At 37.1% G+C, this 130,621-nt stretch overlaps 1 protein-coding gene and 1 pseudogene across 2 annotated transcripts; one reads left to right on the top strand and one right to left on the bottom strand.

Moving 5' to 3' along the window:
• Window positions 1-25,445: 25,445 nt before the first annotated feature.
• Window positions 25,446-104,131, bottom strand: MTX2 (metaxin 2). 2 transcript variants are annotated; one of them, XM_084998345.1, is made up of 11 exons: window positions 103,893-104,124; window positions 95,559-95,729; window positions 71,630-71,677; window positions 70,617-70,663; window positions 46,472-46,544; window positions 41,476-41,552; window positions 40,137-40,229; window positions 39,596-39,634; window positions 39,108-39,233; window positions 37,688-37,764; window positions 25,446-25,916 (listed from the first exon to the last, which is right to left on the bottom strand). In XM_084998345.1, the coding sequence occupies exons 5-11, from the start codon at window positions 46,530-46,532 to the stop codon at window positions 25,733-25,735; spliced, it is 657 nt and encodes a 218-aa protein (XP_084854471.1). In that variant the 5' UTR covers window positions 46,533-46,544; window positions 70,617-70,663; window positions 71,630-71,677; window positions 95,559-95,729; window positions 103,893-104,124; the 3' UTR covers window positions 25,446-25,732.
• Window positions 104,132-114,886: 10,755 nt separating this feature from the next.
• On the top strand, window positions 114,887-115,046 carry LOC146396000 (small nucleolar RNA SNORA31; annotated as a pseudogene).
• The last annotated feature ends 15,575 nt before the right edge of the window (window positions 115,047-130,621 follow it).

Genomic DNA, 130,621 nt, shown 5'->3' with positions numbered 1-130,621 from the left:
CTAAAGAGATATAAATATTAAAAAGTGGCAAAAGAAACTTTATAGCTTCAGATTATTATATTAGCAAAGAAAAAGTATAAAATAAACTATGCTTCCACATTAAGAAGGTAGAAAAAGAAAAAGAAATCAAACCCAAAGTGAGTAGAGAGAAGGAAATCATAAAGATGAGTATAGAGATAACTGAAATAGAAAATGGACAAAGTATAGAGAAAACTAATGAATCCAAAAACTGGTTCTTTTAAAATATCAATAAAATTAATAAATTGTTGTCCAGACTGATCAAGAAAAAGCAGAGAAAGCACAAATTAATAATACCACCAGTGGTTAACAAATCTGACTAGGAACCATGAGGTTGGGGGTTTGATCTCTGGCCTCACTCAGTGGGTTAAGGATCCGGCATTGCTGTGAGCTATGGTGTAGGTTGCAGATGCGGCTTGGATCCCGAATTGCTGTGGCTGCGGCATAGGCTGGCAGCTATAGTTCTGATTAGACCCCTAGCCTGGGAACCTCCATATGCCATGGGTGCAGCCCTGGAAAAGACAGAAAGACAAAATAATAATTATAATAATTATAACACCATGTATAAAATAGGGGACATCACTATATATCATACAAATATTAAGAGGATAAGAATTTTATGAACAAGCTTAGGTCAACAAATTTGATAATTCAGATGAAATAGGCAATTTATTTTAAAGACACAATTACTAAAGCAACACAAGTAGAAATTCTGAATATTCCTTTATCTACTAAATATACTGAAATCATTATCAAAACTCCCAGAAAGAAGAGTCTAGGACCTGATGGTTTCACTGGTGAGTTCTATCAAACATTTAAGGAGGAAATCTTTGATAATGCCAATCATACACAGAAAATATAGGAGGGGGAAAATTGTTCTAAATCATTTTATCAGGCCAACATTAATCACCATGATACCAAAGTAATTAAAAGGCATTACAAATTTTAAAAACTATAAATACTCATCCCTAAGAACTCAGGTGCAAAATTAAAGATATATGCAGTTTGAATTCAGCAACATCTAAATAAAAGGTACTATATCATGACTAAAGGAGTTTATCTCAGCAATTCAAGGGTGGGCTAATACTTTAAACTAACCAATGCAATTCATTATAGTAACAGAATAAAAGAGAAATTTCACTTTAATAGAAATTATACAGAAAGAATAAAACCAACAACAAAATACAACTAGAAGGGAACTTTCTCAACCTGATAAAGGGAATCTATGAAAAAAATTACAAAAGATTTCATGTAATGGTGAACATCTGAGATTCTAATATTGAGAATAAGGCAATGATGTTTGATCTCATGATCTCACCACTTCTTTCTTTTTTTTTTTTTTTTTTTTAGGGCTTCACCCATGGCTATGGAGGTTCCTAGGCTAGGGGTCAGATTGGAGCTGTAGCCTCTGGCCTATGCCACAGCAACACCAGATCTAAGTGACCTACACCACAGATCACAGCGATGCCAGATCCTTAACCCACTAAGCGAAGCCAGGGATTGAATCTGTGTCCTCCTGGATACTGGTCATATTCGTTCCTGCTGAGCCACAACAGGAACTCTGATCTTACCATTTCTGTTCAACAGAATACTGGAAGTTTAAGCCAGTACAATAAGGCATGAAAAAGTAATAAGGGTCATACAGATGGGAAAGGAAGAAGTAAACTTTTATTTGCAGATGTCATCATGTATGTAAAAAAAAAAAAAAAAAATCCTAAATAATCCACAAAAAGCTACTAGAACTTATAAATGAATTTAGCAAAGCTGTAGGGAACAAGAGAATCACACAAAACTCAATTAAATTTCTGTACACTAACGATGGATACTTAGAAAATAAAATTTTAAAGCAGTAAAATTACAATAGTATCAAAACATGGAATACTTAGTGATAAAATTAACAAAACATGTGTAAGAACTGTGCACTGAAACCTGTAAAACATTGCTAAGAAAAATTAAAGAAGACCTCAGTAAATACTATGATAATTAGATGGAGGAAATAATATTATTTAGATATCAATTCTCCCTAAATTTAAAGAAATCCAGTAAAAACCCAATACAAGGTTTTTTTTTGGGGGGGGGGTTAAAATTGACATATGGATTCTAAAGCTTATATTGAAATGCCAAGGACCACTTAAACTATTTTGTTAAGGAGGAATAACATAGAAGGACTTACTTTGCCTGATTTCAAGACTTACTGTAAAATGACAGTAATCAAAACTGTGGTGTTGGCATTAGGACAGATATATAGATAAAAGGAACAGAGTAAAGATGATAAATGGATTGAACAAGCAAATTTTTAAAAATCTATTTGATCATAATAATTCTAAAACAACAACAAATATACTCATTGGTCTCTGAAGGATACTGGAGAACAAATTGACTAATTTGGAAACTGGTAAATAAAGGGAAAGAAGATGTCATCAAGGAATCCAGATTGCAGAAAAGGCTATTGGACAAATTCATAGTTCTTTTCCACAACTAAATGCCAAGAAAAAATAAAGAAGTTGAAGAGCTCTCTACAGCTTATACAAGAGTATGAGAAGCATCAACCTGACAGTAACATGTGGACTTTAGATCTTTATTCAAACAAACATGATTTTCAAAATACCTCTATGAGACAACCAAGGAATATGAACATTGACTGCATATTAGGTAATAGTAAAGTATGATTGTCAATTTTTATAATTGTTATAATAGTGTTAAGGTTTCAAGAGAGTCCTTATCATTCAGAAATATACACTATGTTTAAAGATGATGTACATCATCTAGGATCTGGTTTAACACAATGGCTCACAGAAACAATAGGAACAGATGTAGCGATGAAACAAGATTGTCTACAAGTTCATTACTGTTGAAGGTGGGGCAGTGGGTGCAGGGAGTTTCTTTTATTAGTCTTTTAGATTTTTGTGCATTTAAAATTTGTCACAATAAAAGCTTTTTTAAAGTACCATATGTTAACGGTTGAAAGAAAAAGCAAAATCAACATCTGGACGTGTGAGCTAAAAATAGATGTTATGTACAAGAGAGATCAGACTTGGTGAAAGATATAATACAATGTAAAGAATTAATTCAAAAATTCAATCTAGGAGAGTTCCCCTGGCAGTCTGGTAGTTAGGACTCATCACTTTCACCACTGCACAAGATTCAATCCCCGGTCTGGAAACTGAGATACCAACCACATTAAGCCGCTGCACATCAAGATCAAAATAAAAAAACAAACGATCTATGCAGAAAGTTAACAAGATACTGTTTGATAAGTCCTGTCTGGCGAATTGATTAGTTGATTAATTAATTAAGGCCATGAGGTCCCTGGAGCAGGAAGAGCAAAGCGCACGGACCACAAGGAAACATGTACCCAACATCATGCAGAGGCACAAAGGGGGTACCTTAGTCTGGAAGGGACAGTTAGCAAAAAATAAGAGAGGGACAATCAGGCTCTGAAACCAGGAACAAAGCAGTAGTATAAAAATGATAGGATGAGTTCTAGAGATGATTCATTAGAACAAATGACAGTACTTAATACTGAAATAAGGAAATGAGAGGAACCAAAGATGATTCAATTCCATTCAGCAATATTTACCGAGCACTGTGTGCCTTTCATGGTCTCAAAGGCCTGGCACTCTAATTGAAGAGAGAAGTAATTAAAACTATAACATATATAAATGTTTTATAATGGAACCTAGCAAGAAAGTGGTAGGAGAACACAGATAAAGGAGCAACTGAATAAATGATGATATGAATTGAAGATGGGGGAAATACTGGAGGAACACTTTTTTGGAAAAAAAGCCTGTATTTTTTGAGGTGCATATGGGACATTCCACTGAATAGGAGCAATAGGAGCTTAGACGTAGAGGTCATATAACAGCATGTAGGCAATCATTTCCAAAAGAGATTAGTTAAGTTTGGTAAAAAACACTGCCATCTTTACACTTCCGTCCAGTGAATACAATATTTGATATTATCAGCATCTTCACCAAGTTTAAGTATTTATTTATTTAAAACCTTTCCTGAATGCTAAGTAAATAACATTCAAATTTAATGGTACCATAAAACTTCCTGAAATCATCTGAACCTAATGTCAAATTCCCTGATGTGCCATTTATGTGCATCATTTAAGATAAATTAAAACATTTTATTTATAAATGCTTGCCTCACTGCACTAAGCAGTACAGATATAAAATAGCATAGTGATAATGGCTACCTTCAATGAAAAAAAAATGTTATTTTAAAGATGGAAATGTAATAAATCTTTGTTTTAAGGGTTATGTAATGAGCAAAGGCAGATGTAGCACTGCTGATGTAACTGAATGGAAGTAACTTTTCCAAATGAAAACAAATCATATTTCTCTTTAGAAATTTTTGTACTCAATTTCTGAATATTCTATTTTAGAACTTACAGTTTTCTATAAACTTGGGATTTATAGTTTTCTTGGCAACTCTGGGTAACTGAGAAACTGTCTCTAAAGTTCATTTATCAGTCGTCCAAACATATGCAACAGAGCAAGGACCCAGGAGTGTATAAAACATTTGCCAGTATGGTTACACTGAAAAACACGGTTTTCCACATTGTTTGATATCATGAACTCAACAAGCAAAAAGGCTCACACAGCATTTAAATTCATCGGTAGACACAGGGACAACATCATCTCATCTTAATCACCATTTATAGACATTTTATTTTTGGATTGTGAAAGAAATTCAGTAATACCATATATAAAATTAAAGCTGGCTATGGGAAGTCATTGAACATTTGTGTATTACCTTCTCAAATTTATTGGAAAACCTAAAAAATCCTTAAGGCGGGCCATTTTTGTCTTATACACATTCTATATATCTTTATAGTGAGAAGCAGATGTCAATATTCTAAAAAACAACTTCACCAACCTGACAAATGAAGTAAAGTTGAGTAATAGTGCGGACGGAAAGGTTTATTTAACTACCACCTCACGGAGATAAGGAACAGGAGACTGCCTCAAGATCCCCTTCCCATAGCATACGCGTTTTTATTTTTATCTAAGCAATGTGCATGATACAGTCCATGACTAAACATAATCCAATTTGATTTGTGTTGCAGTGGTTCTCCGAAGAACAAATCTGTAAAATTACAACATGTGAAAGCGTAACACTGATATAAAATGGCAGTGGCACGCTTCATATCTTAAACTGACAGACTGATGGTGATTATTGCAAGGACAATGCCCTGCATATGTCAAACGATTTGCAAATAATTTATGTCACCTTCCCCTCCATTATTGTTTTTGCAGAGGACATAAACTGTGTCACCAGTATTAAACTGTCTGCAAAAAGAGCCGAGCTCAGCTCTCTCCTCTCTGAGAACGCAGAGCCATCTGCACCCAGACAAACATGCATATGGCCATCATTTGTCCAACATCTTACACAGTGTGAAGGTTTTTTACTTGAAATGCCAACCTGTGTGGCAGATGATGTATGTGTTTCCTCAGTCCTGTGATTACGGGGCCCGCGCCGCTGTGCCGCGCTCTCACCTCATCAGTTCCACAAGCTGCGCTCCAAGGTGGGTGAGGCATTTGCCGCAATATGGCTTCTGACACACGCGGGGCGGAGGCGCTCTGCTGTGAATATCCCACTCCGGGTTTTGTTCCAATCAGGGTCAAGGTCTGACCCGCAGAAATTAGTGTGAGTAGAGGTGTAGGCCTCAAAAACGGCAATTTGCAAACTGGAATGAATATATTTTGATAAAGGGCAAAGCAAAGGGCGCGCTTGCTATCCCCTGGTTAACTGCTGTGCCAAATGCCTGCCAAAGCGTCTGTGTTTTGTTCTTTTGGAAGAGAACGCAGTGTAAGGCACCCTTGAAATCACTGGTGGTGAACCCAAAGGGCTACACGTACAACTAGAGGTGTAATTCGTTTTAGGCATTTGCCATTATATGGGCTTGAAGTAGAGGGAATTGTCATCCCTGCAGAATCTCTCTCTCTCGCTCTCTCTCGCTCTCTCTCTCTCTCTCTCTCTCACACACACACACACACACACACACACACACACACACACACTCACGATAGGGATGAAATCATAAAATATAACTTTAAAAAAAATTTTGGCAAGGCCTTGGCATGTGGAAGTTCTGGGCCCAGGAATGGAACCTGTGCCCCAGCAGCGGACAACACTCATCCTTAACCTGCTGGGCAAGGTAGTTCTATGATTTCTCAACTATTAAAATAACTCTTAAGAACTCTCCAGAATCCAGACATTTGATTCAAGGCCGAATACAGCATTTTCCTCAGTTTTTATCAGGGAGGGAGAGAGAGGGAGCCATAGAGAATGAGAACTAAGAAGTTTAAAGATTGTCCCAAAGGAATCTGTTTGGACATCAAATAGCTTTTACAAAACCACACATTTTGATGAGTTAAATGTAAGTTCATCAGAAACATATGGACTTACTTTCCTATAAAGTTCACATGGTCATAAAATATCTCCCCAACCTCCCTTTCTCAGGACGGGTGGGCAGTGGGGAATGGGGAGGGGCCCTAAAAGAAGACATAGTATTTAGTTCTTGTCCTCCACTGTTTATCAAATTTGGACATGAACAAAAAAGTTTTTGAATATGGACTTTGAAAATTCATTGAAAATACCTAATTTTAATTTTTTGTTTTTAAATTCCCTCAAAGTTAATTTATAAAACAAAAATCTATGTACTTACCAAAATGAAACATCCCACTTGGGAGCAGTTATGCTTAAGGGAGTAAGTGAAATAGAAGGCATCAAGGTCATCTTCAAAGATTTCTGATATCCAGAAATTGAATTCTCTCAATTGAAAATAACAGGCAGTTAACAGAATTTTCATCCAAATTTGCCACTTTTGATTACCTGTAATTCTTTCAACTAATGACAAGTAGGAAGAAAATGGAAACATACATATGTTAATAATAAAATTACAGAAAAAACAAGCATGATGGATTTTGTGAATTTGCGTTGGGGAGTTTTTTAAATGTGGCCAGCAGCCCCTCAGGAGTTTATCCTGACAAGTTTAATTTGCATGTTTTTAAATGAGCATTGTCAAGGTTGGCAGAGCTAAATTACATTGTTTACCCCTCCCCCATCCTCAGGCTTTTTGTTCTCCTATACCCTAAAAATACCAAGGAACTGGTCACTAAAAATCTTTCTATGAACAGAAGATTCTTTGGGAGATTCATCAAATTCAAACTGTGGAAAGTGTCTTCTTAAACTGCCTACTAGACATTTCCATTTGGATGTCCACTTCAGTGTGTTTGACTGGCCCCCAAACTGTCAATGTCTCATAAGATTGCTTTTCTGGTAACTGTACCTTTTCTATTATTGAGGCTCAAAATCTTTGATGCTCCTTCTCACCACATTTGATAAGCTATCAGCCCTGTAAGCTTTTCTTTCCATGTTTTTCTCCAATTTGCCCTCTATTTCCTTTTTCTTGGCGACCTTCCTAATCCAGTTCTCATTACTTCAATTTAAATTAATGAAACAGCCTTTCATTTTTGTCTCCTAGCTGCAGGAGGCATATGACACCTCACTTCCTGATCAAGCTTGCTCAACAGCCAGTTTAATCATATCTTATTCTTCTCTCCAATGAAAAGAACACCTTGGATTTGTGGAGTGCTTCATAATCCACAAAGCACTTTCACGTTAATTAATTTGTTTGATCTTCATGCCAAGCCTGTGAGATTGGCAGAACAGGTATTAACATTTACATTTTATAGACCAGGAAGCTAAAATTTGGAGAAGGTGTGACTTGCCTGATACCATGTACATAGCTACCAAGTGGGACCAAGGGTCCAACTCAAGTCTTTTGACTCCAAGCCTGGAGCAATTTCCATTCTAGGATGACTGCACATTGCCTAAATGTTGAAAGTGCTGAAGTGCACTTGAAGCCTTTAAAATCTAGTCCAAATTTACATTTATAACTTCATCTTTCATGGGTATCCTACAGAAACCTTCTGATCCAACCACATTGATTTACCTACTGTCCATAAACTTAGTGGGCACTTTTTACTCATACTGTGACCTTCTAATAAAATTTTCCCCTATTCGGAATCTACCTGGTTCTTACTATATAGCATAGGGAGTTACAGGGATAGACCATAATGGAAAATAATATAAAAAACAAAAAGTATGTGTGTGTGTGTATATGTGTGTGTGTGTGTGTGTATATATATATGTATATATATATACATATATATAGAAATGACTGAGTCACTTTGTTATACAGCTGAAATTGGCACAACACTGTAAATCAACTATACTTTAATAAAATAAATAAAATTGCCATACAGTATTGCATCACAAAAGTTTACCTACTACCTACCTTTTATTTTTTTTTCTACCTATCTTTTGAAATGTAATTTAGTTGACCTTTTCCATGAATCTTTCTACAACCATTACATTAAATGTCTATAATTTTTTGCAGGTTTAATCTCAGTGCCATTTTTTGAATATTTAACTATATATGACCATGTCCCTTCTTAAATTGTTGCTTTTTTGAACTCTCATTTAACTTTTCACACATCTTTGTCTGATCTACTCATATAGGTTATAATCTTCTTGACAACAGGAGCTATGTCTATTTTTGTATCTCCTTCAGAATCTAACAAATGCAATATAAACATGTTCAACAAATATTTGTTTAATTAAATTCATTTTGATTGAGTTATGTTGGCAGATGTTTTTTAAACCTGGAATCTCCATTCTGGGATATAATAGATTTCATTTACAGATATCCTCATGATCATCTTTTAGACGCTTTCAATTTAATTTGATATATTTTTTAAAAGTTTATTTTAAAGACTATATAACATCCAAATGAAAATGTCTAGTAGGCAGTTTAAGAAGACAGTTTTCACAGTTTGAATTTAATGAATATCCCAAAGAATCATCATTAAATGAGGAGTTTAAAATAAAGTAACTTTTATCTTGGACTCTTTTAGAAGTCAAGTTCTCATGTGACACATTTTTTGATTAGGTTTATACAGAGATGGTGTTCACTGACTCCTATTATAAAACAACTTGAAAGAGCTTCTATGGGAAAAATAGGTCAATGATCAGTACTAATTATTAACCATACTGTAAAGCTTCGACAGCATACCAATGAAGATGACATAAACCTACACTTTGTTTATTCCTTTGTACATTTATAATCATTTTAAGATAATTTTAACATACGCAGAAATATAATAAAATTTGCCATTTCAATTTGCCACTCAGGATAATTTCCTTTTCCTATTTGAAAATAGAAAAACATTTTTCAAGGCTTTCTCCACTTAGCAAAATGCATCTTCTGGAAAGTCAGTCATATTAATCCTGGCTTATTTGCACGTATTCATTCCTTAACAAACTTCTAAGTTCTAACATCAATTATCTACCTAGGTTAACACTTATTTCACATAGCATTCTACCTGCTTGAACACAGAGAGCATAACAGCTGTTGTAACATCTTTGTGTACTATTCTCTCATGTGTATCATTCCTGGGTCTATTTCTACTGATGGATGTATCTTCTCTTGTTTCTTCACATGCCTGGTAATTCCTTCTTGGATGCCAGATATTGTGAATTTTACATTATTGGGTGCTAGAGATTTTTATAGTCTTTAAATATTTCAAGGTTTTATTCTGGGATGCAGTTAATTCAATAATGTTGAGGCTTGCTTTGAAGCTATTTAGGCAGGTCCAGATAACCTTCATTCTAGGTCTAATTTGGTCCTGATCCCCTTCTGAGGACTCCATCTGATGATGCCCGTGTTTATCAAGTGATGTTTCCACTCTGAACTGGTGAGAAGACAAGCTCTTTTCAGCCCTCCGTGAGTTTAAAGATTGTTCTGCTTGCTCTTTTTCAATAGTTTTTTTTCCCCCCCAAAGTCTTGGTAGTTTCTTCATATTCATGTGATGATCAACACTCAGCTGAACACTGGAAGTGGAGCGCTCTATAGCTCTCTAGAGTTCTCTCGCCATGCAGGGAGCTCCTCTCCCATACTGCGAATTTTAGCCAAATTGGCCCTCATGAACTCTCTTGTCTTCTCAACTCAGGGAATCTACTGGACTCGGGTGGGGTTCCTATCTCCTTTTCTGTAGCGGGAAAATGCTCTCTAGGCAGAAGCTGGGGCAATTGAAGGGCTCACCCTGTACTTCCCTTCACGTGAGGATCACTGTCTGAACTGTTGTTTCATGTCTGAAAATCACTGTTTCATCTCTTTTATCAAGTTTCTTTAGTTGTTTAAGGCAGAAAAATAAATCTGGTCTCTATTACTCCTATTATGGGAAGTGGAAGCTCTTAGATGGCATGAACGAAAGGTAAAGACTGCTCTAGGGGTCAAGGTAAAAAATGAGTTTTTCTTACTTCGAATTGTCAAAAAACAAAACAAAACAAATCCCTAACCAACAGAAATGAAAATGTGCCCTAAAATAAGCCCTTCAGAAATAGTATTCAAAATGGAAAAAGCAAAATACACTGACTCTTTAGAGTAAAATCTAATTTATTCATGTATCGGGGGTAATTCGACATTTAAAAGGTAAATTTACCTAACCTCTTTCAAGCTCACTTTAATTTCCTAAAGGTCACAAAAAACATTGCTTCAATAGCCAGAAATATTTTTCTGATATACTATTAAAATAGAAAGTATTTGTCTATTTGGCGTTATTTGGTAGCAAAAACCAAAAAAATAGTGACTGGCTTACACAAGTCTGTTCATAGTAGAAAAGCGAAAAAGAGAGTGAATGGAGAAAGAGCAAGGTGGAAGGAATGAAATAAACAGAAAGACTGGTCTGAGCAAGCATGTGCTTTTTTTTTTTCTTACACGCCCCACTTTGTATTGGTAAGACCAGATAATGAGTAGCACTTTTTCTTTGTAACAATTCATTAATCAGAGAAATGATCCTTGCTAGTGTTTAGATGTTTTACTTAATTTGGTACCTCTGGCCTGCTGCCCCACTAGTGCCAAAATTATTATTTCTCACCCAGCAGGTGATAAATAACAACTTCAGTCGTGATTAATACTATGAATCCTTCAACCTGACTAATGCAAAAAACTTGAGACCTACAGAACAAGTGGGTGATAATTGTTGTGAGAACTGTTGAAGCTCTGCTCAGCTTGTGAGGAAAGAAATCCACAGGAAATGAAGCGTTTGCTAGCAGTCCAGCTGATCCTAAGAGGCCTCATTAAGCCCATCTCAGCGACATTGGAATACCAGGGCTAGATTTTCTCCCTCCCAACACTAAGTCTTAAGTATCTTCAGAGAAAAGAAAGCACTAGCTCATTTTTTGCATACATTTAAATATTTATTGAATGGATGAATGAATGGATGAATGAATAATAAATGAGAAGATGGAATTCTTGCTCGAGTACTCGACATTGTTATATGGGTCATTTGAGAGCTACATATGGTTATCTGTTGTCATTTCTCTAATAATGCAGTTGTGCACAAATGTAGTTTTGCTAAAATCCCTAGGAAAATTAACATTTTCTGCTGGCCAAAAGAAAACTGTTAGTAATGGCCAGTAACTAAAGCCACATGGTGCCATCAACTTGATTATTACCATTGAGCACTGGGTACCTAGGTAGTGTACCAGTCGTCCTCATTTAGGCAGATGGTAAGGGGAATAAGTATTATGAGAAAAGCTTCCCAGGATATTCCTTGCCTCCTGATTGAGAAACTTCTTCAAATACTATATACTTTAAATCACAAGTCAATGGATTCACGACAACATGTTGAACACGGCCTAAAGACATATTTGTTTGGCAGGCAAGTTGTTTTAATTTTTTGGTGTTATTTATATGCCTTAGATAAAGGAATGCATTCTCCAGTTTGTCCCAATCCCCACTATTCCCTATTGTCTTAGTTTCCTGTCTATTTCACTCTATTTATTACATGCCTGGCTTCTGAACTGAGTTTGTGATCCCTAGCTAAACGGAGAGATATAAACAGTAACGACCATGGGGGAAAACAAAACAAAACCAAGAAAAGAATTTGGATCAAGATATGCGGCTAAATATATCCAGAGATTTTTCAAGAATCACAGATTATCTAATCATCAATTTCTTTAGTTAAGAAATCTTCTACCTCTGCCCTATTTTTTTGGTTGTTGTTGTTGTCTTTTTAGGGCTGCACCTGTAGCATATGGAGGGGTCCAGTCAGAGCTGCAGCCACAGGCCTATGCCAGAGCCACAGCAACATGGGATCCAGGCTGCATCTGTGACCTACACCACAGCTCATGGTAACTCAGAATCCTCAACCCCCTGAGCAAGGCCAGGGATCAAACCCGTGTCCTTCTGGATGCCAGTCGGGTTCGCTAACCACTGAGCCACGACAGAAACTCTGGGGTTTTTTTTAATTTTTATTTATTTATTTTTTGGTCTTTTTGTCTTTTGGGGGCTACACCTGCAGCATATCCTCTGTCCTATCTAAACAAGCAATGCCTGGCATGGTATCAAGATCTCTTGAAAACTGTACAATGTTCTAAGTGATATGGAAACACAAAAGAGGGGAATGTAACACAGCCTGGATCTCAGTATAACTGTTAAGAATAATTTTAGCCAGGATTCGAAATAAATGGAAAAAGAAACAAAATGAAACAAGAACCCTCTTCCCTTAGCAACCAAGCATCTCATAATGCTTACTAAAAAGTGAAGAAAAGTACCTTAAAATGAAATTCTAGACTATTGATTTATCATTGATTTGCTCTTTAAATTAAGAGAAAATATAAAATATAAATAAATTAATGAAAAAATATACATTGTATTGGTAGTCAAAATTTAACTCCTTCCCTGAATCCAATAATCCTTATGAATGACAATCTTATATGTTTTGGAGAACAGTGTTACCGAATTCATTATTTTCTATCACCTTTGAGGTATAATTTGCATAGATTAAAATGCAGTTTTACACTTTTTGACAAATATATACAACTTATAAACAGCATCAAAATCAAAGGATAGAATTTTCATTGGCCATTTATATATTTTCTTCTGTGTGTGTCTTTTGCTCCTTTTTAACCTGGGTTGTCTTTTTTATTAAGCTCTAAGTGTTCTTTGTTCTGGATACCAGAGTTTTATCAGGTATACATATATCTTATATAAATATATATGATACATATATCTTATATAAATATATATAAGAAGATACATATGTCTTATATAAATATATGTATATTTAGCTTTTTTTAGGGCCACACTCATGGCATACGGAGGTTCCCAGGCTAGGGGGTCTAATTGGAGCTAGAGCTGCCGACCTACACCAAAGTCACAGTAATGCCAGACCCAAGCCACATCTGTGACCTATACCACAGCTCACAGCAATGCTGGATCCTTAACCCACTGAGCGAGGCCAGGGATGGAACCCACAACCTCATGGTTCCTAGTTGGATTTGTTTCCACTGCACCACGACGGGAACTCCTTATCAGATATGTTATTACAAAACATTTTCTCCCAGCCTGTGGCAAGCCTTTTCATTTTATAAAGTGTCTTTGGAAGAGCAGAGTTTTAAACAAAGTCCAATTTTTCAATATTTTCTTTTTTCATAAGTGTTTTCTGGGTCCTATCTACAAAATATTTGCCTACACAGGGACACAAAGATTTTTCCTGCAGTGTTTTCTTCTAGAAGTTTTAGAGTTTTAACTTTTACATTTAGATCTATAATATACTTTGAATTAACTTTTGCGTATGATTGAGGTAAGATTGGGTTGGTTTTTTTTCACACAATATCGAGTTATTCCAGAACCATTTGTCTAAAAGACAACCCATTCTCCCCTTTGAATTAACTAGTGTTTCATTGATTTTTTTCTATTTTGTCTCTGTTTTCTATGTCATTTTGAGTTTATTTTCTCTATTTTTTGCCCATTTCCTATTTTATTGATTTTAATTTTTTTGCCATTTCCTTCATAATCTCATTTGGGGCTTACTTGCTCTCGTTTTTTTCTGGATTCTAAATAAAGGTGGAATCTAAGATAATTGATTGTAAATTTTATCCTTTTCTAATATGTAAATTTTTTCCTTTTCTATAATTTACACTCTAGGTACTGCTTAAGTTAAATCCTATGAGCTTGAATATATATCTTCTTTTCTTCTTTCTTTTTCTTTTTTTTTTAATTTTTAGGGCCACACCCCCACAGCATACTGAAGTTCTCAGGCTAGGGGTCAAATCAGAGCTGCAGCTGCCAGCCTATACCACAGCCACAACAATGCCGGATCCTTAACCAACTGAATGGGGCCAGGGATGGAACCCACATCCTCCTGGATACTAGTTGGGTATCTTACAAAGGAGCCACAACAGAAACTTCCTTGAATATATTTTAATTATTCCTAAACTCAAAAATATTCTAATATCTTTTGTGATTTCTTTTTTGACCTTGGGTTATTTTGAGGTGTTCTGTGGAATTTCCAAATATTAGGAGATTATCCATGACATAAATTTACTCAGTTACAAATTTGTTGAGCACCTGGCATAGGCTCAACAAGTAAGCTTCTGGAGATAAGGAACAGAGAAATAGCAGATCTTTATCCAGACTACTTAATCTTACAAAGTCACTGGCAAACTAAAGGTGTTTATTGATGAACAAAATTAAGCACTTTGATAAATATAAACATTAAATTTGATTAGAACTTAACTCTCAAAAGTATTAGTCTGGTGATGAATATGATTAATACTAAGGAATAAAGACTACATGTGTATTCAAGAATTTGCTGAACTAAAGCTTCTTGTGCTTAGAAATCGAGCACTTCTAAATTCTCCAAAGGAAGAGATAATGGATGCCTAATCTGTTACTGCTTTTAGTTGGAAAAAACTTTCAACATCACATAGTCAAATGACTGACCATAAATGATACAGTGGACCAAGCCTATATGAATTATGTGTTAAATTATTGTTTACACAATATGGCCTTATATGCAGGAACATATCATAGATTGTTAACTAATTTTCCAGTCTAAAGTACCAACTATCATGATAAACAACTAGCTAGAGAATGATCCTTCTTATTTAAAAGTCTGGACATGTTAAAACTTCATTAATTGCCTTAATTTCATTAATTAGCTTTTCACTTTGAAACTCCATGTATGGTCAAAAATGAGACTAACATATTTTTCCTCCTATCATTTTCTTCTTGTCTTTCAGCTTCCCTGTTTGTGCTACAAAAACTCAATAGTATCCTTAAGTGTATACCTTGCTTATTCCAACAGAAAAAAATAAATAGGATTGGGAATTCAAACTAAATATGTAAAATTCAAACAAAAAGCTAAAAACAGCAATACCCTTAATGTTTTATTTTTAAATCTCTCTGGTTTCATAGGAGTGAAACATTACACTGATGAAAACATATTATATTAAATTTGGTAAGCCAACATTTCTGATTTAAAGGGAAAAAATACCATAAAATTAGTCATATTACTGGCCTCAATTATAGTCTTTTATACATTTTTAAAACAACTTTAGTTTAGTTTCAAAACCTAGGAAATGAAAAACAATAAGGAGCTAATTCCCCAGAAGCAACTTTGTACCTATGAATGGTATTTCTTTTGAATATGTGATTAAACTAAAATGAAATAATTACATGCTCAGCATAACAAAATACACATGTGGAGGCAGAGAGACTTAAAAATACTCTCCCCTCAGGAATACAATTTCAACTCAATAATCACGGAAAGTGCATATATTAAATATTTGGGTATGAAACCCACAAATATACTGAATAATATCTAATACATCAAACTTAGGACATTGATCTAATAGTATAAATGCATTTAATCTATCACCTAAGATATTAACTTAGGTAATATTTGTAATCTGATATATTTGAAAAAGTTTTCAAAATACTTAGGAAATATAAAATGTTTGATTGTTTTTTAAGGTATAGCTTTTTACTATCACCAATGGAGGAAGTTAGAAATCAGGAAGGCGAAATAGTGTTTTTCAAATTAGAATCAGCATTTTTTTCCCTCCAATACAATTTATCAGTAGGTAGGCAAGGATAAATGAATACCATATACCTTTAGTGTTTATTTAAATAGAATGTGAGCAAATCAAATAAACTGTTTTAGAATTTTATAAAGACAAATAATTATGATATAAACCAGATATATCTAGCATTCTAGCAATAGATGTATCAACTGGTACTAAAATTCTTCATTTTAGTTATAATTGATTCTGGTAAAAATAACCCTGAAGCATTATAATATCCTAGAATACCTTCTGATTTATTCTGAGAAATTAAAGTTATGCCTGATGCAATTGCACTATTAATTACATTGTACTGCATATTAATTGTTTGAAAACTAAAAATCCATATAACAAGAAGTACTTGAAGTTCCCACCATAAACAATGGGATTGGTGGTGTTTCTGCAGTGTCAGGACCCAGGTTCAATCCCTGGCCTGGCACAGTGGGTTAAAGGATCTGGTGTTGCCTAGCTGTGGCATAGGTAACAATGCAGCTCTGATCTGATACCCGGCCTGGGAACTCCATAAGCTGCAGTGCAGTCAAAAAAAAAAAAAAAGAAAGAAAGAAAGAAATACTATAATTCACCATAATAACTAAAATTTCATGTTGGAATTTAGTATGATATAATGACATTTCTTTTTTTTGGCCACCCCACAGCATATGGAGTTCCTGGGCAAGGGATCAGCTCTGAACCACAGTTTCCACCTAAGTTGAAGCTGGGGCAACACCAGATCCTTAACCCACCGTGCCAGGCCAGGGATCAAACCTGTGTCCCAGCTCTCCCAAGACAGTGAGGATCCCATTGTACCACCTCAAGAACTCCAAATGTGGCCTTTTTTTTTTTTTTTTTCTTTGCTTTTTAGGGCCATACCCATGGGATATGGAGGCTCCCAGGCTAGGGGTCCAAGTGGAGCTGTAGCCACCGCCTACACCACAGCCACAGCAACGTGGGATCCGAGCCGCATCTGCAACCTACACCATAGCTCATGGCAACACCAGATCCTTAACCCACTGAGCAAGGCCAGGGATCGAACCCACAACCTCATGGTTCCTAGTCGGATTCGTTAGCCACTGAGCCACGACAAGAACTTCCCAAATGTGGCATTTCTAATCAGTGAATTCAAAAAATGGTGTTGAAACAACTGGCTAGCCATTTGTATAAATAAATAAATAATCATACAAACAATAAGGCCAAGTCCTTAATTCTTTCATTTCTTGCCTTAAGATAATTTCCAGTTAGACCAAAGGAAGCACACAAATCAGAAAGCCATAATGAAAAAGAATGATATATCTCAATATATTTAAAAAAATTTTAACTTACTTTTGAAAAAAAAATACAGTCAAAAGCAAGTGGCAAGTTGAGGACAAAGATCCACAACACCTACGAAAACAATGGATTAATTTATGCATGATAAAAAGATCACATGTAAACCAATCAGGAAAAGAAACAATCTAATTGGCAACAAAAAAAATCAGAGATTACAAGTAACTAATAAAGATATGAAAATGTTTACTCTCACAAAATCAAATAGTAATGAAATACTATATTTCACTTAGAATGGCAAATATTTGAATGTTTCATGGTGAAACACAGTTTTATGGGATGTAAACTGATACAATTTAGCTATGTGACCTTGTACAAATTTCTTAATCTCTCTGTGCTTCCTTAGTTTTCTCATCTCTAAAATACAGCTATCAGAGTTCCCGTGGTGGCTCAACGGAAATGAATCTGACTAGCATCCATGAGGATGCAGGTTCATTCCCTGGCCTCTCTCAGTGGGTTAAAGATCCGGCATTGCCATGAGCTGTGGCACAGGTCACAGATACGGCTCAGATCTGGTGTTGCTGTGGCTGTGGTGTAGGTGAGTGGCTACAGCTCCGATTAGACCCCTAGCCTGGAAACCTCCACATGCGGCGGGTGTGGCCCTAAAAAGACAAAATATAAATAAAAATAAAATAGAGCCATCACATCAAACAGTTATTGTGAAGAATATCACGTCATTAGGTTATTGGCCACACTTGCAGCACGTGGAAGTGCCTGGGCCCGGGATCAAACTGCACCACAGCAGTGACAATGCCAGACCCTTTAACCTCTAGGCCACCAGAGAATTCCCTCCATCTACAGTTTTTGCTAAGAAGCAGGTGCTTAACAGCAGTATCTGTTCTCAGAATGATGCAGTGAGCATAAATCTGGGATCAGAGAGACAGTGAAGCACACAAATAACAACTAATTCCAAGGAGGAGGAACAACACACCCACAAACTGCCACCAAACTCTATCCAGAAGCACATCATGGAACCAGCTAAGGTAATATAACTAGTATCCATGAAGAAATGTATAGCAATTCTTAAAAATAAAGATAAGCAGATAACCAAGAATTGTCAAACATACAAAGAAAATCAATTCCCTGAGAAAGAAAGGCCCCCAAATTCAAAACTAACATCCAAAAAAAAAAAAAGGAGTGAATTATGCACCTGAAGAGGAATTTAAAATTATGAATATCTTCAGCGATCCAAGAACTACTATACCTGGAAAACAAAAATAAATAGAAATCTTAGAAATTAAAAATATTCTTATTTGGTTATCAGCTTCAGCGAAGTTAAGTGTAATAGGACCAGATTTACCCTTCAACCTGAAACACTTAAAAATCTAGACATAAAAACATGAAACAATCATTTCAAGGCACTAGATATCAGGCAAAAAGGACAGTGATCCCTAAGATAAGAAACAAAGTTGGAGTTCCTGTTGTGGCTCAGTGGTTAACGAATCCGACTAGGAACCATGAGGTTGTGGGTTCAGTCCCTGGCCTTGCTCAGTGGGTTAAGGATCTGGTGTTGCCATGAGCTGTGGTGTAGGTTGCAGATGCGACTTGGACCCCGCATTGCTGTGGCTGTGGCTGTGGCGTAGGCCGGCAGCTACAGCTGATTCCACCCCTAGCCTGGGAACCTCCATATGCTGTGGGGGCGGCCCCAGAAAAGGAATGCATAAATACATACATACATACATACAGAATGCGGCATTGCCATGAGCTGTGGTGTAGGTTGCAGATGCGACTTGGATCCCGAGTTGCTGTGGCTGTAGTGTAGGCCAGTGGCTACAGCTTCGATTAGACCCCTAGCCTGGGAACCTCCATATGCCGCGGGAGTGGTCCTAGAAAAAGCAAAAAGACAAAAAAAAAAAAAGTGAATCCAATGATTGACACCAGATTACTGCCTTGAAAGTGTCCAGGACAGAACAGAGGGAAGAGGAACCAAGCAGAGCCTGGTGGACTCTAAATTGAGGAGGTAGAGGGGAGGGTGTAGGAAGACAAAACCAACTAGTACTTGTAGGGCAGAGCAGTGGAAAGAGAACTCCAGGTATATGCAGAGGGTCTTCCCTGGATATTCAGCAGAACACCTGATCAGTGCAGATGAATGGGAAAACTACCTGAGGTTGAGGCTAGAACACCAGAATGGATTAGAAGGAGTAATACTCAGAGATAGTACAAAGGTGAGAATAGTCCCTATGCCCACCAGTGAGATTGTGAATTTCATGAATCATGTATTGGAAGAGTCTTGTCTCAGAAGAGAAAATAAATTAGCCCTAGACTAAATGTTGCTCTTTTCCTATTCAACAAATCTTAAAAACAAGACCTCAAAAGGTCAAAATGTTTCCAAGTAATTTAATTATATCGCAGAAAAAGCTCAAAAATACTCATAGGAATACAAAAATATCCAGCCCCACAAAAGATAAAACTAACAATACCTACCATCAAAAGTTACCAGGAAAATACAACTAGTAATAAAAGGAAAAGAATCAGTTTATATGGAGCAAAATATAAAACTTTTAAGAAGTACACACAAAAAAATTTAAATGTTACCATATTTGAAGAGGAGAAACTCACTATTTTTAAATTGTCAATTCCCATCTAATTAATCTATAAGAAAAGGATCTTCCACTTTTATTTAACATTAATGTAGAGGTGATAGTTGCCACTCTAACAAGAAAAAGAAATAAAACTTAAAAAAAACCAAAACTGCCATTATCTAGTGATTGTATGATTTTATCCATAGAAAACTAAAAAGAACCCTTAGAAAGATCATTAGAATAAAAATGTTTAACAAGAGTACTGGATAGATTTCATACCAAAAAATTTCTTTATATCAACAATTTAAAATTTTAATTAAGTAATTTATAATAGCTAAAAATAGATTGAGAAAATAGGAACAAAATCAACAAAACATGTTCAAGACCTCTATGAAGAAAAACCTTACTGAAGGACACTAAAGAAGTATGTGGAAACAAGACACATTCATGAATATAAAGGCTCAATTTTTGTAAAGGTAGTGATTCTTCACAAACTAATCCAGATCCAATGTAAATTCAATCAAAATTCTCCAGATGTGGCTCGGATCCCGCGTTGCTGTGGCTGTGGTACAGGCCGGCAGCTGCAGCTTCGATTCAACCCCTAGCCTGGGAACTTCCATATGCCACGGGTGCAGCCCTTAAAAACAAAACAAAACCTGATATAAAGTATAGTAATTAAAGAGAATTTGATTTTTAGCCATACATGGACCAGACCAAAGTAACAGGATAGCACACAATTCTTTGTGCAAACTGATAGATCATACAACTGGGATTGTGTATCAGCAGGAAAAAAAGTCAAGACTAGACAATAAAGTCAATAAACTGTGCTGAGAAAATTAGTTATCCATTTGATAAAAGAAATTAAATAGCTACCTCACACCATTAAAAAAGGATATTCCAGATCCATTAAGAAATTTAATGTGAGAGGCAAAACTTGTACAAGAAAATGTTGGGGAATAGCTTTATAACCTCAAGGGTGATGAATTCAGTGGTACAGTGGTTGATGTTGGACATCCAACGCTGATCATCCTTTAATGTGCCTTCTTCTCCAGCAGCAGCTAGAAAGTTAAAACTTACATTTTCCAGACTTTACAAACAGGGCTCTGGATGTTATTTAGATTCAGCCAATCAGACGCATTTGTGAAAAATTTGAAAAGCAAAAGTGAGGTGGAAGTTACTTACAATTCTACTTTTTCTCTGGCAAAGGTCCTGGTATCTAGTCACTAGCTTTGTGAAGTTAAGAGACGGGGTGCAGGCCATTTGTTTCGCTAGTGCATATTACAGCAGGCATTATCTGACTTCCGCTCAGAATGCTGCAGCAGTGGTAGAACATCCCAATTGTGGTAGCTTCTTGATCACAGTTGTGATAAGATGGTTGTGGAGCCCATGGCTTTCTGATTATAGAAGCAGGAGCTTCGCGGGTGACGTTTATGGAGTCATTCTTGAAATTACAACCTAGTGGTTCTTCAGTACTCTCAGATATTCTGTAAGGCATTTACCACCTTATAATTCTTCCCTGTTTAAGCTACTGAGGGAATTCTAGTGAGATTTTTATTTTCTAATGTTTTAGAAGATTGTTTATTAATAAAGTCATATAAGTTGTCATCAAAAAATTCTGCAAAGAACACAGGAGCCAGGTAGGCAGTTTAGTCCTTTGTAGAACAATTCTTCATGCTAACCAATCCCTGAAGAACTTGACCTTTGCTTTACTTTTGACATCGTTTTTTAAGTTCTCCCCCATTGGTAAAGTAGGAAAAAACAAGGGGAATACTAAAATAAACACACGGAAATATTTTGCTCGACATCATATAAGGGTTACCTGCCCTATGCACTGAGATCTACCATAACCTTACTGGTTCCCAAGACTGTGTCCACTGGATTTGTTAAAATACCTAAGAGTATTTGTTCTCAGAATGATGTAGTAAGCATAAATCTGGGATCAGTAACTTCCCATGGAGAAAAAATATAAGGCCTTATTTTAGAGTCCTATGAATGACACGATTTTAAAACTGAACCCTGACTTATACATAAGGATTGGGAAGGATGTCCTGTATAAACAAGGCACAAATAGCTCACATCATGAAGGAAGAGAGTCATCATCAGTTTGATTATATAAAAATTAAGAACATATGTACATCAGACTATACCAAAAGGGAGAGAAAAGACAAACCACAAAATAGGATATATTTGTAACACTTATAACCAAGTAGGCATTAATATCTATAGTACAACTAGGACTCCCATAAATCATAAGACTAGATGAAGAACCCAGCAGAAAAATAGGCAAAGCCACTATGGGAAATCCTTTTGAAAGAAAAAAGACAGACAGACAGACAGACAGAAAATGGTTAATAAACAAAAATATACATGCATCCCACTAGTAATATGGATAATATTAAAGCCCAACTGGAAAAAATTGTCTAATAGTTCCAAATGTTGGCAAAGTAGATAAGTGTGTAAACTGGTACAAACATTTAGGAAAACAATGTGTTATTACCTAGTGAAGTTAAATTGACACATACCAACCAACCTAGCAATTAAACTCCTAAGTATATAGCCTAGAAAAATTCTTGCACATTTATAGCAGGACAAATGTACTACAGGACTCTTCATAAGCAGCTTTTTTTATAATAGCAAAACTCCAGACACAAATAAAACATCTACTGACAAGAGAACAGAGAAACAAAGTGTTGTATTTGCATATAAAAGAACATTATATAATTATTGCTACATGCAATCAAATGGATAAAATTTTAAAATGTGTCATGTGAAAGAAGCAAAAGAGAAGAATGCATATAGTACGATTCCATTTATATAAATATCAAAGCAAAAAAATTAAATCATGGGAATGATTAACACAAAATTCCAGATAGTGGCAACTTCCAGTGGTTAGAGTAAGGAGCTGGGATTAGAATGAAAATAGTGTCCAGTAGAGGTCTTATGATAATGTTGTATTTTAATCTAGCTGTGGATATGATCTACATAACAAAACCTTTTTAAGAAGGAACATGTTTGTGTATTACCTCTTAAAAAGCAGACTTATCTGAACTTACGTGCAACATATATTATAAAGTAAGTAAAACATATAATAATGAATGTATAGACCACTCTGAGTTGGTAACTGCTGAAATGAATAGGTACATGGGAGTTATTTTCTCTTTTATATTTAGAATTTTTCATAATAAAACCTTTTTTTAAAATCCAGCACTTTTTTTTTTTTTTTTAAGTGGCTGTACACATGACATATCTAAGTTCCTGGGCCAGGGTTAAATATGAGACACAGCTGGGACCTACACTGCAGCTGCAGCAACACAGGATCCTTTAACACACCGCACCAGGCCAGGAACTGAACCTTCATCTCCACAGTAACCCGAGCTGCTGCAGTGATTCCTAACCCACTGTGCCACAGGAGGAATTCCAGCACTTTTAATTCTTGGAGTATTTCTTACCTCAAGAATAAAAAGCAACCCAGATTTCCCATTTCAGAGTTTTGCAGAATGCTAAAAAGAGCACTCCTTCCACCCTTACACCAATGATGAACACCACAAAACCTGCAAATTCTTCCTGGTTCTTGAACCTAGCAGAGAACTGAGGCTGCAGGGCCAACTAACCCAAAATCTAACAAGAGAAGGGACACAAGCACTTAATTACCTGAAACAGACACTAATGGACAATCATAGACCTTAGCTAATATTTTACACTAATGGCTAAACCTGAATGTGAGCTAACAAAAGACTTAAAACCTTGGAGGGCACAGAAGAAAGAGGAATTCACATTTACTCACAGAATTTTCTCAAAGGACCTCATAGGAAGTTCACAAAAAAAAAAAAAAAAAAAAAAAAAAAGCCCACAAAAACAAAAAACCCAAAACACTGGAGACATTGTGGGAAATCTGAGAAAATGCCCTTGTGGTCCCTTGGAGAAGAGAACAGCAGCAGTTATAGGAAAGGCATAAAACCCCCATGTGAATCCTTCTCCTCTATTTCTCACATGAAACAAATGTATTAACAAATCAATTATATATCCACATGCAAACTCCCCAAAAATACTTAAGACACTTACCCCGTTAAAATAAACTCAATATGAATCACAGACCCAAATGATATGAGCCAAAACAATAAAACTTCCAGAGTTCCCATTGTGACTCAACAGATTAAGAATCTGACATTGGGTGCTCCCATTGTGGCTAAGCAGCAATGAACCCGACTAGTATCCATGAGGACGTGGGTTCAAGCCCTGGCCTCACTCAGTGGCTTAAGGATGCGGTGTTGCCATGCGTTGTGGTATAGGTTGCAGACACGGCTCGGATCCCGCGTTGCTGTGGCTGTAATGTAGGCTGGCAACTACAGCTCCGATTTGACCCCTAGCCTGGGAACTTCCATATGCTGAGGGTTCAGCCCTAAAAAGACAAGTAAAATAAAATAAAATTTTAAAGTCTAGATTTTATATACTGAGTACAAAAGGTATTTGTTCAATGAAATGAAATAGTATTATTAAAAGAAAAAAGCATCATTCAGTATAAATCAAGCATTCAAAAATATATACCCAAAAAAAGTCGTAAAAATTGTACAAAAACATGGGTAACGGGAATTTTTATTTTAATAATAATACACATTACAAAATTAATTCAGGAAAGCTATAATAAACAGCACTATGGTCAAAAGGGATTACCTAAAGTTTACGTGGGATTTAGGCTATGGGAGAACCTAATACATCCCTTATAAGGCATAAATCTATAATATTAAAAAAAAAAAAATGTAGTGTTCTTTAAAAGCCAAACAGATGCCAGATGGCCTGGGTTTGAATTCCAACCCTACCACTTGCTAATGCTATGACCTTGGGAAAGGCATTACCATTTTGATGTCTCCATTTCCTCTTCTATGAACTGGGAATAATAACCTTCATAGCTTTTTTTAAGGATTAAATGAGTTTAAATGCTCAGTACATAAAAATATAAAATACTATTATACCAGACATTTTCAAGAAATTATTTTTACATTTGACTCTTTTATAACATCCCTGGCTTTTATAGAATATTAGAAAAATTAAAACAAATACAGCATATAATCCTTAATGCTTATATATAAATTCCTATTGATATTTCTGTGAAAACTATCCTCCCTTCTCCACAAAAGGAATAAAACAGCATCATTAAAGTATTCTTGTCTCGGAGTTCCCATCATGGCGAAGCGGTTAACAAATCTGACTAGGAACCATGAGGTTGCAGGTTTGATCCCTGGCCTTGCTCCGTGGGTTAACGATCTGGCATTGCCATGAGCTGTGGTGTCGGTCGCAGACACAGCTCAGATCCTGCGTTGCTGTGGCTGTGGCATGGGCCGGCAGCTGTAGCTCCAATTCAAACCTTAGCCTGGGAACCTCTATATGCCACGGGTGCAGCCTTAAAAAATAAAAAAAAATTTAAAAAAAGACAAAAAATAAAATGAAATAAAATAAAATAAAAAATGCTTAAATGGTAATGCATTCCAGGAGTTAATCACTTGGTAATCATCTGCATCATCTAAGTGTATATTGTTAAGAACATTTTTCTTATGACCAGGTTCACCAAATTATTGCCTTACAAAAGACACTGTTTATTCCATATATAAAGGATCAAAAAGTGGCTTTCAAAAAAATGTGAAATAAATACACCAGCCATACAGTTATTTAACTTTATTTTTATATGCATATACGTGTCAAGAAAACAAAAATTTCAAGATATAGGGTACAACATATCAAATGAAATCATTCAAAATTATTTTAATGTGTACACAAATAACAATATAAAGTACATGTATATGATACATTATATAATTTGTTTTGAGGTTTTGAACAGCAGTATTTTTGGTTTTAAAATTCTGATACCATTATCTATTATATCATTCAAGTAACATATATTTCAAAAGTTAAACTTTTTAAAATAATAACTAAACTAACATATAACTCTACGACAATCTAACGGATGAGCTGCCTTTACTATGATCTTCAAAATAGTGTTGTTCAATTCTTCTACAGAAAGCAAGGAGGTTGCTATAGTTTTTCACCTTCTCAGAAAGTTCATCGTTGGTCAATTGTGTGGTAAGAATGGTGTACAGATGGCCAAATACCAATGCATCTAGTTCAGTAGGCCTACAACAAAAGCAGAAACGAGAGTAACACGAACAGTGGAAGAATATATACTATTTTTAAACACACTGTATTCAACTATTTAAAAGTCACATAAGAAATAAATCCTACTCCAACTTCATAGAATTTATTCTATTTTATTGGAGCTTCTGGTATAAGATATGAAAAAAAATCTTTTAAACTATCATTTGCTAGTGTGTATGACTTGCTTCTCTAAAAAGTATCATTTAAATGTGTTAAAATAATATTGGTATAAATAATATTCTTTTATTCATTAGTCACTAATTTATTCACTAAATATATACATAAGGTCTCCAGTATGCCAGGAACTGAGCCAGATGCTAAATATATAAAAACAAGAAAGATAGGGAGTTCCTTGATGGCCCAGCAGGTTAGGGATCCGGCATCATCACTACTGTGGCCCAGGTCACTGCTAGGGCACAGGTTCAATCCCTGGTCCCAGAACTTCCACATGTTGTAGACATGGCCCAAAAAAAAAAAAAAAAAAAAAAAAAAAAAAAAAAAAAAAAACCAAGTAAGATAGATATTCTAAAATGTGGGCACAAAACACAAATTACCACAATGCAATTTAGTAAATACTTTAATAGAGGCATAACCAAAAGGCTGTCAAAGCGGAGGAATTTCACTGTGGTGCTAGGACAACAAATTGATACCTGATTACCTAATCATATTAACAACATGATTTACTTTTAACTTTACTGCTTTTAAAGTAAACAGCTTTCTGGAGAAGATGTAATCATAAAGAAAGCTTTAACAAAAATATTTCTAGGGTTTTTTTCCCTTTAATTATATATTACTAACAAAAAGATGAAATTTATCTACCTTGCTACTAATGGTCTGTAAGTGGAACATCACAAATTTATATTAAAATAACTACAGTTCACCCTTGAACAGTACTGGTTTAAACTGTGAAGGTCCATTTACATGCAGATTTTTTTTTCAATAAATACATACTATGACATTACACAACCCATGGCTGATTGAATCTGCACATGCAGAACCACAGGTGTTGTAAAGTTATATACATGGATTTTCAATTATAGCAGAAGGTGTGCATCTCTAACCCCCGCGCGTTGTACTGAACTAGCACGGTACTACTAAAAGAAAATGCCATCATTATTAAATAGAACTAATTATAGCTGTCAGTCTGACAGCAATGAAGTTTTGTTTTTTTGGTTTTTTGGGGTTTTTTTTTAGTTTTTTTTTTTCCTTTTCTAGGGCCACTCCCACAGAATATGGAGGTTCCCAGGCTAGGGGTCTAATCGGAGCTGTAGCCGCTGGCCTATGCCAGAGCCATAGCAATGCAGGATCCCAGCCGCGTCTGCAACCTACACCACAGCTCATGGCAACGCCGGATCCTTAAACCACTGAGCAAGGCCAGGGACAGAACTCGCCACCTCATGGTTCCTAGTCGGAATCATTAACCACTGCGCCACGACAGGAACTCCAACAATGAAGTTATCGAAAAAACACATTAGTCCAACTGAAATGTGAAAATATGTTGCAGTAATCTGGTCTGGCAGAATAGATTTTGGGGTCTATCAAATCCTAATTCTGCCACTTACTTAGTAGCTATATGGCCTTGATCACTACTGATAAATGATCTCTTGCAGTTTTATGTCTTTATATATATATTCATGCCGCCAATTCCTAAATATTTATCTCGAGTTGGAGTCTCTCCTCTAAAGTTCGCAATCGTACATTTAAAAGCCTACATAACATCTCTACTTAAATAGCATTTCAAACCTGCTTGTCCCCTCATCTTCCCCAAATAAAAGTCACCACCATCTATCAGCTGTTCAAGCCAAAAATCTTTGAGTTACTCTCAAGTCCTCTCTTTCCCCTACCCTCCCATATCAATTAGCAAGCCTGGTGAGACGGAACCACCAAAATATATCCTGAATAGCATCACTTATCTATTAATCTCAACTAAGCCACCATCATCTTTCACTAAGATCAATGCACTAGCCTCCTACTGTACCTCCCTGCTTCTGATTGCTTCTGCTATTTTTTTAAAAATATCACCAGATCATACCACCCCAAACAAAAATATATTCCCATGAATTTCCATTTCACTTACACTAACATGCCAAACTCCTTATCCAAAGCATACAAATCCTAGATGATCTGGCCCCTGCTTACCTCTTCAGCCTCATCTCTTACCATTTTCAACACAAAACTATTAACTGACTTCGATTCTTCCATTTGAACATAACAAACACTAGCCAGTCTGAGGGCCTTGAACCAACTAGTCCTGCAGCCTAGACAGGACTTCATATTGCTGACTCCTCCTTGTTTTTCAGAATACAGCTTAAATGTCACATCTTAAAGCCTCCCTGACCACTCAAACTAAAGTGGACATTCAGTTGCTTATTGTGCCTATTTTATTTCTCCAGTGGCGCTCAGAACCTAATATTTGTTTATACTTGCCTGTCTCCTTCCACCAGGACATTATCTACTTTTTTCCTCTGTGTCCCCAATACCCAGAACAATGTCTAGCCAAAAATAGTTTCTCAATAAATATGTGATTAGTGAATTAATAAAAGGCACATACTTCTCATACCACACAATAACTATTTAATGTTTCCTCCATTATACTCTAAGTGCTTTAAAGGTAACACTTAATATATGTTTATACCCCCAGTTCTTAGAAAAGTAACTGAGGAACTGAATGGTTATTTGCTGAATGAATAAATGAAATAGAAAAGAAAGCATCATTCCTATTACACTATTAACAGCTAACATCCATTGGTTATCTACTATTCTCTCCTTTGAATATCAAAACAAAAATAGTACCATAAAACGGGAATGTTTTTCTAAACTTTACTATTGAAAAATATTTTGCATTCATCTTTTTTGTTTTCTTCAATGAGTATGGTTCCACATTTCTTTCTCTTTTCAATGCCTTTCAGAGTCTAGTTTCAAAAACATTAATTTTGTCTGAGTGTTCCACAATTTTTCATTCCTAGTACACTATTAACTTGTCATGCATTCATACTAATAGAAACAATCTACATATCCTTTTTTTATACATCAATCACTGATTTTTAAGACTACTATTCAAGTTTGTAAATCAAGCCCCTCACCATCAACCTGGCATATTTTCCCTTTGGATAGTTTTGAGCAATTTTCCCTTCTTCTTTTGCTTTTTTTTTGGGCTACACCTGCAGCACATGCTAGGGGTCAAATCAGAGCTGCGGCTGCCAGCCTGCACCACAGCCACAGCAACACTAGATCCAAACCATATCTGTGAACTACACCACAGCTCACAGCAACACCATATCCTTAACTTACTTAGTGAGACCAGGGATCAAACTTGCATCCTCATAGTTACTAGTTGGGTTCATTACTGTTGAGCCACATCAGGAACTCCAATTTTCTTAACTGCTGATTTCTTAATTGAATAAACCTCAATGAAATCCTATTCCTCCCTTGAAATCTTTCTCCTTAGGGTTCCCAAGTATAATTTTTGCATCATTTCTTCAAAATACTTTCCTATCAATATATGAAGGTATATTTTCAAACTTTACCATTTACTTAATGGTTAATAGTATTTTTTCTTTTTCAAATCTAACTCCTTTTTGCAATTTCTAATTAAATTCAATCTAGTTTTAATCAAAATTTATTGAGCTTTTTCTTTAATCGATAGGTTTTGTTCGGAAAAGACAGACCTGCAAAGAGGTTATAATGCTTTAGAGTAGTATAACTTTCTATCCTGATCACATTTAGAAAAAAACATATATATTTCTACTTCTTCCCTATATATATAACTTTCTATCCTGATCACATTTAGAAAAAAACATATATTTTTCTACTTCTTCTAAAAAGGTAACATAAAAGCATCACTTTTAAGTTTTAGTTTTTTATTCCAAATTCACACTCACCAGGTGAAAGGGAACAAATGACCCAATCTTTGTGTAGGTGTCTTAACAGATATCACATCAGCAAGATGGCTTGCATACAACAGAATACAGACTTTGCTTTGAGTAGGATTTTACAAATGTGACTTAACTATTTAAAAGCTACCAATACCATACATTATGAAGTATAAAAGGCCAACAACTGTTAATATCTACCTTGTATCGTTTCTAATTTTTTTCCAGCTCACTTTCCTTTTCCCTTTCCACCATTTAGTGTCTTTGTCCTCTTTCCCCAATCACTATTCTTTTTTTTTTTTTTTTTTTTTTTTGTCTTTTGTCTTTTTTGTTGTTGTTGTTGTTGTTGTTGCTATTTCTTGGGCCACTCCCGCGGCATATGGAGGTTCCCAGGCTAGGGGTCGAATCGGAGCTGTAGTCACCGGCCTACGCGAGAGCCACAGCAATGCGGGATCCGAGCCGCGTCTGCAATCTACACCACAGCTCACGGCAACGCCGGATCGTTAACCCATGGAGCAAGGGCAGGGACCGAACCCGCAACCTCATGGTTCCTAGTCGGATTCGTTAACCACTGCGCCACAACGGGAACTCCCCCAATCACTATTCTTTTTTTTTTTTTTTTTTGCCTTATAGGGCCACATCTGTGACACATGAAAGTTCCCAAGCTAGAGGCCAAATCGAAGCTACAGCTGCCGGCTTACACAGCAATGAAGGATCCAAGCCAAGTCTGTGACCACAGATCATGGCAACATCGGATCCTTAACCCACTGAGCAAGGCCAGGAACTGAACCCACAACCTCATGGATCCTAGTCAGGTTCGTTAACCCCTGAGCCAAGAAAGGAGCTCCCCCAATTACTATTCTTACTTCAAGATCTCCATCACCTACCTCTTCCTTTCTCTCATCAAGTAAAGCTATTAAGTTTCTTTCGTGAGGCCTCTCAACATGCCCAGTAAGTGAGTTCAGAGAGAAGTTGTTCTAATTTTAGAGGGTAAAAAGAGGATACACAGGGAAATAAAATCTAATATAAGTTAAACAACTGGGTAAAATCAAAAATCAAATCTATTCTATTCTTCAAGCATAAAACTGTTAAGTCTCATATAAAGTACAATTATTTCAAAAAACCTACATCTTAATACCAATTCATTTCTCAAAGGCAAACTTGTTTTTGTACTTATCCTAAATTTTGAATTTTCCATTACAAGTTTAAATATAACTGTACCCTTACAAACAAAAAAACCACATTTTGATATTTTCACTGAATCACATGCCTGGTTACTAAACTCTGACACCAAGTTTAAATGAGGAGAAAAATAAGTTAGATCTATTATCATGGAGACAGCCTGCATAACAAAACTAACTCTTAAGACAGAATGATGCACTTCAAACAATAAAATATACCCCTTCTGAGTTTTCCAGCTAAGAATTCCTATATCAGAAAGAAAAGCAACTATAACATACTAATATTTGGATATATTTCTTTTGTATTAAAGATTAAACAACTGGGATCAGCATGGCAATCATCACTAGAAATAAGAACACAGCTGTAGAAGCTTTACCTACCAGGATTTCATGATTTGAACTCTATGACCTTTCTGCTTCGGAGATCAAGAGACTTTTATTTTTAAAATCAGATATATAGCATATACATTAATACAACTTAAAATATTTCCAAGCTAACAGCTGTAGTCATTTTTGCTACAAATATCAATATTTCTACCAAAAGATGTATGACATAGCTACATATGAATGTCTATGAAGACATAATAAAAAATAGCAAATAAACCTTTTAAAAAATTATCAATCTGGGAGGCAGGATCAAAGGATGTAGAGTTCACCCTCTCCCACAAACATAGTAAAAAAAAACACTACATGAAGAATGATTCTTATAGAACATCTACTGAACACTGGAAGAAGACCTCAGACTTCCAAAAAGGGCAAGAAACCCTTCACATAACTGGGTAGAACCAAAGGATTAAAAAAAAAAAAAGAGAGAGAGAGAGAGAGAGAAAGAAGAAAAAAGGAGAAGGAATCAGGAGAGGACCAGCACTCCTGGGAGGGAGCTGTGAAAGAGGAAAGGAATCTGCATCCTGGGAGACCATGTAAATGATGGGGAGATCAGCTGGGGCAGAGGAGGAGCCTCAAAGCCTCAGAGAAAAGTGTAGCAGCTGGTCAGAGGAGGGTAGAGCAGAAAGAGAACAACACAAGACAATCGCTACCATTGCCTGGTACACCACACTCTGAGACACTCAGGCGGAGGCTGTGTGCTGAGGCTTAGGCTTCAGTGGTTAGTTCCTGGGAGAGAACTAGGGTTGGCTGTGTGGAAACAGCCTGAGGGGGCTAGGGAGCTGTGTGCCACAGCCAAGGGACCATGGCAAGAGGCCTGGACCACAAGCAAGGCACCACTGTTGAGGAGTAAGAGAAGTGGCAGGTAGGACCACCATAGGAACTTCTTTCTCTGCATACATACGGGCTCTTGGGCAGCAGGGTGCCTCTTGTGCAGGCTCCAGGGACAGGTGCAAACCACCACAGCTATATCAGACACCAGAGGTGGGCACCACTAAGAGTCCTGTGACCTGGCACTGCCTATGGCCCCAGTCACCTCAGGGTCGCCACCACAGAGGGCCCAACAACCAAGCACCACCTGTTGCCCTCACCTCCTTGGGAACACACACGCCCGACTGTTGCCACTGCCAAGGGCTCTGGGTGCCTCCCCCACCTCCCTGTAGTTGCCACCATTGCCAAGGGCCCAGCAACCAGGTGCCACCTATAGGCACTGCCCATTGCCCCTACTCCTGAAAGCATGTGCAGGCTGCACATCTGCACACCCCCATCAAGGGGATAATGAACTGCACACACTGAGGAAAGAGACAGCAAGCATCCAAACCAAAAGCAGCCCTCATACTAGTTAACCCACACAAGCTACCCAGGAACACTCCAACAAATAAATAATCCTCCAAGACTACAGCAGATAATTGTTTTCCCTAAACTCAGAATAAGAAAAAATAAGCAAAATGAAGAAGCACAGGAACGACTCCCACTTAAAAGAACAGGAGAAAAAGCAAGCAATGAAAGAGACCTCTACAGTCTAACAGACACTGAGTTCAAAAGGGAGGTAATGAAAATATTAAAGGAAATAAGAACAGCTATCAAGAATAATGCAGATTACTTTAAAAAGAAACGAGAAACTATGAGGAGCCAAGAAAAATTAGAAAACTCATTTGCAGAGATGCAAGCTGAGTTAAAGGCTTTGAACAGCAGAGTGAATAATGCAGAAGAACAAATAAGTGACTTGGAAGATAGAATAATGGAAATCACCCAATCAGAACAACAGGCACAAGGCCAAATGAAGAAAAAAAAAAAAAAAAAAGCAATATAAGAGATCTATAGGATAATATAAAGCATGCCAATCTACACATAACAGGGATTCCATAAAGAGAAGAAAAAGAAAAGAAGATTGAAAATGTATTTGAAGAAATTTATGGCTGAAAACTTTCTAAATAATCTAAAGAAGGAAACATATCCTGAAACAGGAAGCACAGAGGGCCCCAAAAAAGTTGAAACCAAACAGACCTACATCAAAACTTATTATAGTAAAAATGGGAAACGTTAAAGATAAGAAGAAGATTCTAAAGGCAGCAAGAGAAAAACAAAGAGTTAATTATAAGGGAACTCTCATAAGGCTATCAACTGATTTCTCTACAGAAACACTAGAGCCCAGAGGAGATTGGGCTATATTCAAAGATCTAAAAGGGAAAAAATCTGCAACCTAGCTTACTCTATCCAGCAAGATTATCACTTGAAATAAAGAGAAATAAAGAATTTCTCAGACAAACAAAAACTAAAAGAATACAGCAATAGTAAACCTATCCTAAAAGAATTACTGAAAGTTCTCATCTAAATAGGACAGAAGGTACAGGATGGAGAAAATCACAATTGAAAAATAATCATTTAAATAAGCCAGTATACAGATTAAAAAAAAAACCCTATTTGGAGTTCCCATCATGGCTCAGTGGTAATGAATCTGACCAGCATCCATAAGGATGTGGGTTCAATCCCTGGCCTTGCTCAATGTGTTAAGGATCTTTTACTGCCGTGAATGGTGGTGTGGGTCTCAGACAACACTTGGATCCCACATTGCTGTGGCTATGGTATAGGCCAGCAGTTACATCTCTGATTTGACCCTTACCCTGGGAACTTCCATATGCTGCAGGTGCAGCCCTAAAAAAACAAAACAACAACAACAAAAATCCATTTGTGAAAGTGATGATAAACACAAGGAACCACAAAAGGATAATCATGAAGATGTAAAAAAGGACATCAAAATCATAAAATGTGAGGAAGCAGAGTAAGAAAACCAGACCCTTTTTTTTTTTAGTGTTTGAGCCTATATGACTATTCGTCTAAAGCAAGCAGACATAGAAAAATTAACATACTTGAAAAATGGGGCAACCAAAAAACAAAAACAAACTATAGATTCACGAAAAACAAAAAGAGGGCACAAGCATAAGGTAAAAGGAAATCATCTAACCAAAAAAAAAAGAAAGGAACAAAAGAGAAACACAGAATCAAGTGGAATACATGGTTTAAAATGGAAATAAATAGGAGTTCTAGCTGTGGAGCAATGGGATTGGCAATGTCTTGGGAACGCTGGGACACAGATTCAATCCCCAGCCCATCACAGTGGGCTAAGGATCTGGCGTTGCTGCAGCCACGGTGTAGGTTGCAACTGCAGCTCCAATTTGATCCCTGGACCAAGAACTCCATATGCTGTGGGGCAGCCAAAAACAGAAGGTAATAAATATATATTTAATAATAATTACCTAAAATGTCAATAGGCTAAATGTGCCAATCAAAAGACAGAGTATTGGATTGGACTTTTAAAAAAAGAGCCTATACTTCCTCCAGAAAACAACAGGTTCTAGTCTTAATTCTGCTAATTCCAAAAATAAAACATAGGATATTGACATTTTTAAAAAAAGAAAAAAAAGAGACTACAATATGTTGCCTACAAGAGACCCACCTTGGGGCAAAGGACACATATAAACTGAAAGCCAGGGGATGGAAAAAGACACTTCATGCAAATGCAAATGACAAGAAAGCAGGAATCAAAATACTCATATCAGACAAAAGAGACTTTAAAACAAAGGCCATAAAGAAAGATAAAAGAGACTATTTAATGATAAAAGGATCAAGTCAAGAGGATAGACACTAATCAACAAATATGCTCCTAGTGTAGTAGCATCCAAATACACAACAAATACTAACAGACATAAAAGGATAAACTGATGACAATACAATAATTTTAGGAGACTTTAACACTCCACTCACATCAATGGACAGATCTTCTAGACGGAAAATCAATAAAGCAACAGATATCCTAAATGGCACAACAGAACAGTTAGACTTAATTGATATTTTCAGGACTTTACATCAAAAAAAAAAAAAAAAAACCCAGAATATACATTCTTTTCAAGTGCACATGGAACATTCTCTATGATTCACCACATGGTACATTCTCTATGATTCACCACACACTGAAGCACAAAACTAACTTCAACAAATTTAAGAGTATACAAATTACTTCAAGCATTTTCTCTGACCACAACAGTGGCATGAAACTAGAAATCACAGGAAAAGAAATGAGAAAAAATTCACTACATAGAGGATAAACAACATGCTACTAAAAAACCAATGGGTCAACAAAGAAATAAAAAAGGAAATTTAAAAATACCTTGAGACAAATGACAATGAAAATACAATACAAAATCTATGGGATGCCACAAAATCAGTTCTTAGAGGAAAGTTCATAGTGATACAGACCATCCTCAAACAAACAAGAAAAATCTCAAATCAACAACCTGACCTACCAACTAAAAGAATTAGAAAAAGAAGAACAAATAAAACCTAAAGTCAGCAGAAGGAAGAAAATCATAAAGATCAGAGAGGAAATCAATAAAATAGAGATTTTAAAAAAATAGAAGAAAAATCAATAAAACCAAGAGCTGTTTCTTTGAAAGGGTAAACAAAATTGACAAACCCCTGGCCAAATTCATCAAGAAGAAAAAAGAGAACCCAAATAAACGAAATAAGAAATGAAAAACGAGAAATTGCAACTGATACTGCAGAAATACAAAGAACCTTAAGAGAGTACTATGAACAATTAAAGGTCAAGAAATCTGACAACCTAGAAGACATGGACAACTTCTAGAAATATACAGCCCACCAAGACTGAATCAGGAAGAAATAGATAATTTGAACAGACCAATCACTAGAAATGAAACTGAATACTTAATTAAAAAAAAAAAAATCCCTACAAACAAAAGTCCAGGACCAGATGGCTTCACAGGCAAATTCTACCAAACATACAGATCCTTCTCAAACTCTTCCAAAAGACTGAAGGAGGAGGAACACTCCCAAAGACAATTTATGAAACCACCATCACCCTAATACCAAAACCAGACAAAGACACTACCAAGAAAGAAAATGACAGGCCAATTTCTTTGATGAATAGAGATACGAAAATTCTCAATGAAATTTTTGCAAACCAAACCCAGTAACACATAAAAAAAGGTTATATACCATGACCAAGCCATATTCATCCCAAGTTCAAAAGGATGGTTCAACAAAAACAAATCAATGTAATACCCCACATTAATAAAAGAGAAGTAAAAAAACTACATGATAATCTCAACAGATGCAGAAAAAGCATTTGACAAAATTTAACATCTATTCACAATAAAAACTCAAAGTGGGTATAGAAGGAACATATCTCAACAAAATAAAAGCCATATATGACAAACGCATAGCCAATACAATACTCAATGAAGGAAAGCTTCCCACTAAAATGTGGAAAAAGACGAGGATGCCCACTCTCACCACTTTTATTCAATGTAGTATTGGAAGTCCTAGCCACAGCAATCAGACAAACAAAAGAAATAAAAGGTATCCAAATGGGAAGAGAAGAGATTAAACTGTCACTGTGTGCAAATCACATGATACTATATATATATATATATAGTAAAACCCTAAGGGAGTTCCTAAGTGGTTCAATGGGTTAATGATCTGGCATTGCCACAGCTGTGCAGTTTGGATTTGATCCCTGGCCTGGGACCTTCCACATGCAGCAGGTGTGGCCAAAAGAAGAGATAAAGGATAACCCTAAAGACTCCACACAAAAACTACTCAATCTGATAAGTTAATTCAGCAAAGTAGCAGGATACAATTTTTTTTTTTTTTTTTTTTTTTTGTCTTTTTGCCTTTTCTAGGGCCGCTCCCTCAGCATATGGAGGTTCCCAGGCTAGGGGTGGAATCAGAGCTGTAGCTGCCAGCCTACACCAGAGCCACAGCAACGCGGATCTGAGCCGTGTCTGCAACCTACACCACAGCTCACGGCAACACCAGATCCTTAACCCACTGAGCAAGGCCAGGGATCGAACCTGCAACCTCATGGTTCCTAGTCGGATTCGTTAACCACTGCACCACGACGGGAACTCCTACACTTCATGTTTTAATAGTATTTTGCAAGTTTAGAATTTGTCGAGATGGCATAGTTTCATACAAAATACCTTGAACTACCTCTAGTATAACCTCCATCATATCATATAATAATGACTGGTTTACACATCTGCCCTCAGGAGAATATTCTTAATGGCTAGGACTGCATTTTAGAAATCTTGGTCTCCCAGAAGCTAGTGCTGTGCCTGATAGTCAAGAAATTAAATGGTTAATAAGCACAAAAATGAACTTTAGTAAAATTAAATCTTTTCATAAATATTTCTTGATAAAACAATTCCTCTATGTTAAAATAACTGTGATATGATATGTACAATAAAATAACAATATAGAAAAGAATAACTAAGAAGAATAAAATTCTTACTGCTTATTGAAGAAATATGGTTGTGTTCCCAGTCTTTGAGAAAGAGCTTGACAGCACTGGTCTACATCTTCTAAGACCTAACACATGCAATAGGCCCCAAGAAAAAAATTTAAATTAGCAAAGCAATAAAATGTGCCTAAAACTTAATTTGTATCATAATAAAAATAAAAATTTAGGTAAATTTTTATAGTATATTTAAATCAGACTATAGACCATATACAGAACATAAGTAATACTTTCTATATAAGAAATAGGAGGAAAATTGAGAGAAAATTTCCTTTAAATGTAAGTACATTTAACTTACCTAAAAGGATTACTATCAAGAAAGTTTTAATCTCAAACTCTACTCCCTACAAAGATGTTTTTCCTGAATCCACATAATCCAATGACTTTACAGATACTTAAGAATCTGCTTCATAAAGATTTAACACTGCTGACCCACCATGAGTAAAAGCATTTGAATTATTTTTCTGCTAGTGGAAATAAGATTTTATTTACTCCATCCCTACTCATTTACCCAATCCCACTTGTGGTCAACAGCACACATCAATGAGTTGGATGGCTAAGACTAGGGGTATCCTTGAAAAAGAAACATTAAATTAGCTTAATGATGTTCAAACTCATGACCCTGAAAAGACATATACTTTAAATTTTGCTACTTTAATAAGTTTAAGACCAAAGAAAAGCAGATATATTAAGCACTGCATTTAATAGGGTTGGTTTTTCTAAAGCTCTGATGTTGTAGATCTATACCGGCATTAAAAATGCCCACAATGTATTGTTGAATGGGAAAAAAATCAGGTTATAGAGTGGGAGGTATAATATGATCCCATTTAAGGAAAACGTTATCAAGAGACACCTAGAAGAATGTTTTCCATATAATTAACAGTGGCAATTTATAGCTGGTATGATTTCAGGCAATTTTTATTTCCTTTTCAAAATTTTCTATATTACATAATTTGCTTTACAATAAGGATGTGTGATTTTTATAAAAAAAAAAACTACTTCATGTCAGAGAAAATAAGTAAATGTTTTGTTAATTTTTTTTATTATGTTGGGATTTTTTAAAAAGGATTATAAAATTTAAAAAAAAAGTGGAGTTCCCGTCATGGCGCAGTGGTTAACGAATCCGACTAGGAACCATGAGGTTGTGGGTTCGGTCCCTGGCCTTGCTCAGTGGGTTAAACGATCCGGCGTTGCCGTGAGCTGTGGTGTAGGTTGCAGACGCGGCTCGGATCCCGCGTTGCTGTGGCTCTGGCGTAGGCCAGTGGCTACAGCTCCGATTCAACCCCTAGCCTGGGAACCTCCATATGCCGCGGGAGCGGCCCAAGAAATAGCAACAGCAACAAAAAAAAAAAAAAAAAAAAAAAGTGTAGTGCATTAAAATTCGAGGGTTTTATCAACTTCAGCCTGAACTGACCTGGTCCAGAGTCTTGTTACCCCATCCAATAGCTTTCATCTTACGTTTGACTTCCCACTGTTTCTGATAGGCCAAAATATGATTCAGAGGCCAAGGGTAAGGAGATCCATACCGAGCATGAGTGATCTAAAGCAAAAAGATGTTAAAAACATTAATTCTTTCTAAAAACAAAACCTGGTTTCACAGATAGAATTCTAAGGAAGATACATTTTTAGAAAACACAAAATAGCTTGCAATCTAAAAATTAAAATTTTAAACCATTCCCTTTAAAAATATATAAACTTTTATGTACTTTACAACCAGTTATATCAAACAATGACACATAGCTTCCCTAAAATGTATGTGCAAGCAAAACTAAAGTAAGTGAAAAACTATATCACTAATGGTATAAACCACAATGTTTCATTTATGAGCAGGGACTTATGATTCTGAGCAAAAGTGTTTTCTCATTAAATTTTAATTAAGATAAATGCTGCAGAACCACTCACCTCCCCTACTGTAGCTTCATCACACCACTGAAGATACAACTAGAGGGGGAAAAAAAAAACAGTCACCAAAACTTTAAAATATCAAAGAGAAAATAGATAAAGAAGGTTATTTCTTATCAGGGTAATTTTTTATAAGCCAACTTTATAAAAGTCACATATGTGAGGGGTTTCTTCCCCCTTGGGTAATGTTGCTATATAGAAATATTCAACTTAATGGTGGTACCTATAAAAATATCTCTTATTCAAAAAACACATCTCTAAATACCATTAAAGTATTTTACATATATTGTTTAAGTAAACTTCACAAGGCCAAAATAAAATAATGAGTGGGCAATAACCACTCCTGTTTATAAACAGAAAAACTAGAACTGAAAATGTCAGGCAACTTGTTCAAAGATACTGATCAAATAACTGGGAAACCACACTAACCCTAGAATTTCTTGATTAATTTCCTACTTTTCAATAACTTTAAAATAATTCATAAGAAAAATTATCTTTATGAGAGAAAAAGTTTATTTTCAAGGCCTATTATCTATTATACCTCTGCAGTCAGTAGCATATTGTTGACTAATTCCATGTAGGCTTTCATTTCTGCTTTTTGGACTTCATCCAGCCCATCACTAAGAGAATGGCCCTAAAGGGAATTTAAAAAAATTTAAAAGAACATCATATTAAATATACAAAAACTTTCGATATCTTACCGCCAATTAACATATAGCATCAATGTTTTACTGCAAATGTCCAATGAATTAATTTCTAAAAAGATCCCAAAACATAATTATTTTATATAAAAAAATACTTAATACTCTGCTATTGCTACAAAATATTAATAAATAGTATTTACTTGGCATTGTAAGAATGTATCTTTCAATGAACAAAATTACATTATTGATTATTTCACAAAAGAAGAAAACAAGGATGGTCACTAAACTCTGTTGTTGTTTTTTTAAGAAACTACCCTTAGTAATGAAATAAATTCCCAAAGACTGACATATGTTACTTATAAAGCAGTCAAAGTTTTTTAAAAATGTTATTAGTAAAGGATAGGGAAATACACACTGATTTTTAAATTCTAATACATTATAGTAACGAGTGGATGCATAAAATGGCATAAGCTTTAAGTTCAACCTGATAATCTGTTGTAAGATTTTTAAAATGCATACCTTATAACATTGTAACATCACTCTCAGGAATTTATCTGAGATAGTCTGAGAAGTGTACAAAGATGTATATACAGGAAAATTTATCTTAGCACTCAATAATAGCAAAAAATTGGCAATAACTTAAATGCCCAATGATAAAAACTTAAGTAAATATATTATAATACATTTATATAACAGAATACTACATAACAATTTAAGAGGACAATATCTATGTTCATTAACATGGAAGAATTTCCAAACTTACTGATAACTTTTAAAGGCAGGTTTCAAAATAACACATGACCTATATTTTTCTACATATGCAAAAGAAAAGTCAGGATGTTCCCCCCAAATATTGATGGGGGTTGCTGTTTGATAACTATTAAAATCTAAAATGAATAATTCAAATGGATAAATTAGAACATTCAATTTCTAAACATATTCTCTAACTCTCTTCTTAAAGGTTAACCTATTTTACAACAATCTGATAATTATCATTATAACCAAAATGCTCATGAGTTAGAAAATTATCATTTTGTAAAGATCAAATGGCCTCTTTTGCCATTGACTTACAGTATGAAAAAAAGTACTCTTTAGAAATATTTCTCCAGTAGTTTATATCGGCAATTTATAAAACTAGGTTAAAAATCAATGTAAATGTTAAGACACACTAAAGAATGATGAATGACTTATTTAAGAGTAACTGTAATCTAATGCATTTAATATCTATTTTATTACCTTGGCTTTAACGAATTGGACTATTGGACCAAGTTCTGATACTACTTGATTTCCTACGTGAATAAAAGGTACTTTACCTGTTGAGAGGGAAAAAAATATGAAAACACTCTCAGTAAATCCAAGTTTGTGCTAAAAAGGATATCAACACAAAACCAAGATATGTTTTATTAATACAGACTTTCACAACACTATGACTTTTGAAAATTAAAGTTAAATGTGTATGTTAAACTCTATAAATTTTTAAGCACTAATTACTAATTTTAAAACAAAAGAAAAAAAGGTGATTCATTTCGAGAGTTCTCACTTGTATATAATAATAGATCACAAATTCCCTTTTCAGAACCAATACTAACAAATCACTATAGCAGTAGATACTAATTCAAATTATATGAATCAGGCCTGGACGCTGGATCATGACCACTGATAGATTTGAAAATATTTTAAAATTAGCTGGGCTTTCTCTTCTGAGTACAATGAATCAATCCATTTTTAAACTACATTTATAAATACTTTTTTTTTTTTTTTACATTCTCTACTTTCAAATCTCATACCCATCCAGGTCAGTTGTTTAAACATATAATAGTGTATTAATAAATGCCTCTGATTCAAAAATATCAAGAATTAAGAGAATTAATAATCTTTGAAGGCATGCTAGATTATGAATTATTAACACAAAATATGCTCCCAACACAGGAGGAAAAAAGAACAAGTAGTATGCTTATAAAAACTGGCTTCTCTAAATAAAAGCCACATTTAAATGGTAGTGTTTCATTTTCACAAATACTAATAATTGATGAAATTATCAGAGATGATGAGAACAAATAGTCTCTAAAGTCTACTTCAGATGCTAAAGGATAAAACTTTGTCAGACCTAGTTCAAATAGAGTTCACACTAACAGCAGGCTTCTTCAAGGCCCTTTTCAATAGATTCACTCCTCTCTCACTCAGACAGCCTGAGGGTAATGGATGAGGTGCATAGCACCAACAAAAGCTTCATCTGCATCCTTAGGATAAAATTACAAAGGAAAGGCAGGCCTTTTGGAACACAACTACTCAACAGATGTATTTAGAAGACATTTCCATTTGCTAACATAAAAACACTGAATTCCACATTCCTTTCTTCTACTGCTTTATAAGTCTTGCAAAAGAGAAAAAAATTTTTTTATTTGCATAAGCATTAGGATAAAGTCTTTGTAACTACTCTGTTGCTAGAGATAGTACAGGTCCTCTGAAATTATATGATATGAGAATGAAAACTATTTGAGAATGAATGCCTAGACTGAAGAGTATTTGGGGGTGGAACATTTTGAAAGCACAGTGTATTTCTCATTTTCAATAACCAATTTGGAGTTCTTGGAAGAAAAAAAAGTTTATACAGGCATACCTCTTTTATTGTACTTTGCTTTATTGTGCTTCACAGATACTGCGTTTTTTTTTTTTTTACAAATTGAAGATTTGCAACCTTGTGTTGAGTAAGTATACTGGTGCCATTTTTCGAACAGCATTTGTTCACATCTCTGTATCACATTTTGGTAATTTTCACAATATTTTGAACATTTTCATTATTTTAGCATAAATATAAAACTTTTTAAAGGATGAGGAATTGCTTCTTATAGATGAGCAAAGAAAGCCTTCTCTTGAAATGGAATCTACTCCTAGCGAAGATGTTGTGAAGACTGTTGAAATGACAATAAAGGATTTAGATTATCAATAAATTTAGTTGGTAAAGCGACAGCAGTTTGAGGGGATAGACTCCAACTCTGAAAGACGTTCTACTGTGGGTAAAATGCAACAGCACTGCATGCTACAGAGAAATTGTTTTATCAAAGGAAGAGTCCATCAATGAGGCAAACTTCATTGTTGTCTGATTTTAAGAACTTGCCACAGCCTCCCCAACCTTCAGCAATTACCAGGGGATCTGTCAGCAGCCATCAACAAAGAGGCAAGACCCTGCACCAGCAAAAAAAGTTTTGACTCTAAAAGGATTTTGACTCTCACTAAAGGCCCAGATGATGGTTAGCATACTTTAACAATAAAGTATTTCTAACTGAGATATGCATATTGTTTTTTTAAGCCACAATGGCTACTGCACATTTAACAGACTACAAGATAGTGTAAACATAACTTTTATATGCACTAGGAAACCAAAACCAAATCCATGTGACTCACTTTACCACAATATTTGCTTTATTGTGGTGGTCTGGAACCAAATACCACAATATCTCCAAGGTGTGCCTGTATTTTCTTTCTTTTCTTAAAAATACTTTGAGCACTATAGATTCTGAAGCAAGGAAGCAGTGCGGGTAGTCAACGGAATACTCAGACATCTCTAAATATAAAGAAATATATAAAAGTCAAGGCAACAAATTAGAAGTGAATAATGTTTTCTGTCACTAGCCTGATGTAAAGTGGAGCCAATGTTATATCCTTATCATTGGAGGTGATCTAGCAAAAGCACAATATGACAGTTTTTCTCTGCACCAATCAAAGGTCTTAAAAGAAAATTGAGGGCCCCACCTTTCATTTTACGTGGAATAATCATTTTTAGAACTTTTATTTTTAAAGAAAGCAAGATGTTACGAAGCAAGTTTACAGATTCTGAGAATATTAGAAACAGAAAGGACCTTGGATGTCATCTAATCCATCACCTCTTATTACAGATGAAGTCACTGAGCTTCAAAAAAGAGAAATGAAATTTCCCAATTGTTAAAGAAGGGTCAGAACAAAAATTTCCTCTTAGCCAAGCAGTCTTCTGACTATTCCATGATGCTCTCTGCTTTAAAAATCTACCAACAAGATCAGACAAGCAAATTAAATAGGAGTTCCCATCATGGTGCAGTGGAAACGAAACCGACTAGGAACCATGCTTCCTTGAGTGGGTTAAGATCCTGCATTGCCATGAGCTGTGATGTAGGTCGCAAACTTGGCTCAGATCTGATGTTGCTGTGGGTGTGGTGAAGGCCAGCAGCTGTAGCTCCAATTGGATCCTTAGCCTGGGAACCTCCATATGGCACGTTTGCGGCCCTAAAAACAAAACAACAAACAAACAAAAAAGAACATTCCCATGGTCACCCAAATCATATGACGAAAGAAAATAATACTAGAGACATGATGAAATTTAAATACCTTAATAAAAAGTGCTGTCTTTACCTACAGGAGATTTCTCCCATGAATGTGTGGGTGTGTGTGTGTGTGTGTATACATATAACACATACATATATATGTACGTATTGTAGTCTCTACAATATTTATTTGTCTTTCATAGAATCTATAAAGACAGATAACTACCTAGGTAATACTACATCCAGCATAATCATATTGGGAAATAGATGGAAGAACCATATGGCTTCTCCTGATTTGCCAAATATATTAATTTTAGTATTAGATTACTAACTTTTTTATATGTATACCTATATTCTTTTTGTATGACTATATAGAAGGATGGATAGAATCCAATATAATTCATTTCAGCAGAATTCAGTGAAGTTCATAAAATCTATGTATAAAATTAAAACAAAATGAGTCAATTAATAGCCTCCAAGAATCTAAAGTATGTCTATATTTGTAAGTCTAAAAATTCATTTATGGAAATATTTTTTAAATGTATAATCATAAACCTATAAATGTAGAGGTATTCATATAGAGTTTTCAGTGTGAATAGAGGGTGTCCTCACAACTTTTGACAATTAGGTACCACCCTTAAGATTTTATGATTTTAAAAAACCTCATTCTTTAATGACACAAGTTATTCCTAAGTTAATACCATAATGAAGAGATTGATAAATGTCTCCCTAAAAAGCAATGTTACACACTTATACCAATCAGTTATATTCAATGTATTTAGTCATAAAGCAGTGATTCTATGTACTACTGCTCTAGCAAAACCATAATTATAATAACCCATACCAATTCTACTTAATATTCCTTCATCATATTTGGTGGCACTATATTTTTATATGAAAAATTATCTTCATTATACAACTACAGGTGCAATAAATTCATTGAGTAATAAAAAAAAAACAAAAAAGAAAAATTATCTGAATCAATTTGTTTAAAACTGTATCCTAATGATACACAGAAAAAGCAATACTGATTATAAAAAATAGCAAAAAGGCTAAAACCTTAATTTAAAAGTATCTTAAAACCTATCAAGGAGTTCCCATTGTGGCACAGTGGAAATGAATCAGACTAATATCTATGAGGATGTGGGTTCAATCCCTAGCCTCGCTCAGTGGGTCAGGGATCTGGTGTTGCCGTGAGCTGTGGGGTAGGTCTCAGGTGCGGCTCAGATCCCATGTTGCTGTGCTGTGGTGTAGACCAGCAGCTACATTTCCGATTTGACCCCTAGCCTGGGAACCTCCATATGCCTTGGGTGTGAACCTAAAAAGCAAAAAAAAACTAAACAAAACATCTGTTAAACCAAAATAAAACAAAAAGAATTAGAAACTATAAACATTCAGAGATTAAGATCTTTGACAATTTAATCACTCCACAATCTCTCTTCTTCCATCAGCATCATGAGAGAATATAATTAAGCAGTATATTTAATAATGAATGGATTCATTAACATTGAAATTTCTTTTTTTTTTTGAGATACAGAAAGCTGTGTGCATTTATTTTTTTATTTTTTTAATGATTTTTATTTTTTTCTGTGAAATCTGTTTCTTAAAGAGGAAAGAGTCCTATGTAAATATGACTGAAGGACATCTGAGAGTATGTACCTTCTTAATATCTACTATTTAAAACAATTTCCATAGCTTTCCAGTAATTATCTCTGTCCACAGAATTGAAATGAATAGATATGCGGCCCAAGATTGTCAAGTTTACAGGTGTTACTTTATAAAACCATGGGAAAAATTCTTCAGAGGGTAAACATACAAAACAAAGAAACAAACAAAAAAAGTATTTTAAAAATCTAGGTACAGGCTAGACTATCACAGCAAATTTTATCAATGCAGAATATGAACAGAAGGGGGAAAAAACTAAAAATACTTACCAGATGGAGACATGTATTCTGCATTTGCCCTGCAAACCACCTTGATAGGCAGATTACACATCTGTAAAAAGGCCTGTAAATCAAGAGAAGTATTTAGTAAGCCTAGTGAAAGCATATGTATATTCACACATAACTTTTTATTTATTTCTTTTCTAAACTTAAATAACAGCTCAGGAAAAGGAAAAGAATGAGTCAATTTAAAGTGAAAGTTAGAGGAGTTCCTGTCGTGGCTCAGTGGTTAGCGAATTCTACTAGGAACCACGAGGTTGCAGGTTTGATCCCTGGCCTCGCTCAGTGGGTTAAGGATCTGGCGTTGCCATGAGCTGTGGTGTAGGTCGCAGACACAGCTCAGATCCCACGTCGCTCTGGCTCTGGCGTAGGCCAGTGGCTACAGCTCCAGTTAGACCCCTAGCCTGGGAACCTCCATATGCTGCGTGTGCGGCCCTAGAAAAGAACAACAACAACAAAATTAAAGTGAAAGATACCATTTCCATAATAAAAAATTAGTATGACTTAGACGCCAGTAAATGTAAGAAACTTATAGTATGTATACACACAAATGTAAATTATGCACACTTATTTTACCACATTAGTTTATGTAAGTCAGAAGTACTGCTTATTTCTTTATTTTCTTTAATAGATGACTAAAGTCCAAACTTTATAAGCTATTGCTTAGTTCCACCACTCTTTACAGGGAAAACTCTCAAAATGTTATTTTTACTACTTCAAAGTTCTCTCCAAAAATACTCAATATCCTAATGTTTTAGCTTTTATGTTCACTAATTCACTGTTTTAAATACATCAAGTATTTATTTTCACTTTGTTTATAGAACAAAAATTTTATAAGCAACATAACCACCTAAAAATAAGGAACCAGTAAATCATTTATTGTAAATCCAAACCATGTAATGTTATATAATTTTTAAAATTATTACCTGTATCTTCACACACAGCTACCTGAAATAAGAACTTTATTTCCCAAGCTTTCTTACAACTGGGTGTGACCAATGTCTAAATTCTGGCCAATGGGACTTAACATTCTATGAAACTGCTTAGGAAGTTTCTGTAAAAGGAATAGATATGCCCTTTCCTTTTTTTCCCTCATGCTGAATAGAATGTGAAAAGAAAAAAAAAAAGAATATGAAAAGGATAATTACAGCCACAGTAGCCAAACTGAACAACCGTAGAAGACAAGTGGCAGAGATGGTAGAGAATAAGAAGAGTAAAGACACCTAAGCCTTTGATAATCATACAGTCACCAAACTTAGATTATATCTACTTGTTTAAAAAAAAGAAAGAATGAAAAGAAAAAAGAAGAGGAAGAAACAAACAAACAAACTTCTATCTTTTTAAGCCATTGCTATTTTGGGTTTTCTATAACTCCATAACAGCCAAAACCTAATCCTAAGTAATCCACCAACAATTATTGTTTGAATGTTTAAACAGCATCTCACCCAACCAAAAGTTGATTCCTCTATGTCTATGTAAGTATACACTAACAGTCCTCGAAATGTTATAACCTGTGCTCCCAACTTGTAACAATAATAATGAACTCTTGACTGAACCACAATCATGGACTCAAAATAGTTCTCAAACTTCAGCATGCATCAAAGTCATGGAGGCATGGTAAAACACAGATTGCTAGGAAGGAAGGAACTTTTCAAGAAGACTGAGAAGAAAAGGAAGAAGGGAATTATGAGCCAACTCCCTTCTACTACATAGGTATCTAAACCCAATGATGGGAAAAAAAAAAAAAATGAGCTCATTAAAACACAAAGAGAAAAAAAATACGATGCAACCAGAGATTCTCTTATTAGTGAAGTCAGAAAGAGAAAGACAAATACCATATGATATCACTTATATGTAGAATCTAAATTATAGTACAAATGACCTATCTATAGAACAGAAATAGACTCACAGACATAGAGAACAGACTTGTGGTAGCCAAGGGGGAGTGGAGAAGGAGTGGGATGAAGAGGGAGTTTGGGGTTAGTAGATGCAAGCTATTACATTTAGAATGGATGGGCAATGAGGTCCTACTGTACAGCACAGGGAACTGTGTCCAGTCTCTTGGGACAGGGCATGATATTAAAAAAAGAATGTGTGTGTGGGTGTGTGTGCGGGTGTGTGTATGTATATGTATATATATATGACTGGGTCACTTTGCTGTAGAGCGGATTGGTTCAACACTGTAAATCAACTATAATTTTAAAAGAAACACAGTGGAAACAGGCTGAAACGACAAGAACCAGGTAGAATAACTGACATACAAGATCTATGAGAAGATAAAGAAGAATGCAATAAGAGCACAGGTGGAAGCATCTGTTTTTATCAGGAAACAGAACACTTTTTCCATTGTAATTGCAAAGGGTGGTCAGAATCAGTGATGACTGCAAGTTGCTAAGGGAAAAGGACAAGAAAATGAGGGAGTGCTCATATTCTATGAAATGGGAGGACAAAGTGTCTGCTGAGAATGAAAGACTAAGAGGCAATCAAGGCCTTCAGAAGGACAAAAAGAATTTGAAAGAAATGTTTAATGTGTCTTATCTAGAGTCAGTTGCTAATTAATAATTGTTAACAGTTGTTAACAATCATAATACTATATAATATTCACTTGTTAATTAACAATCATAGTACTATATAAAATAGTAAATATGGTGTATTTTGCTAAACTACACATACATTGGTAACTGTACTAATCATCATTCCAAAAGGCTGTTTCACTAAAAAAGATTAAGCAAGCTTGTAATGTTCTATAATCAAAGCCATGTTTCCAGCTCTATGAATTTACTTCTTTACTAAAAAATAACTGACTTAATTCTGATCATTTTAATAACAATCAACTTACCACAGACCTCAACTGATGGCATAATTCTACTCAGCCAAAGATTAATTTTATAACATTTACATAATTATTCTTCATCCCTTATTCAAAAGAAACTTTCTGAATTAACCTGAATTAATCACAAGTCAGTCTGATGTCACAAACACAGTATTTTCATCCAAACATTAAAAATGCAAAACAAAACATTACCATGACTGTCTTCAGCAATACAAAAACTCTAAATCTGAACCAGACTTTGATTCCAATAATATTTCTCCTTTCTTCTGTAAGATGGGAGAAAAATCTCTGAAGTTCCAAAATGGTACCTTCACCTTTAACTTGCATTTTCAATCTCTCATCAGCACCCTAAATACTCCAATAAAACAGGCATGAAATACCAACCTATAACATTTTATCTTCAATTCTGAAACAGCAATCTACATACTTTTATTCTTATGTAAATCCAAAGGAAAATGTAGTTCTAGTTATACTAAGGAGACTTAAGATAACTCAGCAAACTCCTACTCCTCAGTTGGATACACTATTTCAAACTCAAATGACTGACAACATAAACTCAAATGACTGACAACATAAAATAATTTAAACTAAAAACTGAGCACATTCTATCAGAACAATGATCTACGTGAAACTATGCTATCTAACATGGTAGCTAATAGTCACCTATGGCTATTTAACTTAAATTGATTGAAGTTAAATAAAAAAATTTCTTTCTTTTCTTTCTTTCTTTTTTGGCCACACCATGGCATATAGAATTACCGGGCCAGGGATTAGATCCAAGAAGCAGTTGTGATCTATGTCACAGCTGTAGCAATGCCAGATCCTTAACCCACTGTGTTGGGCCAGGGTTCGAGCCTATGTCCCAGCACTCCAGAGACACCACAGATACCACTGGGCCACAGTGGGAGCACCTAAAGTTCAATAAAATTTTTAATTCAATTCCCACTGTGACACTAGCCATTTCAGTGCTCCATAGCCACATGAGGCTAGTGGCTACCATGTTTATTGGACAATAAAAATAACAGAACATTTCCATCATCACAGAAAGTTCTACTGGACAGTGTGGGTCTATGGGAATAGTAATCAATTCATAAAAGACATCTAAGCAGAATAGGCTGACATTGTCTGAAAGTGATTAGGTTAATTATTATTTTAAAAAAAAACCTGAAAAATATTACAGTGTCCACAAACCCTGAAAATGATAAATCAACTTTTGATGACAGTGACACATTAAATACCATAATATTTTCAGTGTCAGGGTTTAGTCATTTGCTGAGCAACTCCAAATGACAAAATGGTCAGGTAAATTCATTAACATGTGAAAACTAGGAATTTATGAAAGAGTAAGTTAAAAACACAGCCAATAAAGATATTAATTCTTTGACTATAATTTACTGAATACTTAAAACATATGATAATGGTGGGATTTCTTTTAAACACACACACATGCACACAGAACATAATGCCCAGTACCTGACTTCTAAGGTCCTGAAATTTAATAAGCTTGATGTAGTTTCAACATATTGAATAAATTAAATTCATAGCATCAAAAATATTTATTGAAGGAGTAGAGTGTCAGCATTTTTTTTTTTTCAAAAAAATTCAAAGGAAAGAAGTAATACCAGATCACTGACAAACACTTAAACATGAAGGACTGAACTTACATATTTATCTCTGCAACCTTCCAAAAAAATCCACTGAAATAACAGTCAAGAAATAGAAAATATGTAAACTCAGAAAAACACAAAGAATGGAAGAGGAGACCAGAGCAGACCAGAGATGCCAACCCACTTCTGTAAGATGAAAAGCAGACTTAGTAGGGCAGAGGACACTGAAACCTAAGAGCATGTGGAGGAGAAAATCAATACATTTGCATCACAGAAACTAGGAAGATTCCAAAACTGGAAGCACCAAGTACGACAGGAGGCAGAGGTGAGATAAAGGACTAAAAATAGGAGAACTGAATGAAAGTCTGTTTAGCATCAGACAACAAGCCTGCCCCCAATCTGGCAGGATACAGGGGTTCATCCTCCAGAGAAACCCAATCAGAAAGACTTCTGACTCAGGACCCAAGCACAGAATAGGGAAGAGGGCCCTGGGTGGAAGTCATGCTTAAATGAAAGCTAAGAGAAAGTGTGCACATTGACTATAGAGACCCACAGCACGTACCCCCCCCTCAATTCCCAAACACTGGCAACTAAATTAAGTCCCTCCAGGATATCTTCTCACTAGACAAGACCTACAAACACTGATGATTTTAGTGGAGGGTAGGGATAGGTGGGACAATGCCCCCCCCAAAAAAGACAGCTTATATATAATCAGTCTACAGTGAAGATCACATCAAAAAGTCCCTCATTGCTCCAACAGCTTTTTGTGCCTCACTCTTAAATATAAATTGTTAACAGAGATCAACAGGTATTTGAGGAAAGCCTCAAATATATAAAGCCAAAACAAGCCACAAAAAAGGAACTGAGAAGAAATAGAAAATGCAGACAGCAGAGAGCAACTTCAAAGAAAAATTATAATGGCTAACATTTACTTACTACTTACTATGTGCTAGGGACTTGCATAAAAGCTTTATCCTAAAAGGCAAGTGCAAAAAATCCCTACTTTAAGATGAGAAAACAAGTACAGAGACGTTAAAGAATCTATTCAAGGCATATAGGAAGAAAGGAAAGGAGGGAGGGAGGAGAGAAAGGAAAGAAAAGAAAAAAGAAAAAAAGGCGGGGGGGGGGGGGGGGTGGAGAGCCAACCATACAAAGGATTGAGATGACACTGAATGTCTCAACAGCAACTCCAAAGCTAAAGGACGACACAAGGCCTTCAAAATTCTAAGGAAAAATCTTGCCAACCTAAAATTCTACATATGGCCAAGGTATCAACCAAATGTGAAGGCAGAATAAAAACATCGTACAAGCAAGAACTTTTTTAAAAAGCTAAAATAAAAATAATAAGCCAAGAATAAAAGAACAAGGGATGCAGAAAAATAGGGGAGCCAACATAAAAGGAAAGTAAAAAGAATTTCCTAAATGATGAGGAATAAGAGTCATAAGCAAGCAGTTCTGAAGCCAGCCAAGGAAGGAAGTGTTCCAATTAGAGTAGAAGGAACAGGGCTTTCAAAAGTAATATTTCCAAGAAAAAAGAAAAAAATAGGAGTTCCCATCATGGCTCAGTGGCTAATGAATCCGACTAGGAACCATGATGTTGAGGGTTCGACCCCTGGCCTTGTTCAGTGGGTTAAGGATCCGGTGTTGCCGTGAACTGTGGTATAGGATGCAGACGTGGCTCAGATCCCGCATTGCTGTGGCTCTGGCGTAGGCCGGTGGCTGCAGCTCCAATTTGACCCCTAGCCTGGGAACCTCCATATGCCTCGGAAACGGCCCAAGAAATGGCAAAAAGAAAAAAAGAAATAAATAAAGGACCTGACGTGTTTGACCACTGTGACAGAGAGTTTTATAGTTCAGTCTAAGAGTTTCTGAGAGAAAACTAACCAAATAAATAAAGCAACAGTTCACTTAGTGGAAAGAAAATTATATAGAAAGATTATGTTCATTGGTTCATTGTACACTTAGCCACTCAGCTGGGATAATATTTACCCTCTTCTTATAATATAAACACTGAATATTAATTTAACCAAAGAAGCTAGAGAACTACTGGGAAAATGGGGAAGGAGAACAGGAGCAGTTACCAGAGGTGAATTTCATAGTGGAATTCAATAGATACATTTAAATTCTAAAAACGAAATAGCAACACAAGCATCTTACTTCAAAACACAGAGGCAGGGAGCATTGTGGCTCAGCAGTAACAAACCCAACTAGTATCTATCCATGAAGACACAGGTTCGATCCCTGGCCTTGCTCAGTGGGTTAAGAATCCAGCACAACATTGCTGTGAGCTGTGGTGTAGGTCCCAGACACAGTTCAGATCTGGCATTGCTGTGGCTGTGGCCAGCAACTGGAGCTCCTATTTGACCCATAGCCTGGAACTTCCATACGTTGTGGGTGTGGCACTAAAAAGACAAAAAAAAAAAAAAAAAAAAGAGGTAAGTACCTAGAGAACAAATACAGCTAATAGAACTGAAAGTGGCCGTCTCTAAGTATCTGGATTTGGAGTGCAGTAACAGTGGGACAGTAGACTGGATTTTTGTATGATAAGCCTCTTATACACTGATGGTGGGGGTGTAAATGATCCAACAACTTTGTACTGTTTGGTAATATCTATACTAAGCAGATGCCTACTTTATCAGCCAACAATTCCCCTCCCAGAAATATACCAAAAAGAAACAAGACATATAGCCACCAACAGAGAATGCTCCTAGCAGTTTCATCCATATAATCAAATAATAGGAACTCAAATGTCCATTAACATAAACAACAACTCTGAAATTCCTAATTCTAAGCTAAAAAGGAATACAGTATGTCACTAATAGCTATTTTAAAAAAGGGAAAAGTGAATATAAAATGATTATACATTTTCCTTAACTTTAAATTCTTTAGAAATAGCATTCATTGAGAACTTTTAAATCAGAGAAAATCCTAGAAACAGTCCCAAACGAAGACTATGATACTCCATGAAGATTCCAAGTTCTATTTCTTCAGTAACTACTTTTGGTTTTTTTGTTTGTGTGTTTGTTTTTTGTCTTTTTAGGGCCGTTCCCAGGGCATATGGAAGTTCTCAGGCTAGGGGTCTAATCAGAGCTGTAGCCTCTGGCCTACTCCATAGTCACAGCAACACCAGAGCCAAGCCACATCTACCATCTACACCACAGCTCAGAGCAATGCCAGATCCTTAACCCACTGAGCGAGGCTAGGGATCAAACCCACAACCTCAGAGTCACTAGTCAGGTTCGTTAACACTGAGCCACAACGGGAACTCCTCTTCAGCAACTACTTCTGAATCTTAACTCCCAGGAACTTTAGCTCACAGTTTTTGTAAAAATTAGTTTTGAGAAATAAAATATATTTCATTTACATATAACTGAAAGTCATGCCTATAGTCTAAAGAAATAAAAGCTATCTGTTACCAATCAATTCAACCCTCACAAATATCTAAAATCCTAGATTCAAAAGTTGTTATTACAGACAAAAATGCCACTGCTCTGATTACATTATAAACTAGCAGCTTAAATGTTAGAGGGAAAAATCTATCGAATGTTGTAGATTGTGGCTCTGATTACTGCTGTGAGCAGGTTTGAAAAAAAAGGCTGCTTTTGTCAAAATTCAAAACACAAAATTTATACTTATCCACTGGTTGGGGTATAAATCAATGTAATCTTTTTAAAGGGCACTTTGGCAATATCTACCAAAATTCTAAATATGCATATCCTTTTATCCAGCAATTGTATAGCTAGAAATATATCATATGGACAGATTTACATAAAATTATTTTATACGTAAGGACAGTCACACCCAAAGTAATAATTATAACAATAGGCTGATATCCATTAATAAGAGACTGGTTCAATAGACTGGTGAAATCCATTAATGGAATATTTGTAGCCTTCAAAAAAAGAATGGGGTTGCCCCTCAACTGAACTTCTTATACTAAATTCCAAAGACATTTCTCATCTGGCATCTTCTGTAAGGACATAAGACAATATATACCAAATGCAAGATTCCTTTTTGTGTTATTTTACTCCTGAAGACCTGGAATAAATCATTCAAACATAGCTTAATAAGGCCTGGGAGTTCCATGGTAGCCTAGCAGTTAAGGACCCAGCGTCGTCACTGCTATGGTGCAGGTTTGATCCCTGACCTGGGAACTTCCATATGCCACAGGTGTGGCCACGAAAATAAAATTGAGGATGTTGGCTCTCTTACAAGGTATAACTGTACATCATATAAAGTAACAGTCTGACTCCATATTAGCTACCATAACATATTAGCTGCAGATTAAAATGTTTAGAATACTTAGTGTACTGAAGGCTCTAAAAACAACCAAAAAAAGACCTGCAAAAAGCTAATTTATTTGGTCCAATGCATAGCTTCCTGTGAACTAACTTGGTAGGAGGATAAAAATGTTAATATCTAAGCATTCCCGTTGTGGCTCAGCGGGTTAAGAACCCGATTGGTATCCATGAGGATACAGGTTCGATCTCCAGCCTTGCTCAGTGGGTTAAGGATCTGGCATTGTCATGAGCTGTGGTGCAGGTTGTAGACTTGGCTTGGATCTAGCGTTGCTATGGCTATGGCATAAGCTGGCAGCTGTAGCTTCAACTCAATCCATAGCCTGGGAATTCCATATGCCACAGGTGAGGCCCCAAACAAAAAAAAGACAAAAAAAAAAATTAATATCTAGAAAAATGAATGGAAAGCACTTATTCATCCATTTACTCATTCAATTCATATTTATTGAGCACGTACTACATATAGGGCACTGTTGCGGGCACTGGGAATAGAGTGGTCCCAAACCTCAAGGAGTTTACATTCTAATGGAGACAGACAAAAGTAAACAAACCAGAAAAGATCCATGGTGATTCCTGCTACTTAGAAATACAAAGCAGTGTGATGGTACTGATATTATACATAGGATAGTCATATAAGGATTTACTAATAACATAACATTTGAGCATAAACCTGAGGAAAGCTAGGAAGCAAGCCATGTAGATTTCTGAGAGCAGTCCCAAGTTCAAAGCAGTTCTGTGCTTCAACTAGTGTTTGAGGAACAGCAACGAAAGCTAGATGATGTAAACTAAAGAAGTACATGGTAAGAGATGGGCTGGGGAGATAATCAGGAGATCATGTAGGACTTTATAGATAATTGCAATGATTTTGGTTTTTACTTTGAGTAAGATGAACAATCATAAGAAGGTGTTGAGCTGAGGATGCTGGAATCTGATTGACATTTTAAAGGATGAAAAATCACTACAGAGAGTTTAGATTATGGAGAGTAGAAGGGTGGAAATAGAAGAACTAGTTAGAAATTTTCAATAATCAAGGCAAGACATGATGGTGGCCCAAGCCAGGGAAGTGCTGGAGATGGTAAGTCAAATTATGGCTATGTTTTAAGGTAGGATCAAAAAGATTTGCTGAAATCTGGATGTGAGCATAGCAAATAAAGAGGACTCCAAAGATGATGCAAAGTTTCTGACATAAACAATCAGAAAGATGAAAGTGCCGTTTACCAAAATAGGAAAAACTGTGAGATAGCAGGTTTTGGTAGGCAGAGGAGGAGGAATCAGGGATCTTTTAGATGGTCGTCTCTAATTATCACCTCTATCAGACTTCTAACGGGCAATGAATAGCAGATAATTCAGCTCTCTTTTCAAAGGCCTAGAGTTGCTATGGCACAGTTATATGCTTTGAAACCAGATAAGCAGATTCTAATGAAACACTGAGCAGCCCAATCTCGAAGGTCACCCCATCTCTTTTACAGACAGAGGTGAAAGAAATACCTACAAATCAATAACTTTGTCAACACTTTCCTGCAAGTATGGCAATATCAAGGTGTTAAGAAATGGGTAGAACTACAGATATTATGCAGAATGAAAACTCAATCAAGGAGAGTTTTTACCTTTGGTCTTTTCTGTCCCCTATATCTATAGCCCATCAAGTTTAAAAACTGAAAAGTCAATTTAACATTTAGTTAAATAAGAAGCTTTAAGAAGCTAAGATGCTGTCTGATACGAACAGTATGATCTTCCGAAATTTTACTAAGAAGAACATATAAAGGAGCCACTGTCAGCCAGAGTCCTTTAAAATCTCAGCAACTGAAATTTTACAGAATTAACATGGCAGAATAGGACTGGAGCTCAACTTCTCTCCTAAAAACAACAAAACTCACAACAAAAGACTGAGCAATCTCCACCCAAATGGACCGGAAACCTTAAAAAAGATATCCTACGCCAGAAGAAAAAGAGGAGGCCACATCAAGAGGTAGGAGGGGTGATTTCGTGATATAAACAACCCCATACCTCCGGGGTGGGACGCTCCACAGACTGAAAACTAACTGGTTCACAGAGACTCACCTACAGGAGTGAGAGTTCTGAGACCCACATCAAACCCTCACGTGCGGGGATCCGGCACTGGGAGAAAGAGCCCCTGGAGCATCTGGCATGGAAGGCCAGTGGGGCTTGTGCACAGGAGCTCCACAGGACTGGGGGAAACGGAGACCCCATTCTTAAAAGGCGCACACGGACTTTCACGTGCACTGGGTCCCAGGGCAGAGCGAGGTCTCCATAGGAATCTGGGTCAAACCTGACTGCAGTTCTGGGAGGACATCCTGGGGAAACAGGGGTGAATGTGGCCTGTTGTGAGGGAAGGACATTGAAGGCAAAGCTCTCGGGAATATTCAGCAGATGCCTTTCTCTGGAGGGGCCATTTTGGGAAAATCTGGCCCCACCTGTCAGTCAGCCCTGAGAAGCCCCAGGGCAAACAACAATCCAGGTGGGATCACAGCCCCACCCCTCAGGAAACAGGCTGCCTAAAGACCCCTCAGGCACACAGCTGCCTCTAATCCCATCCAGAGACCAAGCCCCACCCACCAGAGGGATTAGAATCAGCTCCACCCACCAGTGGGCAGGCATCAGCCCCCGCCCCCCCCCATCAGGAAGCCTACAGCAAGCCCCCACACTGACTTCAGCCACAAGGGGGGCAGACACCAGAAGTAAGAGAGGCGACAACTCTAGTATCTGCAAAAAGGCCACCACACCAAAAACCTATAACAATGAAAAGACAGAGAACTATAACTCAGATGAGGGAGAAAGGAAAAACCCCAGAACATCAGCTAAGTGATGAGGAGATTCTCAGCCTCCAGGAAAAAGACTTTAGATTGTTGATGCTGAAGATGATGCAAGACACTGGAAATAAACTGGAGGCAAAGATGGATAACTTACAGGAAACAATGACCAAAGAGATACAAGATATAAAACTTAAACAAGAAGAGATGCAAAATACAATAACCAAAATAAAACATTCACTAGAGGCAGCCAACAGCAGAACACAGGAGGCAGAAGAACGAATAAGCGAGGTGGAGGACAGATTAGTGGAAATTACGGATGTGGAACAGAAAAGAGAAAAAAGATTGAAAAGAAATGAAGAGCGTCTCAGAGAACTCTGCGACAACGTGAAACGCAACAACACCCGTATTATAGGGGTGCCAGAAGGAGAAGAGAGAGAGAAGGGGACAGAAAAAAACAGTCCAAGAGGTCATAGCCGAAAACTTCCCTCACATGGGAAAGGAACCACTCCCTCAAATCCAGGAAGCACAACGAGTACCATATAAAATAAACCCAAGGAGGAACACACCGAGACACATGTTAATCGAACTGACCAAAATTAAAGACAAAGAGAAAATCTCAAAAGCAGCTAGGGGAAAGAAACAAGTAACATACAAGGGAACCCCAATAAGGTTATCAGCAGATTTTTCAGCAGAAACTCTGCTGGCCAGAAGGGAGTGGCATGATATACTTAACGTGATGAAAGGAAAAAACCTCCAACCAAGATTACTCTACCCAGCAAGGCTCTCATTCAGATTTGAAGGAGAAATCAAAACCTTCACAGATAAGCAAACCCGTTGAGAGAATTCAGCAACACTAAACCAGCCTCATAACAAATACTAAAGGAACTTCTCTAGGCAGAAAAGAAAAGGCCGCAACAGGAAACAAAAATTCCACAAATGACAAGGCTCACCAGTAAAGGTATGAAATCATCCATGCACAATCACACCACCAAAATCAGAAATCATGAGAAGAGGTGGGTGCAGATGCAGGACACTGGAGATGAACTTGCAATTAAGAGACCAACAACTTAAAGCAATCTCATATACATATAGACTCTTACAGCAAAACTTCAGAATAACTGCAAACCAAAAATCTACAACTGATATGCAAACAAGGAATCTCTGGAGAAGAAATATATCTCACAGTAAATAAGTGCATAATCCACCATGAAGGGGGTCATCTGACATCATTCTTGGAATGCTGAAGTCTTCTTACATCTGATTCTGATTTCCTCTCCATCAAAGAACTTATGATAATTATAATTAAATAATGCAACTGTACAATTAAATAATACAGTTCTACAATTATATTACTAATAACCATTTCTCTCCATGGTACAATGTAAGGTCTATAATGTCTTGTTTATCACATCACCTAGAATGGTGTAATGCCTATATTGAAGAATCAATAAGATGTAACAACTTGTGAGGACATATTTATATAGTTACACCATTTTTTTAACAAATTTATGCATTTTATATTTTACTTACTTTTTTCAGAGGGTATACTATTTTTGCTATTCTTACCAGTTAAGTTATTCTTTTTATTATGCTATATAAAATATTTAATGGTATATAAGGCTTTCCTCTTTATAAATTTTTAAGTCACACAATATACACAATTTTAATATAATGCTAATATTTAATGAAAAATTGAAATGTAATAGATAATACTAAATAGTAAAGATGAAAGCCATACAAAATGGGATAAAGTATAGAATAGATTTCCTATTTGTCTCAGTATATTTTCCCTTCCACTTCTCCAAAGGGAGTCACTTAATCTGTTTTTTAAGATCCATGATATAATAATCTGTATGAATGTAATTGTGTTTAAATATATGTATTTTATTCTGTAAAAAAACTAAAAATAAAATTTCAAAAAAAAATAAAAATAAAAAAATAAAATAAATAAAATCTCAGCAACTGTGGCCCAATCATCAGGAAGTTTAAAATAAGCATGCGGGTCTTACAATTAATATACCAGGTAAGCAGGATAACACTAATGAGCAAATCAAACCAAACAAAACATCTCAAATAGTATACAAATCTAGTTTCTCCAAGTCTTTATTCCCTAAGGAAGACATTAATAATATTCCAGAAAGAATCTGGAGGGAAATCAGTGAAATTAAATTTAAGCCAAAAAGTCATCAATTCTTCTAAAGAAAATAGTAATTATGATGGTTCCTGAAAGGTATAAGGAAATAGAACCTACGACCTTAAAAATCTTGAAATATCAAATGCCCTTTGTTTTAATTACATTATATTAATAACAACCAAAAAGGTAATTAAAAATATTCAGTTCATGAAATGGTGAAGAGGACTCAACCCTGGTTGAATGGAAAACACAGCCAGACAACAAGAGGCCCAGCCTAGGTGCTACATTTACACACAGAGGATGCTGCCTCATTTAGATGCTGTCCTTCCATCACTGACAGCAATTTGACTTTACGGTGCTGACTCATAAGCCATGCCACTCTTCTGACTAGGCTACTGTTAGCACACTCCCATTCCTTATTTGTCACTGGTTAAGTGCCCAAGCAGAATGGATCCTAACAGAGTTGACATGTAAGAAGCAAGCTGTTTAAGTGGAAGACCAGAGTGTCTTTTGAAAAATGGGACTCCTATGAATCAGTCTTAAGAGTCAATATAGAACAGTAAGAGTTAATAAAGCAGAAGCCTCCCAGTGAGACATCCCTGGGTTGAATCTTGGCGATGACTATGCTAGTCTGAGAAAGTTCCTTTACCTTATAAGCTTTCTCATTTCTAAAATGAAGACAACTTAATATGCAGATTAATTGAGGTGTTGTACATAAAACACTTTACACACCAGTTGGCACATGGTATTTCAATAAATATAGTGGTATTATTATTAAAATTAGAAGTAAAAATATTAGTAATAATAAATACTCACATATCTATCTCCAAAGAAGAAAGACTATTTATTTAACCTTGGTGATTTAAAAAAAAAAAACAAAAAACAAAAAAAAACCTTAAGAGTTCCCTTCGTGGTGCAGTGGAAACAAATCCGACTAGGAACCATGAGGTTGGGGGTTCGATCCCCAGCCTTGCTCAGTGGGTTAGGGATCCGGCATTGCTGTGAGCTGTGGTGTAGGTCACAGATGCGGCTCGGATCTGACGTTGCTGTGGCTGTGGTGTAGGCCGGCAGCAACAGCTCCGAATGGACCCCTGGCCTGGGAACCTCCACATGCTGCAGGTGGGGCCCTCAAAAGACAAAAGACAAAACAAAACAAACGTATTTTATTACCTACTAATACCTCTTTAAAAGGGAAAATAATAATTATATACTGTAACTTAGTTATATTTATTTATAGTCAAAATACAAAATTTTTGCATCAAGATAATCTCTGATATTAAAAGGATGAAAAGAGATTATAACCAAAAGCACACTTTTCAAGAATAATAAGGTAAGGAGTAAATATATGATTTCTGTTTTCAGTATATATCTCATACAAAACTTTTTCAACACAGCAAAGACAAGTGAATGAAGACACTTTGATATTGACATAAACTTTTACTTTATGAATAATTTTTCAAAGTCATCTACCCTTCAGAACACAAGATCCATCAGTACATGATGACCATGCCTATCTTGTTCACTATCCTTGGCACACTATAGGTTCTCAATAAACATTTATTTGCTTAATGAATAAGCCACAGATATTCATAATAATAAATACAAACATACCTAAGTTCATAAAAAATAATAAGCTACAACAAAGATCAGCATTTCCTTATTTTACGGTACCAAAACTCACTATATTAAAAAGATCACTATAACTCCTGTTAAATTCAGAGTTATTTAGACAAATGTAATAGGAATTCAACTTTTTAAAAATGAGCTATGCAGAAATCATCAGAATCTGCAATTCAATAAACATAAAAAGCTTTAAATAGAACAAATTTGTTAGCAAAAACATGAAATGCTATTAAGAGCACATATGAAACAGATTACATCAGAGGAACAAGACCTTCCTTATGAACACAACCCTCACCTGAATACCACTTTTGGACTGACTCAATTTTAGATATATCAACAACATCTGACAGCTGTAGAAAAAAATTAAGTTCAGAAAGAAAGTAGCAAAAAAGATAACCAGAATGGGAAAAGATACAAACTTTTCCTGTTAGAATTAAATGTAAATAAAAGTAAATTCTAGGGTTAAAATTAAGTAAAAGTTATAAAATAGCCAAGGCACAGAAAGAATATTTCTTGTAACCCAAGAACCTACTATAACAACATTCACTCAACAAACAATTTGGGAGTAATGACAGGAAACTACTTTTCTTCTCTGAGTTCTTTTTTTTTGCTTTTTAGGGCCACACCCTCAACATACGGGAGGTGCGCAGTCTAGGGGTCGAATCAGAGTCACAGCTGCTGGCCTACACCACAGCCACAGCAACACCAGATCTGAGCCAAGTCTATGACCTACACCACAGCTCATAGCAACACCAGATCCTTAACCCACTGAGCAGAAGCCAGGGATCGAACCTGCAACCTCATGGTTCCTAGTCAGATTCGTTTCGGCTGTGCCACGATGGGAACTCCTTTTTTCTGAGTTCTCACAATGAATGTTATAAAGTTTTGTGATTTATAGATAAAATAAATATTCCCAATTGAGAAAAATAATAACAATTACAAAAAACCACTAAATTTAAGATTCAAATGTATCCATTTCATTTTAATAAACTAATGGCAATGCAATATTAAATCATTTACCAATGAGCAACATAAACTACTTTCCTCTTCTTTATTCCAAAAACAAAATGAACAACTATTTGTCATGTTAAGTTAAATATGGAACAATACTCTTCAATTGCACTTAAGCAATAAAATCGACATTGCTCACCATTAAAAGTATTAAAATAACTCAAAATTTCAAAGATTTTTCCTTAAGTTTTTAAAAGATTGAGTGCTTTACATTGATTAGGGCTGTGGAATTTAAGGGATTATAAATGTAGCTTCTAAATGTATGTAAATTTAACATTAACAAAATTATCTAAATTCTAGATAGAGAACAGTCCATTTTCAGTCCAGCTATTACCAGCTATCCTTAGACAGCAGACCTCAGGTTTTCTTCTTCAGAACAAAGCTCCATTCATTTTATAATTAAATTTGAAATATTTTAGGTAAGAACTCACTAAGGACTATTCTAAAGCATGCAATTGCCATTTTCAGGGCACAAAATAAAAATGGTTCTGAATTTTAATTCATATCTTGTTTTACCAGGACACAAAGAAAAACCAGTGACAACAACTAAAGAATTATTTTCCACCTTACTGAAGAGACATGTCGTAAAATTAAAAACCATGAACAAATCTATCTACAAAATAATTCATTTTTTATATCAAACAGCTGCAGACCCCGTAATTGAAATAATGTATCTAAGGTTACAAATGAAAAGTGTTAGGTATCATTCTTGAAGTGACAGATTAAGTTCCTAATTCAGTTAAAGTAATAGCCATATTTGTAGTTTAACATAAATTAAGACCTTAATTATATTGTGACTATTTTAAACAAAATAATAAATTCCTTTGTACCTGGGAATGTAATTTATAGCATAGCCAGGTTCATTTTCCAAACCAATCTATTTCACACTGCAGAAATACTCTGGTATAACAGTATAATGTAATTCTTGTAGAATGTTGAAAGAGGAGATTCACTAAAAGCACAGAAGAGGTTTGAAGATAAATGAAGATGCTATTCATTCAAGGGTAATTTCATCTTAGAACTATATGAAAGATGTTTCGCTCACACAGGATAGTGTATAGCCTCAAATTTAAGTGTATTTTCAGCTCAAATATAATGCTACTAGATCGATTATGTTGATACTGTATATCTAATAATGAAGAATTCTAGCCTTTTTCTGTTTAAAAAATAGACTGTCAATTTTTTCCCTCTTACTGCTATGTCTTTATTTTCTGTTTAACAGCAACAAATTTTAAAATCCTGACTGCTATTTACTTACAGTTGATATTCTAACCTGGAATCTCTCAGAACTACAGGTGTGAAATTTTAGTAAGTTAAATAGATATATTTATACTAGCAAACCATTACCCTATAAAACCATTTTACATTATGTCACTAATTACTAAAACTGACAACTCTACTAGCCACTTAATTCTATTTTGAACATACTTCATCTTCACAAATCACCTAAGACTAATTTAAATGTTTTCTACACACCATACCATTTATGTGTTGAGGGATAAATATTAATACTCAGAAGTTTTCTTTTTTTCCTTTTTTTGTCTCTTTGCTGTTTCTTTGGGCCGCTTCTGCGGCATATGGAGGTTCCCAGGCTAGGCGTTGAATTGGAGCTGTAGCCCCCGGCCTACGCCAGAGCCACAACAACGCGGGATCCGAGCCACGTCTGCATCCTACACCACAGCTCACGGCAAAGCCGGATCATTAACCCACTGAGCAAGGGCAGGGACCGAACCCGCAACCTCATGGTTCCTAGTCGGATTCGTTAACCACTGTGCCACAACGGGAACTCCCTGAGAAGTTTTCTAATCTGATAAATTCTACTGTCAACTTAAGTTCACTGTTATCTTTTCTAAAGATGACATTTTATACATTTAAATCATCCCAGGTCTTATAAGCATTTATCACCAAAATGCTTTATAATACTCCTAGTATAAAAAAGGTAATGTAAAATAACACATTCAAGCAGAAGATTTACATTCAGTGATATCAAGGAAACCTCTGCAGCCTCCACTTTGCTCATTTTAGAATACTGAAAAGGATTCACTAAATTCTCTCTACCCCTTAGCTTTCCTTCTCCTAATCCTGAAAGTGAACACAGAAGCCTCATTTTGCAGAAAATGATCAAAGTGGAAGGGATGAACATACTTAAAAACACTAAAATTGGAGTTCCTGCTGTGGTTCAGCGGGTTAAGGATCAGGCATTGTCGCTGCAGTGGCTCAGGTCACTGCTGTTGTGCGGTCTTGATCCCTGGTCTGGGAACCTCCACATGTGCAGGCACAGCCAAAAAAAGAAAAAAGAAAAAGAAATCCTGCCGAAAAAAATTGAAAATAGATAGGTGCATTCCTATCTATTGTATTTATATCTGGTTTAAACTGGCACTTAGAAACTGCATATAACCAGAAACAAGATGTTTAAAGCAAAAAACATGTATCAAGCCAAAGTGAAAATTCAAAACCATTTCTTCTAAAATTGTTCAGGTTACCTGTCCAGAGCGACCATCTGAATGACACAAGTTTATGACAGCTATAATTTCATAAACACTACTGTTTCTCTAATGCAATAGCTGACCTGCAGTCCCAAAGGAGAGATACTCCTCTCTCCTGCTCTTCCCCAATCACTACATTAGAATGTTACCATTTAACCTCAAATTAACATGTTCACCTAAAAAGCATCATTTGCGAAAAGGAAAAAGCAAGGGTCAGCTAACTGTTTATCAACAGATCTGACATGTTAGTGTTCATAGCCCAGAATTAATGGGGCCTATAAACATGCTGACTTTTTTAATGATTAAAACATATTCAACAGAAAGAAAATAGTTTTTTTTCTGCTGTGTTCCCTTCCATTTTTAGGGATTAAATATTTATTCACAAAGGGTAAGAAAAAAATAAGAATATTAAATAAAATAGGGATATTTCCTTTAACCTGACCTTAAACGTTATTTGTACTTGAAGTAAAAACTGAAGAAGTAAAAAGTAAGATTACTGGAAAAAAAAAAAAAAAAGATTCTTCCATGCTGCATTCTAATAATCATCAATTCAAGACTCTCCAATAACTTTTACAATATTTAGATTAGGCCATACAAAAAAAAGGAAATAGGTTTCTTTTTAAGTTGGCTTCATAAATACTAAACAAAATCCTTTCTAAAATCTACTAGAAAGACATTTAAAAAAATGTATATAAATCTTTGAAGTAAAAACTGTCATTAATTTAGCATTCAACATCATCTTGGAGTTCTACTGCTTTGACTTCTTTCAAAAGAATTTCCCATTTATTACCTAACTCCAACTTCATAATTACCCATAAGCTCTCAACTGAGTGACTTACACAATAAACACATTCAATAGAACTCAATTTTTTTTTTCGTTTTCAGCCACCCCACAGCATATGGAGTTCCCTATCCGACCTATGCCGCAGATGTGCCAATGCCAGATCCCCAACCCACTATGCCAGGCTGGGATTGAACCTGCATCACAGTGCTCCAGAGATGCCACCAATCCTATTGTAGGATCCCAGAGTAGGAACTCCTACATGCTGAATTTTAAAACAAACCTTATTCATTATTATTAAAATAAATGTTGTTTGAATTAAAGCATTCTATATTAACAAATTTTAGGTATGGAATGAAAGAATGATTATAAACTCTTAATGCTTATACAAATTCAAATGTGTCCAAAAATAATTCTTACACCTAACTTTAATTTGGTGTTTTTAGGCAATATAAAGCCTACAAGCCTCCACTGTTCCTGCTGACACTGATTGTGTCCTTCTGTCAAAGAATCAGGAGAGAAGGAAATAGTAATCAACATTTACTGCATATTTACAATATGCCAGATGATTTCTAAATGCTTTTATATATGTGTGTGTGATATTATTTTTTAATACACTCAATCCTCATGAAACCCAGTAGGATAACTTACATCTTCGTGTTACAGATCAGGAAACTTGAAACAAAGAGTAACGTTTAAGGTACTAGGAACAGAGACCAACTACCCAATTCATTTGTGGAATCTGCTATAAAAGACAACATATACTGTAAAGACATAAACTTCTTGAAGAAAAGTCAAATAAAACATTTTCTACAGAAAACACTGAAGTTCATATATACAGCTCATACTATATTTCTAGACATGTGATATCCAATATAAGCTACACATGGCTACTGAGTACCTGAAATGTGACAGGCACAAACTGAGATGTGCTGTAAGTGTAAAATACATATCAGATTTTGAACTCAGGGAGTTCCTGTCGTGGCTCAGTGGTTAACGAATCCGACTAGGAACCACGAGGTTTCGGGTTCGATCCCTGGTCTTGCTCAGTGGGTTAAGGATCTGGTGTTGCCGTGAGCTGTGGCGTAGGCCAGCAGCAACAGCTCCAATTGGACCCCTGGCCCGGGAACCTCAATATGCCGCAGGAGTGGCTTTAGAAAAGACAAAAAAAAAGATCATGAACTCAATATAAAAAAAAGACATCCCATTAATAAATTCTCTATTGATCACATGTTAAAATGATAATATTTGATAATATAAAATATATTAATTTCACCTGTTTCTTTTTACTTCTTTCAGTGGAGCTACTAGAAAATTTTAAACTACATATGTGGGCAACATTATAGACATTGTATATATGTCAGACAGTTGGTTTAGGTTTAGGGGATGAGAGCTAGTAACAGAATTGTTATCAAACTTCTTTTCACAATCAATACAAGATTCAAAGTGGAAGTATCATTATGAAATAGAAGATTTCTCTTCCCTGTGCTTGTGTATGTATAATACTGTGTGTGCATATCGTGTATATATATACAAACACATTGCTCATGAGAACCAGAGGAACACACTACTCTATTACTTCACGACATCCAACATAACGAGACTACTTTATAACTAGGCAAACATTTCAGGTAATACCAATACTGTGTGCATGAGAGAAGGAAAGTAAATATAAGAGGAAATAATAGCCATGAAGAGAAAAATTTATTTTCTTTTAAACTGAAATCATAAAGGTTCCTTTAACCCCCTTCCCTCCCACCCCTGAAAATCTAATCACTTAGTTTCAGGAATATAATAAATGTTAAGTCCATGGGGTAAGTAAAATTTAAATTTCCTGATGGTTTAACTGACAGACTATTAAAATATCTGATGCTTGGTATCTGGTATCTTCTAGAAAATATCCAGTTTATGGATACCTGTCACATTGTTTTGATCAATTTTATACATTTAACTGATTCTTCTAAATGGATACTGGTCCACTATACAGAAGAAAATTACTCCATAAAGTTTACATCAGATATCTAGAAAAGTCACATTTATAGTCATGGCTACTATCAGCTGTCAAGTCAAAGAATATTGAAGAAAACCAAGAAATTTTAATATATACTGGTTAATTTATCATCTAAGTGACATATGTGGATAACAAAAAAATTAAAACGGTTAGGCAAAATTCTGCATTTTAAAAGGTTATTTCCTGGTTTTATTTTTAATTGCAACTATGATTTGAGATGCCATGGTAAGAAAGTAAATTAATAGGAATTATAAAAACAGATTACTAAATAAGATATACACTTAGGTTTCTTTTTTCTTTCCTTCCCCAGATTATTTAAAATGTTAACTTTTTTTTTAATGGTAGTAAACTAATATCTTGGTTTGTGCTGAAAACTAGTTAAACCATCTATTCTAGGGTTGACACCATTTACATTGGGGGCTGGATAATTCTTTGCTGTGAAGGGTATGTTGGGGCACTGTAAGATGTTTAACAGCATCTCTGGCATCTACTCAAGAGACACCAAAAGCAGCCTCCCCAATTGTTGTGAGAATCAAAAATGTCTAGGAGTTCCCATCGTGGCACAGCGGAAATGAATCCGACTAGGAACCATGAGGTTGCAGGTTCGATCCCTGGCCTCGCTCAGTGGGTTAAAGATCTGGCGTTGCCGTGAGCTGTGGTGTAGGTCACAGACTCAGCTCGGATCTGGCTTTGCTGTGGCTCTGGCGTAGGCCAGCAGCAACAGCTCTGATTAGACCCCTAGCCTGGGAACCTCCATATGCTGTGGGTACAGCCCTAAAAAGACCAAAGACAAAAAAAAAAAAAAAGAAAAAAAAAAAAGAAATCTAAACACCGTCCAGTGTCCACTGTGGGGTAATCCTCCCTCAATTAAGAACCACTGGTCTATTCCTACCTGAAATAACCCTCCTATTTGGTGAAAATTACTTCAGTACTTCCTAAACTACTATTCTTTAGTTTTAGAGGCTCTTCACAGGGGATCCCGAATAGCACAAACAAACATTACACAAACATTATACAGAGTGACCTGGGTACATTTTTACTTACGTGTGCACTAAAATATTTTCTGGAGAAATATTCCATAGCTTTTATGGGAGCCTAAAAAAGTTATCCCAAAAATGGTAACTAAAAAAGGGCTAAGAATTAGTGCTTAACTAAAATATTCACTGTTCCCTGAAGCCATCTTTTCAAAAACATAAAGATTTAAGATACTATTTCATACACAGCAAACAATTTACTTGTGCTATCAGTTATCAAGCAAAATTGCTTTTACCACACTTACAAACCCTTCATTCAACAAATATTTACTGAGTACATTTTTACACTAGGCACTATATCATCAATATTTGAAAACTAAACTTAAATTCCATGTCCCTTACCCTGACCAAAAAAAAAAAAAAAAAGGCAGCATTTATTAAATATAACCAACTGAGAATTTCTGCTTCTCAAAAGTTAACCTAAGAAAGAAAATATACTAGCTATAATACTACTGTCTAAAGATATAGTAAATATATTGTTGGTAAAAATATATAAAATAAATCTTCTATATAAAGAAACTTAAACATACTCATACAAATAAATTATTGTCCAAACACATTTCTTTCCATCTTTTCCTTCTTGCCTTGCCTTAAACAAAATTAAAATGTACTGAATGACATACTATGTGTATCAGACACAGTTATTAAGCCCAGAGGACACCAAGTTGAATTAAATAAAAAAAGATGACCGAGTGCCTAGCATCGTGCTTAGAAATGCAGCAAAAGTAGTCCCTTTTCTTCCTTTTCTTTCTGTTCTCAAGAAGTTCACAATCTTATCTTCAACAAATGTCACGTTTTAGATTTCTCTTTTAAGTTATATTTTAGGTGCTGCACCATAAAATCCTCTTCGTGATTCAAACTATGTTAGCTAACCAAGTAAACAGACGCTAAATATGCAGAATGTCTGAATAAATTCCATAGCCTACAAAAACACTTCTCTCTTTTTAAAGCAAACAATCCAAGTATCCTATTCTTACAGTGAAGAAACTTTACAGGGCCACTAATCTTTTGGATTACAGTACTGTGATATATAACTTGAAGAGCTATTACATTCAATAAGTGATCTGGGGATAATAGACACTAATGTAATCAATATTTATATAAGGAATGGCTGGAGAAGAATATGTCTATTTTATGATTATCAAATGGATTAAGGCTAGAATAAGTACAATGAGAGAATGATGGTTAAAACTATATGGTGAGTAAATCTTTATAAATAAGTCAGAAAATAATTTTGTACCTATAAATGAATGTATCATCCCAAATAATCAATACCATCATATCAAGCCAAAAGCAAAATAACTAATTGAGAATGCACCTAAAAGTGATATTTACAAAAAGAATGAATAATGAAGATTTTTGTATCTATTTTATACAGACAACAATTATCTGAATAATATTACATAACAAAATTACACTTCACAGAAGAGATGTCATATTGATAATGATAAATCACATAAAAATTTTCAACATACAGTATCAGGCTGGAGAGGAAAAAAACTGCAACTCAAAATTTAAAAATATTACATTATTTATATATTTACCTGCACAGCAAGAGAAGCTGCATTATCAGAAAGCAAAATTTGCTCCCCTGTGGAAATACAATGAAAAGTCTTCGTCAAAAGCATGGCTGCTAAACAAGTAAAATACATTTATAAATGTTTTTATTAAAAAAAAAAACTATTCCTATTTCTAAAAAAGAAAATGTAATCATGAAGTTCTATATAATTCCCCTGTGCGTCTAATTTTGATTAAATTATCACAGTATGTAAATAACAATGAAACAAGACTGTTTGCTCTAAAACTATTTGATCAGCAATATATAATTAAAATCGCTCACTGAAAAACAAATTCATCATTCAAGTTTTCAAGAAATAGTCCTCTTCTTTCCATTAAAATTAAGTAAAATAGTATCTCTGCCCAAACCTCTCTAGTTAAAAGTAAAAGCATTCAAAATCATATAAAGGCAGCTTACAGTTAATATTGCACAGTGTGTCTAGGTCTGTCACACAAAAGAAAGATGACAAGTTCGCTGCAATAAAAATTCCATGCTTAGAAGACTAGGGCTGCTGCCTATTAGTCTTCATTACTTTGCAGTCTTCTGACAACTGTAGCAGGCTGCTGAGCCCCAAATGGGGTCCATAATGTGATCTGATGATATATGAAGAGCTGCTAAAGGGAGCCTGAACCATCCTAGCCTATACATTTTAACAGTTCCTTTTTACTGAGAGCCCACTTTACCACAGGACTTCAAAAATCTGCTGTGTCAGCTATTGGTGCAGTAAATCTGCCAACTGCTCCTGCAACCACATCATTTTACACTGCCTACAGCAGCCAATATAATGAGTCAATAATAAACTAAGGACCTTATTGGCCATGAATAGTTGGTTTATACTGGCAGATACAAGTTTAGGTAAAACCTTCTAGACAAATTACAGAAGAAAATCCCTTTTTTATGTTTTATGTTCTCTTTGCAGTAAATTATGTTATTGAAGGGTGTTTTGGGCAATAAATATATTTTGATACAAAGCCATTTTTAACTGAGAAAAGTACCTACCTTTCAGCTGCTGATATAATGTAGCATTTTCAGGCCAAGGTTCTGCAGCTGTGGAAATACAGCCATGACATTAGGCACATGAGGCAAAAACATACCAATAACCAAGCAAATTAATAATCACATATATTTGTCTAGAACATTTAAAGCCAATGTCAAATACACCTTAAATATGGCAACTAGTCACACTACTTTAGATTTTCTAGGAACAGGCTAGAAAACTTATTTTAAAGGAATGCCTGATGGCAATCTGATTTTTTTCATGGGGAGGATGTGGAAGACATCTCACCCAATTAAAAGTGAAAATTTTAAACATAAAACAGCATATGTGCTATTATTACTTTAGTCTCCTTCAAACACAGAAATATCCAAAATGCTACTCACACATATAAAAAGATACTGAATTTAGGTTCACTATCAAAAATAAAAGTGAAACAATATTTATATTTTACTGTAAGCATTTAATAAAGTGAATTTTCAAAACACAACACTGTATATGAAAGAATCAAATATATATGTATCAGGCTATGCATCTTTCCTTACAAGCTGGTAGTATTTAAACAGAGGAATCCTGTTGTAGTCTGTATTTCATTGCCTTGACCTCAAGAATACCATCTCACAAAAACAAAGGGAAGTAACATGATGAAGCAGTAAGTATCTACAAAGTGAAATAAAGCTAGTAAAGCTAACTTTAGGCCTGAAGCCAGGCTTGACCTTGACTCTTAACCTCTCATCGAGAGAAGACTCCAGCTACAAAGAGAATACCAGCAACCTACCAGTGCTTGGAAAAAGTACTAGATCTGAATTCTGTCTAATCAACTGCACTTAAGAAGCAATGCCTCCACTGCCACAACACACAGGAAATCATCTGCTGAATTCTTCTTTGTGAAAGCCATAAAATAAAACATCAGCATCAGCAATTCTAACACTCTAACTGAATCTACTCTCAGCAAGAATGTCAAATATATCAATTTGATAATAATTGGTATTTTTCTTACTGTGTTTAAACTAATACAGTCTCTGTGACAGAGCAACAGATTATTTTAATATACACTTCTATGTGGTTTTTTAAAAAAAATTTATATACATGAATTTTTTTTTTCTTAAGACAGTTTAAGATGAACTAAAATAGTCTTAGGTGTGGGAAGGAGGGGTGGATCCCTTAATTTGTTTTTACTTCCACTTTAGAATGTAAAAAAAAAAAAAAACGTTAGCATTATTATGAATTATAAATGCCACTTTTGGTTTGGTTTGGGATACACTAAATTAAACAAACTCATACTTAGGGATAATACCATGAAATTATCAAGCAAATAATGGACCATACATAGTTCTGTACACTGTTACCCACAATATTACAGAACCTCCCTCGACTTACTGTGGAGCTACATCCTGATAAACACACTGTAAACTGAAAATATTTTAAGTTGAAAATGCACTGCATACATCTTACCTACCGAGCATCACAGCCTGGCCTCACCTACCTTAAATGTGCTCAGAGAACTTATGTTAGCTTACCAATGGGCAAAGTCATCTAACACAAAGCCTATTTTATAATAAAGTGCTGAATATCTCAAGAAATTTTTTGAATACTGTACTGGATGTGAAAAACAATGGTTTTCTGGGTACAGGATAGTTGTTAAGTATATCGGTTGTTTACCCTTGTGATTTCGTAACTAACTTCCTGACTGACTGGGAGCTGTAGCTCCCTGCTACTGCCCAGCATCAAGAGTATCTCACCATATATCACCAGCCCAGGTACAGATAAAAATTCGCAATTTCCAGTTTCCATTGAATGTGTATCACTCTTGCACCATCGTAAAGTTGGAAAATTGCAAGTCAAACCATTGAGATAGAGATCGTCTACATACATATATCGTCTACATACATATACGTCTACATACATATGTCGTCTACATACATATACGTAAAGGTTACCAAATTTCAACTTGAACACCAAAAAGGTAGTGCAACTAAGTATCTATATGTCACTGTAAACTTTTTAACTAAGTAAAATTTCAGTAAGAACCCATTTATCCTGCTTAGCATTTTTCAAATAAAAATCAAGGAAACAAAAACAAGCTGACATCAGCAAATTTCTCAAAACTAACCGTTTAGGAAAAACTGGTCAGCACACCTACACTGTTTACATGAGAAACAACACAATGAGACTCATTCTGTTAAGATCCTATATCATCAGAGATTCAATTATATGCATTATATTAATCTTATTAAAGCAACAAAGCATAGGAATAAAATTTACAAAAGTTTTAAAGATACTGAAATAAAGTTCCTTGAGGGTACAAGTGTGTCATATGCAACCGTGTATACCACACTGCGCCATGTTTTGCATACAGCTGGTGTTCATTAATTGTGAATGGAAAGAAAGAAAAGAGATATTTAATTAAACCTACCACTCAATTCCTTAAACATTCTGACTAATCAGTTTTACTGAACCTAATACTATCAATTATGTTAAAGTAATAGGGTGTTCTAATTAAATATTCTGGTGATTTTAACTTTTAGTTAACTATTTTGTGTACATACTAGACAAGAATTACAAATTTTAAAGAGAATAACATATTTAGCATTAAATATATGCTGAATATAATGTAAGTGTTCTTTGTTAAATTAGAATCTACATCACTCTTCTGCAATGTCACAGAGTTCTCACATGAATAAGAACTTAAGTGTTCTGTAATTCCAGTCAAAAGTTCAGTTATCATCATCTCCATGGATTTTCCTGATCTAACATGACATATGCAAAACAAATCTTACAACATATTACCTGACTGTAAATAAGAATATAGAAGTTACCTACAAATACTAAAAGCTCTGTTATTAAGAACCTAAAGCTAGAAGTAGATGTGACACAGAGTGTATTCTCCTTGATCCAAGATACAAACTATAAGAGTTCCCTGGTGATCTAGTATTTAAGGATGATCTGGTGTTGTCACCACTGTGGCAGAGTCAATCCTTGACCCAGGAACTTTCACATGCTATGGGTGCAACCAAAAAAAAAAAAAAAAGAAAAAAGAAAAAAGAAAGAAAGAAAAAAGATACAAACCATGTTCCAACTCAGAATTTTTTTTTTTTTTTTTTTTTTTTGCTTTTTAGGGCCGCACCTGTGGCATATGGAAGTTCCCAGGCTGGGGGTCAAATCAGAGCTACAGCTGCCAGCCTACACCACAGCGATGCCAGATCCAAGCCACGTCTGTGGCCTACACCACAGCTCACAGCAACACTTAACCCACTGAGTGATGTCAGGAATTGAACCCACATCCTCATGGATCCTAGTCGGGTTCATTAACCACTGAGCCATGAAGGGAACTCCCCCGCAGTCAGAAAGTATTATTAACAATAAATTCTCAGAAAGTAACTGCCAAAACATTTGATGTTATCTTCACAAACAGAATCTATTGTTTAAAAAGAAAGCAGTTCCCTGGTGGCCCAGTGGGCTAAAGATCCCATACTGTCACTGCTATGGCTCTGGTTACTGCCAGGGTGCAGGTTCAATCCCTGGCCTGGGAACTCCCACATGCCACAAGCATAGCCAAAAGCGGGGGAGGGGTGGAGAGAAAGCAAGTAGGCTGATATAAACTATATAACCATGCTATTTTAGCTGCCTTCTAGATTTCCACTGCATCCATAGACCAGGAAGCAAGAAATGGCAGAGTATGCAGGGAATGCCTGGCTGCCTATTTCACCCAGGAGCAGCTCAGAGTATATAAACATCACTGATTTAAGTATGTCACCTATATGAACCAGCTTAAATAATTACATTTAAGCATGACATTGGAGAAGAAATGGTTGGCATGTTATTCAATACAGACTACAGTGAAAATCCTAAGTTGTGTGGCATGGCAATGTATCTACAAATCAACCATGCAGGTATCTTTCTAGGAAATGAGCATTTATAAGTCCATGAATCATGAACATTATCCACACATAACAAAGTAAAAGCCTATTCCTTGGTTTGGGTAATATTAATGCCTTTTCATTGAGAATATGCCTCTCAGGGGGAAGAAGGACTCCAAAAATAAAATTTCTCTCCACTCCTCTTTGCCAAGGTCAAGAAAATCAATACCCACCCTTGTCCTGATCATATGTAAAAGGGAGGAATATTAAGAATTCAAAATGATAGTATTAACAATAGACCTTAAAAATCTGTAGCATTTAGGAGTTCCCGTCGTGGCTCAGTGGAAACAAATCTGACTAGTATCCATGGGGTCGCAAGTTCAATCCCTGGCCTCACTCACAGTGGGTTAAGGATCTGGCGTTGCCATGAACTATGGTGTAGGTCAAAGATGCGGCTTGAATCTGGCATTGCTGTGGCTGTGGTGTAGGCCAGCAGCTATAGCTCCAGCTGAAGCCCTAGCCTGGGAACCTCCATATGCCATGGGTATGGCCCTAAAAAGACAAAAAAAAAAAAAAAAAAAAAAAAATTTGTACCATTTAATCGTCATCAAATTACCCATGACATTTTTCACAGAACTAGAATAATCCAAAAATTTATATGGAACCATAAAAGATCCAGAATGGCCAAAACAATTCTGGAAAAAAAAAAAAAAAAAACACAAAGCAGGAGGCATAACTCTCCCAGACTTCACACAATATTACAAAACTACAGAAATCAAAACAGTGTGGTACTGGTACAAAAACCAACATTTAGCATACGGATGGCCAGCACAGAATAGAGAGCCTAGAAATAAACCCAAACACCCAGTCAATCTTCAACAAAAGAGGAAAGAATATACAAAATGAGAAAAAAAATTCTCAGCAAGGGGTACGAAAACCGGTGGATAGGTCCCTAAAAATCAATGAAACTAGAACATACTCCCACACCATGCACAAAAATAAACTCAAAATGACTTAAAGATTTAAATATAAGACATGACACCATAAAACTCCTCGAAGACATCACAGGCAAAACATTCTCTGACATAAATTGTCCCAATGTTTCTTACATCAGTCTCCTAAGGCAAAAGACATAAAAACAAAAATAAACAAATGGGACCTGATCAAACTTACAAGCTTCTGCACAGCAAAGGAAACCACTTTTTAAAGGAAAGAAAAGACAAGCTACCGAGTGGGAGAAAATATTTGCAAACAATGCAACTAACAATAGCTTAATCTGCAAAATATACAAACAGCTCTTACAATTCAACAACAACAAAAACAATCCAAGCAAAAAAATAGACAGAAGATCTAAACAGAAATTTCTCCAAGGAAGACATACAGAAAGCTCCCTTGTGATGCAGCGGGTTAATAATCTAGCATTGTCACTACAGTGGCTTGGGTTGATGCTGTGATGTGGCTTCAATCCCTGGCCTGGGAACTTTCACATGCCACAGGCATGACCAAAGGAAAAAAAAAAAAAGAACACACACAGATGGCCAGTAGGCACACGAAAAAATGCTCAACATCACTAATTATTAGAGAAATGCAAATCAAAACTACTATGAGGTACAACCTCACACTGGTCTGAATAAACATTATTAAAACGTCTACAAATAGCAAATGTGAGAAAAGAGCCTATGCCACAGCTACAGCAACACCAGATCTGAGCCGCACCTTCAAACTACACAACACAACACAACACAAACATGGCAACACCAGATCCTTAACCCACTGAGTAAGGCCAGAGATTGAACCCGCAACTTCGTGGTTGTAAATCAACTATACTTTATTTTGAAAAATTCACTGAAGCTACTCCAGGAGAGGAGGCCACATCAAGAGATAGGAGGGGTGATTTCGTGATATAAACAACCCCATACCTCCGGGGTGGGACGCTCCACAGACTGAAAACTAACTGGTTCACAGAGACTCACCTACAGGAGTGAGAGTTCTGAGACCCACATCAAACCCTCACGTGCGGGGATCCGGCACTGGGAGAAAGAGCCCCTGGAGCATCTGGCATGGAAGGCCAGTGGGGCTTGTGCACAGGAGCTCCACAGGACTGGGGGAAACGGAGACCCCATTCTTAAAAGGCGCACACGGACTTTCACGTGCACTGGGTCCCAGGGCAGAGCGAGGTCTCCATAGGAATCTGGGTCAAACCTGACTGCAGTTCTGGGAGGACATCCTGGGGAAACAGGGGTGAATGTGGCCTGTTGTGAGGGAAGGACATTGAAGGCAAAGCTCTCGGGAATATTCAGCAGATGCCTTTCTCTGGAGGGGCCATTTTGGGAAAATCTGGCCCCACCTGTCAGTCAGCCCTGAGAAGCCCCAGGGCAAACAACAATCCAGGTGGGATCACAGCCCCACCCCTCAGGAAACAGGCTGCCTAAAGACCCCTCAGGCACACAGCTGCCTCTAATCCCATCCAGAGACCAAGCCCCACCCACCAGAGGGATTAGAATCAGCTCCACCCACCAGTGGGCAGGCATCAGCCCCCGCCCCCCCCCATCAGGAAGCCTACAGCAAGCCCCCACACTGACTTCAGCCACAAGGGGGGCAGACACCAGAAGTAAGAGAGGCGACAACTCTAGTATCTGCAAAAAGGCCACCACACCAAAAACCTATAACAATGAAAAGACAGAGAACTATAACTCAGATGAGGGAGAAAGGAAAAACCCCAGAACATCAGCTAAGTGATGAGGAGATTCTCAGCCTCCAGGAAAAAGACTTTAGATTGTTGATGCTGAAGATGATGCAAGACACTGGAAATAAACTGGAGGCAAAGATGGATAACTTACAGGAAACAATGACCAAAGAGATACAAGATATAAAACTTAAACAAGAAGAGATGCAAAATACAATAACCAAAATAAAACATTCACTAGAGGCAGCCAACAGCAGAACACAGGAGGCAGAAGAACGAATAAGCGAGGTGGAGGACAGATTAGTGGAAATTACGGATGTGGAACAGAAAAGAGAAAAAAGATTGAAAAGAAATGAAGAGCGTCTCAGAGAACTCTGCGACAACGTGAAACGCAACAACACCCGTATTATAGGGGTGCCAGAAGGAGAAGAGAGAGAGAAGGGGACAGAAAAAAACAGTCCAAGAGGTCATAGCCGAAAACTTCCCTCACATGGGAAAGGAACCACTCCCTCAAATCCAGGAAGCACAACGAGTACCATATAAAATAAACCCAAGGAGGAACACACCGAGACACATGTTAATCGAACTGACCAAAATTAAAGACAAAGAGAAAATCTCAAAAGCAGCTAGGGGAAAGAAACAAGTAACATACAAGGGAACCCCAATAAGGTTATCAGCAGATTTTTCAGCAGAAACTCTGCTGGCCAGAAGGGAGTGGCATGATATACTTAACGTGATGAAAGGAAAAAACCTCCAACCAAGATTACTCTACCCAGCAAGGCTCTCATTCAGATTTGAAGGAGAAATCAAAACCTTCACAGATAAGCAAACCCGTTGAGAGAATTCAGCAACACTAAACCAGCCTCATAACAAATACTAAAGGAACTTCTCTAGGCAGAAAAGAAAAGGCCGCAACAGGAAACAAAAATTCCACAAATGACAAGGCTCACCAGTAAAGGTATGAAATCATCCATGCACAATCACACCACCAAAATCAGAAATCATGAGAAGAGGTGGGTGCAGATGCAGGACACTGGAGATGAACTTGCAATTAAGAGACCAACAACTTAAAGCAATCTCATATACATATAGACTCTTACAGCAAAACTTCAGAATAACTGCAAACCAAAAATCTACAACTGATATGCAAACAAGGAATCTCTGGAGAAGAAATATATCTCACAGTAAATAAGTGCATAATCCACCATGAAGGGGGTCATCTGACATCATTCTTGGAATGCTGAAGTCTTCTTACATCTGATTCTGATTTCCTCTCCATCAAAGAACTTATGATAATTATAATTAAATAATGCAACTGTACAATTAAATAATACAGTTCTAAAAAAAAAAATTCACTGAAGCCCACAGAATTAAAAATAAAATACGCTTACTGAACTTACGAATCTGCAGCATTTAAAAAGAAAAACTTTTTAAAATAATAAAACATTTTTTATTTCTTACTAGTTTTACTTCAACCTAAAATTTTAGATCATAGACTAATTCAATAGTGAATAAAATTTCATAACTCACTTATCTTATTTTCAATTTCTACCACCAAAAGCACTTCCTGATGTGAAAAGCCTTTTTAAACTTACCTTAGGGGAGGGCCAGCCTTAGAATAAATATAGAAGGTTAGACTAAACGTTTCTGAAAAGGAGGCCGACAGAAAATGGGGATTGAGGGAGAACGTTGTCCAAAGCTTTCAAGGTGCAAGTTATTGGTATTATTAGCGTATATCAAAAGTAAATTTTATGCTTAAGTCACATCAATAGCTTTTGGTTTTTGTCTGCACTTGTGGCATGTGAAGTTTCCCAGGATAGGCGTCGAATAGGAGCTACAGCTGCTGGCCTACGCCATAGCCACAGCAACGCCAGATCCTTAACCCACTGATTGAGGCCAGGGATTGACCTGGCAACCTCATGGTTCCTAGTCAGATTCATTTGCACTGCGCCATGATGGGAACTCCAGTCACATCAATAGTTTGTGTGGCTCTTGGAATAAAGATCAACTTGGCCTTGCATATCATCTGTTCTACCTCCCTGGCCTCATCATTCCTCCCCACCCACTCTGTACACCAGCAACATTGGCCTTCACCCAGCTTCTGATGCATCACCTTCCTTCCTACCCCAGAGATTCATCTGAGCTGTGTCCTCTACCTTGGAGCCATCTTCCCCTCCTATCGTACATATTCTCACATTTCAGCAAAAATATCACTTCCTCATATTGGGCCAGCTTCGCAGACATACAACCTGAGTGGGTGCACAGAGCCTGTACTTAGAAGGGCCCCATGCTTGGTTAATGTTCTGTTGTGGCAGTCTTGGAATTCTTTTAAACAAGAACCCTCACACTTTCATAATGCACTGGGCCCTACCAATTGTGTAGCTGGTCCTGTCCTCAGGGAAGACTTTGGTGACCTCTCTGAAGGGAACTAAACCCTCTCTTTTCAAGCTTCTCTTTTCAAGGAGGAGCACTGGCACACTCCTTTGTACCACTAACCACAGTCCACATTTTGCATGGATTTGAGGATTATTTATCTCTCCTACTAGAACATAAGCACCATGAATCCAGTGTTCAGGTCTGATTTTTGCTTACCACTTAATTCCTAAACTTAGCACCAAACCGGCAATCAGTAAATGCTGGGTGAATAAACGTTTGTGTTTATTCTTACCACCGACATTACTGTTATGATTTTTGTACTCTTAGGCTAAGAATGCATCAGGGAACATAAGAAAATTACACAACATCACAAAAAAAGGGAAACTTTCACCCAGAGAATTCCAATACTACAACCAAAAACACAACTATAAAAATATTAAACAGTGGCCTAAAATAGCTGGCAGACTCTAATCCTGTAAGTTTACCCAGGCACTGACCCTAAAACTGGAAATTTGTTTCTATGTTTTATATCAAATACATAATTTTCATTGAATATTACTGTTGTAACACCACTAAGATAACACAAGTCCCACAACCATCTAACAAGTGATCTCACTAGTCCTCTTTACACATTTTTTTTTTTTTTTTTTTGTAATTCTAACCTTGGGACCACCATTTTTTAAAATCTCATGTCCCCATCAATAAAATATTTGAGTATGCAGACTCAAACAGATTTGGAAACCATATGGCTGATATTTCTAAGCTAATGAATCATGTACATTATAAAACATACACAAGAAAACGGTTAAAAAATAAATTGCGGTCCTCCCATTTTGGCTCAGCAGAAACAAACTCAACTAGTACACATGAGGACACAGATTTGATCCCTGGTCTCACTCAGTGGCTTAAGGATCCAGTGTTGCCGTGAGCCGTGGTGTAGGTCACATACACACAGCTCAGATCCTGCACTGCTGTGCCTTAGGCCAGCAGCTGCAGCTCTGATTTGACCCCTAGCCTGGGAACTTGCACATGCCATGGGTACAGCCAAAAAAAAAATGGAAACCAAAGTTCCAATATTTTCTTCCTGTACTTCAAAAGACTGCCTTGCATAAAACGGTGTATACACCTCATTCCACTTTGGAAAACACTGTTCTAATTAACTATTTATGTGAAGTTTCAGCAGGGAACCCAGCCATTCACATACCTTTAAACAAAGAAGAGTCCTCCACTATTCGAGTGAAATTGTCCTTTTTTTTTCTTCCTTTTTTGGCCCCCCACAGCATTTGGAAGTTCCTGGACCAGGGACAGCCCCTGAGCCAGAGCTGTGACCTACATCACAGCTGCAGCAACACCAGATCCTTAACTGAGCTGTGCCAGAGACCGAACTGGTGCCACCACAGAGACAAGCTGGATCATTAAACCACTGCGCCAGAGGAGGAACTCCTGAAATCATCTTTTTTGACCATAAAAAAAGCTTGGAAATAACACACATGAATTAATGAAGAAGGGGGATACTTGCCTATGATGCAATTTACCTAATAACAGAAACTTCGTATCCCACCAGATTACCTAAAATGTCTCCATATACTTCATACCTCCTTACCTAATGACCATGTTCAAACTGTTCCCCAAAATATTTCTTCCTTACCACATACCCAAATCCTACACCTTTTTCAAGACTAGGCTTAAATGCTACCTCCATCAAGAAGGCTTTTGTATCTAAACAAACCTAATTTCTCATTTATCTATACTGCTCACAGCAGTTTGTACTTGTCTTATATCATATTGCTTTCTACTCTATTCTATTATTATGTCAGTATCTTATCTCCGCAGTAAGTTCCTAGAATGTGAAAATTCCTATGGTCCTAAGATTATTAAAGACTCAGCTTCTCAACTGCTCAAAACTGAATAATATATGCCAAAATATGAAATTCAAATTAAGATTTAAATTTTTTTATCTAAGTAGCATTTAAAGCTAATATCTTTATCACAAGAGTTTCAAAGCAAAACTACCCACATTTCATAAATTAATTCTTTCACAATCAGAAACTACTATATCATTTTCAAACCAAAGCAATAACTTACTCTAAGGTTCTCTTAACCTACATTCATTCATTCTTGAAAATTAGAATGCCTTCTTATTCCCAAGCAAGATACATAAAAGTTACCATTTTTATAAAGAATAATTCCTATTTTATAGATATAAATTATAAACTCTAGAAATAAAGCAAACATCATAGCACCTCATAACTTTCTATCCAATTAATATTATTAAGTCTTTTACCCCATTTGTCCTTTACTTTCTTTCCAGTCTTACCTGGGCAAAATTGCCCTGAGTATTTTACACCAGTATTTCTTTCACCAGGAGCAAAGGCAGTTCCTCTTAAAGTTTCAGCCTTTAGTGAGATAGCATTTTTATGCAAATGAGTATTTTTAAATTTTTCAAAGACATTTTCTACCTCCTATAAGCATTTCTTTTTCATTATTACTATAAGTATTTAAGTTGGAAGAGACAAAGATTAAAAAGAGAGAGAATATAAACTCCTGGACTTTTGAAAGCCAGAAGATAAAATAAATAAATCTATACTAGAAATGCACACATGGTAAAGCAACATCCATAGCCCCCAAAATACATACTTGATTCTCATTTCATTATCACTAAGGTACCTACTATTTGGGGGCTTTACCAACAAATACAACAAAAACATCAACATTCTTTACTACTAATCCATTATAATTTTTGGAGAAATGACTACTGGTCAACAAATTCATATGTACATATACACACACACAGGTTTCTTAAAGACTCCATTTTACCAGCAGGATTCTCTCTAACTCTCTAACTTAAAAGTATTAAGTTAGGTGATAAGTCATTCTGGTGGCAGATGATCTATCTATTCCATTCAATTCAAGGTATTTCACATTATGAAAGTGCTATGACCTAATAAACAAGTTTAATTTCAAAGTCCATCTCTCCATGACCTAATCTAAAAAGGACAAGAGAAAGGCCATGGTAAGAGATGCCCTCTGTTGTCAGGGTTGTTTTTTTTTTTTTTCTCTTTAAATTCTGCATTCTTAATGTACAACATGACTCCTCTGGCATATGAATGTAGGTGAAGACATAATTTGTAGAATAATGGGTACTAATATTACATGCTGCTTCAGTACTGTCATATTTCCAATCCATCAAATTGATTAATGCTACAATAACTCTACACAAACCTATCATTTGTACACTAATGAAGTCAAACCCAGTTTATCCTTAGGCAACTGGATTCCAAAAGCTCATAGATGTCAGCTCTTCAGCTTTCAAAGACTATTTAGACAGTGTTACACAAAAGGAGTAAAAAACATATGTAACCTATCTCCAAATTTAAATGTCTTTCTGTCAAAGGTATAAATGCAAATACAATATAACAAAAGGCTCAAAGAACATTTGGCAGCTCTTAAACATGGACAAGTTACTGCAAGACACACAGAGAAATGGAAATAAATTTACTAGTTTGATATAAATACCATACTAATGATCTCAGGGATATCAATATAGACACTAAGTTCAAAACCTGTTAAGTTTTATGCAGTTATGATATGAAGCCTTCATTTAAAATAAATTTTAAGATGTTTAGATTTAAAATATGACATGGCTTCATCAAAACTAGAATTTTAAGAACTATGTATAAGATTCAACAACAATTCAACCTGCAAACTATAGTACAATTCAAAGATAACACTATATCCCAGATAACACTGATCATGAAATGATTAAATAGTGATGATGCCCGGAGCTACTGTTTCATAGGGGATATTTAATGATACCACAAAGAAGCAGGAAGTGACTCTTCCCACAACGGAGTTTAAAACCATTCTCCCATCACCTTAACAGTCAGAGATAAATGTTCACTCAAAAAGTGGCTCACATAATATACAACACAAGGATTATAACCAATATTTTATAACAGCTATAAATGGAATATAACATTTAAAATTGTGAATCACTATTGTTGTACACTGGTAACTTACATAATATTTCACATTAACTATATGTCAAAAAAATAAAAGAAACTGACTTGTGTTAGAGAATGGAGAGGTGCAGTGTCATGCTGTCATTTCATAAACCTAAAATACTGACAGGTAGTACTTTGTAACAGATCAGTAAGGCTACTCTCTGCCTTTGTCCATTTGGGCTTCTACAACAAAATACCACAGACTGGGTGGCTTATAAGCAACAGAAATTTATTTCCCACAGTTCTGGAGGCTCAAAGTCCAACATCAGGGTACCAGCATGGTTGAGTTCTGGTGAGAGACCTCTTCCAGGTTGCTGACTGCTAACTTTTTGGTGGGCCATCATATCACAGCTAGGGAGTAGCTAGGGAGCTCTCTGGAATCTCTTTTTTTTTTTTTTTTTTGTCTTTTTGCCATTTCTTGGGCCGCTCCCTCGGCATATGGAGGTTCCCAGGCTAGGGGTCTAGTTGGAGCTGTAGCTGCCGGCCTACGCCAGAGCCACAGCAACACGGGATCCGAGCCGTGTCTGCAACCTACACCACAGCTCACGGCAACGCCAGATCTTAACCTACTGAGCGAGGCCAGGGATCGAACCGGCAACCTCATGGTTCCTAGTCGGATTCGTTAACCACTGGCCACAGGACAGGAACTCCTGGAATCTCTTTTATAAAGGCACTAATCCCAATCATGAGGGCTCTTCCTTCAAGACCTAATCATCTCACAATTGCCCCACCTTCTAATACCATTACCTTCTGGGATTAGAATTTAAATACATGAATTTGGGGGAAATCACAAACATTCAGATCATAGCGGCCACTTAAAGAATATACTGCAAGGAAGTTCCGACAGAAAAGATGAAAAACTACCTTAGGTTGAAATAAAGGGTGCTGAAACAAGAAGTAGACATTCTAAGACAGACTGGAGAAGTGTAAGACACAAATACAAAAGGATTTCCAGACATTAAAAGAAGAGTCGCACTAGAACTATTCCCTTGTCTACAAGTTATCAGTCCTTACTAAGAAAAAACTTGACATCAGAATCCACTGTAGAGTCTTTATTGCTTGCTGTATATAAATATGTATAGTAAACTGTTTGTAGCTCTCATTTTAGAAAGTAAATTTAGTCACACTCTACAAATCTATTTTATCAGCCATTCAATAAATATTCACAGAACATACACAAATATATCCAAAATATAATATGCCAGGCAACATTCTAAGCACTAAAGATAAAATTATACAGAAAATCAAGTAACTGCCTTTAAGGCATTTAAGATTTTAGTGGTACCATGTGGCCTATCTCCATATTTGCTATCTTTATTTTCAAGCTTAAAACTCTGACAAATACTGGAGCCTATCTGAAGATAGCAATAAAGATTATCTGATACCCCCATAACAAGGCTTAATTCTGTTTACATGTTACACAGAAGAAAAAATTACATACAACAGTGTACAATCTCCAAAATACCAAACAAATGCCAATTTGCTAAGACCATGTCCTGCCATTCAGGAAGCAAAGGAAGGAAAGCAAAACAGATTGAAAATTCTAGGAGAACTAGTACAGGGCAGAACTTCCCCTTACAACCAAAGTTGGAGCCCAAATAAAACTAGAGAATAATGATAATCTATTTCTTTCTGGTCAAAAACTATGTAGACTTCTATCTAGGTAGATGATGATGATGATAATTGTGGTGGTGGAAGTGATGGGGACAGCAGTTAAGATTCCCCAAGACTCCTACTGCGAATATATAGAATACATAAAGGACATCTTACAAGTCAATAATAAATAACAATCTATTTAATAGGCATAGGATATGAGCAGACAATTCCCCAAAGGAGACACATGAATGGTCAACAAACACATGAAAAGATACTCAGTACCATTAGTCGTCAGGGAAATACAAATCAAAACCACAGTGAGATGCCACCTCACACCCACTAGAATGGCTATTATTAAGGAGACAGACAATAACAAATGTTTAGAGGATGTGGAGAATTTAGAACTCACACACTGCCCGTGGGAATATAAAAAGTTTGGCAGTTCTTTCCAAAATGTTAAACATAGAATTACTATTATGACTCAGCAATTCCACTCCTTGGTATTCACCCAGGAGAAATGAAAAAAAAACATATCCACTCAAAGATTTGTACAAAATGATCACAACAGTGTTATTCACAATAATCAAAACGTGGAAACAACCTAAATGACCATCAACCCATAAATGGATAAATAAAATGTGATATATCCATACAACAGAATACTATGTGGCAATAAAAAGAACCAAGTATTGATACCTGTTACCACATAGATGAACTTCAAAAGCACTACTCCCAGTGAAAAAAAGACAGTCACTAAAGAAAATACATTCTATAATTCCACTTACATGAAATATTCAGAATAGGCAAATCTATAGAGATAGAAAGCAGGTTAGTGGTTGACTTAGGCTAGGACAGAAACGAGAAATGACTGTAACTGCGCAAGAATTTTCTTTTTGGGGTGATAAAAATGTTTTCTACAACTAGATTGTAGAATTACAACTATATTACAACTGCAAATATACTTAAAAATAAATTTTTTTTGGCTTTTGTCTTATTAGGGCCACAACCACAGCACATGGAGGTTCCCAGGCTAGGGGTCTAATAGGAGCTGTACCCGCCAGCCTACACCACAGCCGCAGCAACGCCAGATTCAAGCCACATCTGCGACCTACACCACAGTTCATGGCAACGCCGGATCCTTAACCCACTGAGGCCAGGGATAGAACCCGCAACCTCATGATTCCTAGTCAGATCTGTTTCCGCTGCACCACGATGGGAACTCCACTTAAAAATGATTTTTTTTTTTTTTTTTTTTTTGTCTTTTGTTGTTGTTGTTGTTGCTATTTCTTGGGCCGCTCCCGCGGCATATGGAGGTTCCCAGGCTAGGGGTTGAATTGGAGCTGTAGCCACCGGCCTACGCCAGAGCCACAGCAACGCGGGATCCGAGCCGCGTCTGCAACCTACACCACAGCTCACGGCAACGCCGGATCGTTAACCCACTGAGCAAGGGCAGGGACCGAACCCGCAACCTCATGGTTCCTAGTCGGATTCGTTAACCACTGCGCCACGACAGGAACTCCTAAAAATGATTTAATTGTACACTTTAAAAGGGTATATAAATTATACCTCAGTAAAGCCGAAGTAAATAGAAGGTTTTAAAAGACTCTTACTGCATTTATTGTACACTTAGGTGCTTGACATAGTAACTATACCATAACAACTTTATGAGGTAGACACCAATATTATTATCTCTATTTTACAATAAGTAAACTGAGGCACAACTATAAGTAATTTGCCCAAAGTCATAGTGCTAGTAAGTGACAAGAGCCAGGGTTTGAACACAGGTAGTCTGGCTCCAGAGTCAATGAAGACACAACCATGTTAGCTAACCTCTTACAGAGCCCACGAATAGACATTCTTGGGTAATAATTACTAAAATTAAGCAATTGTAATCATCCTGTAACAATGCTTCCCAACATTTAATGTATAAAAATCAGCTAAGGAACTTCACAAAATTGTGTATTTCCACCAAACCCTAAACCCAGACTTTGATACTATAGAAACAAGAGCCAAGAATCCAAACTTGCCACAAGCCCTCCCAGTAAATCTGATGCAGATGGTCTGTAAATAGCACCAAAAGAGAAAAAGAAAAAAAAAAAAAAAAAAAAAAAAAAAAAAAAAAAAGGACTGTCCCCAGGACATAGAGTACACTTGAAATAAGATTAAGTTCTTTCACCCCTTTCATTCATTTGCCTCAGAGAATGTGGTAGTATGGATCTTTTTACAGATTAATTTTATTGAAGAAGATTTTTGCCCATCTTATTCTACTTAAGTATTTGTGGATATGGCATAAAGCCATGTTTTAAAACATGCTTTAGTAACATGTTGCAATTTTCGTGTTCCAGAATAAGCTTTTAAGATTAATGAACTGAGGCCACACTTATTTTGGAACCAAAAAGTGGTTAAATGATAATTTTTTTCCACTAGATGTAATCAATAAGAAAAGGAAAATTAAGTTAGTAGTTATATGAGACTTGAACATGAGCCATCTGAGCCTATCTATGTGAAACTAGAGATCAACTTCAAAATAGTATTCAAGGATCAACTTTATAAAACTGACAAACTTCTGGAGGTTAACAAGGATCAAGAAAAATTCACAGCATCAAAGGCCAGTAACTCAGGCTAAAGTGAACACAAATTAAAATGAAAACCTTCCACTCTTAGTAGGAATTCATGTGTCATCTTCTCAAGTGGTTATGTTTAGACTTCGTCTGATTATAAAAATGACCTACCATTTTTCATTAATTTCCAATACAAAACAGGCCAACTCCAGGCAATTATGAATAGATAAGAACCTTGTAGGTAGAACTCAAAATGTGAGCTCTCTTCTTAAGCAAGGTAATCTGTAATTTATAAAAGAGGCACTGACACCATGTCTGAGCACTTCTCAGAAACAGAGATTAATATGAGATCAATAGTAGAACTATACAAAAACAGCTGGTTAAGATTTAAAGTTCGGAGTTCCCGTCGTGGCGCAGTGGTTAACGAATCCGACTAGGATCCATGAGGTTGCGGGTTCGATCCCTGGCCTTGCTCAGTGGGTTAAGGATCCGGCGCTGCCAAGAGCTGTGGTGTAGGCTGCAGACACGGCTCGGATCCTGTGTTGCTGTGGCTCTGGCGTAGGCCGGCAGCTACAGCTCCAACTAGACCCCTAGCCTGGGAACCTCCATATGCCGAGGGAGCGGCCCAAGAAATGGCAAAAAGACAAAAAAAAAAAAAAAAAAGAGATTCCAGAGAGCTCCCTAGCTACTCCCTAGCTGTGATATGATGGCCCACCAAAAAGTTAGCAGTCAGCAACCTGGAAGAGGTCTCTCACCAGAACTCAACCATGCTGGTACCCTGATGTTGGACTTTGAGCCTCCAGAACTGTGGGAAATAAATTTCTGTTGCTTATAAGCCCAAGAAATGGCAAAAAAAAAGACAAAAAAAAAAAAGATTTAAAGTTCAATATCTGGCCAAAAAACAGAGAGAAGACAAACAGTCCCACACAAGTATCATACCTCACTCAGCACTGTTAACAAAGTTAACCTTCAAGATTCAACGGTTCTCTGAATCTAATCCTAGACAATGGGAAATAAATGTCCCTCTGACTAAGAAGTAATTCTCCCCATTACTCTAAACCAATTACAATCATTGTAATAATAGTACCTATATTTCAAGTACTACTATGTTCTAGTACTACATAGAGTCACTCTATATCAAACTAAGTAACCAGAGAACCTCCATTCCTGCTCCCTCACTCCTCTTAGCCATGAAACAAATGATTCTCTACAGAGGATCTGATCTATTGTTATACCTCCAGAAATCTTGGCAGAACTGCAAAATTCCCTAAGAACAACAAAAATCAAAACAAAATATAACAAAAAGAGAAATTCACATGGCCTAACCATTACAGAATCCCTTCAAGAACATGAGCACAGGGATAGAAAATTCTGAGAGGTGGAAAAAAAAATTAAACCATTTACCTGACAACCACAGGCTATTAACCTTGCAAAATATATCAGGAACTATGATTAAAAAGACAAAAATGAATATAAAACTGCCACTGCTCTCTAGGATCTAATTTTGTTGAGTGAGTAGGGGACACAGAGCAGGGGGAGTGAGAAAAGGTGACAGAGACAGACATAACCATTTCCAATACAATAAATGAATACAGGTGGTGCAGAGAAAAAACACAGGTCTTAAAGTGAGACATGTCTGGATTCCCCTCCACCTTAGCCAAGAAGTATAACCTCTTTTTGCCTCATTTACTTCATCTGTAAAAAGGGGAAATATTATCTACCTTGTAAGGTTGCCGAGAGACTAAAATTAGATAAACTTTGTAAATACCATATATATAAGTCTCTTAAGTTCACAGGATGGTCTCGATAAAATTATTAATATAAGCGTCAGACCAGAGGTATGTATAACACACTACAGGAATCCTCTTGAAGAAATAACAATCTGCTTGAGGAAAACAGGAAAGAATTCACAAGAGGAAATGAAATCTGAACTGGATAAAAATAATAATAATAATAATACTCTCAAGTGTGCCAGACATAAGGTGAGGGGCAGGGAGAGGGGGAAGAGTTGAGAAGTTCACTAAAAATCTAACACCCCTAATTCAGTTTGAGAGAAGGGAGGCAAAAGATTCAGTAAAGGCTTCCTTAGGAGTTCCAGTCGTGGCTCAGTGGTTAACGAATCCAACTAGGAACCACGAGGTTGCAGGTTTGATCCCTGGCCTTGCTCAGCGGGTTAAGGATCCAGTGTTGCCGTGAGCTGTGGTGTAGGTTGCAGACGTGGCTCAGATCCTGCGTTGCTGAGGCTCTGGTGTAGGCCAGTGGCTCCAGCTCCAATTAGACCCCTAGCCTGGGAATCTTCACATGCCACAGGAGTGGCCCCAGAAAAGACCAAAAAAAAAAAAAAAAAAAGGCTTCCTTAATTAGCATCTCTATGATAAGATACATCACTTTGCATTGAAATCATCTGTCTCAATGGATATGCACTAAACAAGAATGGAAGTTCATCAAAGGCGAGAATTGGGTTACTCATTTTTGTACTCCAGCACCTAGCAGGGCACCTAGTGAAAATTAGATACTCAAGCCCAAGATATATTCTGAGGAAAACACAAGCAGGTCTCTTGCTACCTAAAGCCTAAAAGACAACGGACAGCAAAAAACCACTGTTAAGTCTGGAAGTAAAACCGTTCAACCAAATTAATGATGACAGTATCTCAACAACATGTACTAAACAGTGTAAACTCAGGAACTCACTTTCTCTCCAAATCCTTTGATGATTCCTAACCACGGACACCCAGCCTGATCATCTTTAAAATGTTCAAAGAGGAGTTCCCGTCGTGGCGCAGTGGTTAATGAATCCGACTAAGGACCATGAGGTTGCGGGTTCGATCCCTGGCCTTGCTCAGTGGGTTAAGGATCCGGCGTTCCCGTGAGCTGTAGTGTAGGTTGCAGACGCGGCTCTGATCCCACATCGCTGTGGCTCTGGCGTAGGCCAGTGGCTACAGCTCCGATTTGACCCCTAGTCTGGGAATCTCCATATGCCGCGGGAGCGGCCCAAGAAATGGCAAAAAGACCAAAAAAAAAAATAATAATAAAATAAAATGTTCAAAGAAATATATACCTGCCCTGGAGCAACCCTCAACCTTCACATATAACAGGGCTTTGGTGAGCAAAAAAAGGGCATCGATGTGCAAGTGCCTGCCTGCAGGCAGGAAAGAGCAAAAGAGACAAACCTGGCTCATTTTAGAGAGCTCCACAGAAAACTGACAGGAATGTGCAAAACCATTCTATCTGCCATGCACACTCCTCTATCCACCCCCTACCTCCTATCCACCCTTATCCTGTTTTAGAACTTCTATTGGATCATGAGTGGGACTAGTCAGGTCCCAGTTCTAATTAAAACAGACTCAGCTGAGCCCTCTGCACCACTTTATTACCACCATGGTAGAGTATATTTCTTAAAGACGGACACGATAATATTTCCTGTCCCAGAAGTTCTTCTAGGAATTCTCCCTCCCCTCCCCCCATCAAGAAGTGAAGTCCAATTCCCCTCCCCTAAAATCAGACAGACTTGTAGTATTGTGACCAACAGAATAAGGTGGGAGTGATGCTGTGAGACTTCCAAGGTGAGGGCATAAAAGTTGATGCAACTTCTCCCTTGATAACTTGGACATGTCTTTGGAGAATTGACCCACCATGTAAAAGGTCTGACTACCACGAGGCCAGTATACTCTAAAGTCCAGGTCTCATGGAGAGGACCCGTGTTAAGTATTCCAGAAGACAACCCAAGCTTAAAACACCAGTTCTTGGCATCATTTGTCAGGCATGTGAGTAAAGATGCTTTTGGATGTCCTCAGCCTTCAACTGTTGGATCATCCCTAGCCTTTGGGTATTTCCAGGTAAGGATCCAGACATAATGAGATAAAGACGTCTCTCCTGTGGCCTGTCTCAGTTACTGACTTGCAGCATCCATGAACATAATAAAATGGCTATTCTAGACCCCCAAGTTGTGGGGTGGTTTGTTACACTACAACAGTAACTGAACAGTTATAGTATAAGTCACAGGTTTATTATTAAAGAAAGAACTAAATATTGTTCATCTGAAGCCTCAGAATTCCCTCTGTTCAATCTAAATCCATTACAACCTGACTCCTACCACGTTACATTTATAAATTCCACTTTACTGTTTTTAAGCATAGATTTTGACATTTCCACCTTCCCTCCAGTCAGTTCTACTTTATTTACCCACTTTTTGAAAGTCTTATGCTCCTAAAATCTCACTCTCTAACTTCCTGACCACATCACTGCTCTCTAGCCTCTGGTCCTGAGAATTTGGAACCCAGTAACCAAAACGGCTTAATTCTATCATTTAAAATTCTGGTCTGATGGCAGTCACTACATTATTCAGGAAATGAGAAAAAAGCAAATCCAAGAGATAAATGACACAACTTGCTAGATAAGCTCAAATTTCACCATAAACCTTTTTATAAAAAGGAGACCACTAAAGTCATTTAACAATGATACAAAGAAAAGCGAATCAGTAATGAACTTTTTGTTTTTTAAACTGTACTCCATGATTTCTAAAACACATCTGTTTATTTTAATATTAAAATTATTTTACTTTCTCCAAACAACCATCAAATGACAATATGGGAAAATCAGTATATGGTAAGAAGGAGACATCTGTTTGAGGAGAAAATACAAGAATAATTCACAATCTCAACTGTGGAATTAAAGAAGCCTCAGCTAAAATTAAGAGTCAGGACAGGCCTGCAGGGGGAGCTCTCTTGCCCCCAGGTCATGCACTGTCAACCCATCAGCAAGCCCAATAGGCCTACATCTCCTACAGGAAGGTGCTTGCCTACTTCTCTGTAGAGGATGATAGCTCTGCCAACCGGAGACTGTAGAAGCCCATCAATGAGAAGCTTCCATACTTCCTCCAAGCTCTTTTGGCTATTATACCCCCTTTCCAACCACCACCCACCCTTTCCCTATACAAGCAGTATCCCCTATCTTGTTCTCTGGATTTGCCTATGGTCTACCATGGTTCACATATCCTGAACTGCAATTCCTCTAGCCATTCTTGAATAAACTGGTCTTTGCTGGTAAAATAACTGGCTGTTACATTATTAAACTTGACACAACTAAAGAATATCAATTACCACTGAAAGAGTTAACATTACACAACTAGTCTCATCTACTAGTCAAACCAAAATGTTAAGTTGATGGTAAGTAAAAATAACAGTAGAATGAAAAACTGGCTATTATATTATTAAACGTGACACAACTAAAGAATATCAGTTACCACTGAAAGAGTTAACATTACACAAATAGTCCCATCTACTAGTCAAACCAAAATGTTAAATTGATGGTAAGTAAAAATAACAGTAGAATGAAAAAACAGTAACATATTTTTACACTATTTCTTACTGATATCTTAAATTTATAAAATAAGAAAATTAGGAACATTATTTATAATTCACAATGCTGCAACATTTCCTATAATGAAAAGGCTAACAATCAAAAGAAAGGGAGGTCAAGAAAAGGCCAGATCATTAAAGCATCAGCTGCCAATACTACCTTATAGAAATAAACACTGGAGTAATGATGGGTTCCTCATGTTTAACAGATGATACAATTTACTTGTACAAAGTTCTAGTCAGTACTCTAGGTTGACAAGGTAATGAAATATGACATGTAAGGGGAAATTCCACTATGATATCTAATGATACACTATCCACTGGGAAAATTATACACATCAGAAATCTTTTTTTTTTTTAACCCAAAGCTTAAGTCATGAAGAAACTTCTTTGGTTTATAAAAGTTCTTAAGTTCTTGGAGATAAAGATATATAATCAGCACAGAAACATAGCTAAATGTATAAGCATAATGAAATGCTTTTTATGGTTTCTATTTTGCTAGCGCAGTTAGAGTTAATGGGAATTGCCATGACAAAATGATTGTTTTTATGAAAAGTACCTTCTTTATTACTAACCAATCAAATTTCATTTTTATTACTGATGTAGAAAAGTTCAAAACCATGATTCATTTATAGAGCGTACAAAAATAAGGAAAGTGTTCAAGAATAGAGTACAGGATCATTTACAAAGCAATAAAAAATTAAAACATGCATTTCTCTTACTGGCAAGGCAAATAATTCTACATAAAAATGTCTGTAACTGGATTTGCTGAACATTATAACTTCTGTCTTTGAACAAAAAATGAGAAGCCTAAATTTAATATCTCATCTCCATTTGACATCTTCAGTCCATCTGATAAGTACTTACCAAGAAATATCAAAAATGTTTAAAAAATGTTAAGAAGTTTGATGATGTTTTCTTTCAATTTTCACTCAAATATGGAAGGCTTGAGCTAACATTAATAACTCAAAAGTCTTCACAGAAGAAAGACTGACAAATTTTATGTGGCACACATCACCGAAATATTTCAAGTTAAAAATTAAAAATCAGGAGTTCTCTTGTGGTGCAGCAGGTTAAGGATCTGGTTCTTTCACCACAGCAACTTGGGTTGCTGCTGTGACACAGGTTCAGTCCTTGGCCCAGGAACTTCCACAAGCTGTGGGCATAGCCAAACAAACGAACAAACAACTAAAAATCATGTAATTTCAGAGTATGGAATGTTAATAAAGCATACATGAAAACCAAAACTCACATCATGCTTAATATGGACTATTCCAAGATCAAAAACAAGCCTTTTGAGTGATCTTAACACCATGCCAAAGTTTACTAAAAGGGAACAAAACACTGCCTTTAAGAATTTGTTTTCCACAACAAAAACAAAAACAAAAACAAAAACAAAAACAAAAAAAAAAGAATTTGTTTTCCAGCCTATTCATGAATACAAGTATGATAAAAGAAAACAGGCCACACTGCTGTCAATAAATAGTATTTTACCTTTGAAGTAAAATCTATTTTGTCTTTGCTTTGCTTCTTCATCTGCCCATTCACTATCAACTTCACATGTGCCAAGGTGATAAGCACTCTCTGAAATGTTATGGCCAGTTCAATAACTTCTCAGTAATTTCTCAGTGCCTTCCTCAATAAGGAGAATCCTCAGATTGCAGACTATAAACAATTGACAAAATATCCTTATTTTCAAGAACAAAAGAATTGAGCACATTGTATTTTTGTAGTGACCATCATTAGATACTCAATATACAGATGTAAGAGCCTGGACTATCATTTTCTTCACAATCAATAAACCTTGTGGGCAACAGCATCACTTCTATTTTACAAAGAGCTTCTAATCTATAGTTTACACTTCTTTGAGCCTCTAGGACCCTTCTGAAATGCTTTCAAAGTCCAGATTTTCCAGTATTCATGTGGAAAAGAGATAAAAAGTACTTTGTTATTGACATAAAAATAAAATTTCTAAACATGCCTATATTGATTATACTTACTTCAAGATGCTTACACATGGGTGCCAAGGAACCCTGTAAAACTACTTTTTTAAGACCCTACCATAAATTAATGCTACTGTTAGAATGAAATTATTAATAAAGTTAAATAATTAAGCACCTGAATACCCACGATAAGATAAATGAAATATTCCAAGTCTTCTTTTTCATCCTTTATATAGTTTACATATCTTCTAAATAAAGAACAGAACAGATATTGTCCTAATTTCAAAAGATTAATAATCATATACAGTATGATAAAATGAACTGATACTCTTAAAATATATCAAAGCATTAGTGAAGTAATAAGATCATTCAGAAAAGATGGCATAGAAGTTAATAAAAATAAAGACACTTTGGACATTTTTTGCTGTCCAAAATGGTAATGGGGTAATACTACAAATACAGTATCTGTAGTATCTGTAGTCCCTCAAAGGCACTTGGGAAACATAACTAGTAACTGAAACTACCATGTACTGAATATCCCATATACCACCCTATATGAGGTACTTAGAATACATTATGAAATATATTATCCCCTTTTTCACAAATAAGGAAACTGTGGCCTAGAAAGGTCTGCCCAAGATCAATGAACAAAAGGCAGAACTGAACTTAGAACTCAGTTCTCTCTTACTCCAATGGTCTTGTTCCTAACCTTTAAACTCTATTATCTACCAGGGCTTCAATTTCCTCATCCATAAAATAAGACAAAAACCTGACAAGATCTAATTGTTAATATTAGCAATTATGTGTATCATCCAGTACAGTGGGTCAAAAATGGAGACCTGGGTGTTCCCGTCATGGCGCAGTGGAAACAAATCCGACTAGGAACCATGAGATTGTGGGTTCAATCCCTGGTCTCGCTCAGTGGGTTAAGGATCCAGCGTTGCCATGAGCTGTGGTGTAAGCTGCAGACACAGCTCGGATCTGGCACTTCTATGGCTGTGGTGTAGGCCAGCAGCTGTAGCTCTGATTAGACTCCTAGCCTGGGAACCTCCATATGTCGCAGGTACGGCCTAAAAAGACAAAAAGAAAAAAAAAAAAAAATGGAGACTTACTCTTACCATTAACCATTTAACTTAGGAGCTACGTTTTTAAGGCTAAAACTTTTTGGCAATGTCTAGCAAACAGACCACCAATGAAAAAGTCTGAGTAATTATACCTATGATCGTAGATAAACATGGCTGGAATTTATCAAAGATAATCTTGAAACAAATACCTTAGAATAATTTATTATAGGATGGATAAGTAATAAGATCATGCTATACAGCACAGGGGACGATATATATTCACTTGTGATAGAACATGATGGAGGATAATGTGATAAAAAATGTATATATATATATATATATGTATGACTGGGTCACTTTGATGAACAGCAGGAATTGACAGAACACTGTAAATCAACTATAATAGAAAAAATAAAAATCTTATATTTAAAAAAAATTGTTATAGGAATAATTTCTTTTTAACAGCCACACCTGTCCAGCATATGGAAGTTCCAAGGCAACGGGGCAAATTGGAGCCTATGCCACAGCCATGACAACACCGGATCGCAGCCACATCTGCAACCTACACTGCAGCTTGCAGCAATACCAGATCCTTAACCTGAATTCTCACAGAGACAATATCAGGTCTTTAACCCACTTAGCCACAACGGGAACCCCTAGGAATATTTTTAATAACTGTAATGACTGCTTTAACGGCCACGACCGAGGCATGCAGAAGTTCTCAGGATATGGATCGAACCCATGCCACAGCAGCAACCCAAGCTGTTGCAGTGACAACATCATGATCCTTAACCATGGAACACTTACAATAACTGTTTATAAATTTTTCTATTATCAAAATAAATTATGTGTTCTATTTATAAGTAACTTTTAAAAAGCTTTATCAGGAGTTCCTGTAGTGGCACAGCAGAAACGAATCCGACTAGGAACCGTGAGGTTGCAGGTTCGATCCCTGGCCTTGCTCAGTGGGTTAAGGATCCAGCATTGCCATGAGCTGTGGTATAGGTCACAGATGAGGCTCAGATCTGGTGTTGCTGTAGCCGCTGATTCGACCCCTAGGCTGGGAACCTCCACACGCCGTGGGCATGGCCTTAAGAAGGACAAAAGACAAAAAAAAAAAAGCTTTATCAAACTTGTATCTTCACACAGGAAGTTAGAGGCAAAACCCAGCAAAAGAGAAAAACTGATAGGTAAATGAGTTAAAAATAATATTAATAAACACTTTTTGAGTGTTTACTGCGCCGACACAATGCCAAGCAGTTTCTATATTTTCTCATCTAATCCATAATTAATCTATAATTATCTTTACCGTTTTGCAAATAAACCTGAAGCTTAAAAAGGCAGGTAATCTGCCCAAGATCACACATTTAGCAAATAGCTGAGTAAGAACCCAGGTCTGGGGAGTTCCTGTTGTAGCTCAGCAGAAACAAATCTGCCTAGTATCCATGGCCTCACTCAGTGGGTTAAGGATCCAGCATTGCCGTGAGCTGTGGTGCAGGTTGCAGACACAGCTCAGATCTGACGTAGCTATGGCTGTGGCGGAGGCCAGCGGCTACAGGTCCAATTCAACCCCTAGCCTGGGAACGTTCATATGCCGTGGGAGCGGCCATAAAAAGACAAAAATAGTAATAATAATAATAATAATAATAAAGAACCCAGGTCTGACTCTCACTTCAAAGTTCACAGGAAGTGTAAAAGCAAGTTGAGATGAAGGACATGATCAACACAGTAGGAGATTCCTACAGTTCAGCACACAGCACCTCTGTGGCACCGTGGAGCCCTAAAGGCTGGAGCCACTCTTGGTAAAGGGATGGGCAAGTGAGTCAGGCCTTTCCATCACAGTATTCCATCCTTTTGACTAGTGACGACTGAAAATGTGGTCACACAACCCAAATGGGAATATTCAATCCTCCCAAACCCCAGGATATGTTCATATTCGATTGACTGTTAAAAAAATAGTAATAATAATTTTAACCTGAAACTCAAGTAATGTATTGGAAAACCTTGACAGTTAAAAAAACAAGCAAGTAAAAATTTTAAATACACAGGCTGCTATAAAAGATTTTGAAAGCCACTCAATATCCGGGACTATTTTCCTCCTCCTTTTATTTACTTTTTTTTTTTTTGTCTTTTTGCCTTTTCTAAGGGCTGCTCCCACGGCATATGGAGGTTCCCAGGCTAGGGGTCTAATCGGAGCTGTAGCCACCAGCCTGCACCACAGCAACTTGGGATCCAAGCCACATCTGCAACCTACACCACAGCTCATGACAATGCCAGATCCTTAACCCACTGAACAAGGCCAGGGATTGAACCCACAACCTCATGGTTCCTAGTCGGATTTGTTAACCACTGAGTCACGGTGGGAACTCCTCCTCCTCCTTTTAAACTTCTCAGTCTAGCATATCATTATCCAGAGACCCAAGCTATTAATTCAAAATCATTTCCATATTACTGAATTAAAAGAAAAATTCAAAATTCTCTCCCGCTTTGAGAAATTTATCCAAAGAAACTACTAAGTTATATACATAAATATGCATATGTAAGTGCTGTTTACACCAGAAAAATCATATACACTTGTGATGGCTTTGAGGCACATTAAACTAACTAGACTGAACTACAGTTGCCAGAATTCCCTTTCTGCTCTGTTTCTGACCCGGGTGAGCTACAAGGAATATTCTCCAGCAGACACTGGGAAGACAGAAGAGAGGAAACAGCCAGTTTGCAACAAATTCCCAGTCATTCAAATGCTAATCCAGGCACTGCTTGAAGGAATTTTGCTGATGTGATGTCCTGACTCCCTAGACTGTATGTTAATCAAAAGGGAGATTATCCTGGGTGGGCCTGACTTATTGACTGAGGACCTACATCCTCGCCAAATTCAGGCTCTGCAAGCTAGCTACTTACTACTACTCATGCCTGCTACTTCAGCTCTCTTCTCCTCCTGGATCCCCTCTTCATGGCTGTCTGCCTTGTGGATTTAGCAGAACATCATAAGCCAGTTTTGTGTGTTTATATGTGTATGTGCGTGCATGCATGCGTATGCGTGTATGTGTGTGTATGTGTGTGTACACAAAGAGAGCTAGAACTAGAGCTAAAGTTCCTACCACTTCTGCTTCTCAGACTGAAATAATGCAACACCCCCCAAATACCGTTCAGAATGAAACTAGAGAAGCTAATTACGATTTCTTCATTACAATGAAATTCTACGCAACCATTTAACAATGCTGATGTATATGTAATTCCATTCACAGACATGGGAAGAGTATATATATTATATATTAGTTATGTCAATTTTTACATTTTCAGGAAAAGTGAACAAGATAGCTTTGTTAACCAGAGTTTTAATCATGAGATCTTAAATGTATGATTTTAGGTGATTTTTACCTTCTATTCTTTGAATTGTTTTCATTTTCTACAACAGCAATATATCACTTTTATTATGAGGAAAAAAATGCCAGATAGACTTACAGGCTAAAATGTGCTCAGATTCTTAAAGGACATACAGGAGTTATCAAAACAAAGTGGACAGTTCAGGCAGAAGGCAACATTTACCAAAGACAGACACTACAAATAGTTTAGAAAGGCAAAAGTTCAAGGACCAACTTATGGAGGGTCTTACTGGCCTCACTCCACACTACTGACAATGGGGAACCAATGATGGTGTTAAAACAAGAGGAGTTATATCTGCATTTAGGAAAATAAAAATAAAACAACACAAAAACCCACTGAGGCTTGCAGTACAGACTGTATTAGGGGTTCAGACTGAAAGCAGGGAAAGCTATTCAGTAAGCTAAGCAAGAAATAACAAAGCCTAAACTAAGGTAATAATATAGCCGAGGAGATGGAAAGAATAGCAACTGAGTCATATAAGGAGTAAGAACTGAGAAAACTTGGTGGGGGATACACCGGTAATAAAGAGACAGAAGTGGTTCGTTTAAACTGGGGGGAGGAGGGGTTAGAGAAGGCTTCCAAAAAGATGTCCTTATGAATGAGGTTCTCAAGGAGGGTAAGATGAGAGAGAGGTAAGATGCTTCTAAATGTTTCCAAAAGATGGAGTTCCCATTCATGGCTCAGTGGTTAACAAATCCGACTAGGAACCAAGAGGTTGCTGGTTAGATCACTGGTCTCAGTCAGTGGGTTAAGGCTCTGGCGTTGACATGAGCTGTGGTGTAGGCCGGATCCCGAGTTGCTATGGCTGTGGTGTAGGCTGTCGGCTATAGCTCCGGCTGTAGCTCCAATTGAACCCCTAGCCTGGGAACCTCCATATGCCGAGGGTGCGGCTCTAGAAAAAGACAAAAAAAAAGTTTCCAAAAGAAGTATCAGTGTGTTGGCCCACCGAAAGAAAAAATAATATGCAAAGTGTTATTTATATACATTTTTTTAAAAAATAGCTCTCACTACAAAAACAGATTTACATTTACTTATTAAGTTATAACAGGACTATGTAGATATAGATCTCTGATCTCTTGAGGTTGATCTCTTCCAAAATGAAAAAAGGAAAAAAAAAAAAATTTTACTGCCCGAAGCTGTTGGATTTGAGTCACACCAAGTCACTTACAAGTCAAATACAGGGTTTCATATAAACCAAGTTTTTAGCCATCCTGTTTTCGCCGTAGCCAAACCATAATCTTTTACATGTTAAAAATTACAATCCTTTACATTCAAAAGTAAAATAGTCTCACTCTACCAACACCCTAACCTTGTTTGTTACCCTGAAATTACTAGTTAAAATTAGTGAGAATATTCTTCTACATTTTTCTATGCTTACATAAACATATATACATTTATAAAGGGTTTATTTAACAATGCATTCATACAATATATATGTATTATTTGATAATTGTTTTTACTTAAGATAATCAGTTTTCAAGCCAATATATCTCTTTATTTGCCATTACAAAGAATACTACAATTATCATTATTATATATTTCTTAATATACTGGTATTTATATTTCTGTCAGATAAAACTCATGAAGAAGAATTTCTAGGTCAATTAATACCATTTAAATAAATATTACTATATTAAATTCCTAAAAAGTAGTGATTTCTTACAAACTCACTAATACCTTGAGAGTAACTGTCTTCCCCACGCCAGGGTCAGCACTAGAAATTATAGTATTCAATACTGACCATCTGACTGGGTTGAAATTAGTGATGGAGGGCATTTTCTCATATGCTCACTGCCAATGTGCACTACCCCTTTTGTGAACTGCCTGTTCCTATCCTTTATTTTTGACTGTTGGGTTTTCTTATTATTAATTTGTAGAAACTTATGTCTCTTATCATACAAAGCTTTCTAAATTTATCTGTAATCAAATCTGCCAAATTTTTCTACCATGAATTCTGAATTCTGTGTCTTGCACAGGCCTCCTATGCTACCTCACCTATATTTTCTCCTAATTAAACAATTTGGTTTTTGTTCTTATTTTACAGCTAAATCTTTAATTCTTCTGGAATTTACTCCTGCTGTGTTATGACTTATATGTCCCAACACCATTTATTGAATTATCCATCTTTAAACACCTCCTCGTAAAGTAATAGATCACTCCAAATAGCTAAGATGGTAGACTGATAAAATTTCTAGAAATTCTTAAATTTCACTAACTGAAACAAAAGATCCAAACTCATTAAAAGACATTCATCATTTTTTTCTTTAAAAGAAATCACATTAGGGAACATGCAGAGTATACCAGTATCAGCATACACTGCGAAACTTTTTAGTATAGCAGCAATCTAATGATCTAACTTTTTAAAAAACAAAAATAGTAAAAAACAAAGATAATCATTGTTTGAAATCTCAAGATTATTCATTGATTCAGGTCACACATATTTATTGAGCACCAAGTCACAGGTCCTCAGGATAACAAGAGACAAAATAAGGCATGATCCCTGCTCTCAAGAAGCTTGCAATCTAGCGGGAACTTCCCTCTCTTTTAGAAAACAATATTTTAAGTAAAAAAAGAAATGTATGTCCACACAAATGCAATGAAAAGCATTTTGGCAAATTCTATGACACATTCAGTACTTTCCATTTCAACAATACCACCTTAGTGCGAATGTACCTGTTTATCTCAGAGACTGTTTACCCACAAGGAAAATACAACTAGGACATTTAAGATTAACTCCATTTAAAGATTAACTATTACCCATTAACCTGCACCTACAATAGCTATATCTAGTTTCCTCGCTTCCTCAACAATATTTAATTTCTCTAAATAAGAGCCTCAATAACAGAAAATATAAATCCATTTACATCAATCACCTTTACTCCACCCAAATCAAAGCTGTTTCAAAAAATTCACGTAGACTTAAAGATGTGTCAGTGAATCCTTGAGCCCCAGCAAATGACAATGTTGTGTCTCTTGGAGAGAAAACTTCGGTGGCCTCTCATGACAATGGTGACTCACTAGTGACAATCTCCTTAAACTTCGGGTCCCACACCAACGCTGCCCCCACATTTAACACTGAAGCCTTTCGAGGCTTGGCCACTGAGGCCACGCCCCCATTTCCATCCCAACCCACCGCCTTCTCCACGCACCCCAACACCTCCCGACCGAATGGACCTCTGGACAAAGCACTGCCCAGGAAAAGGAGATGGGACTCCTGCCCCAAGGGGGTGACCTTGGCCAAGTTTCTCCTCAGTTTTCTCATCCATGAGATAAGGCTGGTAGTCAGTGCCCGCCTCCCTCCCCGGACTTGGGTTCAGCGTCTAATGCTGCAAGGCTGGAGGAAAGCCGCAGTGCTAAAGCCCACACTGCTCCCCACGACTGCCCCCACGCCTATCCCCGCCTCCGTCCGGGTCCACCACCACGCACGCTACCTGCGATCTGAGAGACGAAGGCTTCCGCCACTAGAGACATGTCGGCCGGGCGGCTGCGCCCGCGGTTCCTCCTCCCCGGGATCCTCAACGAACTCCTGCTCAACGTTTGCGACTCCCGGCACCTAACAGTTCTGGGCCGGGCTAACGCTCGGACTCGCAAAGCCCACCCCCGCGGAGGCGGTAGCGGCAGCAGTGGCAGCGAAGACCCCAAGGTTACCGCCAGGCCCTGGCCAGGAACTTCCGGCGCAGCTGACAGCGGCGCGAGAGCACTTCCGCCGCCCCGCCTCCGTGTCCTCCGGGCAATCCAGGCCCCGACTCCCGGCCGCTGGGGGCTACGAAGTAGGGGGAAGGGAGAGGAGAAAGGTGTTTGATTTCGGACGCTAGACGCCAGCCTCGGGGGCGGGTCGGGGTACACCAGAGCTTTTCGGTTTCCTTTCCAAGCGAGTACTTTGTGAGCAAGGAACTTTTTTCTTTTTTTCTTTTTTTTTTTTTTTTAGTGGTTTCAAACAATAAGCATTTATTTTCTATAGGTTGGGGTTTTTTTCAATTTTTTTTTTTACATTTTTAATACAATTTGTAAAGGTTACACTCCATTTCCAGTTACTATAAAATACTAGCTATATTTCCCATGCTGCACAACCCTTCCCTGTAGTTTATCTTACACCCAGTAGTTTGTACCTCCCATTCCTCCACCCCTATATTGCACCTCCCACCCCCACTGGTAACCACTAGTTATCTATATCCTTGAGTCTGTTTCTTTTTGTTTTATTCACCAGATAGTTGAATTTTTTAGATTCCACCTATAGGTGATCTCATCAAGGCAAGTAACATTTTTAAGCATCCACTGGATACTAAGCACTTCAATATATGTATTTACTGTTACACATGCACAGTATACACAGTATTCTAGTTAATCCTCTCAACGACCCAACAAGGTTATGTTGTTATTGCCATTTTACAAATAAAGAAACAGGCTTAGGGAGTTTAAACTGACTGTTTAGGGAGTGCACTCAGGCCCAGTTTCAAACCCACATTCATTTTCTCTATTCAACTATACTCCTAGGTTGATTAGTCCATGGACAGATGTTAGTATTTAATTATTTCTTTATTCAAACATGCTTGCCAGAGAGAAGGCAGCTTAAACAGCTCCTAAGCTAAGAGTTTGCCTTTCAACTCTTGTACACCTGAAATGAAGCTTATCTTAGAGATTAATATACTGTGGTTTCACACACTTCATTTCATCCCTTTTAGGGGTAAAAGGGGCAGGAAGAGGAGACATCTAAGTTCCATAAGTGACTTTTTACCTCTTGACCTACTTTTAAAATTATACATAGGAGTTCCCGTCGTGGCACAGTGGTTAACGAATCCGACTAGGAACCATGTGGTTGCAGGTTCGATCCCTGCCCTTGCTCAGTGGGTTAAGGATCAGGCGTTGCCGTGAGCTGTGGTGTAGGTTGCAGACATGCCTCGGATCTTGCGTTGCTGTGGCTCTGGCGTAGGCCGGCGGCTCCAGCTCCGATTCGACCCCTAGCCTGGGAACCTCCATATGCCGCTGGAGCGGCCCAAGAAATGGCAAAAAGACAAAAAAAATAAAATAAATAAAATTATACATAGACAATAAAAGAAAAATCAGATTATAGTACAGATTTAGAGGCATAAAATATGATGGGTGAAACAGACTTCAGAGATCATCTGGAGGGCCAAAACCGCCTTTCACTGATGAGAAAAGGGTTCAGAATGATGAGGTGACACATTTTAAATCACATGGTAATTGGAAGTCAAGACATAGCAATTAGGCAAGAAAACGAAATAATAGGAATCCAAACTAGAAAGGAAGAAGTAAAACTGTCATTATTTGTAGGCAAGAGGATACTACATGTAGAAAACACTAAAGGCCACCAAAAAACTGTTAAGAGCTAATCACTGAATTCAGTGAAGCTGCAGGATGCAAAATCAATATAGAAAATTTTGTTGTATTTCTATATAGCAACAAGAAAATATCAGAAGGAGTTCCCATCATGGCTCAGTGGTTAAGGAATCCGACTAGGAACCATGAGGTTGCAGGTTCGATCCCTGGCCTTGCTCAGTGGGTTGACAATCCGGCGTTGCCGTGAACTGTGGTATAGGTTGCAGACAAGGCTCAGATCCTGCGTTGCTGTGGCTCTGGCGTAGGCCGGTGGCTACAGCTCCGACTCGACCCCTAGCCTAGGAACCTCCATATGCTGAGGGAGCGGCCCTAGAAAAGGCAAAAAGACAAAAAAAAAAAAAAAAAAGAAAGAAAGAAAGAAAATATCAGAAAGAGAAATTAAGAAAACAATCCCAGGAGTTCCTATCATAGCCCAGCAGTCATGGCCCAGCTGAAACGAATCCAACTAGGAACCATGAGGTTGCTGGTTCAATCCCTGGCCTCGATCAGTCGGTTAGGGATCTGGTGTTGCTGTGAGCTGTAGTGTAGGTTGCAAATGTGGCTCAGATCCTGAGTTGTTGTGGCTGTGGCATAGGCCAGCAGCTACAGCTCTGATTAGACTCCTGGCCTGGGAACCTCCATATGCCACAGGTGCGGCCCTAAAAAGACCAAAAAAAAAAAAAAAAAAAAGAAAGAAAACAATCCCATTTAAAATTGCATCAAAAATAATAAAATACCTAAGAATAAATTTAATCAAGAAGGTAAAAGATCTGTACACTGAAAACTATAATATTGATTTAAAAAATTGAAGACGTAAATAAATGGAAAATATTCTGTGCTTGTGGATTGGAAGATTTGTATTTTTTAAATGTCTATACTGCCCAAACCAATATACAGATTCAGTGCAATCCCTGTGAAAATCCCAATGGCATTTTTCCCAGAAATAGAACAAACAATTCTAAAATTTGTATGGAAATCACAAAAGCCAATATAATCTTGAGAAGGAAGAACAAAGCTGGAGGCATCATGCTCCCTGATTTTAAACAATATCACAAAGCTATAGTAATAAAAAGAGAATGGTATTAGCATAAAAACAGACACATGGATTAATGAAACAGGATAGAGAATTCATAAATATATATATGGTCAATTAACTTATAATAAAGGAGCCAAAAAATATACAGTGGGGAAAGGAAAGTCTCTTCAATAAATGATATTGGGAAAACTAGACAGCTATATGCAAAAGATGAAACCAGAGTACTACTTTACACCCTGTACAAAGATTAACTCGAAATGGGTTAAAACTTGACTATAAGAACTTAAACCACAAATCTGCTAAAAGAAAACAGAGATCTTGGCAATGATTTTTTTGGATTTAATACCAAAAGCAAAAATAAACAAGTAGGACTACATCAAACTAAGAAGCTTCTAGGAGTTCCCATCATGGCTCAGCAGAAACACATCTGACTAGCATCCATGAGGATTCAGGTTCCATCCTTGGCCTCGCTCAGTGGGTTAAGGATCCAGCAGTGCCATGAGCTGTGGTGTATGTAGATCACAGATGCAACTCAGATCTGGCACTGCTGTGGCTCTAGTATAGGCTGGCAGCTGTAGCTCTGATTTGACCCCTAGCCTGGGAATTTCCATGTGCCACAGGTGCGGTGCGGCCCTTAAAAAAGAAGAAAGAAAGAAAGAAAAAGAAAGAAAGAAAGAGAACTAAGAAGCTTCTGCACAGTAAAGGAAACATCAAAAAAATGAAAGGGCACCCTACTGAATGGGAGAAAAGATTTGCAAATCACATATCTACAATTCGTAAAGAACTTGTACAACTCAATGTCAAAAACAATCTGGTTTTAAAATGGGCAGACAACTTGAACAGGCTTTTTTCCAAAGAAGAAATACAGATGGCCAACATGAAAAGATGCGCGACATTACTAATTCTCAGGGAAATGCAAATCAAAACCACTATGAAATATACCTCACACCTGTGTGAATGGCTATCACCAAAAAGACAGGAGATAACAAGGGTTGACAAAGATTTGGAGAAAAGGGAGCATTGTGCTCTGTAGATGGGAATGTAAATTGGTGTAGCCACTGTGGGAAACAGTATGGAGTTTCCTCAAAAAAAAAAAAAATTAAAAATAGAACTACCATACAATCCAGCAGTTCCATTCCTGGGTATTTATCTGAAGAAAATTAAATAATAACTCCAAAAGTTATTTTGTTCATAGCCTTATTTACAATAGCCAAGATATGGAAACAACCTAAGTGTCTATCAATAGCTGAATGGATAAAGAAGATGTAGTTTAAATACATAGAATGGAATATTATTCAGCCATAGAAAAAAATGAAATCTTGCTATTTGCAACAATATGCATGAACCTCGAGGGCATTATGCTAACTGAAATAAGTCAGAGAAAGACAAATACCAGTTATGTGTGAAATCTAAAAAAAAAGAAAAAGGAAAAAAGCTCACAGACACAGAGGACAGATTGGTGATTGCCAGATGCAGAGTGTAAGGGTTGGATGAAATGGGAGAAGGGAGTCAAAAGGTACAAAATTCCAGTTACAAAATAAGCCATGGGGATATAATGTACAGCATTACAACTCTGGTTAATAATACTGTATTGCATATTTAAAAGTTGCCATGGGAGTAAATCTTAGAAGTTCACATCATGAGGAAAAAATTCTACAACTATCTACAGTAACACATTAACTAGACTCATTGTGGTGATCATTTCAATATATATACAAATATTGAATCATTATGCTGTACATCTGGAACTGATAAAATGTATGTCGACCATACCTCAATAAAAAAAAGATTCACACAGTAAATTTAAAAGTCAGATAGCTTATTAAGTTTTTGCAAAGAAACCTGCTGTTCTAAGAATTATTGTCCATGACATTTAGAAAGCAGTGTTTCCTTTCTTCATGCTTCCATAGCTCTCTAAATCTCTATTAGAGCTTACTGTTCATATTTCTGGCTACTTAACTAGTGCATTCGTTTTATAACAGATAACCACACACTGGGTGGCTAAAAACAATAGAAATGTATTCTCTCAAAAATATGGAGACTTAAAAAAAACGTGGAGGCTAGAAGTCTGAAATCAAGGGGTCAACAAAGACATGCTTCCTCTCTAGGCTGCAAGGAAGAATTCTTCCCTGCCTCTTTGTAGTTTGGGGAGGTTTCCAGCAATCCTTGGCCTTCTTTGGCTTAGACACACCACTCAAATCTCTGCCTCCGTCATCATCACATGACATTCTCCCTGTGTCTATGTGTCCACATTTTCCTCTTTTTATAAGGGTACCAGTCACTGGATTAGGGCCCATCCTAATCCAGTATAACCTCATCTTAAATTGATTTCATCTGCAAAGACCCTATTCCAAATAAGGTCACATTCATAGGTACCAGGGTTAGAAATTTGTACATATCTTATTAAAGGAACACAGTTCTACCCACTACACCAGATGAAGCTAGAATCTAGCATTGCTGTGGCTGTGGCCTAGGCCGGCAACTGCAGCTCCAACAGCTCCGATTCCACCCAGTGCCTGGGAACTTCCATATACTGAGGGTCGGCCCTAAAAAGACAAAAAAAAAAGCTGAAGATGGAATGTTTCGATTGCTTTTTGACACAAGCAGTTTTCTGGGGTTTTTGTTGTTGTTGTTGTTGTTGTTTAAGACGTCTCCATATTATAGACCCTGTGTGGGAACCTGAACCAAAGCCCTAAGAGAGTGCTGAGGATCCATCTGAGCTGGTGAAAACAAAGTAAAACAAAAGCCCACAGGGCAGAGGTGAGCCACACAACCACACAACGGAAGAGAATAGCAAGATGCAGGGACTGGGCAACGTGTAAGAGAAATTCTAGAGGGAAAGGAGAACTTGCCTTCAAAATTTCAGTGAAGCCTCTAGGACTTGGTGTGTGGCACATGGATGAGCTGGGCTAGCTGAAAGGGACTGGGATGAGACTGGGATGACACCAATCCTGTTCTAGCAAGCTTTTGAGAAAACAAAACAAACCAAACAAAAAAACTGGGATGTGCTGGAGGAAACTGTCTATCCTCAACCATTTCTTCATTGCAGCCAGGGAAACAGAATCATCAGCACCATATGGATTCACTTTTTCTCCCCGACTGAGTTCTTTGCTTCCCACACAGGCTAATTTGGGCTGGAAAGAATCTATAATGTGGGAGGTCTTTATTACTAAAAATTAAATCCAACAAAATGCAGATGTCCTGACGGTGCTCACAAACAAGCTGTCTTTGTAATAAATAGCCAACTGGAGAAAATATATTTATGCATCTGCATTAGAACAACTGGCAGATTTAAAACTGAAGATCTGTTTAAGATCACCACAACTAAGGAAAATACAAGAAAACAAGCCACTGGAATTTTTAAGAATGAGATTATAAAACAAAAGTGCTAGGGAATTCATATGTTACTAAAAGGATAACCACATAATTATTTAAAATTAAATATTAATGCATGACGTTAACAGCCTTATTGTTTGCCCTAATAAAATCACTTTTCTTGCAAAACTGTTCTGTCATGTCATTTTCATGTCTCTAATCTAGATTTTATATTACTATATTAAGTAAAAAATACAGCTATCATGATGAATATATGCTTTATTAAGATTAACGTGCTAAGGCATTTTATCTTCATTTCATTTTTCTCCAACAGAATGTTAATATTTTAAGTATAAGTATTTTCTTTTTTCAAAAATGCCTACAAGAGAAAATTTGGGGCTTGGATTCCTTCAGAATTATATTATTTACTTGATAGTGATATAATAAATTCAGGCCCTTTTTATCAAGTTAGTCCCCCCCCCCAACTCCCATCAACAGAATTAAATATGATTAATTCGATCAATCTAAAGAGAGAGTTAATACAATTAAAAACATTAAGGTAACCATGTTATGCCCCAGAGCTTTTCTGTTCATCTGTTTTTACTTCTTTAAAAACAATGGAACTGGATGAAGTTCCCTGGTGGCTCAGTGGTTAAGGATCTGGTGTTGTCAGTGGCTCAAGTCACTTCCGTGGCTTGGGTCAACCCCTGGCCCAAAGAACTTCTACAGTCATGGGCATGGCCAAGGGAACTGTAGACAACTATAAACAATCTAATATATTACAAACATAGTTCTAAAGGACACAGAAATGTGACAGCCATTAGTTCTTATATCTCTCAACTCCTCTTTCCCCCTAAGAAATCATGATCAATCCAGGGCTACTAAGTTCTTACCTTTTTCTCACTTTCTGATCCCACCCTCTTGTATTTTAGGCTACCACACCCTCACATGAACTACAAGTATATTGGCCTACACTTTCAGAAATATCTACTTTATGATTCTAGTGGACCTAGATTCTTCAAATATTAATTGAAGAAATTAAAATGCTTAATTTCCAAAATATTCTGAAGAATATGTACATTGCCTTACTTTCTTAGCTTTGTGTTATTATTGGGAGCTGAGTCTTTGAACCCTATCCATTGAGGGTGCTCATGACTGGAGGCTGATAAATATCTACAGTTACAGGAACTCAATTAACTAGGGCTTTTCTGGTTGCAAGTTATAAAAATGCAACTAAACCTAACTTGAGAAAGTTTGAGTTTTTGCCTCATAGTGGCAGAAAAGACATCAGGGTAATTTCCAGAACTGCGGGAAGAGCTCTAGGAACCAGGACCTTAGTGCTTCAGCTCTCTTGTCTTTCCACTGCTCATCCCTGTTCAGCTTTCTTCTTTTTAACTGAAGATATGTCTTCTCCCAGGTGGCAGGAAAAAAACAGCTGCCAGCAGCACCAACTTAACATCTTCCTAGCTTGGCAACCCCAACTTCTATATAGTAACCCCAGGGAAGAATTATAATTGCTTGGATGTTCTCACCTCTGGATTAAATACTTTGTCCAGATGAATGGGTTCAATGATTAACCAGGCCAGGGAGAAATGGGGACCTGTTCCAAGAAAGAAAATGGAAGGAAAAATGCTAGGAGCCAAACCCATAAAATCACAGTCTACAGTAAGACTCAAGAGTGCTATACTGTGGCTGCCACTTGTTTGAAAACTAGAAAAGCCATTTAAGCTCTGTGGTATTTTTCATTTCCATAAAGCAGGTCATAAAATGTAATGATGCCTAACTACAGCCCTTGGGCTGGGGGAGGGGAGAGAAAGTCACATGATTGTGTTAACTAAAAGGAAGAGTTGAGGATACTTTCAACAAATTATATTTATTGAAATATTATATTATATTTATTGAAATATTATATTTGTTGAAATATTATATTATTTTTTTCTCTTTTTCAGCCGCACCCACAGCATATGGAAGTTCCCAGGGCCAGGGATTGAATCTGAGCCACATCTGTGACCTATAACTACACTTGTGGCAATGCTAGATCCTTAACCCACTGTGCCACAGTGGGAACTCCCCTATTATTATGTTATTATAGTTAGGTGAAAGTAACTATTTAACTAAAATTATTACTTTTACATAAATGTAATTAGTTAACTCAGTCCTAAATCACTGTAGCAGTAAACTTACAGGTTTGCAAAACAAGACAAAAAAATCACACACAATTGTCTCATCCCTTAGTGCTTATATTACCCTTCCAGAGCTGGCTAGCAAGGATATACACTCTCTGAAGCTATAAATAATATGTATGAATATAACAACATAGAAAACATGAATGATGTAATGCTAAGTAACAGCAATAGAATGCAAAATGTATTTTATTGTGAGTACCACTATGTAAAAATATGTATATTAAAAAAAAAACTGGGTGGGATTTCTCAAGTGTTATAAAGCTATTGTAACAAGTGAATGGAATTTTGATTTGTTTTTCTTTTTGCTGTCTTCTAAACTTTCTATAATATTTTAATGCCGCTTTTACCACTTTGAAAGAATGTGGTTTTGTTTGTTTGTTTGTCTTTTTGCCTTTCCTGGTGCCGCTCCCATGGCATGTGCAGGTTCCCAGGCTAGAGGTCTAATCGGAGCTGTAGCCACTGGCCTACGCCAGAGCCAGAGCAATGCAGGATCCGAGCCGCGTCTGCAACCTACACCACAGCTCACAGCAAGGCCAGATCCTTAACCCACTGAGCAAGGCCAGGGATCAAGCCCATGTCCTCATGGATAATAGTCAGGTTTGTGACCGCTGAGCCATGACAGGAACTCCAGTTTGGCATTGATTTTAAATTTTATCTGAGTTTCTATATTTTACCTTATAACCCTTAAACAAAATCAAAGTGTTGGTAATGGTGCCTAAGGAGTCCTAAGCAAAAGTGTCTACAACATGTGTGGCACAAACAAATGGTAAAGAGATGAGCCTACAACAGCAGAAATTTGAAAGGACCCCTGAGCACTTGGAGATGTTTTGAGAAGGTTCCTGCAATGAAAGCATAGGTTGGAGTTCCCGTTGTAGCTCAGTGGTTAACAAATCCGACTAGGAGCCATGAGGTTGTGGGTTCGATCCCTGACCTTGCTCAGTGGGTTAAGGATCCGGCGTTGCAGACGCGGCTCGGATCCAGCTGCTGTGGCTCTGGAGTAGGCTGGCAGCTACAGCTCTGATTAGACTCCTAGCCTGGGAACTTCCGTATGCCACAGGAAGCAGCCTAAGAAATGGCAAAAAGACAAAAAAAAAAAAAAAAAAAAAAAAAAGAAAGAAAGTATAGGTCACCTGTGATATAAAGTCAGCATCCAAATGACATGGCCACCCCTATTTTCCTTTGCCTTTTTTTCAAATTAGAATCTATGTTAGAGCGTGAGCTTCATGCACTCCTTCATTCATTCATCAGGTAATTTTGCAATGCTGGACCCTCAACAAAATCATGGAGACACCATGGTGAACAAAATTCAGTGTCTGCTCTGAATTATAATCCAATTGAGATGGACCCAAATGAGACGATGGACACTCAAACAAGCCATTTCAACACAGTGTAATAAGTGTTATGTGTATCCAAACCCATTCAAAGTCATAGGCAATGTTACCTAAGAAATGTGTGAAGCGGCTGTGTTGCCATAGCTACTATAACTCTTCAGGGCAAATGAAATGCCCTTGCCAGGACACCAAATGGCTTTCTGAAATTAGATGTCTGGAGAATAACTGCTTAGGCTGGTCTGAAGTGCACCTTCAGTAACCTGAAAGCTCATCAAGTACCTTAGCCTTTGCAGGGGTAATGAACAACCTTTGGGACATGTTTGAAGCTCACAGTCTCTCAGGGGCACGACATGCTTCTGCTCATGGTAATTCTTTAATTATTCCCTTTCTAGATAAAATGAAAACATCTCACTATATAATTCCCCAAAATTAAAAGCAACCGTTTTAAGCTGTTGGTCAGTTCAGATTTCAGCATAGAGGAGTTCCCGTCGTGGCGCAGTGGTTAACGAATCTGACTAGGAACCATGAGGTTTCGGGTTTGATCCCTGGCCTTGCTCAGTGGGTTAAGGATCCGCGCTGCCGTGAGCTGTGGTGTGGGTCGCAGACGTGGCTCAGATCCCGAGTTGCTGTGGCTCTGGTGTAGGCCGGATTCGACCCCTAGCCTGGGAACCTCCATACACCGTGGGAGTGGCTCAAGAAAAAGCAAAAAGACCAAAAAAAAAAAAAAAAAGTCAGCATAGACTATTTGGTATCTTATCAGCTTCCCACCCCCCACCTGACCTTTTTTTTTTTTTTTTCTTTTAAACAGTATCCCAAAAATAAAACATAAGAACTCAAAAGGAATAAAAGCAACTAATATTGGAAGCAGCACTTCTCACCAATCACAGCAACGCTTGGCATTTTGTCTCTGGAGAGTGTTTTTATAAGTGACTAAGTATTTCTGTCTTTGTTGTTGAACCCAGACATTCACATGAATCCACAGGAAATTTAGTAAGATCTATTTAGTTCTGTCTGTATTTTACTGTGGGTAAAGAGCCTAATTCCAAATACAAAAATTGCAAAGAACATCTGCCTTTGCTTTAAGTGGTATTTATAACACTAGGGTTCTCAGGCTACTACTCCAAAACGAGGGGGGAAATTATATTGCATGGGGAGCTCTCAAAGCTCATTAGATGCATCTAAATTGTAATCTAAGGCTGAAGTACTAAAAACTCAAGTAAATGCAGCTATTGACAGGCCTGGAGCACTTACTATCTTACTATCTGGAACACTTACTATCAAGTGGAAACTTGCTAAGGTTTCCACTACAGATGCAACAAAAAAGTGTCCTCACACTTTCTGTCTGATTGTGGCAGCCCAGACTGAATGGGGGAAACACCAGAAAAACATATTTTGGAGCACACAAATAACCCTCTGAACAGCAAAACCTGCTTTACTCCAGAGAAGAATTTGAGTTTATGAGAAAAATACTGGAAAATTATTCCCCTACACTTTTGCCTTCTGACTGATTCCACTTGTAAAAGCATAAAGGTTAAGTCTAATTAAAGACAAGGCAATGATTAAAAAAAAAAAAAAAAAACTCAAACAAGGCCTTTTGCTAAGTTAAGGAGGGATAAGAGAAGTCTGTTTCTTCACACAGGACTCCCTCATCCAGTCTTCTCCAGAGGGTTTGTAACTAAACTCCTCCACACCTAAGAAAAGAAAACCTGCATATATAATTTATCTATATAGGTACAGTTTCACACATACATAAATGCAAGTATGAAAAACAAAGAATCTCAGTATCTTAAAATGAGATGGAGACAGAACGAACAAAATGACATCTGAGAGAAAAAATTTTAATAATAAACTTAGTTTGGTATCTAACAAATTAAAAGTCATATTAGTAGCCTATCTATCTTTCTTATGATAAACTAAAAATATATCTTTTGGGGAGTTCCCATCGTGGCTGAGCGGTAACAAACCTGACTAGTATCCATGAGGACGCTGGTTCAAACCCTGGCCTTGCTTAGTGGGTTAAGGATCCAGCATTGCCATGAGCTGTGGTGTCGGTCACAGACACAGCTTGGATCCTGCGTTGCTGTGGCTGTGGTGTAGGCCAGCAGCTACACCTCCAATTCTTCCCGTAGCCTGGGAACTTCCATATGCTGTGGGTAGAGCCCTAAAGACATATATATATGTCTTTCCAACTTTTCTTTAATGTCCATTATGTTGAAGTACATGTTACCAGCAAGATATAAAGCTTTTAGGAAAAGAATGGCATACTGGAAAGCACTTTAAGCTTACCAGCACTGCCTGATCATGTTGTGTTAAGAACGCATATTACGGAAAGTTGTAAATTGGATTAAAACACAAAATAACAGGCCTAAAATAAAAATTAATGTCAGGAGTTCCCGCTGTGGCTCGGTGGAAATGAATCTGACTAGCATCCATGAGGATGCAGGTTTGATCCCTGGTTAAGGATCTGGTGTTGCCGTGGGCTGTGCTATAAGATGTGGCTCGGATCTAGTGGCTACAGCTCCCATTCAACCCCTAGTCTGGGAACCTCCATGTGTCACAGGTATGGCCCTAAAAAGACAAAAAAAATTAATGTCATAGTCTTCCTAGTATTTTTAAAATTTCAGTTCTTGAGTATTACAGTATATCATCATAGCTGAAGTTGTGTCCTTTTATCTAATTGTTTTTAATTTTTGCTTATTCAAAAGTATTTTAGACTTATAGAAAAGTGACAAAAATTGTAGAGTTCCCATATATCTTTCACTCAGTTCTACCAAATTTTAATAGAGTAAAATATAATTTTGTATTTTATGTAAATACAAAATTTTATTTGCAAATATATCTGTAAATGTAAAATAAAAATACAGCAAAATTACTGAAACCAAGAAATTAACAGTAATACAATACCACTAACTAATCTACAGATATTATACTAATTTCTCCAGTTTTCCTACTAACTTTCTTTTTCTGGTGCAGGTTCTCACATGCACTTATTTGTCATGTCTCTAGGCTCTTCCAATATGTGACAGTTTCTCCATTTTTCTTTTTCTTTGTCGTCCATGACATTGACACTTTTGAAAAATATTGGTCAGTTATCTTGTAGAATGTCTCTCAATTTCAGTTTCTCTGATATTTCCCTGATAAATTGAGGTTATGTGTTTTGGCAAGAGTTTCATAGAAGGATCTTGTGTCTTTTTCAGTACATCATATCAGGGGTACTCATCAATATATCTTCTTACTGGTTGTGTTCAGTTTGATCACTTGGTTAAGAGACATCAGTGAGTTTTCTCTCCTACATAGTCACTTATTTTTCCTTTGTAGTTAATGGGTACATTGTGGAAATTACGTGGAGACTATACAAAATCCTATCTTCGACATACTTTCGTCCACTCATTTTGGTATCCATTGATGGTTGTTGCCTGCAACAATTAATACTTTGATGTTTGCCTCATAGTGATTTTCTACTTTAATCTTTTCTCCCACATTTATAAAGAGAATCTTACTTCAAGAAAAAGCTGTGCCTTCTTTCATTTATTTATCTAATTTTTTGTTTATATCAGTATGGATTCTATAGGTCATAGGCCAGTTATCACTGTTTATTTTGGTGCTCAAATTTCCCCAGATTCAGCCATAGTAGATCTTTCAAGTTGATTCCTGTGTCTTTTCAAAATGTCGCTATTCATTTTTGAGCATTTCCTTATTTTCTGGCACTAGATGGTCTAAGCTCATTTTGTATTTTCCCTTCTCCAACCATAGAATCAATCATTTCCCAAGGAACGTCATTTCTTTTAGTGGAGTGAGAGTTAGAAACCACGATCTGGTTGCTAGGTATGCCCAATGCCACTGGTGTGTCACTGCTTTCAGACCCACTCAGTAGACAAAGGTAGGAAATAAATGCATACAGTAACACATGCATATGCTACCTATATTTATTTCTAAAACTATTCATATATATATGAATATATAAATTTTTTTTCAACCTTTAAAACAAACAGGTTAAGTGGTTTAGCCAGCAAAATCAAGTTTTCAGGAATAGCAGGGGAATTGCAACTCAGGACATGCAAACCATGGTGAACCATAACCAAGTATAGAGAACAGAAGAGAGGCCATCTTATAAAAGAAAACTGGGAAGTTAGAAGGGGCCTTCTGCCAATGTTTATTGGAAGAGAGAAGGAATTCAGGGTGGTGGCATCTTCTCATTGGCTGGGCTGTTGCTAGGCAAAGAGAAAAACCTTTCTACCTTCTGAGATATGTAAAGCAAGCTTCTTCCTGCTGGGGTCTGCAAGCAGTGGCAAATGGTAGTGTGTGACAGCACCATCTTCAGGATTTACCCACTCTATTTAAATGAGGTTTGCTTAATGTTTGCAATACATATATGTCTATGTTACATACATATAAATAAACATATAACCATGAGTTCATACTGATACCTTCAATTTTACTTTATTTTATTTCATTTTGGCCACACTTGTGGCATGTGGAAATTCCCAGGCCAGGGGCTGAATTCATGCCACACCAGCAACCCAGGCCACTGCAAGTGCCAATGCCAGATCCTTAACCCACTGTGCCAATGGGGGATGCCTGATACCTTCAATTTTAATTCAACCACACAAAATTTATTTTAGCCTTCCCCTTCACTTATTTGTAACTTCTTTCTCTGACAGTGAAAAGCCTGGCTCTCCTCATCCACAATATATTTTCTTATTGGCTCCTAGTGTACACATAGTTTCAGAATCGCAAACCCATATCACCGTGGGAAACAAATTTACTGAGTACAATATTTCTGTGCAGGATTTTTGGCTTTAGCCTTATAGTTTAGAGCCAAAAAAACTGTTTTTTTTCTAAGGTTAGTTAGGTTAGTTCTTTCCTTCCCCATCCATTTCAGTATGATTATGTTATTCATTTAATACACTTAGGTTCATTTATTACTCTTCATGTTCTATTTGAGGTTAGCTCCAAATCCTGGCTTATTGCAATTATTTGTTTTGGGGAGGTGGGAGCATGTGAAACATTATCGTATTTCTAAGAATCAAAGCAATATAAAAAGACAGTCACAGAGAAATGTCAGTCCCCTCTTATTACACAGTCTTTCTACCCATTCCCATCTACTCCCTGTAAGTAATCAATCTCGTTACTTCTGCTTTATCCTTACTGCATTTCTTTCGTAATGTGAACAGATAACTGCTTACTTCTGCTTTATCCTTACTGCATTTCTTTCGTAATGTGAACAGATAACTGCTTATTTTCGTAAAATCTCCTTCCTTTTTACATGAAATGGTTTCTCTTCTTCAATGTCTTTCTTGTCTCATAATTTTAATGTTATCCTGTATATTCTTGCATGTTTATTTTTCCACATGACCCTTAGTGTCAACTTATATTGATCCATAAAAAATATTAAAAAAAAAAATACTTGTTGGGAGATCTTGTTACAGTTCAGCGGGTCAAGAACTCCACTAGTATCTACAAGGAGGGAGGTTTGATCCCGGGTCTTGCTCATTGGGTTAAGGATCTGGCATTGCAGTGAGCTGTGGTGTAGGCTGCAGACGTGGCATGGATCTGGCGTTGCTGTGGCTGTGGTGTAGGCCAGCAGCTGCAGCTCCAATTCAACCCCTAGCCTGGGAACCTCCATATGCTACAGGTGTGGCCCTTAAAAAAGAAAAAAAGAAAAAAAGCTTGTTGGTAGTTTTATTGGAATTGCACTATATCTATAGAATCCAGGAGAACCGATGTCTTTTATAAAGTTGACTCATCCTGTCCAAGAATAGAGAATGTCTTTCCATTTGTTCGCCTACATTTTTGGCTTTCAAGGGTGCTTTAAATTTATCACATCTAAGTTTTCTACTTTTTTTTTTTTTTTTTGCCTTTTAGGTCCACACCCTCAGTGACCTACACCGCAACTCACAGCAATGCTGGATCCCCAACCCACTAAGCGAGGCCAGGGATCAAACCCACATCCTCATGGATACTAGTCAGATTGTTTCTGCTGAGCCACGACAGGAACTCCTTGCACATTTATTACTATGTTTATTCCTGAGTATTCAATTTTCCTTATTGCTATTAAAATGGCATTTTCTTTATAGATTGTAACTGGTTATTGTTTATGTATATATACAGATAGCGGCACATATTGTGGGAAGAGAAATGTAGACAGTGTTGGATTTGAGGTGGCAGAACAATATATACAAGTGAAAATGTTCCAGAGGCACTTTGAGATGCAGGATTCAAGCTAGGAGACATACTAGGGATTGATTTTTTTTTTAATCCATATATGGGTGATGTTTGAAACCAGGAGAGGGAATATAATCCCAAAGGAAAAGAGTTATTTTTTAAAAAAAAAAAAGAAAGAAAAAAAAGAACTGGGAGCTGAGGCCTGAACCTTGAAGAAACCCAGGCTTAGGACACGGAGTAGAGGTAGGAAGAACATGAGAGTAAGGGAGGTCACAGAGGCCAAGAAAGGAAAGTCCAGAGAATAGAAATGGGCCTCTATGGCAAAAGCTGCAAAGTCAATGAGGCCTGAGCAAATACCATTAATGGCAGGTAACTCTAGTGTTTCCCAAAGCTTAGTGTGAGAATTCTAGTTCCTTCAGGATGATGATATGTATTATTCAAAAATGTTATGGATGTCAAAAAGTTTGAAAAATGTTGGATTAATCAAAATTAAACAGGACTTCTCTAAGCTCTTATCATGTTCTTATGGATTATGAATTTCCATAAGAGAACTGCATGCAGATTTCTGTACTATTTTTTTTGGCCACCCTGCAGCATATGGAGTTCCCTGGGGCCAGGGATCATACCCGAGCCACAGTTGTGACCTAAGCTGCAGCTGCAGTAACACTGGATCCTTAACCCATTGTGCCAGGCTAGGTATCAAACCTGTGTCCTGGCCCTCCCAAGACACTGTTATGCCACAGAGAGAACTCCTCTACAATTTTATTTAACCAACTAAATGTTAAAGGAATTATAGTAACAGTAGAAGCCTGATAACAAAGAGTTGGATAGATTTATTATAAATCTACTCATTAAGATGTAGCACTCATTTAAATAGAAATCAGGAGTTCCCATAGTGGCGCAGTGGAAATGAATCTGACTAGGAACCATGAGGTTGCAGGTTCGATCCCTGGCCTTGCTCAGTGGGTTAAGGATCTGGGGTTGCTGTGAGCTGTGGTGTAGGTCGCAGACACAGCTCAGATCTAGCATTGCTGTGGCTCTGGTGTAGGCCAGCAGCAACAGCTCCGATTAGACCCCTGGCCTGGGATTCTCCATATGCTGTGGGTGTGGCCCTATGAAGACAAAAAAAGACCAAAAAAAAAAAAAAATAGAAATCGCACTATGTGCAAAAAAGAAATATTTTGCATAATGTTTCATCGTAAACTAACCTAATGATATCTTAACCAACTTTTTTTTCCAAAGGAATTCTGAGGACAAGCTGTGTCTTGGAATTCATTTTGGAAATTTTAGAGCACACTGTAAACTAATCTTCCTCAGCCTCCTCTCTGCCCTCAAAGTCAAACACAGAATCTAGGAATTTTATTTTTATTTTACAGGAAACAAGAACTCTCCAACTCGGGAAGATTGCCACGGGGCACTGCTAGTGTTGTCACCCTGAAGCCCCAGCTGAACAGCATGCTGACTATTATGCTAAAGCAGGGACCTGTGAGCTGGGGGGTGGCCCAGAGGGCTCACTGAGGAAGAGAGGGGCTCCCCTGAGGGCAGGAAGAACACAGAGCTCAGGGAGCCCAAATGCCCAGGAGTATCTGGAAACTCACGTGCAATTTGGCAGCACAGTTCCCAAGAGGTCTGACCCAGGAGGGTCGGAAAGACTCCATGGTTCTCAGAAGCAGATCCTCAGCCCTGGGAGCCCAGCAGCTCCAGGCTTTTTCCAGAATGGAGAAGCTTCTGACAGGGCCTGTCCAGGCAGAACCTAGAGATGGACACCAACATGGCAGGCAGTTAGGGTGGGGACAGGGCTACTGGGATCCCCCCTCTCAAACCGAAAATATTCTAAATTCAGTTATTCAAAATTTTATTTAAAATTTTCTCAAATTTTTCTCAATTTTTTAAAGGTAAAGTAGGCCAGACAGAGTGAGACAAATACTGTATGATACCACTTATATGTGGAATTTAAAAGAATGATACAAATGGGCTTATTTACAAAACAGAAACAGACTCACAGACATAGAAAACAAACTTACGGTTACCAAAGGGATAAGGGGGGGAGGGATAAATCAGAAGCTTGGGATTAACATTCATACACACTGCTATGTATAAAATAGATAACCAACGCGGACCTACTGTATGGCACAGGGAACTATCCTCAGTATCTTGCAATAACCTACAAGGGGAAAGAATCTAAAAAAGAATATATATATATATATATATATATATATATATATATATATATATATGTATAACTGAATCACTTTTCTGTGCACCTGAAACTAACACAACATTGTAAATCAACTGTACTTCGATTCAAGAAAAAAAAAAAAGACCAAAATGAAAATAAATAAATAAATAAATGTTTGGTAGAATTTGCCAGTTGAAGGGGAAATTTTATTTAAAATTTTCTAAAATGTACTCCTCAAAAGATATTTTATCAGCAAAGGAAAAAGTGCTTAACTTAATAAACACCTTAAAAGAAATTCTTGCGACAATGGAAGTCAGACAACAAAGAGTTGGATGGATTTATCCTCAATCTGTTCCTTGACTTCTATTCATTTAAATAGAGGTCATACTGGGTGCAAAAGGAAATATTTCACATGCTATTTTGTAGTAAATTAAGGAGGACAAGAATTGGTTTATTACTCAATGCTAATGTCAGAGCATTCATTTTTTAAGTCCTAAAGGCATTCACAGTCTAGAGATAAGTGAATACATAAGTAGAGTCAGATGTATCTGCCTGCCTCATGAAAATTCACCCAACTTTAGGTCTTTTTTTTTTTGGGGGGGGCCGCTCCCTCGGCATATGGAGGTTCCCAGGCTAGGGGTTGAATTGGAGCTGTAGCCACCGGCCTACGCCAGAGCCACAGCAACGCAAGATCCAAGCCGTGTCTGCAACCTACACCACAGCTTACGGCAACGCCGGATCATTAACCCACTGAGCAAGGGCAGGGACCGAACCCGCAACCTCATGGTTCCTAATCGGATTCGTTAACCACTGCGCCACGACGGGAACTCCCCAACTTTAGGTCTTAAATTTGCTCAAGGTCTGAGCAAGTCCTAACCAAGCCTGGCAACATTTTGGAAACCCCATTCCCATCAGTATGTAGGGTCTGGGATTAGTCTTGTTATTCTAAGTCTGGTACCCAGGGCACCTGTAGTTTAAACCCTGAATGTCTTCCCTGCTCCCTCTCTTCTTTGTACATACCTATGCATTACAGGACAATTTGTTTTGTAACCCATTTCTCTCCCAGAATATATATACATCTACCCTAAACTCAAGCCCTCTTGACGAGGTCTTGACAATCACGCTAGTATCAGCCACCATCCTCCACCGCCTCCCACACCTCAGAACCACCACCATCACCATCACCACCACCCCTTTCCTCTGACAGCTCGGGTCTTGCTTCCAGCTGGTCAGAAATCTCACGACCACTATGTTTTCATCACTTGATTTAAATTCTCACTACTTCAGGGCGATCCCTGAAAATGCACCCAAAATGTCTGACATTTAAAATATCATCATGATAAAGAACATGTTATTTTTATATTAGTATAGGAATTTTCCTAAAGACTTGTCATAATGCAATTGTAAATATCTACAAGTTTAGTAATGTTTTGTTTGCTACTGTATAACCTTGCACAGTGCTTGGCACTCAGATAATTATTGAATGCTTAGTATAGTCCTACCGAAGTATCTGTGCAACTTATTTCTATTTTTCATGCCCACTAAACAGCCATATTAGCCACCTTTTTGTTTTTACAGTGGAAAATGGTCATTTGCCTCATCTGACTAAAATTTTGTAAGGTCCATCTTTCTACAGCCAATAAATCATTTTAATAGTAATAAATAAATAAATATCATCCTGAAATGAATAGGATTCACACCAGTCCCAAGGGCATTATGATTTGCAATGCTAACATCTCCCAACCATCATTCTTAGTCCTGCTTATGCCCCAATCCCTCCCCTTTCCCAAGCAATATGCCCAGGATGATGCTCCAAAATAGTTTTTTTTATTTTAATAATTTTTTTGTATGCTCTTAATTTCTTCTTTGAGGTCTACAGTTGTATAAACCAGATATTTTGTGATATAACCCATGCTTTCATTAATTGAAGTTCTTGGGGTCTACTCAGACTATTTGATGTATGTATTTGTAGACCCTCTCTCACAGTAGATTGTATCCTTGTGTATTTTGTAATTTTAATCAGTGTAGCTTCCTCTGTGACAATTTTGTGCAACTAGAGTTAGGATGTAACCACGCCCCCCCCACCCAGAAAGGTTTTTCATTGGCTTCTACCAAGCACTCCAGGAGTAATACCCACCTAGCCTAGCCCACTTCTTTTTTTTTTGGTTGATTTCTCAGTGTGGGGGAGTTCCTGGACTCCTACAGATGGTGTAAATGCAAATGACAAATGCGTATAAGGGCTCATGGTTATTAACTTTAAGTGGATACTATTTTGGTCCACCCGGTGGCACAGGTGGAAAGCATAATGCTCCTGGTTGCCGCCATGGGTGGGTCAGCAGATTCTTTTGTCCTTTCTCTGAGGATACAACCTTTGGGGGGCTCAGCATTATGGGGACATCTAATCTGACACTGATCCAAGGCCTCTTGTGTTCATACATGGGATAGTAAGCCCAGGGCTCTAGACGAACAAGACCAACAAAACTCCCCAGGATGCCGTAACAGCATCTTCAACCGCATCATTTTCGTTTCCAATTCACTCTTCACTTTTGGTGTATGGGGATATTGTATTCTACTCTGATTTCCAAGTGGTTTTCAGATTATCTAATTCACAATTTTGCTGGGAATAGAAGATTTGGTGTGCCTTTTTAATAATGAAAAATTCAACTGGCAACTCTTAAGAGTGTACTTATATATCATTTAACACGACTTTTACATAAACAAAGAGTACCTTCAAGAAAAACAATCTAGGAGTTCCTGTCATGGCGCAGTGGTTAACGAATCCGACTAGGAACCATGAGGTTGCGGGTTCGATTCCTGTCCTTGCTCAGTGGGTTGACGATCCGGCATTGCCATGAGCTGTGGTGTAGGTTGCAGACACGGCTCGGATCCTGCGTTGCTGTGGCTGTGGCGTAGGCTGGTGACTACAGCTCTGATTAGACCCCTAGCCTGGGAATCTCCATATGCCGTGGGAGCGGCCCAAGAAATAGCAAAAAGACAAAAAAAAAAAAAAAAAAAAAGAAAGAAAGAAAAAAAAAAAATCTGAAAAAAGATGTATGTATATATGTATAACTGAATCAATTTGCTGTATACCTGAAATTATACAATGTTGTAAATCAACTATAATTTTTAAAATTTTAAAGATCAAAAAGGTAATTACTCATACGGAAAAAAGAAAAATAATAAAAGATTTTACAGGAGTTCCCATCATGGCTCAGCAGAAACAAATCTGACTAGTATCCTGAGGACACGGGTTTGATCCCTGGCCTCGCTCAGTGGGTTAAGGATCCGGCATTGCCAGGAGCTATGGCGTAGGTCGCAGACACCGCTCAGATCCCTCTTGCTGTGGCTGTGGTATAGGCCAGCAGCTACAGATCTGATTTGACCCCTAGCCTGGGAACCTCCACATGCCATGTGTGTGGCCCTAAAAAGACAAAAAAAGAAAAATTTTACAGTGACATATTTCAGAGACTGTCTCACTCTAGTTTATATATTTGTTATGAATCAGAAGGCTTAGAATACAATTTCTACTCTGATAAATAACAAAATATTTTATTTCCTAGTACCTTTTTCCATATGCCCTATACATCCACTACCACCCTGGTTTAGGTCAGTATCTCATGCTGGGATTTATGAAACAGCCTCTTAACTGATTTTACCATTCCCAGTCCTCTCAATTTCAAATCATGCCACAGATAACCACCGGATTAATCTTCCTAAAATGCTGCTCTTGCAGTAACATACTTTCTACATATCTCTCATACTTCCTTACCCAAATTAGACATTTACTCACTCTCACTATCCACCCATACTCCTTGTTAATTCTTGCTTTCATTTGTAATTACACTCTCATCTAGAATGCCCTTCTTCCTTCTCTATTTCTTTTCAACCCCTGCCCATTTCTAAAGTTTCTATTTAAAGTATTCATTTTGAAAAATTCTCTCACCTACCCCCTGGAACTAAACTTGCCCTTTTTGAATACACCATTAGTGGCTAGCATCTGAATGAAATATTCGCCTATTCATTTGTCACATAGAATACAGAGAATCTCCAATTTCCAAGCAAATTGTCTGTCCAGTGGTACCTTTGTAAACTGCCTGCTTGAAAGATTGAATCCGGATCTCCCTCAGAAGTCAGATTGTAGGAGTTCCCATCATGGCTCAGCAGTTAACGAACCTGACTACATCCATCAGGACACAGGTTCGATCCCTGGCCTTGCTCAATTGGTCAAGGATCAGGCGTTGCTGTGAGCTGTGGTGTAGGCTGCAGATGCAGCTCGGATCCAGCGTTGCTCTGGCTGTGAGGGAGGCCAGCAGCTACAGCTGGGGTTGGACCCCTAGCCTGGGAACCTCCATATGCCACAGGTGTGGCCCTGAAAAATACAAAAAGACAAAAAAAAAAAAAAAAAAAAGAACTCAGATTGTAAGTGCTAGTTAGATTTTGATACTAACTCGCAGGCATCTATTCAGCCCTTGAGGAAACTGAAACCAAGCGCTCAGTACAAGTTCAAGAATCTGTGGGTCAAATTTTATGCTGTCCAGAAAAAGCAAAAGGGTGAATATTAATTTAGTCCTCCTTTTGGTAAAGCAATAATTTCCACTTTTGAGCAAAAATTTATTTAATTTAACAAACATTTACTGGACAATTACTAAGTGACAAGTACTATAGAAATACAGTGATTAAGACAGACTCATCCTGTGGCCTCATAATGGTTCCTTATCCTTACACCCTTGGTGTGTACAATGGTCCCTCATCTTCTTGTGCCCTTCTTCCAAGGTCCAAAATTTCTGACATTGTGACTGGATTATCGGATGTAGTGCCATTCACCAAAGTGGGAATTGCCAGCAAAGGATGGGGTGTTTTGGTTTGGTGTGGAGGTTTTTGGTGGCTGGCCTTTTTGTGATGATAATGGCAATGGAAGTGGTTTCTGCTTTTGTTATTTTTTGGGGGGAGAGAGATGGGTGTGTTAGGGAGAGAAGATTACATAGTCTATTGAAACAAAGTTTGTCATGCTTGTGAGATACCAGGTAGAGATCTGCAGCATGAAAATATAAAGAAAAGACTGTTTCAGCGCTTGTGAGGGTAAGAAACGACTTGGACCAGAGCTAGAGGCTTAGACTCATGGCTAGGAGTAAGGTTATCTTTGTAGGGACAGGCTGCTTGAAGGTTTATGTTCTGAGGTGCTAAACTGGCTGTGTGGTCTTTTATTTTGCTTTTACCTTGAGGGCATTTTATAACAGCAACTAGTCTGCTCCCTTAGGGCAAGAACCTCTCCAATCCAGCTTTAGGCCCCCTAAAGACGTGCACTCTATATGGACTCAATAAATATTTGTTCCACTGTCTCAATGTTAGATTCTAAGACACATCAATAATTTCCCTAGGGTTAATAAAAGTAATTGTAAACAGTTGGACAGTCTGATGTACCACAGGCTGACTAAATACGGCAATAATAGCTACCATACTTGCTAAAATAACAGCTAAACTGCTATACAAAATTTGGGATTAAAGACTCATTAAATAACAACACAATTCTTTCCAGGTGAACTGGCCTACTCATTATTCCAAGACAGGCATTAAATATTCCTGCTCCCCTGTTCCCAACGACTCCATTTATCCCACCTAGACAGACCTTATCACTCCTTTCCACAGGTCCCCCCTCTTTTCCCCTGTTAATCTCTCTCAAAGTTCATCTGTGAAGTCCTTCCTAAAAACTCTGGCCCCGGGGTATCATTCCTACTCAGTACACATTACCCCATTTGCTTAATTTCATCTCTCTCACCCATCTTTCCAACCAGACTAAGAGGAATCTTTTACATTTTTAGTATCCCCCTTGCCTAGCCCAAAATGGTAAAATAATAGACACCGCTGACACAGTGTTGTTGATGATGACCGAAGGGTAGCCACCAAATAGGTCATACCATCCTGGACTGTTAGAATTGGAAGGAAACTTTGAACACCCCACCATCCTAGCCTACCATCTAATAGATATTGTGCATTCGTTCTCATTGACTATGTAAGCTAAACGGAGGTTCCCAACCAGGACTCCCCTGACAATCGCTGAAATGAGGGGACGGGGTGGTGAAGCAGGTCAGAAAAACTAATCTAGGGAGTTCCCGTCGTGGCGCAGTGGTTAACGAATCTGACTAGGAACCAACCATGAGGTTGTGGGTTCAATCCCTGACCTTGCTCAGTGGGTTAAGGTTGCCGTGAGCTGTGGTGTAGGTCGCAGATGTGGTTCAGATCCCATGTAGCTGTAGCTACAGCTCTGACTAGACCCCTAGCCTGGGAACCTCCATATGCTGCAGGAGAGGCCCTAGAAAAGGCAAAAAAGAAAAAGAAAAAAGAAAAACTAATCTAACTCAACTTTCTTATTTTGAAAATAAAGAAACATAGTTCCGAAGAGCTGAAATTATTTCTTCAAGGTCACACAACTGGCTAGTGATAGAATCTAGAAACCTCATTTACTGCCCACCCCCCACCTCCACACCTTGAAGGTTGTTGCATAATACCAAAGTATTTAGAGACAGGTACCTTGGCTGTGTTACTTTTGTAAAGGAAACACATACTTGACAACTTCCCCTCTCTGCTTTCTGTAATATTTTGAGTTCAAAATCTACTGAATAATTGAATGAGACAATGACTGGATAAAAATGGTCCTTGGGGTTAACCAAATAACTTTGCACTTAAAAAAATGTTCTTTATGGTTATTAGCCTGAAGCACAACTCCAAATGGAGTACAGTGGGAAAGAGCATCCAGGATGAAACTGCTTCTACTATTCTATCCTTGCCACCAACTCCCACAAGGACAAGGTTGCTATGAATTGCTGGATCCTCCAAAATACATCCATAATGTAGGTATGGCTTTTTGATGTTGTGAAATCACCGTGCTTTGTTTTGTTTTAAACATCTTAGAGTTCAGTCAATTGTCTTAAAATATAGGAAGATTTAAAAATGGAGTAAACTATAACAGGGCCACTACCTCAACAAGAGAGTTAAGTAAAAGAGTGTATTTAGTTTCCATTGCTTCCTCTCCAAGATCTGTCATAGGAATAATCAATGCCAAACTAAAAAAAAAAAGTCATTTTGCAGTTCGCATTGTGGCTCAGCGGAAACCAACCAGACAAGTATTCATGACGATGTGACTTCAATCCCTGGCCCTGCTCAGTGGGTTAAGGATCTGGCGTTGCCGTGAGCTGTGGTGTAAGTCACAGACGTGGCTCCAATCCTATGCTGCTGTGCCTGTGGTGTAGGCCGGCAGCTCCAGCTCCAATTCCACCCCTCGCCTGGGAGCTTCCATATGCCGTGGGTGAGAGCCTAAAAATTGAAAAAATTCATTTTATATCTATGCTTATTAAGAATTTGCTTATAACCTTGATAAGAAAAAATATAATTGAATAGAGGAATTATCTTTCTTGCTTTTTCCCTTCCCCCATCTTTTAAGCTAACAATTAAAAAAAAAAAAGAAATTGAATTTCACTTTTCAGACAATTTATTCAGTCTTGCTATTGTTATATCTCCTGGGACTAGATTTGCATTTTGAAAAAATACCACAATGTACAAATGTGCATACCCTACTCAGTCAACATATCATAGATACTGTATAATAACATCTGGGAATATTAAACTTTGCCTTTACTGGCAACCCAATTGGCATCTTTAATTTACAGTGCAGATGTTTTATACTGATGTGTTTTGGAAATATTTGAAGTATTCTCAAGACAGTATTCTGAGGTTTCTGCAGCAGTCCACTCTAGTCTTTTGAAGTTCTCTATACAAAGGATACATACATAGATTTTCCAAAACATGCATTGGTGGGAAACAGAAAAAAGTTCAAGCTGGCATTATACAAAGCTTCCCTGAGTGGTCTGTACCTAATTCCTTTCGGGCACTGTGATTCTGGCAGTTCAGGGGCTTTATGACACCCATCTGATAAAACTATTCCCGTTCCCAGACTGCTTCGGGGAATCTAAATCATTTTAATGCCTTGTATTTATGAAACACGCATATTTCTAACAGAGAGATATAAAATTTTAATTTTACCTCTGAGCACATCATGGTTTGGCTGCGCATTATCCAGAGGGTGATGCTGCGTGATGGCCATTATTGCCTGTGTTTGCAGAGATGGCCGACCATGTGCTTTCTTGCAAACTCTGTTACCTGTCCATGGTCCATGAAAAGATAAGCACAGAAATTAAGAGAACGCATTTAGAACCCTTTAAAGCAATTTGACAGAGTAATTTTTAGACTTATACTTAATAATAAAATTTGGGGTTTGCATTTTGTATGTCCATTTTATTTTTCTTATAACTCATTTCGGTTGTATTCAATAAAAGTAATGCTCTAGGATGGATTTTATTTTTTTTTAATTTTTAAATTTTTTTGGTCAAGCTCACAGCATGTGAAAGTTCTCGGGCCAGGGATCAAACCTGTGCCACAGCAGCAACCCAAGCAGCTGCACCAAAAATGCTGGATCTTTAACCTGCTACATTCCCTAAGATGGATTTTAAATTATAAGAAGCTGGCCCTTCACCACAGGTCGTTTGGGAAAGAGTTGTTTAAAGTGTGGGAGAGACTGGACTAAGCAAATATAGTATAACTGCTACAAAGCCTGAAG

The sequence above is a fragment of the Sus scrofa genome, chromosome 15 (assembly GCF_054392235.1).
Source record: "Sus scrofa isolate SSC_HxYL_T2T_F1_AM1 chromosome 15, Sscrofa_HxYL_maternal_Yorkshire_Landrace_v2.0, whole genome shotgun sequence".
In the NCBI taxonomy this organism is placed as follows: Eukaryota; Metazoa; Chordata; class Mammalia; order Artiodactyla; family Suidae; genus Sus; species Sus scrofa.
The sequence above is the reverse complement of the archived record's forward strand: the minus strand, read 5'-3'. Positions and strand labels throughout refer to the sequence as shown.

Excerpts from the sequence above, each read along its gene's own strand:
- MTX2 (XM_084998345.1), bottom strand. The coding sequence starts at position 46,532 with ATGTGTAATCTGCCTATCAAGGTGGTTTGCAGGGCAAATGCAGAATAC. Across the intron at positions 41,553-46,471 it reads AGAATACATGTCTCCATCTG|GTAAAGTACCTTTTATTCAC; the intron begins GTAAGTATTTTT and ends CCCTCTCAACAG. Across the intron at positions 39,234-39,595 it reads ATGAAGCTACAGTAGGGGAG|ATCACTCATGCTCGGTATGG; the intron begins GTGAGTGGTTCT and ends TTTTTGCTTTAG.